General features: G+C 37.8%; 1 protein-coding gene and 1 pseudogene across 1 annotated transcript; one reads left to right on the top strand and one right to left on the bottom strand.

Moving 5' to 3' along the window:
• Positions 1 to 7439: 7439 nt before the first annotated feature.
• LOC129500859 (60S ribosomal protein L37-like) lies at positions 7440 to 7738 on the bottom strand (annotated as a pseudogene).
• A 10109-nt stretch (positions 7739 to 17847) lies between these two features.
• EPM2A (EPM2A glucan phosphatase, laforin) lies at positions 17848 to 117275 on the top strand. Its single transcript, XM_055310596.1, has 4 exons — positions 17848 to 18167; positions 53261 to 53435; positions 106617 to 106858; positions 115484 to 117275. Exons 1-4 carry the CDS (start codon positions 17867 to 17869, stop codon positions 115759 to 115761), a joined length of 996 nt encoding a protein of 331 aa, XP_055166571.1. The 5' UTR covers positions 17848 to 17866; the 3' UTR covers positions 115762 to 117275.
• Positions 117276 to 121896: the final 4621 nt, after the last annotated feature.

Genomic DNA, 121896 nt, shown 5'->3' with positions numbered 1-121896 from the left:
ACAAAGCCTTCCTCATCTCTCCTGCCAAAAGCACTCCTTTATAAGAGTATTGATCAGTTGTTAACAGCCTAGATACTGAGGCCAGACTATCTCTGTTCCCATTTAGTTGCTCCCTGGGTGGTGCTTTGCTACCTTTGGCCCTCAAAGAGAAACATTCATGAGACAAATCTTTTTCTTACCAATAGACTCCCTTTTTATAGGATAAGCTAGGTGAGTCTCTAAATTTTTTCTCTTTGCCAAAGCCTTAGATTCCTTCTTCAATTATTTTAGTTTGGGATGGACTAGAGCCTGAAGGAATCAGTGGGAAAGGTACGTGTGTGTGTGTGTGTGTGTGTGTGTGTGTGTGAGTTCCATTATGTGAAAAATTATGATAAGAAAAAAGAGGAAAAATTACATTTTGCCACATAATAAAATAAATACATTTTAAAATCTTTTTATGAGGGCAGCCCTGGTGGCTCAGTGGTTCAGTGCCGCCTTCAGCCCAGGGCATGATCCTGGGGACCTGGGATGGAGTCCAATGTCGGGCTCCCTGCATGGAGCCTGCTTCTCCCTCTGCCTGTGTCTCTGCCTCTCTCTCTCTCTGTGTCTCTTATGAATAAATAAATAAAATCTTAGAAAAAAATCTTTTTATGTGTCTATAGATAGATACTGAGCATCAAAAGATTTAAAAATTTTTCAAGCACAAATGTAGTAAGTCTATATTACAATCATATTACTAGCTCCTGACAATTGGTGGTTGCTAAGTAATTTCTTTTTCCTTTTAAAAAATATTTTATTTGTTCATTTGAGAAAGGGAGAGAAAACATGAGCCTGGTGAGGGGCAGAGGGAGATGGAGAAGCAGACACCACACTGCACAGGGAACTGGATGTGGGGCTGGGCTCCATCCGAGGACCCCGAGAGATCATGACCTGAGCAGAAGGCAGACAGTTAACCAACCAAGACACCCAGGTGTCCCTAAATAATTTCACTTTCTAAAACTTATTCAGTTACATCTCATTGACCTATCTGCTTGTCTAGAATTGCCTTAGATATTGATTATAAATAACCACTGGGTTAATACTAATATACCCAAAGTTTTTATCACTTACTTGTTTAAGTAAAAAGTAAATGTTTTCAGGGGCACCTGGGTGGCTCAGTTGGTTAAGTGTCTGACTCTTGGTTTTGGCTCAGGTCATGATCTCATGGGTCCTGGGACTGAGCCCTGTGTGGGGCTTCATGCTCAGTGGGAAGTCTCCTTGAAAGATCCTCTCCTCTGACCCTTCCCCTGCTCTCTCTCTCCAAAAATAAATAATTAAATCTTTTTTAAAAAGTAAATTTGTTCACAGTTTATAGATTTGTACAATGAACAGTTCAAATATATCATTGGTCCTAGGATGTTTTACTATTACATCTTAATTTATTCAATGGCTTTTTTGCTTTGATACTAAACTATCAAAGCCAAAAAATTAAAAGATTAGTAATTATATGACCACATTTATTTAATGTGAAATATATTTATAAAAATGCAAAAAGTGGGTATATAATTAGGGAGTCATGATCAATGAAGAACAAAATTAATCCTATGACTGGGAATGAGCATCTATTCATTGTGCTGTGAGGTAGGCAGGGTAAGTACTTTGCTACTGTCATTGTCCCTATATTCAAGATGATACAACTGAATCAACATGACAGAAGATTCCTTACCTTCCTTAGCAGGTGAGACTTTAGAGGAAGTCTGATGAGTAAGTAGTACTCCCCAAAGTGCTTCAAAGGTATTTGGCCATTCTCTGGCTTCCATTTCTACTATGAGAAAACAGCTGTCAGTCTAGTTCTCTTTCCTTTTTTTTTGTTTTCTTTCTCAGCCTGCTTTTAAGATAAACTCTTTATTATTGGTGTTCTTTGTTTTCATTATGATAGATTTAGGTGTGGATTATTTATTTATCCCATTTGAGATTCATCATAATTCTTCAATCTGAAGATTTACATCTCTCAAGAAGACATACTATAAATGGCATCAAAGAAATGTGAACAGTAAATAGAAGCAAGCGGAGAAAGAGAGAGGTTTAGTTAGTTTGTTTCAAGATGAGAGACATAGTTACTGATGTATCTGATCTGGTAAAGAAAGAAAAATTGGTGGCACATTGGGGAGGGGCTGTTAGCATGCCCTTGAATAGATGAGAGGGGCTGAGATTATGCAGAGTTGGAGTTAGCCTTAGACTGCAGGACTGACATGTACTATGAGAGAAGGATGAGTTCATACATGTTTTATTAGGTAGAAAAGGTAGCAGCGGGATCCCTGGGTGGCGCAGCGGTTTGGCGCCTGCCTTTGGCCCAGGGCGCGATCCTGGAGACCCGGGATCGAATCCCACGTCGGGCTCCCGGTGCATGGAGCCTGCTTCTCCCTCTGCCTGTGTCTCTGCCTCTCTCTCTCTCTGTGCTATCATAAATAAATAAAAATTTAAAAAAAAAAAAAAAGAGTTTAAAAAAAAAAAAAAAGAAAAGGTAGCAGCAAGAGTGTGTTATTCTTTTTTATTATTTCTATATTTTCAATAAAAATTTCTTCAAATTGGCTTTTTCATATGTTGCTATGTAAGTCAACGTGAAAGAGCAATTTTGTCAGAAATTTGTAGGGAGCTTAGAAAAATGATATTTGTCTGGAGCAGTGGTTCTCAATCAGGGATGCTATTACAACCCAGGGTGACATCTGGAGACATTTTGGTTGACATTAACTGCAGATATGCTACTGACATCTAGTGAGCAGAGGCCACAGATGCTGCTAAACATCCCACAAAGCACAGAAAAGCCCCACGAAATGAAGAATTATTTGGCCTTATAGGTCAATAGTGCTGGTGTAGAGCAGTGGTGAAAAGCTTTTCTGTAAACGATAAGATAGCAAACATTTTAGGCTTGGAGGCATTTGGTTTCTGTTGCATCTACTCAGCTCTACCATTGTAGTATGAAAGTAGCCAAAGACAACCTGCAAATGAGTGAACTTACCAGTGTTCTAACTAGCATCATTTACAAAAACAGGTGAATGTCTCATTGACCAGTTTCCTGGCCCATGATCTAACAGAATCCTTTACTTTTTCTGGAAGCAGAGTTTGGACTTATTATAGTTGACAACCATGATTAAAGCCTCTGCATGCCTGTTGAATGTTGGCTATATACCTAGTTGGTGCTTACTGAATACTTACAAATCCAGACAAATAATTCTAAGTAAGTCACCTATTTTTTTTTTATCTCAAACATTAAATATCTTCTTGCCACTTTTTCCCCATGAGATGACCTCTTAGTAGCCACTGTTCCTATCCACATCCTCATAATTTGGGGTTTCTCATGTCTACTTTTCCCCATGACTAGAGTGATCTCTTTCCTCCATCCCCAGACCCATTAGTGGTCTTACACATACACACACACAGCCAGGCAACATTGCAAGGTGATTATTTTTTTAAAAAATTTATCTATGATAGGCACACAGTGAGAGAGAGAGGCAGAGACACAGGCAGAGGGAGAAGCAGGCTCCATGCACCGGGAGCCCGACGTGGGACTCAAACCTGGGTCTCCAGGATTGCGCCCTGGGCCAAAGGCAGGTGCTAAACCACTGCACCACCCAGGGATCCCGCAAGGTGATTATTTATTATTGACCTCATTATACATCTAATGGTTTATTTTTCTTCTAACATTTTTAAAAAAGATTTTATTTATTTATTCATGAGACACACACACACACACACACACACACACACACACACAGAGAAAGAGAGGCAGAGACACAGGCAGAGGGAGAAAGGCTCCATGCAGGGAGCCCAATGCGGAACTCAATCCCAGGACCCCAAGATCATGCCCTGGGCCGAAGGCAGACGCTAAACCACTGGGTCACCCAGGGATCCCCATTTTTCTCCTAACATTATTACTCAGCACATACACATACTAAACAGATACAGTTTTTCATTTCATTGAAAAAGACTCACTAATTCTCTTTAGGATTTGTCAATCCCAAATATTATGATATTGTAGTTTAAGCAAATCCTTAAATCATTCAAAATCATTTTGTCTGGTCAGACACTGAAATGATATTCCTTATAGTACTCTACAATTTATTTTATTACTTTACAAATTTCAGAAGTCAAGAAAAATGCTACCTTTCACCTCTTTTTAAAATTATATAAGTTTCTTAGAAATCTATCCATTCTTGATTTTGAGACACTAAGTCAGAATTATTGTCCAGTTTTCTTCATGTTATCTTTAGCTTAGTTCCAATAAAAGAATCACATCTAGATAGTGAGTAGAAAAATTATCTTGGGGCAGCTGGGGTGGCTCAGCTGTTTAGCACCGCCTTCAGCTCAGGGTGTGATCCTGGAGACCCGAGATTGAGTCCCACGTCCGGCTCCCTGCATCGAGCCTGCTTCTCCCTCTGCCTGTGTCTCTGCCTCTCTCTCCCTCTTCCTCTCATGAATAAATGAATAAAATCTTAAAAAAAATTATCTTGATATTTTTAATATTTTCCACTGAAGATGTAGCTTGTATTATGTTTGAGAACTTATATGTACTCTGACTATTGAAAACTTTTTTTCCTCATACCATAGTAATTAGTTTTGTATTTATTCTCAGCAAGGCTAGAGTTCATTATACATATAGATCTTAGATCTTTAAAGTACAACTTTTTTTCCTAATAACGGATCACTCTTAATGTGCTGTGAAGGAAGAAAGATAGCTAACGTGGTTCAGATATTTCAAAAGAATTTGCTAGAAGTTAAAAACTAAGATAAATAAAAGAAGGTAGGTCAGAGGGTAAGATGATTAGATGAAATAGTAATTAGCTTATGGAAATTAGATGGAAGAGTCAAGTAGAAAACAAAAGAATTCCTGTGCATGATAGACAATGAAAACCATGATAAAGAATGCTTTTTTAAGCTTCTACTTTCATATCTTGAAAATGTTAGGTGTATCTTGAAAAGGTTAGGTTGCACAGGAGCATTACACCAAAGATTTCAAGTTTTCTGCTTCAGAATAATATCAAACTCATACAAGATGAATTAAAAACTTCTCCACCAAAGTGTATCTTTATCATAGCAAGAAATGGATAGACTTGAGAGGCAACCAGAAAAGATCTTACCTCTGTGAATTTGGGAGTTAAATTCCTCCTGTTGATTATCTACATTATTGCACTAATTAATACATATCCCCCCAATTGCTTAAATTGAGTCCCAAGAATGTGAAATCAACATTTAAGAAAATAGTACTTTTTGTACTTCTTAGTTTAATTCAACTTTCTTAGTATTAAATATTAATAATTACTTTTTTAGGTTAGAAATACATTTTCAAGGATGGTACGGCTTCTATTTTTATTTATTTATTTTAAATGTTTTATTCATGAGAGACAGAGAGAGAAAGGCAGAGACACAGGCAGAGGCAGAAGCAGGCTCCATGCAGGGAGCCCGACATGGGACTTGATCCCAGGTCTCCAGGGTCACGCCCTGGGCCGAAGGGAGGCACTAAACCACTGAGCCACCCAGGCTGCTCCTGGCTTCTATTTTTAAAAGTCGATCCCTAAATCTCTACTTATATAATTTTGAATTGTTTTAATAACCTTGATTTCCTCACTTCTCAGTACTATATTTGCTGTGTAATTAATTTAATGTCATTTGAACTGTAGCATTTTTTATGAGGTAGCAATAAAATCAAAGCCTCCAAATATTTTATAAAAAAGTATAAGGCATTTAGAGTCAAAAGCTTTGGATTCAAGTATCAACTCAGCCACTTGCTAATTTGTAACAGAGAAAAAAATTAAGTAACCAGTTAAGTTTCAGTATCTTAACCAGCAAAATGGAATCATAATTTCTAGTTAAGAGGACTTTATTAGAGAATGTAACCAAAATCTGAAGCTCAGTGACTGCCACAATGTAGCTCCTATTAAATGATCACTTCTATTATTACCAAACTATTTAAGAACATTCAAGTATTTTGAAGAAATTAGACATTTTCCTAAATATTTTGCATTTTTATTCAGATGTTTTGCTTATCTAAACAATGAGGTGCCATTTAGACTGTTCTGTATAAACAAATACTAACCCTGTGAAATTTCTTTATGCCTAAAATAGTTTTGTTTTGCATATTTCTGCTTGTAGAAAAATGTCACACTTTCAGTTTTCCAAGTACAAATTGTCAAACAGGTCCAATCTAAAAGAGAGCTGTTTTCTGAAGCCAGTAAATACAAGGGAATTTAGTAAAATTTTCCTGATTTTACCATTTTCCCATTGTTACCTAGCAACCAGCTAATACTTTAGAAAAACCTCCTTTTTGTACTAAATTACCATTGAAATTTGTTTCTGCAGCCAAACTGAAGATCAAATATGCAATCATAGTTTCCCTGAAGGACACAGTTGGAACCTAGCTGATACTGCCTCATCACCACTAAAAGCCCAATGTTTTACCCTTCCTACTTAGAAATATCATTATGTGTTGTTACTTATGCATAATAAATTCATAATAAAGTTTCTGAGAGTGGCTGTAAATGGTAATGTGTTGTGCAGCCAACCAGGCGTCTTTAATACCTAATATGTGCCAGTCCTCCAGAAACATTTTATTTGTTTTGAGGACACATTAAATAAAATGTAATATGAGTAAGGCAACAGTCCATTCTGGTTTGCCTGGGATGAATCTAGTTCATATCTATTGTAAGTCAATTAACACTGTTAACTATTTTACCATCTTTTTTCATTCTCAAAATTTATCTGCTTTAGACAATAAGTTACATGGTCACCCTGGATCTGAAAAATTTGGAGGCAGTTTGGAAGAGGACAATAGAAATAATTAGAGGCATAGGAAAAGTTTCTATGAAGAAATGACTAAAAGAGTTAGATTTATTTATTGGTTGAAGAAAAGGGTAAACTTAGGGAGATTTCTCTTCAATGAGAAAATACAGAAGAAGGTACTCTAAGAGGAATCAAAAGCCTTGGTCTGCTTTCAAACTCAGGTCTGCATAGAATTAAAACTGCTACATTAAAGATCTGCTGTATACAAAGTAGAGATTTAAAAGATGTACATGCTGGATTGCACCCAATGAAGGTTATTGTTTCGTATTTTGAATATTACTTAAAGAACAAATAAGCTATGAACATACTCTATGGTCGCAGTTCTACTTTTTATTTTTATTTTATTTATTCACGAGAGAGAGAGAGTGAGGCAGAGACACAGGCAGAAGGAGAAGTAGGCTTCACACAGGGAGCCCCACGTGGGACTCGATCCTGGGTCGAAGGCACCAAACCACTGAGCCACCAGGGATCCACCCAGGGATCCCAGGAGTTCTACTTTTATAGAACTACTTATATAGTTTTGGTTCCCAGAGACACTTGTGCAAATGTACACCAGGATGTACGTATCACGCTGTTAATAGCTTTATGTTTTTTTCATAATTTTTCAAACCCGGAATGTTTATTGTGACTAATCGTTGAAATCCTTAAGATGAACTGGATGCTGCAGCAGCTGCCCTCTTGAGCTTAGGTGTTGTTCTTTCACGGAATCCAGGTCTGAATCTGTGGTATACAATTTTAAGGTGCCTCATTCGACCGGTCCGGTGCTAGTAGTACCAGCTTTTAGCCTTGGCCCTCCAGTTATACTTTCCCTTCCTCTTGGCAGGGTAGCCACATTTGCTGCAGGTGGACTTCTGAAGGTGGTAGTAGGCCTTAGAGCCACGCGGTGGCACAACGTGTGCGTCTTACTGCGATGCTTTCCAAACGATGACGACCCCTTTGTCATCTTGTTTCCGCGGCAGACGCCCAAGAGCTTTATGTTGGTAATAGGGCCATACTGAAAATAATTCATCTATTAACAGTGAAATTGATAAAATATGGGGTATTCAACCAAAGAAATATGCTGTACATAAACAAAAATAATTGAACTATATACTCACATGCCACAATATGTATGTGTTTCCAAAACACTGTTGAGCAAAAGGCTTAAGTTACAAAAGAAAACATGCAACATGGTTTCATTTCTACAAAATTCAAAAAAATAGGTGAAACCTAGTTTCTTTATATGGGTGCTCCAAAAGCAAATCCTAAATCAAGGATTTAGGTTCAAGTATTAAGTTGAAACATATGAAAACTGATACTCAATCGTTTGTGATTTACACAAATGGCAAATATGGTTCAGTGAAAGAGTTTATTTGGGAGGGAATGAAAATGCAGTAGAGGTGGGGAAATAGATAAGGAACAGAAGCAGATGATATAGGGTATATTTTCAAGCCAGTTACCACTGTGGATGACGAGAGCCTAATTCCATCAGGGAAACTCAAGGGAGCCAGAATTTTGGACATACCAGAATTAACTTATTTTAGGGGCAAGGAAGTTAAGATATTTATACACCATTTCCTGTTCTTTTTTCTGGGAGGACATGCAGTAAATACGATGTAGGGCAGATATGCTGCCAACCCAAGAAGGACATGTGATATGAGAGGGACAGAAACCCTGGTGGTTTTAGGTCATAGATATCTTGAGGATTTTGTGACCAAATCATCACCTCGTCCTGACTGAACACCTAATGCTTCAGCCTTTCCCAAAAGGCTGCTTGAAGGGAGTGTGTAAAGAAAGAGAAAACAATAGGGAATATTTTATAGGTTGGAAGTTGGGAGGAGAGATTCATCTTAAGTAAGTGGGGTGTAAGACTAGTGGTCTCCTGGCTCGGGAGATAAGGAACAGCATCAAGATCAATCCCCGTTTACTTTGAGGTCCTTGGTGGGAGGGGGATTGTCCTCCCACTGGAAGGTAAAGTAACATATGAGAATGATACACCTCCAGTTCCTGAGTACAGGGATCAGTGTATTTTGTTGCAAAGTGTCAAAGACCTTCTTCCTTTTTTGGATGGGTTAACCTGGAAAGAAGGTAGGATAATAAATTTTTCTACTCTAAAGAATTTTAAGATTGCTCTTGAACATACCCGAGGACAATACAATTTCCTGGAATATCTCAAGGGAAGAAGTAGGTTTATTTTTTATTTTTTTTTAATTTTTATTTATTTATGATAGTCACAGAGAGAGAGAGAGGCAGAGACACAGGCAGAGGGAGAAGCAGGCTCCATGCACCGGGAGCCCGATGTGGGATTCGATCCCGGGTCTCCAGGATCACACCCTGGGCCAAAGGCAGGCGCCAAACCGCTGCGCCACCCAGGGATCCCCAAGAAGTAGGTTTAAAATGCTGATGATATGTGGAACTATAACCTTTAAAATATAGTAGAAGATATTCTTAAAAAGCTTTATAATTTTACTGTTCACAAAACCAAAATATCAGTAATATTTATTTTCTTGAAGAAAATAACTTTTCTCAGTCATTGATGGTGTATGTTCTGGTGGATGAACCATTAACACTTGAAGTTACCACATAGAATGAAGAGGAAGAGCATGGGAACAAGAGGAAGTGTGTCTCTCTGATAATCCTTTATGTTTTAGAAATTTAGATGTATAGATGAAAACAAATAAATGAGAAACTTAAAAAAATGTTTTTATAAGAGTCCCAGTTTCCTCATGTATCAAACAAAGAGACTGGAACATGGATCTCCTTCTGGCTTTTAAAACTCTGCCATCCTGAATACAATTGTTCTTTCTTTGAATTTTCTAACTTAGGGCAATGTGGTAAACCAATTCTATGAAATTGACTATTCAAGGCATTAATCTGGTGAAATAAATTATGTTTTCATTTATTCATTCTATGGAGGAATTTCTTTTTTTTTTTTTTAATTTTTATTCACTTATGATAGTCACACACACACAGAGAGAGAGAGAGGCAGAGACACAGGCAGAGGGAGAAGCAGGCTCCATGCACCGGGAGCCCGACGTGGGATTCGATCCGGGGTCTCCAGAATCACACCCTGGGCCAAAGGCAGGCGCCAAACCACTGCGCCACCCAGGGATCCCTATGGAGGAATTTCTAAATTGATCATAGAATCAATTTCTCCTCCACCTGGCACATAAAAACTTAATTAAACCACAGTATTTTTTTTCCAGGTGAATTTACCGGCCCTGCCGTGACTATGTCAGAGCTGGACACTTATTGAAAATTAAAGATTCTGGAAAATCAATCCTTTCCCCAAAGTGATAATAAATCATACTTTCTAAAAAGAATATTACTGCAGCCCAAAGATATTTACTTAAAAAAAAGCAATCTCATGTACCTAATGTAATAATACTTCAGGAAGTTTGATAGCTAAATGAGAATATTAAATATATATTAGCCTTGCCATGATTAATACTGTTTGCCTGCTAAGCTTGTGGGTGGTGCACTCATATATATACTCACTGCTACAGCTAATATAGCAAATAGATTAGAACAATTTACAATAGGGCAGCCCGGGTGGCACAGTGGTTTAGCACCACCTTCAGCCCAGGGCATGATCCTGGGGACCTGGGATCGAGTCCAATGTCGGGCTCCCTGCATGGAGCCTGCTTCTCCCTCTGCCGGTGTCTCTGCCTCTCTCTCTGTGTCTCTCATGAATAAATAAATAAAATCTTAAAAAAAATATGTAGTGGTATTTTGTGACTGGCCTTTTGACACAGCATAACATTTTCAAAGTCAAGCCATATTATAACATACATCAGTACTTTATTCTTTTTTTTTTTACTTTATTCCTTTTTATGGCCAGATATAGCACATTTAGTTGATTTGGTCATCAGTTGACAGACATTTGAGTTGTTTTCAGTTTTTGGCTATTAGGAATAATGTTGGTATGCACATTCACTTGCAGATTTCTGAATGGACATATTTTTTCATACCTTGTGAAGGAGTGGGATTGCTGGGTCATATGGCAGCGCTATGTTTAAACTTTGGAGGAACTGTCAAATTGTTTTCCAAAATGGCTGCACTATTTTACATTTTAATCAACAACAAAGGAAGTTTCCAATATGTCCACATCTTGATACTTTCTTTTTAATGCTATCATGAAAACCAGTAAAAACAATAGCAGCAGCAGCAGCAGCAGCAGCAGCAACAACAACAACAACAACAACAACAACTCTTGGAGTATGAGGATGAACAGCAACTTGGCCCCAATTTCAGGGAGACAATGTGGGCATGGTGGAGACTGGAGTGTCAGGAGTTCAAGCGCATCCAAAGGGGGAGGCAGACCTTTCTCAGCTCCAGCCCATTGTGCCTTGGAAGCTGTGGCCCCTTCCTGCAAAATCTAGTTTTTCAAGAAAAGACAAAAATTTGGATATTCCTGTGAAATTTTCCAATATTTATATTTTGGCAACGAATTAAATAAAAGGTCATGTATGCCTGACAGTTGTGGTCTGCTGTTTCGTGCCCTTTGCTACAGAGAGTACCCCCAAGTGTCTAAGATCACGGACCAATGATGTTGCCGCCACTATGTTACTTCCCTCAGAAGGAACAAGAGTTGCTGTTGTTACAATTTTCCCATCCAGAGGAACTCCTCCCTACCCTTATCCCACTCCACCCCCCTTTGTAAATCCTACAAGCCCTTTTTTATGTGGAGGCATAGGGAGAATAATGCCTCACTCTATTTGGTCACAGTTACCTGAAATTAAAGGGAAATGTGCTAAGTCAGGTTAAGAAAACTGTTTCTCTCATAATAGCGGTCTCTGGCCTCCTTCCAAGGAAGGAAGCATTTGAATTTTTGTTTCCTGTTTCGTTCATCTCTTGGAGTTCCCTGAGCTACAGAAGGGCTGTGGAGTGTCTGGTGCAGTTCCTGCATAACCGAGTCTTAGCAGAGAGTGCAGACTCTCCCACAGGGCAGAGCCCAAAGGCCCACGATATTGACATAGTGGATGTATATAACGTCTAGGTTACTGTTCTGTATTTATTTATTTATTTATTTATTTATTTATTTATTTATTTTTTATTCATGAGAGTCACACAGAAAGAGAGGCAGAGATATAGGCAGAGGGAGAACCAGGCTCCATGCAGGGAGCCCCATGTGGGACTTGATCCTGGGACTCCAGGATCACCCCTGGGCCAAAAGGGGGCGCTCAACCGCTGAGCCACCCAGGCGTCCCTAGGTTCTAAACCTAGTTAGAGACCTCTGTATTCGTCCAGGCTGCTGCATATATGCTGTTTACAGCTGTAATTTTACTAAGGATCTGTCCCAATGAGTAGTATTGAGGTTTGCCAACTGTATCTAAACAGTTGTGTGTGTGTGTGTTTTGTTTTGCTTTCTTTTGTTTTTGTTTTTACACTTTTAGAGTAGGGCTGTAGCTTATATATGCCTTTTTGAAAACTGGAAAAATTCCCTGCCAGGAGAAGGAAATAGTGAATTTTGTTAGCCTTGAGCAATCGCAGCCCCCAAGACTTTATATGTAGATTTGCCTGATGGCACTAGGCTTACCCAGGAGCAGATATTTTATGGGAGGAAAGAGGCACCCAGAACAAAAGGCTTTGCAAGTGCAGCAGGGACTGAGTTTCAGCACTGCCCCTGCACCCCTCATCCCTTCCTCCCAGGGCTTCTGTGTTGGATATGAGTTACACAACCATGTGCTGAGTCTTTGCCTGCAGAGGCTACTGGGTCAGGGATTTCTGGGTGCAATTCCTGCTTCATCATTTGTTAGCTGTATGGCCTTAGGCAAATCAGTTACTGTTCAAACAATTTGTGTTCTTTTCTGGATAATGGAGATTATAACTACGTCATAGAAATGCGGACTAGATTAAATAAGATGTGTTTGACACTCAGCTCAGTGCCTAGCCCATGGTAGACAGGAGTTCAGTAATCAAGATGTTATTATTATACGTTTTTTAAAAAAAGATTTTATTTATTTATTCATGAGAGACATAGAGAGAGAGACAGAGGGAGAAGCAGACTCCCTGTGGGGAGCCGGATGTGGAACTTGATCTCAGGACCCTGGGATCACAACTTGAGCCAAAGGCAGAAGCTCTACCACTGAGCCAACCAGGTGCCCCTATTATACATTGTTAAGAAAGAGTATCCAAAACCTAGAACTGAGGTGTAGGGTGACTGCCTGTCCTGCGCGCTGGAACAGTGTCCTCCGGGTCCATTCGAGTTATTTCATTCTCTACAAGATTATTTGTGCCTGCTTTATGTTACTACTTACTATTGGTTAGGGCCCTCACCCCCAAAGCTATATATTCAATATTGTAGATGTTTATCTGTTTAAGATGCAAGTGATTTCTGTGAGGTAGGATAGATAAATCCGCAGGTTACAGTTTTATTGCTCAGTGGGAAATTAATCACTTTTGTATTTAATCTAGTAATCTTCTAGCAGTCTTTCAGAGTCTATATACATTAGATCTGTAGTTCTTTTTGAAATATTTTTACCATCCTTCTGGTTCCCTCATTAATTTATATGAGAGTCATTTTGGAAAATTATACTTTGACAATGTCCATAGTGCATGTTTGGACAAGTATATACTTTTGAGTAAGTGGCTAGTTCCACTGATTAAAGTATGAGTACACCTCCTCCTCCTCAACTATTTCTGCATTTCCAGGGAAGCTCATAGTCTCTACTCAGCTCCTGCTTTATCCTTTCTTTCCTATTGAAGGTCAACGGGGTTTCACTTCAGTCTTCTCCTTTCCAGTTACTATCAACTCTTGCTTTCCTTTGCAGGATCCTCATCAGTGTCCAGTTGAAGTAAAGCAATGTTTTCAAACCAACCTGTTTGTCCTCCCTTCTCCATGTCAGAAGTAAGCACCCTAAATAGTCTCACTTTTAAAATATCAACACATACAATGATTAGGAAAATAAGCAAAGTGTGAATTAGAAAGTGTTCAAATTCTTAATAAGTACTTGCCAGGCTTGCCTCCTCCACCCCTTGCCCCCCTGCTCTGCTGTCCTTCCCAACCTTATTCTCCATTCCCCATTTAAGTACAAATGAGCCAGCTCTACTTTTAGCTAACCTATTTCCTTTTTCTCAAACTCTTTGAAAGGTCCCTTGGGAGTTTCAAATCATCCCTTCCAGCCACCACTCTTTTATTCCTAAGGGTTATCAAGCCCTCTACCCTTTTTGAGAAAGGTGCTAACTAGCCTGCCATTCAAATTCCCACAGACCTAGGAGGATCTTTTTCAATTTGAAGGAAGCTCTAAACCGTGTCTCTAATCTCAAGGTCCAGCCACCTGGCTTGACCCTCTACTTTCCCTAGGAAAAGCCAGTTGAGGTCATTGCCTAACAGAATCCAGACTTGATCGACCTGTTGGGAAGTGCCCAGAGGAGGTGTGGGTGTTATAATGCTGACACCAGCAGGTGTAGGAGGGTGGTGGGATGTGCCAGGGAAGGGACAAGTCAATGTCTTTTGAAAAGGCATATGCTTCAATGTAATTTTATACTTATACTGTTTTAAAAAATCGATATTTCTATAGCATAAATTACAGGAAAAATGCATGGCTAAACTGACTCTTGGTGATACAATAAAAATGCAGTACTTGTCTATACGGTGGGATGGGGTGGGAAGTGGAATTGCTGGAATCTCCTGCAGATAGGAGATTTTTATATGCATTAACAAAAGGACATGGATTTTTTAAATAGTTGAGAAATGTGGAATTTTTGGACAAAGCCTTGGTATAGTTCAAATCTGTCTATTGCTCCAGATCCTCAAAGGGATTTTCAAGTAGCTTAACCTACAATTTTCCAACTCAGAAAAAAGTAAGCTGCAATATGCAAAATTTCTGAGCTGTAATCAAATTCTCTAAGGAAGGTTTTTGTTTGTTTTTATTACCTTTTTTAAGCTACAAAATTGGAAATAGTATATGTGGCACATTTAACTCTTAGTATGTTCTGACAAGTAATAAACTAATGCTTATAACGGTCCCTGAACTATTTGGGTGAAATATGGTTTGCATCAGTGAGTGTGTGTATACATATACAATATTATAAAGGAAGATTTATGATAACTCACTGACTAGTGGAAAGATTGCTTCAGAAAACATAAATTACCATAGTTGCAAATAATAGCTTTCCCTGAGGGAGCTTTGAAAGAATTTACATTTGAATTGGATCCTGAAACTGTAAATGTGAATTTATCACCCATTCTTTAAGAAATATCATGGCTATATATAAGATAGCACTATAGAAATAAAATTCAATGACAACAAATTAGTTTGGTCTTCCAAAAATTATTATCAGAATTATGTTACTTTACTGAGCTCATTCTTGCTCTAAATTCAGCTTGTCTTCAGAGCATTAAGAATCTGACCTCAAATGGATTCCATAAATAATCACTTTTATTAAATACCATGATTCTTTGAAATGTAAAAAGAAATATCACATGGAGAAACTCAACCAGGAAAAAAAAAAAAAAAGCTGGGAATAATGCAGCTTAATAACTGGTGAAATTTTTCACCTTGACTTTTCAAATTTGTGTTTCCATTGTCAACAAGGTAGATGTATAAAGGAGTAACAATGACTATTTTCTGGGGTCTGAGGTCAAATCCACTCTAAATACCACGATATTTGTGTCTTTATAGACTCTTGGATTATTTTAGATTCATCTGTTTTCATCATTTCTAAGGATGAAATTGGTTATAGGAAATAGTTATAGGAAGTTATTTTTCATTAAGAGCTAGTGGAGAATACCTCACTTAAGTATGGTGGGATTTAAAGGCATTCTGTAAGTGATTTTCCTAGAAATCAAATTATGTGTACATTATGTGTATTATATATCCCTTTAACTGTAAGTGGAAAGAATGACTTTCAGCATTGGCTCTGTCCCTTCCTTGCTGTGGGCTGCTTACTAAAACTCTGCACCTTTCCCTCAAATATTAAAATGGAAATATAATATTTGTTACTTCATAGGATCGGTGAGAGAATTAAATGAGATAATATGAATTTGAAAACCACATGCTTAGTTCATAATAAGGGCTCAATGGCTATTACAACTTTTGACAAACGATTGACAAAATATGATTGAGGCTTTGGAATATGTCCTTCTGGTCTTGTTCTTCTTTCCAGTTGCATCTTACTTAATTCACAATGTAGCCATCATATTTGTACTATATTTCAATCTATGCCATAAAATAAGCTTTATTTATTAAACATAAACAAGTTCTATTTTAATGCCATTAAAATAATGAATGAGATACATTTGTAATCATAGAATTATGGTCTTTGTTTTACCTTGGAAAGGCCTTGGAAGTATATTCTCTATAAGGGATTAAAGGGGGGGTACTTCCAACTGTTAAAATTACTCCTTTATGATGAGAGAAAAGGAAAGAAAATAATGCCTCTTGAACAAATATATTGCCCACTTGCTTTTTCTTTTCTTTTTTTCTTTCTTTCTTTCTTTCTTTCTTTCTTTCTTTCTTTCTTTCTTTCTTTCTCTTTCTTCTTTCTTTCTTTTCTTTCTCTTTTCTTCTTTTCTTTCCTTTCTTTCTTTTCTCCTTCCTTCCTTTTCTTTTTTCTTTCCCTGCTTCCTGTTCTCTCTCCTTTCTTCTTTCCTTCCTCCCTTCTTTCCTTTTCTCCTTCCTCTCCTTCTTCTTGTTGCTATTTTATCCACGGAATGGGCAGTACTCACTTGGGACGAGCTGGTGGGAATAGTGCCATTTGGAAAGTATACAGCACAGGCTGCATAGCACAACACAATAAAGTCCTGATCTGTCAGCTCCCAGGATTCCTGCATGGCCAAATGACTCTTAATTTCCCAAAATCAGTCTAAGAATATTTTGTAACAGCAATTTGAATAAACTCACATGCAGCTGTGATTTAATGTGTGCTTTGGTACTGAATCAGCCATGTTTGGCCAGCCTTGCTGTCTTCACATTTTTCTTTGTGTTTATCCTTAGCTTAGCAACCAACCAACCAGTGAGTGGAATATCAATATTTAAGAGTGAAGCAGATTAGTTTACTGACTGTTCCACTGAGAGATCGAGTTCGTATGGTTTACATTTTTATTCTTCTTTTTGTACTTATGATATTCTGAATGCATGAAATTTTGGTCCCCCCCCCTCCATTTTTCACAGGGTTTCAAAAACTTGTAAAAATGTGACTTAGAGATATTTTATATATGTCTCTAGTTTGGATAAGAGATTGCTGTGTTACGTGTTGGTGAACATACAAATGTAAGAACAGGAGAACCACTTTATCAAAGAATCAAAAAGTAACAAATATGTAAACAGGACGGATGGTCATCTTAAGGCAGTAACAAAAATTAAATACCTCTCCCAACCCATGCAGGCTTTTTTTTTTTTTTTTGACCAAACAGCTGTAAATCTGTATTTCTTGACATAAAAACGTTTTAAGTCGTTTACTGAAAGCAAATCTTGAACAAGTTTTATTTTAATGCCATTAAAAAACAATGATCGACATACATTTGTAATCGTAGCATGGTCTTTGTTTTACTTTGGAAAGGTCTTGGAAGTATTTACTCCGAACCTGTTTTAGAGATATTAAAACTATAACAGTCTTTGAAAAAAAAAAAAAAAAAGAAAGAAAGAAAGAAAGAAAGCGAGCCTGTGCTGTTTCAGGCATCGAATTGGACCAGGCCCGGGAGAGGTGACCAGCGCCTTCGTCGCAGAGCCCGCAGAGCCCGCAGAGCCCGCAGAGCCCGCAGAGCCCTGGGTGCCGAAAGGCGCCTCTTCCACCAACCAGAGAAACCTTGAGAGCCGGCAGGGTCTTCCAAGGGGGCTATTTCATTCCCTCGTTGCAGCGAACCGGAGGCCCACGGTCAGGCCTGCCCAGGGCCCGGGGCGCCCCGCCTCACTACTATGCAGGCGGCCTTCCAGCCGCCGCTCCCTTTCCCCTGCGAGCCGCATCCACAGAATTGCGAGTCTTTGGGCAAGAGGACGAGGCCGCGGGGCTCCCGGGAGGCCGCCGCGGGGGGGGGGGCGGGCAGCGTCCTTGCCGCGGGGGGACACGTGTGCCCCGCGTGATGCGGCCCAGACCCGGGGCCGCCCCACGCCGGGAGCCGCGCCGCCCGCCGCCGCCGCCCGCCGCCATGCGGTTCCGCTTCGGGGTGGTGGTGCCGCCCGCGGGCGCCGGGGCCGCGCCGGAGCTGCTGGTCGTGGGGTCGCGGCCCGAGCTGGGGCGCTGGGAGCCGCGCGGGGCCGTGCGCCTGAGGCCGGCGGGCTCGGCGGCGGGCGGCGGGGCGCGGGCGCTGCAGGAGCCGGGCCTGTGGCTCGGGGAGGTGGAGCTGGCGCCCGAGGAGGCGGCGCGCGACGGGGCGGGGCCGGCCCGCGTGGGCACCTTCTGGTACAAGTTCCTGAAGCGGGAGCCCGGAGGAGAGCTCTCCTGGGAAGGTACGGGGGCCGCCGCTCCACCGCCGCTCCACCGCCGCCGCCTCGCCCCGCCCCCGCCCCGGCCGCCGGACACGCGGCCGCCCGCCCTCGGCCCCCGCGGCGCTCCGGCCCCGCACCCGGCCCCGGCGGCTCCCGGACGCCGCGCTGGGCCGCCCGCTTGCCATGGTCCCCGCGCGTCCCCCGCCCCCGTGCCACCGCCCCCCGCGCGCCCTCCCCGGCGCCCCTTCCCCCAGCCCCCGCCCCTCCCCCCGCCCCGCCTCCTCCCCGGCGCCCCTCCCCCCGCGCGCCCTACCCGGCGCCCCGCCCCTTCCCCCGTGCCCCGCCCCCCGCGCGCCCTCCCCGGCGCCCCTTCCCCCAGCCCCCGCCCCTCCCCCCGCCCCGCCTTCTCCCCGGCGCCCCTCCCCCGCGCGCCCTCCCGGCGCCCCGCCCCTTCCCCGCGCCCTCCCCGCGCGCCTCCCGGCGCCCGCCCTTCCCCGTGCCCGCCCCCGCGCGCCCTCCCGGCGCCCTTCCCCCAGCCCCCGCCCTCCCCCGCCCGCCTTCTCCCGGCGCCCTCCCCCGCGCGCCTCCCCGGCGCCCGCCCCTTCCCCGCGCCCCTCCCCCGCGCGCCCTCCCCGGCGCCCGCCCTTCCCCGCGCCCCTCCCCCCGCGCGCCCTCCCTCTCGGCGGCCCTCCCCCCGCGCCCTCCCCCCCGCGCCCCCGCCCCTCCCCCCCGCGGGCGCTGAGGAACCCCCCAGCCGGGCCGCTGCTACTTACTGCCTGGTAGTCCTAGTGCTTTTTCGTAGATTTGGGAGTGAACGAAATGCAAAGACATTGAGTGCATCTCTTTTTGGGTTTTTTAAAAAATGTATCGAGATATACTCTGATTTCCTAAGATTAAAAAAGCCTATATAAGCTAGTTGTAAAAAAAAAAAAATCAGATTTCAAGGTAAAAACTTGTTTCCTCCACACACCTTAAGCCCACTTGGTACTGCCCAGTACGTGTGTGTGTGTGTCTACCTACCTAGCCTGTGTCCACCTCACACACAGATTATATATTAGTCCGTATCTTGCCTTTTCTTGCTTAACGGTATGTTGTGGATACCTTTTAGTGTCACTTTGTATAGACGTATCTCATTTTTTAAATGGCAACAAAATACATTTTTAAAGTTTTTTTATTATTTATTCATTCATGAGTGACACACAGAGGGAGGCAGAGACACAGGCAGAGAGAGAAGCAGGCCCCATGCAGGGAGCCCGACGCGGGACTCGATCCGGGACCCCAGGATCAGGCCCTGGGCTGAAGGCGGTGCAAAACCGCTAGAGCCACGCGGGCTGCGCAATGGCAACAAAATATTGTGCATCTAAGTACACTTTTAAGTGGTTTTCGTGTCCCAGTTAAAAACAATAATTAGCTTAATTGAAAGTCCGTGTATAGAGTCACCTTTGAGTATTTGGCGGTGTTGCTGTAGGGTAGATTCTGAGAAGAGAAATGGGGAGGTCAGAGTATGGCCTTATTTTACATTCCAATAAGGACTGCCAAATTATACCTTGAAAAGGTTATGCCAGTGTAGGCTCGCGTCTGCCATATGTGAACTTAGCTCTTTAAATGTGGTGTGCAAAGTAGAGGATTGGAATTGTGTGACTCAGTAGCTGTCTAAAGCTGATTAAATGAATGTCTCTGTAGAAGTTTATATGACAAAAATGGGCCATCAGTAAAGAACATGAGTTTTTTTTTTTTTTTTAAAGACTTACTGACTTATTCATGAGAGACACAGAGACATAAGCAGAGGGAGAAGCAGGCTCCCTGTGGGAAGTCTGATGCCAGACTCCATCCCATGACTCTGCCATCAGGACCTGAGCTGAAGGCAGACGCTCAACCACTGAGCCACCCAGGTGCCCCAAGAGTATGAGTATTTTATAATTGCATTTATATATTATCCTTGTCCCACTGGGTTTTATGGCCAGGTGGCATTCATTGTCATTTTGTATTATCATGCCAGGAAGGGAAGGTATCCTCACCAGTTTATGCCCTTCTTTACAGGATACTACTTTTATTGATAATATTATATAATTTTTCACAATAAAATATCTGATAATTTTAATAAAAGTTAAGGACTTCCCCTTCCCTACACCTCTCCTTTTCTATTTTTAGCTTTTCTGATATTCCTTCCAGAGTTCTAAGTAATTTGCCTATCTTGCTATTAATGTATCAAGTTTAACTTTTCTGTTCTTAGATTTCGGAGTTACTATATAAATTATAAATAACATTTTAAAATTAAAATTAGACATATCTGGGATCCCTGGGTGGCGCAGCGGTTTGGCGCCTGCCTTTGGCTCAGGGCGCGATCCTGGAGACCCGGGATCGAATCCCATATCGGGCTCCCGGTGCATGGAGCCTGCTTCTCCCTCTGCCTGTGTCTCTGCCTCTCTCTCTCTCTCTCTCTGTGACTATCATAAATAAATAAATTAAAAAAAATTTAAAATTAGACATATCTATTGACAGCAGCTATTTATGCATAAATTTAACCATCATACTTCCAGTGAAATACGAGGAAATTAAGTTCACCACCTCTTCGTCCCTGCTGATTTTTCTATTTTTATTTTATATAAAAACTATATATGTATATAATTGTTGACTTGCTATTATATAGAAAATTATGTTACAGTGATTCAGTTATGTAGAAAGTCCTATTTAAGAGGATAAGAAAAAATATCTTACCTACACATTCTTCTCCCTGTCCTTCCTTTGGTTAATTACTTTCTCTACATTGGTAAGTTTTATATAACTTATATTTTGTTTTATAATTGTGGCTATCCTTTCTTGTTTTAGATTGACAGGTTGATTCTAAGAATGGCAAATTAACAAAGAGCATCATGAGAAGCATCCTAGTCAGTGTTTAGAGCAAGGATTCTGGAACAGGATGCCTGAGGTCACCAACCCATGTATAACCTTGGGCAGGTGACTTCACCTTTCTGTGCTGGCTAATAAGTCTAAAGGAATTAGAATGGGACTTACATTAAGTGTTAAATAAGTGTTAGTCGTCGTTATATTTACTGTTACAATTAGGAAATAATTATTGCAGAACCAATTAGTGCAATTAGACTCCTAAAAAAGGAAAGGTAATTCTGTGATGTGGAACCTGTGCTACCAAGAGGAAAAATTCTTTTTCTCTTCACCATAAACCATGATCAGATTTTACTTAAAATGATACCAGGATTTGTTTTACTTCATATTTAGCTGGTAATGTTCTTCTACAACTTGTTTAAAAATTTCTCCTTAAGGGCAGCCCGGGTGGCTCAGCGGTTTAGTGGCACCTGCAGTCCAGGGTGTGATCCTGGAGACCTGGGATCGAGTCCCACATCGGGCTCCCTGCATGGATGGAGCCTGCTTCTCCCTCTGCCTCTCTCTGTGTGTCGCTCTTGAATAAATAAATAAAATCTCTTAAAAAATTCTCCTTAATTTATTTTTATTTTTTATTTTTATTTTACCAGAAGCAACCCATTGATCATCAAAATTTCCTAGCTTGATTGTGGTATTTGATGAATGCCAATTTCTCATTTTTTGAAAAATTTTTGCCTTGAAAAATTGGGATTCTTCTTCTCATTTTCACTGATGTATAGCTTTCAGAGAATAGCTATCTGGGACTTTTTTTTTTTTTTTAATTGAATACCTGTGTTACATTGTTTTGGATTTCATGTCTTCCTCTTTCTTAAATATCTTACTCATTTTGTTGGATTGTATCCTAAAATAATTTTGAAGAAACAGTAAATGGGAGATAAAATATCCAGGCTCTTAAATGCCTGAAAATGTCTTTATTTTGCCCTCACACTTGACTGAACATTTGGTAGACTATTCTAGTCTCAAATTAATTTTCCCTTTGAAGGCTTTGCTTCAGTACCTTGTAGTACCCAATGAAATGTATAATTATGATGTCAAACTAAGCCCATTCCTTTATATGCAATGTTTTTTTTTTTCTTCCCCTTTTGAGGCTTTACAATCTTTCCTTAAATTAGTTTACCAGGATGTATCTGAGTTCTCTTTTGTTTATATCATTTGACAATGGGCTGGCTCTTTCCATTTCAGGAATTGTGTCTTTCAACTCAGAGAGATTTTTAATTATTTCATTTCCTCCCCTATTTTCTCTGTTCTTTCCTCTGAAATGTCTGTTAGCCAAGTAATGTACCTTCTGCATACATGTGAGTATCTTTTAAGTTTTGTCTTATATTTTCCATGATTTGTGTTTGGATGCATTTTCCGGACAGTGTTTCCCAGAACACTGTATGTTTTTTAATACTAGCTATTCCATTACCTAGTCATTACACTGGATTTTAAAAAAATTTTTGGCAATCATATTTTTAGTCTTCTACATTTTCCTGTTGTTCTTTGATTTGTTTGTTTGTTTTTCAGAGTTGCTTCTTTTTCCTGTATGGATACAATTAATGTCTGAATCTTTCCAATGACATTAAAAGTTGATTCTGTCTTGCGTTAGCTTTTTTTTTTTCCTTTATGGGCAATTGTTTTTTTTATACTATAGGTTTTCCTCAAATATTGGACAATCTTTGGATGACCATTCATTTTTATGAATAAAGAATATATTGATTAGCATAGGTAGTTGGACTAGTTTCTTATTTCAGTTGCTTATGTTTACCCCAAATCCCCTCTAAATGGGAGGACATGCATGGAATACTGTGTAATTTGGCAGATTTGCAGAGAGGTTTCCCTCTGTAGGGTATGAGGCTGGGGAGCCAGCAGGCTCTAGGTGCTTACCATTAGCAAAGTAAAACCAGAAAAACAAGCAAATGAAATCTTACTATGGGGGAAAATATTTAGCATATTTTATTCCTAAATGGAGTTGCCTTTTCTTTCTCTTCTTTTTTACTTTCACCTCTACTGGGTGGGTCCATATATCTCAAGATCTGTTTCACCTAGATTTCTAGCCTGTACCCCACTGGGGCCCTTTCCAGAAAGACCTTTCCCTCCTATGTTTAGAGCATACTGAATTCATGTTGAGGATAGGGTGGGCTGGAAGGAGGTGTGTGGGAAACCTTTCCTTACAGTCTTCTCCAGGCATCTGTGTATTTGTTAGGTCTCTTCTTACCTGTTTTTTTTTTTTTTTTTAGATTTTATTTTTATTTATTCATGAGAGACACAGAGCGAGGCAGAGGTATAGGCAGAGGGAGAAGCAGGCTCCCTGCGGGGAACCCTATAAAGGACTCTGTCCTCGGATCCCAGGACCATGACCTGAGTCCGAGGACAGACACTAAACCACTGAGCACCCAGGCATCCCACCTGTTGCTTTTTTTTAGAAGTCTTTTCTAACTCTCCCCTCAGTCTTTCTCATAATGCCTCTTCTTTCCCTCATACCTCATCTCACAGTTTAAAATTACATTAGTTATATTAACCTAGACTCTGATCACAAGTAATGGAAACAGAGTATGAACCAGACTAAAAAATTATTAACTCATATAACCAAACTAAAAGAAACATAGAGTTTAACCTCTCTCTCCTCACTCACTCTCCAGCTGTCTCTCTTCCCCTTGGGTTTGCTTTACTCCAGTCAAGCAAATGCTTGACTTCATTCCCTCATGTGGACTCTACCAAGCTAGACTTCCCAACAAGGAGCTCCAGGCTTACATATTCAAAGCCAGAGAAGAAAATATATTCTTCCCTCACAGCTCTAGTTAGAAAAATGTGTGGGGAAAACCTGGAGTTTACCTTCCTTGAACTAATCATTCTTGCCAGGAAGGTGGGAGTACAATGAGCATGTCCCAACAGCAAACACTTCTTGGAGCAGAGGAGAAACACTTCTCCCCACAAGATGTGTACTGTTTCAGGGGCAGTTTAGCATGCAGAGGGCTGTAAGTTAACAGAAAAACACAACAAACAGTTGCTTAAACAAATGTAATGTTTCTGCTATTTAATGTACATAGATAGATGGTGGTAATAATACTCCACAGCTCATGGATGTCAGGAGAGGTATCATTGCATCTTCTTGGCTTTTTCCTCAAGACAACAGCTGCCACTCTAGTCATCACATCTGCATTCAGTGGAATATGGGGAGGAGCGAGAAGAGTAGAAAAGTCAACCATGGGTATCCCTTTTATCTGGAAAGCTGTAACCTCAGCAGATTACTCTCCTCCCCACAACACACATAATTCTTTTCAGTTGGTAATTGTGAATAAAGCTGCTATAAAACATTGATGTGCAAGTTATTATGTAAACCTAAAGTTTTCAAATCAGTTGGGTAAATACCTAAGAATGGGTTTACTGGATCATATGAAATTGTGTTTAGCTTTGTAAGAAACTGCCAAACCATCTTCCGGAATGGCCATAGCATTTTTCATTCCCACCAGCAAGGAATGAGAGTGCCTATTGCTACACATTCTCATCAGTGCTTGATTTTGTTCGTTTTTTTTGGGTTTTAACTATTCTTATAGTCGTGCAGTGGTATCTGATTTTTTAAATTTACAGTTCCCTAATAATACATGATGTTGAGCATCTTTTTACATGTTTATTTGCCATCCGAATATCTTTTTTAGTTGGGTGTCTGCTCAGATTTTTTCTTCACTTTTTAGTTAGGTTGTTTGTTTTGAAGAGTTCTTTGATTTTGAAGAGTTCTTTGAATATTTGGGTAGAACTTCTAAAGAGATATGTGATTTGCAAGTATTTTCTCACTATGAGTTGTCTTTCATCTCTTAACAGTGTTATTTACAATGTAAAACTTTTAATGCAGTCCAACTTACCATTTTTTTATTTTATGGATTATGCTTTTTGTTTTGAAAAAACTCATTTCTAAATCCAAGATCATCTAGATTTTCTCCTGTGTTATCTTCTAGAAGCTTTTTATACTCTTGCATGTTACATATAGGTCTATAATCCATTTTGTGTCAACTTTTATTTATTTATGTGTCTAAGTTCTTTTTTTCATATGCTCATCCAATGTTCCAGCACCATTTGTTGAAAATTCTTTCCTTCCTTTTTCTCATGTGCCTTTATTAAAATTCATTTGATGATATTTGCACTGATCTGTGCCCATTCTTTCACTCATGTCACACTGTATTGATCACTATAGCTTTGTGTTAACTTGAAATATTAGTAGTATGAATCTTCCATCTTTGTTTTCTTCAGTATAGTGTTGACTCTTTTTGGTGTTTTGCCTTTTCATTTACATTTTAGAATCAATTTGTTGATATTATGAAATAGCTTGCTGTGATTTGATTGGGATTGTATTGAATCTATCAAGTTCAGAAAAATTGACATCTTAACAATATCAAGTTTTTCAGTTTATGAACCTGGAATACATCTCCATTTAATTAGGTCTTCTTTGATTTCTTTCATTAGTATTTTATAGTTCTCCACATTCAGATCTGTACATGTTTTGTTAGATTTTTACATTTTGGGGGGTATGTGTGCTATTTTAAGTGGCATATTTAAAAACTTTTTAATTTTAAATTTCAGTAGTTTATTGCTGATATATAGGAAAGAAATTCACTTTCATATCTATTGATGTTTGGATGCTGGACATTTAGTTTTTCATTATTTTAGAGTTTGGGATTTCTTTTCTGGTAGTTATTTGTGGATTAATTTGTTACTTTTGAAGATTATTTTGAAGGTTCAAAAGGCAAATCTGTAATAGTTTTTAGTGTGGGGCTAATTTAGCCCTACTACTAGGCAGTGGACCTCCTATGTTCTCTTTTGAATGCCTCAGTGTATTAAATAAGATTTCCTCACTCTGATGGAAATGCAAATGTTTCCTGGTTTTGTGTGAGCTCTGCAAGTTGTTTGGCATTCAGTATTCAGAAATTTATTCTGTTTGTTTTTTTCTGTGGCTTGCCATTTGTTCTTTGTATGGCTCTATCAAATTTCATCTTATGTATCCACAGATTGGCACAAAGCCAAAGAATCTAAGATATCTTTATGTAGATTTATGGAAGTCTTTCCTTTCATGGCTTTCTCATTTCTGGAATTTGGCCTTACAAATTCTAATCAACCTAAATTTGGATTTCTAGTTCCTCAATCACTGAGACTATTGAGTTCTATTTGGAATCCCATCCCTGTGTCATGGTTCAGAAATTCTCTACAGGTAGAAATTCATGACATTCATATTGTTCACCTTGTTTCTTTTTCTTCTGTCAGAACTTATACTCATATGCTGCCTTTTGTTCAACATTTAAAAAGTGTTTTATATATTGTGCCATTTTTTTTTAGTTGTTACTTTTATAGGCAGGAGAAGTCTTGGACTGATTTTTAAACATTTGCAGGTAAGTATTTTTCCAGCATATTTTAAAAAATTTTGCAAAAGAATTCCTGATTTTGTTGTTTATTTCTAATATATTTATGTATATGTGTGTGTATATATGTACATGTATTCGTAGATACATACACAGTCTAGTCTATATGTCTCTTGTTAAAATTAGGTTGTTTTCTTTGAGAGTGTCTTCTAAAAGGGATAATTAGTAACCACACTAAGGTTGTTATGTGGACTAGTTTGTACAATGCCTGTAACAAAGTAGTAGCTGTGACTTTAAGGTAGCCAACAATTTATAGCAGCTGAATTTCCTTGGTCTTTCCATTTTCAAGATGAAATTTATTGATCTTAAAGATAGTTTATGTTCATAGAAGCAGCAACAGTTTTATATAATATTGGACTAATCCATACACTGACCCCAAAGTATTTGCCAAGTATATTTTAGACTATCCTGCAATCTCCCAATAATTATTTGCCTTACCCATTTCTACTTGTACTTTTTTTTTTAAAGATTTTTAAATTTATTCATGAGAGACTCACAGAGAGAGGCAGAGACAGGCAGAGAGAGAAGCAGGCTCCGTGAAGGGAGCCCAACGTGGGACTCGATCCCAGGTCTCCAGGATCACGCCCTGGGCTAAAGGGAGGCACCAAACTGCTGAGCCACCCAGACGTCCCACTACTTGTACTTTCTACTCCAGCTGTAATATACCTTGGTGAAGACTGGGTTTGAGTGGAGGATAGTTGGACATGTACAAAAGGCAATACAAGTGGAAGGATCTGGCAGAGAGTTATGCGAGAATAGCTGAATGAGATATGAATGACAAGTATAAAGATGACTTTGAAGAGTGACATATGGCATGGTCAAGAAAGACTTATTTTAGTAATATTTTATTACAGTTGTATGAAAAATCCTAACTAAAAATTATGATAAATGAAATTTTACTATTTCTAGGTCAGTGGCAATTGTTGTATGGTGATTTCATACGATAATGGGGAAAGTGGGGCCCAGAGAGGCTTAGCAAATAACCTAAGCCCACACACAATGCTAGCCTGTGGGAAACACAGGCTGTGGGAAACACCTTCTTTGGGCAGGTGTCATGATTTGGCACTAGGCAGGGCATGGAAATTTGGTAAGTGAATTATAGTATTCCATACATGAACTCTGACTCTAGGACTTCATAGATGAGGAGGAGTTTATGCTGTTTGCATGAGATCTGGGATATCTCAGGACTTAGATATTGAGCATCTGCCTTTGGCTCAGGTCATGATCCCCGGGTCCTGGGATCGAGTTCTGCATCAGGTTCCCTGCAGGGAGCCTGCTTCTCCCTCTGCCTGTGTCTCTGCCTCTCTCTCATGAATAAATAAATAAAATATTTAAAAAAAAAGATCTGGGATCTTTCTGTATTATCAGTGAGAAGGGAATTGACAGAGAATGAGACAAAATAGAGAAGTGAATTGATACTCTCTTTAGTCCAAAGGATCCTTCTCCTCACATTCTCTCATCCTGCCTCCCTATTCCTTTCTCTTCAGAGCATTCATTTAATATATTCTATCAGCCAGAATGACCTAAAGTTTTAACACCATCAAGAAGGATATTCAAACCAAAATAAAAAGCATTTTTTCCCCTCTTGGATCAAAATCAGTTGTACCAGATGGAGGAAAATAATCCAGGAGTAAATATTACTGCAGTTTCTTATTCCCTCTCCCCAGTACCTGATCCTCCATCATTTACCAGAGAGTTAATGGGAGCAGAAATGAAAGTGCTTGCTGCTTTTAGAGGATGTGTTCATGTCCCCTAGAAGCAGAATTAGGTTCTAATTTTAGTGAAAGTTATAGAAAATATTGTTGCATGCTCACACAGTGGGGAGGGAGAAAAGTTATGAACATTTTTTTTTTCAAAAGGTAGTAAAACAACTAGTCTTAACAATGTTCTTTGGTGCTCCTATAGAGATAACATAATCAGCTGGATAAAGCATTAGTTTAAACAAGTATAACATATTTTATGATGTTTAATTTGGGGATATAAAATGCATATACTGGAGATTTTATGCTTCATTAAATGTTTCTTTGTGTAAAGATAATGCTCCTGAGTATTTGGGATGTGAGTGTCAAGTGAGGAAAAGGTTTACTAATTGGATTTGTAGAAAACCAGAGAATGGATGGATAGCTTAATGAGGCAAGAAAAGTATAAGGAGATTTCAACTTTCTGTGCCAGAGAAGGGCTCAGCTGGCTGGTCAGGTCTGACTAGCTGGGCTTCCACTGGGTGTGAGAGATGGCTCTGTGTCTTTGTAATGTGCTTCTGAACAGGAAAGCTCATTAAAATGTCTATTATTCCAAGATCATCCTCAACTTGAATATTGTTATCTGGAAAATTTTCTGTTTTCTGCTCCGATGGTGGGATCCTGGGCTGTGTCCAGCTAGCTCAGAGCTGTATTATAGCCAGTATACGCTGAGTGAGAAGCTTGACAGTTTCAGTCCTATGACCTTCGTGTTTTTAAATGTTAAATCATAATGTCACATTAACATAGCATAGAGCTTTATCCTGAATTTTAGTTAATTAAACCATAGAGAATTAGGGGAATGGTTATGATGAAATCATTTCCTTTTCAGTTTAGTCGTAAAAGGCTCTATATTATGTCCATGAGTAAAGACAAATTTAATCATTTCACCTATGATTGCTAAAATTTCTGGATGTTATATTTGTAGATTTTATGAACTATTTGTACCTTTGTAAAAGTTAATATAATATTGAAATTCATGTCTTTTGTCATAAATTACCAATTTATTACCTTCATCATTTGATTGAAAGCACTAAAAATCTATCTATTTGATGAGCATGACAACCATTACCCAGAACAATTCCTGAGCTGGAGAAATTTTGAACTCCCATACACAGAAAACTGTATTTGGGGTTACACTGTTTTGTTTTTTCCCCCACAATCTTAGATTCAGAAATATTCTTAATATCATCTATTGAATTCTGAGGTTGGACAAATTCTGAATGTTGAGTACAAAAATACGTTGGTTTAAAGTGTTGCTTTAACATTTACTAGTTCAGAATAATTATGAGGAAGTGTTGAGCTAATACATGTGAACATTCTTTGTAAATGTATGTCATAATTATTTTGTATTAAAAATATTGACAAGGTTTTGTCATTGGCTTATTTATGTTTATCATTTTTTTTAGTGATACTTCACATTTATTTGCAATGAAGGAGTATCCCATAAAAATTTTTATTAGAAAAGCACTTTACCCCTGAGCTGTATATATATTTCTGCAAAGGCTTCAGTCTTCACTTACTAATCTGTTTAGAAATTTGAATCTGCAGTTTTTACTTGATGATGCTCTTTGATTATGGTTAAATGAGGTTTTGTTATTTTTCAGAGAGATGCACTTAGAATTCATTAGTGAATCAATATAATTAGGTGTGAGGAATATAGAGAGACATAATCCAAATCAAACTTAAAAAAGGGAACTCTTTTAGGTACTCTGCTATTACAAAGGTGAAAAAATACTATGAAAATAAAAATGTATTAATTTCATTAAATGTCACATTTTAGTATTGTTTGAAACCTTATTTTGATATTAGCCATTGAGAGAGGATGTCTATAACTTTCCTTTCCTCATTTAGGAAAATAAAAAACCCTAATAAATCAGAATAGATATTGGGTTCATTTATTCAACTCATTTTACACACAATTTTGAGGTTCAGTTATCCACCTGGCATTGTGATAAGTGCTGGGAAACAATGATGAAAAATTCACAGCTCTTGAATTTAAGAGATTTATATTCTAGCTGAGGAAAATAAAAGGCTTATCATCAAGGAAGGAATATAACAGAAACCTGAAAATCTATACGCAGTGTAGTGGAGGAAATTTGTCCCTGTAATAATTCAGGAATGGAAGAGGGGTTGGGAAAGTCTTTATGGAGGGGATAGTATTTTAAACTTGGTATTTAAAGAAAAACAGGATCTTCCCTCATTATTTTTCTTCTGTAATTATGAAAATAAAAGCAACACAATTATTCTTAAAAATCTGTCTGATGTGAATCCAAGAGGAATTTGGTGCTCTGACTTTACCTTCTGTGAGTGAGAATTATGGTTTTATTGAAGTGACAAGGGAAAAGCCAGAGTCTGGGGATTCAAAGGCATTTAGTATTTAAGCCTTTTGTGGTAGGTCTCCTGGGAGTCCTGTGGTGGGTGACTGAGTTGTAGAGTTTCTGGTGAAGGAATGCTGAGGGAGAGCGCTGGAGGGGCAGCTGGTAAGAAATGTGGAAATGAGGACTTCAGGAGACAGCAGGGCAGTGCTTCTGGGGTGGTGAGTAGGGTCTTCTTTCTTTCACCACTCCAGAAGGAAACCCTGTATTATACTAATCGATCCCCATTTTTCCCTCCACCCATCCTTTGGCTAATGTAGTAATGTACTTTCTGTCTCTATGGATTTGTCTATTCTGAATGTTTCATATAAATGGAACCATACAAAATGGCTCCTTGTAACTGACTATACATGCTTCATTCATAGTTTTATTGCTAAGTAACAATTTGTTGTATAGATATACCACATTCAATTTATTCGCTCATCGGTTGATGGACATAGGGGTTGTTTTCACTTTTTGAATGATGCTGCTATGAACTTTTGTGTAGACATATGTTTTCACTTCTTTTTATTTATTTATTTGTTTGTTTTCACTACTTTTGGGTATATATCCAGAAGTGGAATTGCTGAGTCATGGTAACTCCATGGTTTACCTTTTGAAGAACTGCCAAACTTTTTCAAAGTGACTGTATCATTTTATATTTCCACCAACATTGTCGTTGTGGGAGAGTCTCAATTTCTCTATATCTCTCACAACACTTGTTATTGCCTGTATTTTTAATTTTAACCATCCTAGGGGGTGTGAAGTGGCATCCCATTATGGTCTTGATTTGCATTTCTCTAATGACTGTAACCGATAGGTAATATTGAACAACTTTTTTTCTTTCTTTCTTTTTTTTTTTTTTTAGATTTTTAAATTTATTTATTCATGAGAAACACACACACACAGAGAGAGAGAGAGAGAGAGAGAGAGAGAGAGAGAGGCAGAGACACAGGCAGAGGGAGAAGCAGGCTCCATGCAAGGAGCCTGACGTGGGACTGGATCCCGGGTCTCCAGGATCACATCTTGGGCTGCAGGCAGTGCCAAACCGTTGCGCCACCGGGGCTGCCTCTTGAACAACTTTTCATGTGCTTATTGGCCATATGTCAATCAGAAGATCATGTGTGAGTGTATCTTCTTGAAGAAATATCTATTTATATCTCTGACCATCTTTAGTTAGGTTATTTGCCTTTCAGTTGTTGTTGTTGTAAGAGTCCATGTTTTTTAAAAATCTACTTCTGGTGGCTATACAGATAAATACTACCAGCTATACAGCACTGGTAGGCAGCTGACACACCTAACTTGGGCTGAACATTGAAGTCTTTACTTTGAAATGCATGAATTGGTTTTGTATAGTACTTTGTTGTAAACAAGGCAATATGGTTTAATGGTGATTTAATGGAATTGTCTGTTAAATACATTTATCTTCCTTGGCCTACTATTACCAAGTTCTATTTTTCTGTGCACCACCAGTAAATATAAGTGCCCTTTGAGCTTCTTTCTTCAGATCACCTCTTATCTTAAACTACATTCTTCCTTTGAAGGACTGTCTCCATACTTGTGATGATATAGCCCTAGCTCTAATCTCTCTTCTGGACTGATCTATTATTCTATTGTCTGTAAGACTTTTTCATCTGGATGTCCTGTAAGTACTATAAACTCAATATATCCAAACCTCAACTACTGGTCAACCTTCACAAAGCTTTCTTTTCCCCTGTGTTCCTGATTTAAAGACACTAGCTCAGTCACTTAAGTATGTGGAAGCATAACTTCTTAGGCTGAGCTGATTGCATGATGAACCCTTGAGGTATGCCAAGCATTTCCTAGTCCACATCCTTAAGAGATTTTGATTTAATTGTTCTAGGATTGGCCAGGGAATAAGAATTTTACAATTTCCCCAGGTGCTTTTGATAACCAGCTGGTTTGGGAGATCATTGTAAGAGATTCTATAAGTTGAAATGTCTTAGTTCTCTCCCCACTCTGCCTCCAAACTATCTCTTTTTATTTTCTGTTACCTCTGTTACGGTTTGGTTCTTTGGCGTTTCAGTGGCTTTTTGCATGATCTAACTCCTTTGTGTCCTTTCTCTATTCAATACTTCCTCCATACTCTTGCCAGAATTATCTTTCTAGAATACAGATTGGACAGTGTCGCATGTGCAAATAAAAATTCTTCGATGATTTCTTATTTCCTGTAAGATAAATCTAAATTTCTTATTATAACTTTGAGGCTCCTAACAATCTGTCAGTCACCTACATATGTCTGCACTTCTGCCACTCCCTGAAAACAGTCTATGTTTCAGCCACCCAGACTCTCATTCCCCCCAACATTTTATGGAACTCTCTGATAGTGCTATGCCCTTTTCTTGGATTTGTGTCACAACTGTGCCAGTCTTAGATCTGCAGTGAGCCATGCTACATTATTCCATTGACTTTGGTGGAATAATATGAAAGCCAATCAGAAGTAGCTTCTTCAGATAATTTATATTTATTATACAATTCTTAAATACAACAATTGATTATATAATATAAAGCTATTGGATCTATTGAAACCAAACCTTCTGATTGATGCACAACACTCACACATGCACATACCTATTTCTTTGGATTAGGGATACAGAGGATTAGTATCTTAATTTCCATGGGTGTCTGTCATGGTCCACTAGTGGCATTGTAGGAAAGATCTTTTTCTTTTTCTCTGGCAGCTGCCGAGGCCATCAGTGGTGATTGGATTCTGTGTGAAGGCTTTCATTAGAGCTTCTGATCAGAGACTTATCCTTCCAGCGTTAGCAGAGGGAGGGAATAGTATTCACTCCTTCAGCTGGAGTATGTCATATTGAGCTATGAAAATAGCACACAGTTTAGTGAACTCACATGGTTTGGTCACATATATGATTAGTGCACATGCTGTCTCCATTGCCCCCATTCAATGGTTGTGATTTTTATATAGATTTAAGTTGGATGACTCTAATGTGTTGATCCAAGGTATAATTTGTGTGCATTTGGCTCTGATGAAGCTTTAGTTTTATTTATATGTACATTAAGCAATCCAGACATGTTACTTCTGATCAGATGTGGTATCCTTCACTGGATACAGGCAACTTTCATGAGTTTATATCGACAAAATGCTAAATCAGTACTGAGACTTAGAGCCATAATTCGAAATTATAAACATTCTAAATACCTTTCTATTTGTTTAATGCATATTTATGTGTATCTCACATGTTTGATACCTACATAGCCTAAGTCCTCCAGCCTTCTATGATAACTCTTTTTTTGACCATTTATTTAAAAATGCTTGAGTTCTCAATGGACATACCAAGAGATTTTACTTCCTTTTGTTACCCAGAACCACCTTTCCCATGGGGTGTGACATACTGCTATTGTTTACCAGTGTCCACATCCTTTCCCTGTGGGTGAATTATTCTTCTTTGGCCTGCTGAAGAAGAATATCTTTGTCATATGGCTTATTTTGGCCAATAGAACATAAGAGGAAATGATGTATGTCACTTCCTGTTGCTTTGTGCACTCTTTTCTCTCAGCCAAGAGATTACTATTGATGTTCCAAATAGTAACTGCTCTGTCTGATGATCCCAGCATGAAGATGATGAAAATGTGAAGAATGGCCCTGACTTAACCAGTCTACAGTGAATGCCACCATGGGCAAGAAGTAGACTTTTGCTCTTTTATGTCACCTGATAACTTGGGTATTTATTATCATAGCATGTCCTATGATCTAAAACAATGCTAGCATTTGGCAAATTTTCATTAAATGGTTGATGAATGAATGAACTCTTGAGCAAGGCACTTTCCAGGTGTCTCAACTTAGTATACTCATACTCTCTGTGTTCCCATCTTCATTGTATTTCTGGACTAGTGACTTTGTAGCCTATGTTAGAAATGCACCATTGTCTTCAAACAACATTTTTTCTAAAAGACATTTGAGGAAAAAAAACCCCACATTATTTCACGAAGGAGACATGTAAATAATATAGAATATAACACAAACCTCACAGGAATTTTTAAAGGAAAAATACAAGCCTTCCAAGAATTTTCATGACAGTGGGGTACTGGATCAAGGTATGTTTCTGAAACCCCTTGAAAATATTGGAGAAGTCTTGATAATCTTTGAGTCTCTGTTTTCTCTTCTCTAAAATAACAGTAATTAGATGAGAGTAGTCAAAGACCCTTTAGGAGGGGCTACATGGTGTAAACAGCAGTGACCTAGGAACCAGCAGCCTTGGGCTCCAGTGTCTGCTTTGCTCCTAAATATGCGTAAGACTCTGTCAAGTCATTTAATTGACTAGAACCTCTGAAAAAGATGTACTCACACAACTGCTATCTGTACCACTGGATTTTATTTTTGAGGAATAAAAGATTTGAAAGTACTTAGAAAATTATTAAGCTTTAATTATAATTAAAATGATTAATTATAAAATTATTATCATTCCAATTGAAAATTGATAGGAAATTCTTGCAATCTTTTCAAATTCGAGGATTTCATTGATGATGTAATTCCACTGGGTGGCAGTATTTCACTTGTACTCTATTATGATCCTATAGTTGGTGCATAAGCTTAAAGAAAAAAGTTTAATCACAATCTCATTCTCTCCCAAACCTTATCTTTCCACTTTCGCATCCTCTGTATTCCCTATCTCCCAAAACAATTCTGAAAAAGACAGTTACCATTCATTTAAAAAATATTTAATGACATAAATGTGAAGACAGTCACTCCAAGCAGTTTATCCAGAACTTTTGCTTCATTTGGGAAGAAGTGTTAAGATAGCTTAATTTTGCTTAGATGTAAGCAAATTACTTTAATGTAGGTAATTAAGACCAGTTAAAAATCACCTACAAAAATCTTGCAGTTGGCTTTTTTTAGTGAATGCTTTAAAAATGATTTTTTTTCCAATAAACTCAGGTAGACATTTTTGATTGATAATACCATGGATGCTTATTTTATCCTCTGTATCATAAGATCATAAGGTCGTTATGCCAATTCCTTTGATGTCTATTGGAAACATTCATCATGGTTCCATATCAGTTAACTTTATGCCAGAATTTCTTAGAGAATTAATACTGTAAGATGAGTTAAATAAGACAATTATCTTTATAAAGCTTGGTAAGTGATTCCTTGCTTACTCCTGTTGATATTGAGGCCTCAATAAGTGGTGGGCAATGTAAGTGGTGGGCAAGATCTACTAGCTTGGTCTTGTCCTGTAGCATGGAAAACATAACAGTTCTTTAGCAACATAATAGGATGCTAGTTTTCATTTGTAAGGAGGTCATTGATGCAATTTTTAAATGGCCGAAATTATTTCATTCTGTACCAGAGAAAGCAGCTACTTTGAAAAAATTAGGCTGTTTATAAAACTTGATATAGAGAAATATTCATTTTTAAATGGTGATATTTGATAGCAAATTTTAATTTTGTGCCAAGTAAGTCCTTGCTGTTTTCAGGGAGAGAAAAAGAAAAAGTTAAAAAATGGTTGTCTAAATTTGAATTGATATGTAAATGAAAATTTCATCTCTTTCTCTGATGGCCATAATTATAAAGCACAATTCCTTTTTCTAGTATACATAATATGATAAGCTGTATGCACTGTGTGCATGAGCATTGAAAGCATTTTTTTGAGGAAGATTATCCATAGCCTTGCATTTATTCTCAAAGGAATTTAGGACACACAGAAAGTAAAAAGGAACGTTGATGGTTCACCATCATTACATATTCTTTTTTTTTTAAGGTTTTTTTTAAATTTTTATTTATTTACTTATGATAGTCACACACAGAGAGAGAGGCAGAGACAGAAGCAGGCTCCATGCAGGGAGCCTGACGTGGGATTCGATCCCTGTCTCCAGGATCGCACCCTGGGCCAAAGGCAGGCGCCAAACCGCTGCGCCACCCAGGGATCCCTCATTACATACTCTTAAGTAGCTTTAAAATTGCTTTAGAAGTCTTACCTCATCAAATAATAGTCCTCATTTATATGAGGGGAAAAATGGAAGAACAGCACATCTTGGTTTGAGTAAAGAATTTTAGAAAAATCTCCCAGTGTTTTGGTCCACAAATCCTAGAAAGTGACAGCTAACTAATAGATGAGATGGGTGGATTCATGCAGTTGAACAACTGAGCCTAATGTACTCTGATTGATGAACCAATAAAACATAAGGGAGAGTGCAAGTGGCTTTTTACACACACACACACACACACACACACACACACACACACACAGACACTTTTTACTTTATTCTAGATCCTTTCCTGCTAAATCTTTATATCGGTAACCTGGGAAGCATGCTTATCAAATTTCCTGATAAGAGATAACTGGGAGAGATAGTGGCTATTTCGCTTGAGAGAAGCAGTATTCAAAATATGAAGTCCCCAAAGTAGGAATAAACCAAAAAGAAGAAAATAGAAGTCAAGTCTTATATTTGTGTTAGTAAGTTATCTTATAAAAACAGAGAACTAGAGAAATTTGCCTTGAAAACAATTCAAAGTGAAAGATTTGGGAGTTTTGATTTAGTTTTGATTTTAGGGAGAAGAAGCTGGCATTGTTTGGGAAGAAATTGGTCAGAATTTATAAAGTCGGTGAGTTGCCAGAAAAATCAGTGGCCTTGTCTTTGGAACATGAGCCCATGTGGAGTTACTGTTGTTGTAGTCTTGTCTTGAAACATACATGTCTGAACAAAGCTGTTTTAAAACAATTTGAGCTCATTTTGGAATATACCTGTTTTGTTAGTGTACAGTTTGCAAAAAGACAAGAAAGACTGGAAGAGATGTAAGAGGGGAAAATGGCAGTTAAGAGTTCTTATTGAACACGAGCTGTGGTAGGTCATCTGTTAAATCCTTCATATGGATTATCTAATAGAATTCCCTCACAACAACCCTGTGAGGTAGATAGTACTAGGATTCCTTTTTCACAAATGAGACAACAGAGGCAGATACTGCTTACGTGAATTTCTCATTACTGTTTACAGACAGTAAATAGTGTGGCTTGGAATGGAGTCCCAGTCTGGATCATGAGCCCCTGCATTTAATTGCTCTACTATACTGCCTTCTAGAAGAGAAGTATTATGGAGCCAATAGAGGAAAGATTTAACAGAGAGTGGTCACTATCTTTATATGCTGTAGGCAGGTAAAGAAAGATGAAAAATGAATCTGACAGGGGATAACTTCATTTCAAGTTTTTTTCAGTGACTTGAGGGCAGATGTCAAATTGTAGTGCCCCGAAGAATAAATATTGAAGGAGGGTGTATTTGGTGAGGACAGGGCTAGTCAGGGGAAAGATAAAGTTATAAGAGATGATGGCCAGGCAGCCAACAGGAAAACTGGAAGCAGAGGCATGAGGGAGGTTTATGGCTAGAAATGGAAGGACATTTTCTGTTACAGTAAAGAGGTTCTACAAACCAAACATATCAGGAACTATACAAATAATCTGTTCTCTTTTCAACTGTCTTTTGGGCAGTTTCAATTTTTCAACATAAAGTACACTAAAATGGTTTTAGTTTTGGGGCACCTGGGTGGCTCAGTCGGTTAAGCATCTGACTCTTGGCTTCTGCTCTGGTCATGATCTCAGGGCCATGAGGCTGAGCCTATGCTGGGCTCTGTGCTCAGTGGGGGAGTCCACTTGGGATTCTCTCCCTTTTCCTCTGCCCCCTGCACCCGACTCATGTGCGCCCGTGCACACACACACACACACACACACACACACTCTCTCTCTCTCTCTTCCTCACTAAAATAAACTTTAAAAAATGCTTTTAGTTTTACTTTTGATTTATTTAAAGATACTTTACAGTTTACCCAATACATGCATTGGGTACTTTTGAATGAAATTAGGTAAAGACATTGATACCTTAAGAAATGTGTTTTTTCCTCTAAAATGGTTTGCTAGAGAAAGATGACATGCTCAGACTCATCACAATTACTATCAGTGGCCTAATTAGCATTTTTCCCCACCCCGACCCCCACTTTTCTTGTCTAACAGAATCTTGATTTACTTTCATAGCACTGGGATGGATCGTTATTACTTTAATCTGTGTGGTGCTCTTATTCCCCCGAGCTAGCAGTTGGTCTAAGGATAGTTGTGTTACCTAGTTCTGGTTAATGAGATGTAAGAAATCTTTCAAGTTAGGTTTCTAGGAAAGCTTTCACTTTTCTCATGAAGAGGAACAGAGACTCTTTGCCCTTTCTCATGGCTAGGAAGTGGAGTGTCCAGACATGATGCCTAGGGGTCACCCTTTGAACATGAGCCGACAAGTATGACAACAAGGTCACTATGTGAAGGATGGCAAAGCAGACATTTAGAAAGCACTTAGTGTTACATCAATTCTGGGCTCCTCTTGTTATGTGAGAGATAGACCTGTATTCACTCAAGTCACTGTTGGTCAGATTTTGTGTTGCTTGCATCAAAGTCCTAAGACCAGCAAAATCCTTCTTCAGCTGTTTCTTATACAGATGTGGTTTATGGTTATGGTAACATTTAAGACAATCTCTCTGATCAACCCTCATTACAGCCTGTAATGTCTCATTAAAAGGGTTGAAAACAATATGGCTTATCCATTTCAGAAACAATTTAGTCTTTAAAAATTATATTTGACCACTCTAGCCTGTATTTCAGTTGTGCATTTCTAGTTTCTTTCAAGTAACTAGAGTTAGTGCCTGCATGATGTTTGCATCAACTCTATAATATCAGAAAATATTTGTGCTGTGAAAGAAACCAAAGCATTAAGACATTAGAGATGGTTTTCACTTCAGAACTAGATCAGTTCAAGGGAATGTTTTATTAAACCCTTTGTCTCACATTCTAGAAAATCTTAATTGAAGAGAGATATTGTGCCTAAACATTTACTTACTATGAAACTGCTGAAATGTGTGTCTCTCTGGTTAGCATGAGGTTAAATGTAAAATAATCCTCAATGTTCTTCCGAGTTCCTGGGATGAATAGGATTATTTTGTGTTCTTTGCATCTAAATGTTCACACTCTTGAAATATGGCTGCTAGGGAAGGTTATCACCTTCTGCCTCGGCATTGTTTGGCTTAAAGTACGCAAAGATAGGTGGCATGGGAGCTTTTGTAGTGGGCATAAAGGTATGAAAAATGAACTAGTGAAAACTGGTTGGAAGGATTTTCTATCTATAGTGAGTCTAATACTATATAGATGCTTTATCTATTTTTAGAGTGACTTGGATTTGTGTTCAGATGATGAAACACAGTGAAATTTCTAGTCAATTCTAAGAGTGCTATGGAGAGAAAAATTGACCTACCAATTTAAAAACAATGAAAGTCTAGACACTACCATAAAAATGGTTTAAATGACAGTGGGGAAAATCAACATTAAAAATTATTAGTGCAATAAACAAAAATTTATTAAACACATGAATAAACATCTCTGCATGTGACATAGAAAGTAAATGCAGTATCCAGGAAATATATCCAATTATCCAGAGATGGAGCATTTTAATATGCCTATCTTCTTGTTTAAGCTCTTGAGTCATGGCATAATTAGCTACCAAAAGATTTGATCGCTTCAAATCAGATGGTCAAATCTTTGGCTTTGCTCTTGACTATCACCACATTAAGTGAATTATTAATAATTTAGTCTTGGTGCTTTGAGTCAAGCCTAATAAGAGCAATCTAAGGTTCAGATTTTCCTTTAAAATTATATAAGGATAAACATCATTAGATCAAAATGAATATCACTGGATGTAGGTTATACATGGACATTGTCTTATTAAAGGGCTCTGTGGGTCACACAGAGTTTCTGTTAAGGTTTCATCCACTTTTCAGGACTTTATTGCCTTTAGATTTGCTTACGTAACAAAGAGACCAGTTAAAAAGCCTGGTTTACAACATGAAGTTCTATGAATCCTTGAAAACCTATGTCTGTGCTGTAAATAAATACAAATACAAAATTAAAAAAAAATAAAAAAAATAAAATTATATAAGGAGAGCTCTGTTACTGTATTTAATTTTAAATCAAAGTGTAAGTTCTGGTTATGCCATTGTTTGGGATACTTTTCAAGAAAAGCTTCAATCCTTGAGATGCTTTCCGTTTTGAAATGTGTGTATCATCATGAATCACTAATTAATGTGAATCTTCCACGTTAAAAAAAAATCAGACTTCTTAAATAATAGCTAGAGCAGTGGTATCTCTGTTCTCTGTTCTCTGCTTTTCCAAGTCAGTTGTTTTACAGTGCTTGCTTTAGAATTTGGTAAGTTATATGAACCCACCTGGACTCTATTAGGTCATCACTTTACTCACTGGGATAAACAGATTTGTTGCTATTATCTATTTTCTGCTTTGAATCATGCTCATTCATACATTGCTGTGCCCTCTGCTATGTATCCAGAACATACCCTGGTGTCAGTCACAACTTGAGGGTCATCCCCTCCATCACAAATCCTTTCTTGGTAATTCTGGCTCATACCGATCCAACCATCCCCATTTTTCAGCCATCTACATTCATGTACACATTGGGAAACTATCATAGGCTTCTTTCCTAGTGAGCCAGTTGCTCCTTACAATACATTTCAACATAACATTCCAGTCACCATACGTTGAAAGTGGCATCAGAAAGGAAACCTATTTGCCATTTTTGAATATTCTATTTATGTGTTAGTACTTTATCATGTGGCTTTACAATTATTTTCATAACTTAAGGTAGCTTTGTTTCATTCACTAATTGCTTTGTGTAATCTTTGTCTAATGAACAAGGGTTTATTCATTGTGGGAATCATATTTTCAATTTCATTTGTCAACCTCACTTTACTGCAGGACTGGATATATAGGCTCTCAATAATACTTGGATATGAACTGGATTAAACTCTAGAATATTTCATGTATATATGAGTGCATTAGTCTGCTTAGGCTGCTATAGCAAAGTATTAAAGACTGATGACAGGAATCCCTGGGTGGCGCAGTGGTTTGGCGCCTGCCTTTGGCCCAGGGCGCGATCCTGGAGACCCGGGATCGAATCCCACGTCAGGCTCCTGGTGCATGGAGCCTGCTTCTCCCTCTGCCTGTGTCTCTGCCTCTCTCTCTCTCTCTCTCTCTCTCTGTGACTGACTATCATAAAAAAAATTAAAAAAAAGACTGATAACAAAAATTAATTTTCTCACAGTTCTGGAAGTTGGGAGTCCCAGATCAGAGAGCTGTCAAATCTGGTGAGCACTCCTTCTGGCTTGCTGATGGCTGCCTTCTCACTGTGTTTTCATGTGGTCTTTCCTTTAGGCCTGCATAGAGAGACATCTCTGGTGTCCCCTCCCTTTTTTGTGAAGACATTAGTCCTACTGGGTTAGGGCCTCACCCTTATGATTTCATTTAACTTTAATTACTTCCCTGAAGGCCCTATATCTAGATACAGTCCACCTTGGGGTTTAGAGCTTCAATGTATAAATTTTGGGAAGAACATAATTTAGTTCATAACAATGAGATATTACATATTGATAAATCTTTTAAGAAAAGAACTATTGAATTTTTCTTTTTCTATAAGTTCTTTTCCCCCCTCTCATATATTTTTTCAACCTAGCTTGATGTAAGCCTCCCTTTCACCCATATCTTTCTGTAATCATTTAAGTTTCCCCTTCTAATGTTTTCTGCTTTGTATGGTTGGGCAGGTGTTAATTTTTTTCTTAAATTCTTAGCTGGAACTGATCAAGGTTTTTCTAGGAATTTACTTAAAAGATTACCTGTGGAGGCTTGGCAGAGAGTAGGTCCAAGGTTAAGCTTTATTAATCACTCCTGCTGTTCCTCTTTTTTGCACACCGCAAGCTCACCTTTGAGAGGTCTAACACATCATATCTGGCTACCAGACAGCTGTCTCAAGGACTTTTGTGGATTATCCCATAGAGTTTGAAGCATATATCAATGGTCTTAAGTCTGATTATTAATGAGAAAAAATGAGGCATGGCCTATTATGGACAAAGGTATGAGCCTGCTGACTTGGAGTTTCATCAAGTAATTGTCTTAGGCTGAATGACTCATTTTTGACTAAAAGGGTTAGATAAGTTTCTATGTCCCTATGTACTGAGAGGATGATATTTATGTATCCCACATTTCAACTTGTCATTTGCCATAAAAATTGCAAGCACCATTAATCATCAGTCTTGTGCTTTGAAAGACAATCACACAGACACACATGTATACACAAGTGCATGCATGCACATGCGTGCATACACACTCGCATGCGTGCACACACACACACACACCTGAGCCAGGTGTTTGATTTATTACCATAATCACCGTGTCACATTTGATATTGTCTTTCTTGGTTCTCTAAACTCTAGCCTCCTTAACAAATAATATTTTCATATCTTTCATAGCAAAGTGTTATCTCTAATTCCTGTTTTTATCATTGCTAAGTGGGCCACTTATTTGTGTTTGTACTCATTATTATTTTTAATCAAAACCCTCAGAGCTCTTCCTGAATTTATTGGATTGTTTTGTGTTGGATTTTTCTTAGGAGTTATTTCAGCTTTAACTATGTAAACCTCCTATTATTTTAGTGGAATACTATACAGGAATGGGGCTTTGTCCCCTTTTGCCTGAGTTAGTATCGAATTTTCTTCATATCCCCAGGTAGTCATTGATTTCCTAGTCTTCATTTGTCAGATAACATTGTTTTTGCCATTAGCAGGAAGTGTTGTATACTTACATTTTTCATTTAATATTTGTGCATTTCTTTAATGAAATAATATAAAAATATTTAAAAATATTCTATGTAAGTTGTATTATTTATCATTTTCTTATTAGAGCTCATTGTTTTATTTCTTAACACTTCATTCTGTTATGCATGTGCAGGTTCTGAATATAGATATTTATTTTACTACATAAATGTAATCAGTCCCTATTCCTAAAGATTTGGGAGTTTGGAACCTCTCTAATTTGCGTGTGTAAACAACGAAGGCTTACATCCTCATGGTCGTCCTTGATTTTGGTTTCCTGCTTCCACTCTGCTTAGCAGATGTGCCTTCTTGTGGCACTGCTTAGGCTACTCTATTCTACATCAAGTCAATGTAGGCAAGGAATCCAGTTTTGTTTTTTAAAGATTTTATTCATTTATTCATGAGAGAGAGAGAGAGAGAGAGAGAGAGAGAGAGAGAGAGACAGAGATAAAGGCAGAGGGAGAAGCAGGCTCCATGCAGGGAGCCCTACGTGGGACTCCATCCTGGGTCTCCAGGATCACACTCTGGGCTGAAGGCGGCACCAAACCGCTGAGCCACCTGGGCTGCCCAGGAATCCAATTTTTAAATAAATATTTATTCTTGGATTATCTTCTCTCCACACAAGAAATTGATGTGAATGTCATAGATTATATTGAGAGTTGGGGAAAGGGAGAAGAGACGATGTTACAGAAGGGCAGACAGCTTCATATTAAATACCCAAAATGCCTTTACCTGCTCTTTGGTGTTCTCATCACCAGCTTGTTCTGATTATCTGCTTCACCTTATGTAGTTTACCAGCTAAGTCTTCTCTTTCCTCTTTCTCCATCTTACCTTTCCTTCTTAATCTTCACATCCTTTTCCCCCATCCTCTCTTTCCTTGATTTCATCTGAGTCCCCTAGTCTATAAAGTAGTTCAGCTGTCTCCCATTACTAGCCCCAAGCTCAGCTATTTCTACCATTGCATATTGCAGTTCATCAAACTGCACAATTGGAACTGTCTACTCTCAAGAGGCATTTGGTTGAACAAAAAGATTTCTTTGTGTTTTATTTTGTTTTGCATTTGCCATTAGAACCGAATATCAAAATGCCAAAGAGTTGGTAATGATTATACCTTGTTTGTACAACTTTATGCACCAATAGCTTCTGAGGTAGTAGCAGCTGGGGCATGAGAGAGATTTGATTTGGGTGAATTACTAGCTAGAGATTAATGTGTTAGGTTCAGATTTTATGTTCATGTGCTAGAAATCAAACCTTCAAAGCAATTAAACTACAAGGAGGATAGATTCAAATAAAATAACATATGAATAATAATTAGAATTTTAATTTTAAGTGGACTACACTCTCCAGTAGATTTTGCTTATGCAATATAATTTCAAAACTTCTAACTTTGTAAAAAGTAAACTTACTTTAAGCTGAATTTTCAAACTCATACAACTATTCGAAGTCATGTATTGGTTCTGATTTTAAATTCTGAGGTTTCTTACTCTTTGGTTTTTATTGGAGTGTCAGGGAGCAGACCTCTTCTTTCTTCACATTTCTTCACTTTATTTTAACTTACCTACTTTGCCTTGATGAACAAATAACATGATGGCCAAATTTGCTAAAGTAGGTGCTTAATGTTAATTAAATCAACCCTTCCCACCTTTCTGCCAATAAGAGATCAGTTTATCCTACTTCAGTGAGCTGTTTTTATGTTTATTTATTTTAAATTAATGCTAATGAATAACTGGCAAAGGCTAGCTCTAATCTGGACAGATAATTTACTCGTACCTACTCGCCTCCCCCATTCATTCTCCTGCCACAAAGTTATTCCTTTAACCTTGTACAGCACAGCCAACTGGCTCTTTTATAAGGGTAGATGAGAGCTGGAAAAGTTAACTGAACTTCTAGTCATAAATCATCACTGTGGCATTAAACAGTGTGTTATATATATTGTATTCTTAGGCCAGTCTTCTGGAACAGAAAATGAGTTGGAAGCCTAAAAATGTTCCAGTCTTTCTGGAAAAAATAAAACAAAAACACCCAAGAGTTATGTGTTTATTAAACTTTTTATTTTGAGGTAATTGTATATTCACAAGCATTTATTACAAGTAATAGGGAAAGATACTGTGTTGCTTTTATTATTTCCCTCAATCATTACTACAAGGATCTCCAGGTTACTCTTATAGCCATGCCCACTTCTCCTCCTCCACCAGAACCCTAGGCAACTACTAATCTGTTCTCTATCTCTATAAATGTTTTCAAGAATGTTATGTACATGGAATCTTACAGTATGTAATTTTTTGAGATTGTCATTTTTTCACTTAGCATAATTCATTGGAGATTCACCTAGGGTGTTGCACACATCAATAGGTCAGTCATTTTTATGGCTAAATCATGGTGTTGATGTATTATAATTTGTGAAAGCATTCACATACTAAAGGACATCTGGGTTGTTTCTAGGTTATTTAATGAATAAAACTACTGTAAGATTCTTCTACTGGTTTTTGTATGGATAAAAGTTTGGTTTCTCTGAGATAAATGCCAGGAGTAGAGTTGGGTTGTATAGTTCTTCCAAGTTTAATGTTTTTTTTTTTTTTAAATTTTTATTTATTTATGATAGTCACAGAGAGAGAGAGAGAGGCAGAGACACAGGCAGAGGGAGAAGCAGGCTCCATGCAGGGAGCCCGATGTGGGATTCGATCCCGGGTCTCCAGGATCGCGCCCTGGGCCAAAGGCAGGCGCCAAACCGCTGCGCCACCCAGGGATCCCCCAAGTTTAATGTTTTAAAGAAATCGCTAAACATTTTTCCAGAGTGATTTTACTCTTTTATATTCCTATTAGCAGTGTATGAGTTATCCAGTTTCTCCCAGCCTTGTATCCAGCATTTGGTGGTGTTATTATTTTTTATTTTATAAAAATAAAAATAAAAAAATTTATAGGTGTATAGTGATCCTCATTTTGGCTTTAATTTGCATTTTCCTTAAGGCAAGTAATACTGAACATCTTTTCAAGTACTTATTTGCCATCTGTATATCTTCTTTGGTGAAATGTCACTTCTTATCTTTATCCCAACGCTAACTGGATTTTTTATTCACTTACTGTTAAATTTTGTGAGTTAGTATTCTGGATACTAGTTCTTTGTTGGGGCATATATGATTTGCAGTATTTTATTCTAATCTATAACTTGTATTTCTCCTAACAAAGTCTGTTGCAGAACAAAAGTTTATAATTTTGATGCAATCAAATTTATACATTTTTTTGAATTGTGCTTTTAGTGTGAAGTCTTCTAACTGAATACTAAATTTTTTCCTATTTGATTTTCTAAAAGTTTTAAGTTCCACCTTTTATATTTAAGTCTACGATCCATTTTTAATTAATTTTTGTATAAGATGTAGAGGTTGAGTCATCCAATCCATTAACATGGTATGTCTCACCATTTATTAGATCTTTGATTTCTTTTTACCACATTTTGTTGTTTTAAGCATACAAGTTGTGTACATGTTTTTCTAAGAGTTATGTCTAAATGGATGGTATTTTATTTAATATTAATGGCCAAATGTTCATTGTTAGTATATGGAAATACAATTTATTTTGCATGCTTATCTTTAACTTGTGGCTTTGCTAAACTCTTATTCTAGGAGATTTTAAAAAATTATTATTGAATCCTTGTGATTTTCTTCATAGGCAATCATGTCATCTGTAAATAAGTACAGTTTTCTTTCTTTCTTTATTTTATCCTTATATCTATGCCCTATGTTGAAGAGATCGTATAGAATTGGTATTGATTCTTCTTTAAACATTTGGTAGAATTGTTCATTGAAACTACATGAACTTTGAGATTTCTCTTTTGGGGGTTTTAAAATTACGTGTCCAATATCCTTAAGAGTTATAGGGATATTCAAATTATGTATTTCATATTAAACGAGTTTTGGTAATTTGTGGTTTGAAGATGGTTTATTTATTTGTATATTTATTTTTTAAGATTTTATTTATTTGAGAGCATGAGTGGGGGCTGGGGAGTGGGAGGCATAGGGAGAGGGAGAAGCAGACTCCCCAGTGAGCAAAGAGTCCAAGATGCATGGAGCTTGATCTCAGGATCCTGAGACCATGACCTAAGCCAAAGGCAGACACTTAACTGGCTGAGTCACCCAGGTGCCCTGGGGATGGTTCATTTCATCTAAGTTGTTAAGTTATGTGTGTGTGTGTTTTTTTTTATAGTTTCTCTTATACTTTTGATACCTGGAAGGTCTTTAGTGATGTCCCTTCTTTCTTTCTCTCTTTTTCTTCCTTCTTTTAATAATTTGTGCCTTTTCTCACTTTTCTTTGCCAGTCTTGTTAGAGATTTGCCAGTTTTAGTGATCTTTTCAACAAATAAGCTATTTGTTTCATTGATTTTCTCTGATGTTTTTCTGCTTTTAATTTCATTGATTTCCATTCTCTATTCTTTCTTTCTTTCTGTTTGCCTTGGATTTATTTGGCTCTTCTTTTAATTTCTTGAAGTGGGGCTTAGATAATTGACTTAAAACTTTTCCTATTTTTACTGTATGCATTTAGTACTATTAATTTCCCTTATGGCATTGCTTTAGCTGTGTCCCAATATTTTGATATATATTATTTTGATTTTCACTCATTCCAATATATTTTTAATAACTTTGAGACTTCCATTTTGACCCATAGATTATTTAGAAGTATGTGTATTAATTTCCAATTATTTGAATATTATCCGATTATCTGTTATTGGTTTCCAGTTTGATTCTATTGATGTTGGAGAAAACATGTGTGATTTAACTCTAAAGTTTTGATATTTTCTTATGGTCCAGGATATGATTTAGCTTGGTATATGTTCTGTACACACTTGAAAACATGCATTCTACTATTATTGGGTGGTGTGTTTTATAAATGTCAATTAGATTCCATTGCCTGATGGTAATACTGAGTTATTTTATTCTTTGTTGATTTTTTGTCTAGTTGTTCCATCAATTGTTGTAAGGGAGGTGTTGAAGTTTCCAACTATAATTCAAGACTTGCCTATTTTCTATTCAGTTGTCTTAGTTTTTGTTTCACATATTTTGCAGCTCTATTTTTTGGTATGTACACCTTTAGAATTCTTATAGCACCTTGATAGATCGATACTTTTAACATCATATATTTTCTCTATATATCTCTAGTAATTTTCTTTGCTATGAAGGTTCTACTTTATATAATATTAATGGAACCACTGTGCTTTTTAAAAATTTTTTTTCATGGTATATCTTTTTCTACACTTTTATTCCCCACCTGCCTATAATTTGAAGTTAGTTTCTTCTAGACATAATTTTTTAAAAAGCCTACTCTGCCACTCTCTGTTTTTGTTTTTTTTCACTCTATATTTTATTTGGTGTATTTATTTATTTATTTATTTATTTATTTTTATAAATTAATTTTTATTGGTGTTCAATTTACCAACATACAGAATAACACCCAGTGCTCATCCCGTCAAGTGTCCCCCTCCGTGCCCGTCACCCATTCACTATTTGGTGTATTTAGACTATTTATGTTTAATGTATTTATTGATTATGTTAGGACAAGTTTGTCTTTTTTTTGTTTGTTTTAGTTTTCTGGGTTTTTTCCTACCTTTATATTGGCATGTATAGTTCATATTTGAACATTTTTTTAGAATTTCAATTTGATTTACCTACATTTATACATACCTAACTTAACAGAATTGACTGGTGTCATTATTTTGTTCATTTGAATAAGGTCAAAGAATCTTACCTTCCTTTTTATCCTTTTGCACTTCTCCATATAATTGTCTTAATATTTCCTCCCAATACACCTAGAACCACATCAGGTAGCATTATAATTTTTGTTAGAAACCCAAAAGGAGAAGGAAAGTCTGTTGTTTTTACTCTCATATTTGCTTACCCTTTTTGTCCTTCCTGATGTTTAATGATTTCCTTTCTGCTTAGAGATCTCCTGCTATTCATTCAATTTAGAAACCTACTGATGTTAGCATTGTTGTTCTCCTCAATTGTTATTTTTCTCTGGCTACATTCACAATTTTTCCTTCATTTTTGGTTTTCATAAACTTAATTATGAAATGTAGTTGCATGGATTTCTTTGTGTTTTTCCTGTTTGGAGTTTGCTCAGCTTCTTGAATCTGTAGGTTTATGTTTATTGGCAAGTTTGGAAAGTTTTTAGGCATTATCTTCTCAAATGTTTTTCACTTCACACTCTTCTCTCTTTTCAGAACTCCAATTACATGAATGTTAGATCTTTTGTTATAGTTCCATGGGTCTTTAAATTTCTGGTCTTTTCTCAGCCTATTTTCTCTCCTTTCCTTAGTTTGAGTAATTTCTATTGTTCTACCTTGCAGCTTGCTGATTCTTTCTTCTGTCTCCTCCATTGTACTCTTGTGCCTATCCACTGAGGTTTTTATTTCAATTGTTGTCTTTTTTAGCTCTAAAATTTCCATTTGGCTCTTCTTTATGTTGTCTAGTTTTTGCTGAGACTTTCTATTTTTTCACTTGTTTCAAATGTGTTTTAATGGGTTGTTGAAGCTTAAAATCTTTTTCAGATAATTCTAACATCTCTGTTATCTTGATGTTGGCATCTTTTAAGCATTTAAAAATTTTCAGTTTGAGACGTTTGTGATTTTTGATATAATGAATGACTCTATTGAAACCTGGACATTTTGAGTATTGTATAATGTGACCCTGGATCTTATTCAAATCTTCTGGTTTAACTGGATTCCTCTAGCACTGCTCCAGGAGGAGAGTGGGAGTGCTACCTTATTACCCAGGTTCCCCATCCATTGACAACTGAAGGGATTGAACTATTACTACTGAGTGGTGTGGGAGTTCCAGCTCTCCATTAGGCCTCCACTGATATCTCCTTGGATGAAAGAAATAGAAGTGTTTTGTTACTTCTCCTAAAACATATATGTGTAAAAATGAATAATTCAAAAACCTAATTCCAGGAGTGAAGACTTCTTAAGAAGTTGATGTTATGTAAATAATTTTTCTTGAACATCATAATTTATGTGTATTTGAGCTCCTCAATAGTAGTATTTATTTAAGTTGTTACATTTAAATTGTAAGTCTAGTGGTGCCTAGGTGGCTCAGTTGGTTAGGCATCTGACTCTTGGTTTCAACTCAGGTCATGGTCTCAGGATTTTGAGATATCAGGCCTGCACCCTCCTTACAATTGGGCTCTGTGCTCAGCATGGAGTCTGCTTAGGATTCTCCTTCTCCCTCTCTCTCTGCTCCTCTCCTCACTTGGTCTTGCTATCTCTCTTATAAATAAATAAATAAATAAATAAATAAATAAATAAATAAATAAGATTTTAAATTGTCATAAGTCTAGGGGGACCTGGCTGGCTCAGTTGGTAGAGCACCCAACTGTTGGTAGAGCACCCAACTGTTGATATCAGGGTCATGAGTTCAAACTCCACACTGGGCATGGAGCCTACTTAAAATTAAAAGTAAACAAACAAATAAATTGCTGTAAGTCTATTTTACTGGTATTATACTGAACAGTGGGAGCTGCAGATATTCTTTTATTAAACCAAAAAGTAATAAATACTTGTGCTTTGTGACAAATCCAACAAATTCAGAATAAATTGGTCCTCTTCATCCCAGTTCCATTCTCCAGATGTAACTATTAACAGTCAGACATGCATTCACCCAATTTTTAGTCTTTATTTACACTTAAAAAAAAAGATTTTATTTATCTATTCATGAAAGACAGAGAGAGAGAGACAGAGAGATAGGCAGAGGGAGAAGCAGTCTCCATGCAGGGAACCCGATGTGGAACTTGATCCTGGGACTCCAGGATCAGGCCATGAGCTGAAGGCAGACACTTAACCACCGAGCCACCCATGCGTCCCTTATTTACACTTTCAATCATGTTTCCCCACTTCACTTACTCACTCCCAGTCTTTCTCTCCATTTTCTCTTTCAATGTAATCTTTGTAAGCTCATTCTTCTTTATCTAGCTATTAAATGTTGGAATGCTTTCAAACTTGGGTCTAGAAACCTTTTCTTCTACATCACTATTGTTTTTCTTTGTGACTCATCTATATCCTTGCCTCAACTGCCATTTACACTTAGAGAACTCATACATTTATTTCATACAAATATTTCATATCTTAGTGAATGGTACCACTATATATTGAGTTCTATTTGCCATAAGCCTAGAGTTATTTTTGGTTCCTTTTCTCCTTCACCTCTAATGTCCAGTTAATCACCATGCCCTGTGGTTTTTCCTTCTTAAATCTGTCCACTCCTTTCCATTACTACCTCTAGGCTTTCATCATCTGTCTAGGCTAGAACACTAGTTTCCTAAATGGACTTTTTGCTTTAATCTCATTGCATTTGAATTAAAAATTTTTTAAAGATTTTATTTATTTATTTATTTATTTATTTATTTATTTATTTATTTATTTATTCATGAGAGACACACACAGAGAGAGAGAGGCAGAGACACAGGCAGAGGGAGAAGCAGGCTCCATGCAGGGAGCCCAACGCAGGACTTGATCCTGGGTCTCCAGGATCACGTCCTGGGCTGAAGGCGGCACTAAACTGCTGAGCCACCAGGCTGCCCCTAAATTAAATTTTTACTCTGTAACCAGAGAGATAATTTAAAAACAAAAATTTAGTCATGTTACCTGCCTACTTAAAATATTTCATTTTATTGTTTTTCCTATGGTAAATACCAACATCCTTAACATGACCTAGAACAAGGTAGATCATGTAGTTAACTTTTAATAAGTATTTGTGGGAAAATGAATAGATGAACTTTCATAGTTTGAGTATGTGCTATTAAAATAGTATTGTTACACACATGTATCTCTATGTATCTTTTAAAATTCTTGTTATATTTCTATTTGATATGTTTCTAGAAGTGGGGTTGCTGGTATAGCTTTGTTTTCATCTATGAAATATAAAGGGTAAAGGACTAGTCGGTGTAGTGCCTTGTAGCCATCAAGAGAAAAAGAGTCTGATCCAGGAAGATCAGTGATGATTTATTAAGGGAGCTACCATCTTGTATCTCCCACCTGATGAAAGGGAGTCATATCCTAAAGAATTGTCCAATGACTTAAGGATTTTTTGCCTTTGAGATTTTATGCCAAATAACTTTAGGTAAAATATTTTGTAAGACAGCAAGGAACAAATAAGTCAGATTTTCATATTTGTAACAAGTGTGACTTATTCCTATCTTTATTTTGCTTACATGTTTTTTGTATTAAAGACTACATTCAGAAATTAGGTAGTTTAAGGAAAGGAATGATTTGAAATGGTGTGGTCACATAAGGGCAAATAGAAATAATTTATGAATTATAATTTCGTAGAAATAAAGGATCTGTTTACTAGTGTAGTAGATACTGGGCAGAATGTGATGTAGGCAAATAGTGTTTTCAGAGGTGTGCTCTTCCTTCTCTGTCTCTTTTGGTTCATTCCATGGAGGGAGGATGGTGTGTGGTGGTGCTTATAAAGTAGGCATAAAACAGTATGAAGGCATCAAATGCCTGAAAGATGGGGAACTAAAGGTATCAGTTTGCTCCTAGCCCAGCACTTGCCAGTTTTGTGACCTTGAGCAAGGTAGCTAAACTCTGTGATACTTAGTTTCCCAACTGAAAATAGTACTAACCACTGATTTACATGCACACTAGGTTGGATGTGATCATTTGTTTTATTATTTATTAATGTATTTATTTTAAAAATTCATTTGTTTGAGCTGATACTGAAAAGTTTATTACTGATTCTTTTTATTACTGATTTTAGTTATGAATTTGCATACCAGAAAGATAAAAAGGCTGCAAAATGACCCACAATGGGTGGTTAGGGTACTGAGAAGTATCACTAAACTCTGAGAGTTAATGCTTTTAGAAATATGCATGTATTCAAAGGGAGCACAGAACTCTATGAAATTTGTATGTAACTACAATTTTTTTTCTGTTTTTCTCCTCTAGTCCATTCTTTGTTCATACTGAAATGTGTAGATTAAGCAGCTTTATTTTCTTCTTCCTATTAATTTTGCATCAGTTACTTTGTGGCTATTTAAGCAAAACATTCACTTAATTGCTCTGTTTGTCTTCTTGTTCCAGGCAATGGACCTCACCACGACCGTTGCTGTACTTATAATGAAAACAACTTGGTAGATGGTGTTTACTGTCTCCCAATAGGACACTGGATTGAGGCCACTGGGCACACCAATGAGATGAAGCACACCACAGACTTCTATTTTAATATTGCAGGCCACCAAGCCATGCATTATTCAAGGTAAAAATAGTGCCATGTTTATAAGCATAGAAGTAGGACAAAAGGTAGTATTAGGACAATGCAAGTGTTGACTGTGTTCAAAACAGCAGTGTCTCCCTTTGGAGGGGTTATAGGCCTGCAGTATTTTAAGGAGATAAATTACAGTGAATCAGTATGTGAGCTTTTCTGGTTCTAGATGTGAAGGATCCTTTGTATAGAATTTTTTTTTATTAATTACATATTCTGGCATCAAGTTATTTTGACCAGATTGCAGTTAGTCAGTCTTTCTATTTACATAGTGATTCCTAGATCAGCATTGATTTTTTTATGCTACTGATGAACATGGAAACAAAAACTGGTGTCTCTTTTAAGCTTTTATTCAGATAAATTTGTGAAAATGTAGGCATAAAACTAGATTAGATATGATCATTTACTCTATTATTTAGTAGTATATATATTTTTTTATTTTATTTGTTATGCCAGCAACATGTGCCATAATAAAAATTCAAACAAAAAGGATGCTAACTGCAAAGTAAGATTCAATACACTCTTCTTCATTACTGCTCATCAGAAGTAATTATTTCCAATGATTTTATGGTTAGTTTTTCTGGAATTTAATTCCAAGTCTTAAATAATATTCATATACTTTATTTGTTAATATATCAATTTTAAAAATAGCTATTGTTTCCCATCTATGGCATGAAAGATATTAAGCTCACTTATACTTATCTTCTTTCCCCAGTCCCAATTCCTACCAACTTATTAAAAACATTCTTTGTTATTTAACTTCATAGAAATTCTATGTTATGACCCATAAATTTTTGACAGTGCCTCTTGATTTCCTACCGGGTAAGTTCCTGTATTACCCAGGAAAATACCTGTGTATTTTCTTCCACATCTACTTCTACCTATTAACTCCTGTTTTGCATTATTTTCACATTTTCACGGTTTATGGTTAAATCATCAAACTATAAAAGACATAGGCAGAGGGAGAAGCAGGCTCTCTGCGGGGAGCCCAATGTGGGACTTGATCCCAGGACCTGGGATCACGACCTGGGCCAAAGACAGACACTCAGCCACTGAGCCATCCAGGTGCTTGACCTTCCCATTTTTGTTGTTAGTTTTAAATATAACTTGAAATTCTTAGTTGTTCATATTTATTATTGGAAAGGATAGGTTGGTTATTAAATTTGGTGGTCATGAGTTTCCACTGGCATTACTAGCTTCTATACCTCTAATGGTATTGGCACAAATGTGTGCATGTGGGCAGATCATGGCTCCCTGTGGAGTGTGTGTATATATATTAAATATGTATATAATATATATGTTTTTGTTTATGTATATATGTACATATATGAAATACATTTTGTTGAGAGTTTTTAAAATCATAAATGGATGTTAAATTTAATGATGTTTTTTCTGTGTTTTATATATATATTTATACCTAAGAAAGAGAATAGGTTGAAATGATATGTAATATGTATGAAAATATATAATATCTAAGTAATACATATAATACATAATATACATATGTATTTACAGAGGAAGTATAATGTATATGTATAATATAATACACACAGAAATGTATATGTATATACCTTGGTATATTTATATTGGGATAAAAATCTCAGACTTAATCAGTTTTGGACTCAATAATGGTATTCTCTGTTCCTCTATTTATTTATATCTATAACATAGATAACTAGGAACTTGATACTAAATAACAATTGTTTATAATGGACTGGGAGCCAAATCTTTACTTTTAAGGTGTTCTATTAACTTCCAAGGTTTCTCGCAGTTCAGTCTCAAAGTCATCTACTTGAAAATCAGCTCGGTGGTGTGATTTTTAGAAATTTTTATATTGAGGCATAATTGACATATAACATTATATTACTTTCATGTATATAACATGATTTAATATTGGTATGCACTGTGAAATGATCACCATAGTAAGTCTAGTTTCTTTTGTCACTGGGGAAGTTACATAATAAACATATGATATTATTTTTTTAAAGACTTTATTTATTTATTTGTGAGAGACAGAGACAGAGACAGAGAGAGAGAGAGAGAGAGAGAGAGAGAGAGGCAGAGACATAGGCAGAGGGAGAAGCAGGCTCCATGCGGGGAGCCCGACGTGGGACTCAATCTCAGGACTCCAGGATCACACCCTGAGTCAAAGGCAGATGCTCATCTGCTGAGCCACCCAGGCATCCCTACATATGATAATATTGACTATGGTCACCATGCTGTATGTTACATCCCTATGACTTATTTATTTTATGACTATAAGTTTGCACCTTTTAACTCTTTTCTCCCGTATCACTCTACCTACTAACCCTTCCCCATCAATATGTTCTCTTCATCTATGAGTTATGTTTTGTTTTGTTTGTTTTGTTTAGATTCCACATGTAAGTGAAATCATACTGTGTCTTTTTCTCTGTCTTACTTATTTCACTCAGCATACTCTCAAGTTATAGCCATGTTGTCGCAAATGAAGATTTGATTCTTTTTTTATAGTTGAGTAGTATTCCATTGTGTGTTATCTGTGTGTATGTATGTATGTGTATGTGAGATAATCATGTCTTTTTCCATTCATCCATCAGTAGACATTGGTTCTTTCCACATCTTGGCTATTGTGGATAATACTGCAATGAACATAGGGATGCATATATGTTTTTGAATTAATGTTTTCATATTTTTATTTTTATTTCTTATTTATTTTTTATTTTTTTTTGTTTTCATATTTTTAGATAAATAACCAGAAGTGGAATTGCTGGATCATATGGTACTTCTATTTTAGTTATTTCCATACTTTCTTTCACAGTGGCTACACAAATTTGCATTCCCACCAACAGTGAATGCGGGTTCCCTTTTTTCCTTTTTTAAAAAAAGATTTTATTTATTCACAAGAGACACGAGAGAGAGAGAGAGAGAGAGGCAGAGTGAGGAGAGGCAGGCTCCTCGCAAGGAGCCCAATGTGAGACTCCGTCTTGGATCCCAGGGTTATGCCCTTTGGCATGAGCCCAAGGCAGATGCTCAACCACTGAGCCACCCAGGCATCCCAAGGTTCCCTTTTTTCTTTTCTTTTCTTTTCTTTTCTTTTTTTTCTTTTCTTTTCTTTTCTTTTTTTTCTTTTCTTTTCTTTTTTCTTTCTTCTTTTCTTTCTTTTCTCTTTTCTTTCTTTCTTTCTTTCTTTCTTTCTTTCTTTCTTTCTTTCTTTCTTTCTTTCGATTTTATTTATTTATTTATGAGAGACAGAGAGAGAGAGAGTCAGAGACACAGGCAGAGGGAGAAGTAGGCTCCATGCAGGGAGCCCGAAGTGAGACTCAATCTCGGGTCTCCAGGATCACACTCCAGGCTGCAGGCGGTGGTAAACCGCTGCGCCATCGGGGCTGTCCCCTTTTTTTCTATGTCCTCACTACACTTGTTATTCCTTGTCTTTTTTATAGCAACCATTCTAACCTGTTAGCATATCTCATTGTGATTTTTTTTAAAAAAATTATTTATTTATTAATGAGAGACACAGAGAGAAAGAGGCAGAGGGAGAAGCAAGCTCCATGCAGGGAGCCTGACACGGGATTTGATCCTGGGTCTCCAGGATCACACCCTGGGCTGAAGGCCCTGCTAAACCAGTAAGCTACCCAGGCTGCCCATCTCATTGTGATTTCGATTGCATCTGTGTTCATCACATTCTAACAGATGTTAGCATGATATCTCATTGTGATTTTGATTTGCATCTGTGTTCATCAGAGAGATTGGCCTGTAATTCTCTTTTTTTGTGGTGTTCTTGTCTGATTTTGGTACTAGGATAATCCTGGCCTTGGAAAATGCTCTTGGAAGAAATCTTCGTATTCAATTTTTTAGAAGAATTTGAGAAGGATAGATATTAAAATTTCTTTGAATGTTTGGTAGAATTCACTGGTGAGGCCTCTGGTCCTGGACTTTGTTTATTGGGGGGGTTTTTGATTACTGATTCAATCTCCTTGTTAGTAATCAGTGTATTCAGATTTTCTATTTCTTCATGATTCAGTCTTAAAAGATTCTGTTTCAAGGAATTTACCCACCTTGTCTAGGTTGTCAATTCGTTGTCATATAATTTTTCATAATAGTCCTTTATGATTTTTTATATTTCTTTGGTATCATTTATAACTTTCCCTCTTTCATTTTGGAAGTTATTTATTTAAGACTTCTCCCTTTTTTTTTAAACTTTTTTTTTTAAATTTTTATTTATTTATGATAGTCACAGAGAGAGAGAGAGGCAGAGACACAGGCAGAGGGAGAAGCAGGCTCCACGCACCGGAAGCCCGATGTGGGATTCGATCCCGGGTCTCCAGGATCGCGCCCCCGGCCAAAGGCAGGCGCCAAACCGCTGCGCCACCCAGGGATCCCCTTCTCCCTCTTTTTTAAAGTGAGTCTAGCTAAGGGTTTATCAAATTAAATTTTTTTTTCAAAGAACCAACTCTTAGTTTATTTTTTCTATTGTCTTTTTAGTTTTTGTTTCATTGATCTCTTTTCTGAGCTTTAGTTCCTTCCTTTTACTAATTCAGGGTTTCAATTTTTCCTTTTTTTTTCTAATTACTTAGGTGTATTGTTTGCTTATTTGGATTTTTCTTATGTCTTGAGGTTAGCCTATATCACTATGAATTTTCCTCTTAGAACTACTTTTGCTATAGATCATAGATATTGGTATATTGTATTGTAATTCTCATTTGCCTCGAGGTATTTTTTTATTTCTCCTTTTCTTTCTTTGTTGACTCATTTGTTCAGTTTTCTTTTTGTGATTAATTTCTCGTTTCATATCATTGTGGTCTGAAAAAATGTTTTGTATGATTTCAATCTTTTTAAATTCGTTGAGACTTGTTTTGTGGCTGGATTATGATCTATCCCAGAGAATGTTCCATGTGCACTTGAGAAGAATGTGTATTTTGCTACTTTTGCATGGAATATTCTGTATATAGTGGAGTATTAAATTCTATTATTATTGTATTATCTTGCCAGATTTTTCCCTTTATCATTATGTAATGCCCATCTTTGTCTTTTATTTCATTCTTTGTCTTAAAGTTTATTTTGTCTGCTGTAAATAGAGCTACCTCAGGTTTCTTTTGGTATCCACTTGCATGAAATATCTTTATCCTTTCAGTTTCAGTTTGTGTATGTCTGTATATCTGAGGTGAGTCACTTGTAGGCAGCAAATAGATGGGTCTTGATTTTTAATCTATGTATTTTGGTTAGAGAATTTATGTGAAAGTAATTATAGATAGATATTCTTTTGTCAGTTGTTTTCTGTTTTATAGTTTCTTTCTATTCCTTTCTTTTCTTACTCTCTTCTCTTGTGATTTGATGACTTTCTGTAGTGTTATGTTTAGGTTCTCTTCTTTTTTTTGTGTGTATTTGCTATTGGTTGTTGCTTTGTGGTAACCATGAGGCTTACATCTATCAATCTATCTATATTTGTGCCAGTCTATTTTGAGTTGATAGTGAGTTAAGTTTGAATGCAGTCTAAAACTCTACATATTTATTGCCCCCCCATGTTTTATGTTTTTTTTTTAAAGATTTTATTTATTTATTCATGAGAAACACAGAGAAAGAGGCAGAGACACAGGCAGAGGGAGAAGGAAAAGCAGGCTCCATGCAGGGAGCCTGACGCAGGACTTGATCCCGGGTCTCCAGGATCACGCCCTGGGCTGAAAGCAGTGCTAAACTTCAGGGCCACCGGACTGCACATGTTTTATGTTTTTGATGTCACGTTTGACACCTTTTTATTTTGTGTATACCTTAACTAATTTTTCATTACTTTTACTACCTTTGTCTTTTTAACTTCATGCTAGCTTTTTAAGTGATTAGTACACTTCTTTTACTCTATTTTTATTTTTAACAGATTTTTACTTTCATATGTTTTCTTATTACTAATTAATGTCCTTTATTTTTAGCTTAAAGAAGTCCATTTAACATTTCTTATAAGGCTGGTTTAGTTTTTGCTTGTCTGTAAAACTTTTAATCCTTTCTTTAATTCTGAGTGAACAATCTTGCCAGGTAGAGAGCATTTTTGGTTAGAAGTTTTTTGCTTTTAGGACTTTAAATATATCATGCCACTTTTCTCTGGCCTGCAAAGTTTTTGCTGAAAAACCTGCTGATAGTTGTGTGTGTGTGTGTGTTTGTGTGTGTGTGTGTGTGTAGTTTCCCTTGTATGTAACAAGTTATTTTTCTCTTGTTACTTTTACAATTCTCTTTTTGTCTTTAACTTTTGATTATAAGTTATTTGATTAAAACTAATTAAGATTTTAATTATAACATGTCTTGCTATGCATCTCTTTGAGTTCTTCTTGGAAATTTCTTGACTTCCTAGATATGGATGTTTGTTTCCTTCCCCAGGTTAAGGAAGTTTACAGCCATTATTTCTTTAAATAGGTTTTCTGTCCCTTTACCTCCCTTCCTTCTGGGACCACTGTAAGAAGAATGTTGTTCCTCTTGATGTTGTCCTATAGATACCTTAAGCTGTTTTCACTTAAAAATTTTTTTTTCTGCTCTGTTTAGGAGCATTCCACTATTCTGTTTTCTATGTCAATGATCCTTTCTTCTGCTTCATCTAGTTTGCTACTGAGCCACCCAATAGTGTATTTTTCACTTCATTTATTGTATTCTGTAGCTCTGTGGCTTCTGTTTGGTACTTTCTTCTATTTTCCATCACTTACTCAGAGTTTTCTATGTTCATCCATTCTTCCAAGATTGGTGAGGATCTTTATGACCTCTTTATCAGGTGATTTACTTGTCTTTATTTCAGTAAGGTTTTTTTTTCCCTGGGATTTTATCTTGTTCTTTTGTTTGGAACATGCTCCTTTGTTTCTTCATTTTGCTTGACTCAATTTCATTTTTTAAAAGATACTATTTTTTTTTATTTTGGAGAAAGAGAGAAAAAGAGAGAGAGAGCACACATGAGTGGTGGGAGGGACAGAGGAAGAGAGAGAGAGAGAGAGAGAGAGAGAGAGAGAGAAAGTGATGGGGAGAAAGAGAGAGAATGAATGAATCTCAAGGAAACTCCACTCTAAGCATGGAGCCCAATGCAGGGCTTGATTCCAGACCCTGAAATCATGACCTGAGCTGAAATCAAGAGTTGGCCACTTAAACTAAGCCACTCAGGTGCCCTGACTCTCTTTTGTTTTTATGTATTAGGTGAAACAGATATCTTTTTTAGTCTTGAAGGAATGGTCACAGAAAGATCGGTCGTGTGTTTAAATCTGCTCTCCGTGCAGTTATCTGTGGGTAGTAATCTGCCAAGAACTATCTCTCTGATGTTTCATCTCTGTGGGGCTCAGAAATATAAGCCTCCCTAGCCATCAGTGCCAGAATTCAGGAGAAAGTCCTCTGTGTGGTCTGCATGCATGGCTGGCTTTGGCAGGGCTCTGGGGGAGCACTGGGTTGGGGTTACCCATCTGCCAGACCTAACGGGACAGAATTGTAGGGGACCATTGGGCTGGGGCATGCCTACCAACTGGATTTAGTGGAGCAGGGTCACAGGACAGTGTGCAGGCCCAGTGAGTGGTGCTAGTGAGTTAGAGAGAGAGAGTGCAAAAATGGTGATTGCCAGTGTCAGCATTGTCAAGTTCAAAGGAGAATGCACAAATGATGCCTGCTAGCACCTCTGTCCCTAGAGAAAGCTCCAATAGCCAACTGTCCCTTTGGCAGGTGCTTTAAGATTAGTCAATGAAACTCCTTCACAAATAGTCTAGATGTGTTTCACCCTGATACTTTTTCACTAGGGGCCCCAGGTTAGTGAGTCTGTGCATGACCCCTTTAAGAATCTCATTTTCCAGCAGCCCTTTGAGTCTCCTGGATGTAACTGTTGGTTTCCAAGCTGGATGTTTGGAAGGCTCCTCTCTCTAGTGTAGATCCCAAGGGTTGGTGTAAACTGAAATAGGGCTTGAACAGTGTGCTTGGTATTTGTGAAATCCCATATGTTTATGCTGTGCGGAGGTGTAGCTCCTGTAGGACTAGGTCTCTGCCTCTCTTACCCATTTCAATTTGGCTTTTTAATCCTTTGTTGTAGAGGAGCTGATCAGCCAGTTTTCAGGACTTTTTCAAAGAAAGTTGTGTATATAGCTGTAGATTTGATGTGTCTGTAGGGGGAGGTGAGCTCAGGGTCTTCCTACACTGCCATCCTGAACCTGCCTCATGATTTTTTTTTTTTATTTATGATAGTCACACACACACAGAGAGAGAGAGAGAGAGAGAGAGAGAGAGAGGCAGAGAGAGAAGCAGGCACCATGCAGGAGCCTAATGTGGGACTCGATCCCAGGACTCCAGAATCACGCCCTGAGCTGCAGGCAGATGCTCAACTGCTGAGCCACCCAGGTGTCCCTATTTTTTTTATTTTTTATTTTTTTAAAGATTTTATTTATTTATTCATGAGTGACAGAGAGAGAGAGAGAGAGAGAGGCAGAGACACACAGGCAGAGGGAGAAGCAGGCTCCATGCAGGGAGCCCGATGTGGGACTCAATCCCAGGTCTCCAGGACAATGCCCCAGGCCAAAGGCAGGCACTAAACCACTGAGCCACCCAGGGATCCCCTGTCCCTATTTTTTTAAAATATAGATTTGTGGGTCCCCTGAGTCCTGGGAATCTTTCTTTCTAAATTCTCCATATGATTCTTATGGACATAAAAGTTTGAGAATATGTGTTATTAGTTCAATAATGACAGTAGCTTAGAATTTATTTATTTTTATTTTTTAAAGATTTCATTCATTTATTCATGAGAGACACAGAGAGAGGCAGAAATGTAGGCAGAGGGAGAAGCAGGCTCCCCACAAGGAGGCTGTTGCAGGACTGGATCCCAGGACTCACTCTGGGATCAGGACCTGAGCCAAAGGCCAGTGCTCAACCACTGAGCCACCCAGGTGTCCCAGTAACTTAGAATTTAAAAAAGGATGGTTTTATGTATCCTCAGTCATTTTAGTTCAACTGCCCTTATGAATTAATTCCAGCCACCATTTATCTTCATGTGAAACTGGACAAGATAAAGATGTGAGTTCAGTTTATAAGAGAAGAGTTGTAAAGACATTCATATATTTCATTAAGTTCAAAACATCTAATTATTTGCTTACTATATTCATCTATGTATAATGCTAAGGTAATTTATGAATTTATTATAGCTGTTGAGATAGATACAATATATGTCTGAACATATGTAATAGAGATCCTCAAACTTACCTAGTAATTTTGTAATCTCAAATGATCATCCATTAGTTTGAATATGGGAGTGGAATTATGCCTGTACTTTTTTTTTTATGGTTGGGATAAATCTTATTAGACTGTTGAGTTGTCACTATTCTTCATAATGACAAGATTTTCAAGAATACAAATATCTAACAGTTAAATTTTACATAATGTGGCAAATTCATTCACCCAGTGAAAATTGTGTGGGTTATTCTGTGTAGTCCCTATGTTCAGTGCTAGACAGTCAAAGATGGAGAGCCTATGGTCCCGGCTTTTAAAAACTCATGTTCTTATGAAAATGTAAGCAGGTGCAATACAATGAGAAACTTGTTTTGCTGAAGTTGTATATGTGGTGTAATGAAGGATGGGAGGAGAAGTCTTTAGTTCAAGGAAATCTTTATGAATAAAACTTGAATGAAAGGGTGCTTGGTTGGCTCAGTGGTTGAGCATCTGGTTTGGCTCAGGTCGTGACCCCAGGGTCCTGGGATTGAGTCCTGAGTTCGGATCCCCTCAGGGAGCCTGCTTCTCCCTCTGACTGTGTCTCTGCCTCTTTCTCTCCATGTCTTTCATGAATAAATAAATAAAATCTTTAAAAAAATGGAAACATGAAGGAGAACATTTAGGGGAGGGAAGTCAAGTAAGAATAGCATGTGCAAATATATGCAGGTATGAGAATAATGTTCAGCTGACCAAATAATTTTATCCAGCTGGGATAATTTTGAGAGTAAAAAGAGGTACTTTTAATAATTAGCCTGCACAACGTGTTAAAATAGGACTATTCTGGGCACACCAGAATATAGGGCAACCTGAAGAACATGTCATCCAGAAGAGAACCTCTTCTGGTACCTCTTAATATTCAGATCCAGAGAGATACACTGATAAAAATTCTGGGACTATGGATATTCTTTTATAGAAATCCACACCCATTATGTAATATATCTGTGTTTAGGGAGTGTATGTCGTACATCTTGGTTTTCAATTTTAACAAAGTTATACACATATTCAACAAATTTAGTAGATCTACAAGGTTTATTATGAAAAGAAGTCTTCCTATATCCCTATATCTCCCCCAATTTGGTCTTTGTACAGGCAACCATTTTCACATCCTTAAGCTAATTATTTGCTAATTACCTTCAGGTAAATGATTGCTACCTCTTGGTTTTAGTTTTAGGTATTACCTATTGATCTCACACTACAAAATGTGAAGATTTAGATCTTTTTTTGGTTCTTTCCCTCTACAAATCTCAGTGACATCCCTTCTATTGTTGTCTTCCCAATATAGTTATACAATAATTTTGATAAAATCAGTACTTTACATGTTTATTTGTATGCCTGTGTAAATGCTATTTAACACATCTAACTCTTCACAAATATATACATTTCCTTTGAAGGATGTAGAGCTTTCATGGTTGCTATTGAGAAGTCAAAGTCATTATGGTTCTTTTATGGTTCTTTTATGGTTCCTTTATGTTTGAATTGTTCCCTCCCCCACCCGAGAAGCCTATAGAATCTTTTCATTTCTAATATTATGAAATTTCATGATGGTACATCTTGATATAGGTCTAATTTATCTATTTTGCTGAGTGCTCATTGAGTAGACTTTTGAATTCTATAAACTCAGATACTTCTTTGAAAGTAAATTTCTTGAGTTATTTTTTTCTTTGAGTTATTCTTTGAGTTATTTCTTTTCTTTTCTTTCTTTGAAAGGAAATATTTCTATTTCCTTTCTTTCTAGAACTCCTATCATTCAAATATTGGAACCCTGGGCTGAGTCTTTCATATTTTGGATATCTTTGTCTATTTTTTTCTCTTCTAATATATTTCTTTCAATCCATTTTATCTTCTATCACTGCTGTTTAGTTTTTATTTTATTTTTTTAGGAGCTCTTCATTCAATTATGAGAGACTTGTTTAACTTTCCCCATAGAATAAACTGTCAGTCTTATTCAGGACTAGGGAGAGAAAGTTTTCCAGCTGAGGAAAGTGGGAAAATGAATCTGATGGTCCAGCTGCTTCTCCTACAACTTGCAACTAGTTCTTATTCCTTTCACCTGCATCCAGAATGCCTGGTAATACCAGTGTCTGAACCTGTTGGGGGTTCTGTAATGTAATTCCAGTCTGTTCTTAGCTTTTTTCCACTCTTGGCCTTAAGATTTAGTGTTTTTAGGTCTTCTAAGTTTTTCAGTAATTAACTGTTGGCTTTGTAGTTTCCAGAATTTCGAACTTGTCATTTTTTCTTCCTCTTCTTTCTTGTGGCTTTATGTTTTTAATTTTTCACAAAATCTCTTTAGATTCTTTTTTTAAAGGGATTTGGTGAAATGTCATGTTACATACGTGGAACCAACTTGTTGAACATAAAACTTGGTAAACAGTAGCTCAATAAATATTAAATTCATTCATTATTTCTTGGATTTAGGTTGTATTCGGTTCTTCTGGTCCAGGTAAGATTCTACCTTGCTGGAATAAGATTTTAAAAATCAGCCACATTCAGGCTATACTTGGTACCAACCTACATCTCCATCTTCAATAGATTTTTTTCAATGGAAAAGAATGAATATTTTCATTAAAGACACAGATAACTAATTTAATGAAGCTTTAGTGGAAAGGGATTGTAATTTCTGTATTTTGAAAAGACTTATTGCCAAATAAACACATTTTAGGAGACATAAATTAGACTTTATGAAAATCACACTTTACATGCTTTTAAAAAAGTTATGGTTCAGAAAATATATTATGAAAGCATGCTTTTACTTTGTAGCTGCTTTGTTTTATAAAGAAAAGATATACCATGATTTTCAAAACTCAAAATTATTTTAAACACTGTAGAACAATAATTTTGCACTTTAAAAAAATGCTGTTGTATCTAGCACATTTTCTAAAATGAATGAAATAATTGCTTTGGAGAGAGAGTGAGGAACTTGGGTGCCAGCCCAGCTCTTTCATTTATTGCTGGGTAACCTTAGGACAATCCTGTAACAATTGTGGATTTCAATTTCCTGATTTGCAAAGTGAGCTAGTTGAACTAGATGACTGTTAAAGGCAAATCTGCAAATAAACAAGGAATAAAATTAAGTTTAAAAACTAAGGCTTATGCAGCATTTTGCCAATATATTACACTGGCCTAACAATGACTACATTTAATATAAGCTTCTCTGGTTTTAGACCAAATACCTGCAACATACTGCTGCCTCTAGGTGGTACTTTCTCTAATTTTTGTAGCCCAGGATGTACGTTCAGTCCAACTCCAGAAGCTATGTTTAGAAATACACATATTTTATAGCCTGTGTACACTCATTAGCAAGTATGTATATACTTATATAATAATATATTTACATTGCTTACATTTATAATAGAATTTTGACAAGAAATCTCTTTTGGAATAAATAAAGAATAGCCACAATATTTTGTATGCAACAGGATCAATCACATTGTCCTACTTCTATAGTTCATAATCAAGACATTATTGGTTAAGGGAAGAATCTAGTTTCACTTGGCATTTACGTCTGATTGAATGATTTGAGATTTTTTTTAAACATTGAGGCCAAGATTGCAATTCTTCATCCTAGTAGGAGAAGAAAACAGCATAATCTTCCTTTCTGTTGAGTTCTTCTGATTAGGCAATGATTTTTATTGAGTATTAACTGAATATGTGAGACAGCTCGAATAATTCCTTTTTTCTATATAAATAAAATTGTTCATATTTTATAAGGTCAAATTAATTGGTGGATATCTTCTTTTTCTAATATTAAAATATATTTTATATGAAACATTTAAATATGTTAAATAAAATAGATATTTTATATGTATATTTATACTGGGATGATTTATTTTTCAACGTCATATCAAAAAATATTAGTGATAGATAATAGCATTCTATTTTTTTATTTTATTATTTAAAATTTTTTTTAAATTTTTATTTATTTATGATAGAGAGAGAGAGGCAGAGACACAGGCAGAGGGAGAAGCAGGCTCCATGCACCGGGAGCCCAATGTGGGATTCGATCCCGGGTCTCCAGGATCACGCCCTGGGCCAAAGGCAGGCGCCAAACCGCTGCGCCACCCAGGGATCCCTCTATTTTTTTTTTTTAAAGATTTTATTTATTTATTCATGAGAGACACACAGAGAGAGGCAGAGATACGGCAGAGGGAGAAACAGGCTCCCTGCAAGGAGCCCAATGCAGGACTGGATCCTGGATCCCAGGATCACGCCCTCAGCCAAAGGCAGATAGTCAACCGCTGAGCCACCCAGGCATCCCAGATAATAGCATTCTAATGATAGTATGGACTAATATAAACATACTCCTTAAATCTTGTTTAGGAGTCACTTAAAACATATCTAGTAATATAAATTCTTGCTGGTGTGCTGTTGTGGAATCCTACAAGTATAACAAAAGTAGCTGGATTCCAAGCAGCCTGGGTGGCTCAGTGGTTTAGTGCTGCCTTCGGCTCAGGTCATGATCCTGGGGTCCAGGGATCGAGTCCCATGTCTGGCTCCCTGCACGGAGCCTGCTTCTCCCTCTGCCTGTGTCTCTGCCTCTCTGTGTCTTTCATGAGTGAATAAATAAAGTCTTTTTTAAAAAAGTAGCTGGATTCCATGCTGCCTTGAATTTTATCAACAGCATTGTTAAATTATGATTGAAATGTCTTGAGCACTACTGAATGAGAGAAATGCTTGATTGAAGGAAGAAACTGTTGTCAGATCTCAGCTTGTGTCTGAATGGTAGGAATTGTAGTAGGAGGAATATTCTGTTATACTAGTTAAGCAAACTAGATTACTAAGTCATTATGTGGGTAAAATATGAAAAATTTACTTTAAAAATATGAATTTTTACACCAAAGAGCAGAGAAATGAGGATATATAGGGCAGGAGACAGTAATTATTATTTTATTTTATTTTAAGATTTTACTTATTTGAGAGAGAGAGAGAGACAGAGAGACAGAGAGAAAGCAGGGGGAGGAGCAAAGGAAGATAGACAAACAGACTCCGTGCAGAGTGTAGACCTGATGCTGGCTTGATCTCACAACCCTGAGATCATGACTGGAGCTGAAATCAAGACTCAATGCCTAACTGACTGAGCCACCTAGGTGCTCCAGGGGACAGTAATTTATTAGATGAGTGCTACTGTAGAATGTTTCAATGTTAAAGAGCATCTCATAGGTGTTTGAGAAAAAGTAATGATTACGAAAAAGGAGAGCTACAGGCACAAAATCTTTGTGTAAGCAGGAGTGAATTGAATCCAGAACAAACAGTTCATGCATGGTCATGGGAGGAAGGCAGAGTGTTTGGGCATGGGTGCAGGTAGGTCAGTGTAATAGTGAAAATATACGGAAATTCAATTTTTCATTGCTTCTATTTTCTTAGTGAAATAGGAAGCAAGGTCATCAGATGACAGTGATAAGAGAGAGGAATTTTGGCTTTGGATGAGATATAGACACTAGGTAACTAATGGAATGTAAATGTACTGACTCATGAATTTTAATTTTTACAAGACTTTCCCAATTCCAGTATTCTTGTGGCCATGACAACCAAAGAAGGGTTATTCTCTCATAATGAGTGAATACAGAAGACAGAATATTTTTGACAAACTGAGATAACCTTTTTTTATGGTTTCTGTGTGCCTCTAGCCAGATCAGAAAGGAATCTATTTAACATATTAAAATGGAGTCTTGGTAGGTTGGGGATTATATACCATGTTTTTTAGAGCTAGAATTAAATTTATTATGTTTAGCCATTATGGAAGGTCCACTTCAGGAAGACCAGTGAATGTATTTATATTAGAATCAGTGAATACATCAGGGAATTCTATTTGTTGTCAGAGGGTTGGAATATTAGATCATGTTGTCGTAACTGACTAGTTTCTCAGATGATGGCTTCATCTTTGCTGAACAGAATAGAAGGGTTATCAAATCCATGGAGGAGGGTTCAGTTAAGAAATAGTAGTCAAGGGGATCCCTGGGTAGCTCAGTGGTTTGGCGCCTGCCTTTGGTCCAGGGCGTGATCCTGGAGTCCCAGGATCGAGTCCCGTGTCGGGCTCCCAGCATGGAGCCTGCTTCTCCTTCTGCCTGTGTCTCTGCCTCTCTCTCTCTCTCTCTCTCTCTCTCTATGTCTATCATGAATAAATAAATAAATCTTAAAAAAAAAGAAATAGTAGTCAAAATGCATGTTACTGTATATGAGAATCAATTTTGCTGTTGGCTATTTTCATATCATATAGACTCTATCATGACTTTTCTGTTCACAGCCTCTTTTTTGAGAAATGAGATCTTTATTTTCACACTTTGATAAATTACAAAATGCCGTCCTCATTCTTCTTTTTCTAAGTCCTTTAAAGTTTTTTCTTTGAATGTCATGTAGATTTATGCTTCTTGATAAATGAATCAATAACAAACATATTAACTTAATTCATTAGCATGTGTAAACATTACTCTGAAAAAATACAGGTGTATCAACCCACACACTCACACACACACCACATACAAGTATACTTGGAGAAAGGTTCTTCATTGTTTTCTACCTGCAGGCCACACGTGTTTGACAGAGTGCTGGGACAGGACTACACTAAGACCCAGGGTAATAAGAGCAAGTTTTAGATGTTGCACAAGGATTGTAATGAGCAAGTAAAACCAACATAATGCTTTATAACCCCTTGACAACTTCTGAGTGTGAGAGAACAGGAACCTTACCCAGCATGATCTCATGTTACTGAGAAGCATAGTAGGAACCAAAGCTGTATAACAGCTGACTTCATTCCTAGATTCTCCTCCGTGTAGCTGTCTTCCCCTCATGAGAGAGGGCTTCCATTTTCTTGTGCTAGAGCATTTTACTGTCAGCTTCTGATCAAAACACATTTTGGAATGCAAACAAATGACCAAAACAAGCCCATTTATTTTTGCTAATCAAATTTTATTTTGTTGTCTTGAAATCTTTTATTTATTTATTTTAGAGAGAGGGAGGGAGTATGCAAGCAGTGGGGGAGGGGCAGAAGGAGAGGGGAGAGCATCTCAAGCAGGCTCCTCATTCATCATGGAGCCCAACATGGGGCTCAGTCCCACAACCCTGAGATCACAACCTGATTCGAAATCAAGAGTTGGATGCTTAACCAACTATGTCACCCATTGCTAATCAAATTCTAAAGTTTATATGGTCCACATAAATCTAGATAAGTTAAATTAAGTATAAGAAGAACCTGAAAACTTTTCTTTTTTCCTAGTACCTTCATGCCATTTTTTGAAAAGTGATATTTATTCACCTCTTTGCCTTATAGTTTTAACTCACTTGCTTATCATTTCCCACCTTATCTTGAACTATTGTGCCAGTTGCTTATCTCATTCCTTCTTCTCCTAGTTTGCAGATCCTGTCCTAACGCCTCTTTCTTCCTTAAGACTCCTTTGTTTGGCCTGTTTTGTTTTTCTTGGGCAATTATTATTAATCTTCTAAAGTTAGTTGCTAGCATTCCCGTAGCTACACCCTTTCCTCAGAATGTTTATTGCACTTGCCATTATGAATAGGTGTTCTGGTTTTAGAGGAAGGCATTTTATGAGAGGATCTTCCAGTATAAACTATGTCTCGTTTTTCTACTGCTACTCTAACTTAATTATTGAGGTCTGATTCCTCATGCTAAATTTTATGGAAACTGAGTATATAAAGTCCCAAAGCTCAAAGAGACATATTTTCATTTAATAGGAAGTCACCAGAAAATTCATTTAAATGGTGATCTTCCCAGGGATTTACGAGTTTATTTCTAGGTTTTATTTATTTATTTATTGACTTAGTTTTAGGAGGGAAGAGAAACCTAAAGCTAAAATTAATGATCAATCAGGAGTGAAACTTAACTCAAAAATGACAAATCAACAGGAGCATGGTGAAGTTGTTACAAAAATAGTTTTAAACACATTATGAGAAGCCATTTTGTTGTGCAAGTGAAGTATCTATATCAGTAAAGCTACTTGTATGTTTAGTTATATCCTAGAAAAATTAGAAAAGAAGAAAAAAGAAAGAAGGGCAGAGAAGATAGTGGGAAGAAGAAGGAATATAATTGACTTTTTTGGGTGGGGAGAGGGTGGCTTGGCTACTTTTCATTCATTTTTTCTAGGGTAGCAGATGGTAACATGGATTATTTTTTCAATCCCATTTCCTTCTGAAGCATGCTCTGTCCCTTGAAAGTTCATTCTGAATAATCTATTGTTTCCAGTGTTACTAGAGGTTTGGGAGTAGGGCTTCTCATTTGTCTTACTGCTTACAGCCATGGTGATGAGTTTTTATTACTTCAGGTCTTTTCAAAGAAAACAAAGCCCAGGGATGCAGTGAAAGAAGATGCATTCTCAGAGGGATCAGCAATGCATTGATCAATGGTTCTCCACCAGAATAATCACTGTTTACAGTTGCTGGGGTTTTGAAAGCTGTTCTTTAATTTGGGATATTCAAATTAGATATTGTTAATTAAGTCAGGGCAGAGTCAATAAAAATGGTATCACAAGATTTGGAAATACATGTGGTTAATTGATTATAGAAATAGATTTAAACATTAGAAGGGGATCCCTGGGTGGCGCAGCGGTTTGGCGCCTGCCTTTGGCCCAGGGCACGATCCTGGAGATCCGGGATCGGGTCCCCCGTCGGGCTCCCCGTGCATGGAGCCTGCTTCTCCCTCTGCCTCTGCCTCTGTCTCTGCCTCTCTCTCTCTCTCTGTGACTATCATAAATAAATAAATTAAAAAAAAATAAATTAAAAAAAAAAACATTAGAAGACCAAATTTCAAAATACCCTTCTTATGATCTTGTTTAACATTATTTCCTGCTTGAAAAGAAACAAACCCAAAAAGCTGAATTTAGAAGTGTCTTTTTGATTCTATACCATGTGCCATGTACTGTGTTATGTACTGTTAAAATTTTTCTACTTAAATAATAATGAAATTATACGGCATTTCTTTATATCACAGAAGCATTCTTCACTTTGTGAAAAGATTCCCTTACATTTAGACTGGAAAACATTCCCAGCATAGAGCCAAGTGTCACATCACTCCCTGGCCTGAATTAATAGCACCCAAGGGATGTTTATGACCTGGTCACTGTCACTATGACTGGGAGAAAGTAAGAAAGAAAAAAAAAAGTTTCAAAACTGTAAACAGTTATTAGCCAGTGAATTTATATTTCAAGGATGAGTAATGAGAAGTTTAAGCTGAAATTCAGGCTCAGATGAACTGCATTTAAAATGGGACTTTGCTTACAAAATCTTAATTTTTTTAATAGGGAGAGACCATGGTATTTAACATTTTATGAACTAAGGAAATTAGTTACAGTTTTATTTACCTCACATTCTTACTTTCTCATCCTAATAAAATCTTTTCAGTAATCACACTGCTGAGTTATAGAAAATGCCTTCTGGGTAAAGCACAATGCTGGCTTAAAATCGTGCTTTCAATTTTTATCATTATTAAAAAGTAAAACTTCATAGAGGGTTGGGTAGAGGATCACTGGCTTGCACAAGGGCAGAGCATGTGATTCATATCGTAGTCTATGTGACCTCACTTTCTCGCTCCACTTGCTTTGTGCTTTGTGAAGACTACTTTGCTGTAGGTAAAGGGCTTGGTTCGGTAATAATTTTAGACACCATATAGAGATCTAGTTGGTGGGCCTTATCTATCTTTTGGGTTGATATATACTTTAAAATTTTATAGTAGATTTGTGGCCCAAGATATCATAAGTTCTAAGAAGTTACCTGCATTAATATGTTTTAGATTGTCAGTCAAGTGATTGATAGTTCATCATATTTCCTCTGGGACTCTGCTTGAGCTAATGCCTCTTATGTTATTTAATCTGTAGGCATATCCAACTTCACATTGATGAGGTTTAGAACACACTACCCAAAATATGCCACCGTGGCATACTGAATATTTTTTTTAAGATTTTAAATTATTTATTCATGAGAGACACAGAGAGAGAGGCAGAGACATGGGCAGAGGGAGAAACAGGCTCACCACGGAGACCTTAATGCAGGACTCAATCCCAGGACCCTGGGATCACAACCTGAGCCGAAGGCAGACACTCAACCACTGAGCCACTCAGGTGCCCTAGCATATTGAATATTTTAAGCTGGAAAAATCTGAGAAACAGCATGTACAGAAAGGACTTTCTGATCTCCCCCCAAGTAGATCGTAAGACCCTTGTGTGAGAGGTGTCCTCCTTACACCTGGAGGAAAGGAGCATCTGTTTTTGAAGTCTGAGAGGACTCCAAATGCATAGGCCTTGTTAGGTTTCTCCTAGTTTGCCATTGGCTCATATCCTTTTGCCCTCACATTTTCGTACCACTTTCCATTCTTCATCAAAACGAGTATTAAAATGCTCAGATTTAACTACTTCTTTATGTAGGTCCTAATTTCCTTTTGAGGGCTTCTATGTCATAAAAGCATATTAAATATTATATTAAATATAAAAAGTCATATTAATATAGATATATATTTGTGCACTTTTCTCCTGTGAATCTGCCTTTTGTCAGTCTAATTTATAGAGCCCTAGCTGGATAACATAGAAAGGTAGTAGGAAAAAATTTTTCCTTTACAATAACAGTCTGAAAAATTACTCAGCAGCTTGTATAGGAAAAAGTATCTAAACCTAGAAATATCTAGGAAACATTTAGAGAATGTTTCTAAATACTGTAGGAAAATGGAGATTAAAAAATACATTAAGGCCTTAATCTATTGGCAAGATTAATAGTTAACATTAGTTTCATAAAATCAAAACTACTTCTGGATTTTGAATTTAGAAAGCTATTATGGCTTTTCACTGCTTTAATTTATAAAAGGCAAAATAGATTTTTCTAATACTTAGGATTTTGAAATAGCCTTATAATGCACATGTCATCCCAGAGTAAATTTTTTATTGCTTAATTATGAATTGAATTTTAATGGAAACAACCTAACTTTCATCTGGAATTCAGTGAACTGTGCCATTACAGAATATGATTGAAATAAAATATTTTAGTTGTATTTTAAATGAAAAGAATAGGAAAGGCATCTGCTGGGATTTTTGCTTTTAGAAATAAAAGTAAGAAACAACTAACTCTGGCTAAAACTATCTCAGAGTTCTAGTAATTGTAATAAGGAGAAATAATGAGTTTGGGAGCAAAAGTCATCTGTGGTGTTGTAAATGGTGAGTCCAAACTACAGATCTTCATGAAGAAATAAGAAGGCTGTAAAATTTTAAAATTCTATAGAGTGCAGAAAAGGTCAGTTATTTAATGGAACATATCTATAAATAAAATGCAAAATAAAGAGAGGGGTAAAATATGACTGCATGCTTGGACGGATGCAGACAGTATTTACTATGCAAGTATGGCTTAAAGTGTTTCATTTTGTTGACTAATTTCTTCAGTTTATTTAAAGATGTTTGTTTTTGGATGCTTTCTTGATAATGCAAATACTTTTTTGTTGTTTTTGGAAAATCAAAATAGTAAATACAGAGTGTATACACATCAAGGTATCTAGGGTACTGAGCAAAATTAAGGAAATGAAGCAAACAATTGAGGAAAGAGTTTTAGGATATACTAAGCTGGTGGGAATTTGGTATTATCAGTTTTGGAGAAAGTTGAAGGGTAGTCCAGTGAAGTATGCCACCTGTGTGGCATATGTCTGAGTTCAGCAGATGCTGGGCACAGAGATTGTAAATCTTCAGATGTTTTAAGAGTGAAATGACAGTCTTTTGATTAGAGCATGACATTGGTCCTTAAAATGAACTTAAAAATCTTAACAAAAGGCCACTTCATGTTCTTCCACTTATAATAAAAACCCTCTCTATAGCAGCCTCAGAATCCAACTGACCAAACAAATTTTTACAAAAATTCCACTTACGTTGGAACTCAGATCCTTGATTATGGATCAAGTGTTTAGAAGAAGCTAGCATAGAGAGAGAAGGAGCAAATGGGAGAAAGGGAAGAGAAAAGAATGTAAATGAGAAAAAGCAAAGGTCAGAAAGAAAAACTAAATATATCCTAATGATGAGAATAAATCCTATCTGTCAGGAAGTATAGCTTCCATAAAAAAAATTCCAACAAAAACTACAGCACATACCTGGAAAAATTAGAATGAGAAGGATTCAGTTTCTCAAATAAAAAAAATGGAGCATATTCTTTTGTTTATTATAATTTATCACTGTTCAAATTTTATTGTTGATTCTAAACCTATTAGAGACATTCTCTAAAATGAATCCTGCTTTATCTTCTTAGTAGACACAAAAAATTTCTAGCATTTCCTAATAAATAAGGTAATAGGTAAGGTAATAAACCTAAGATCCAAGAGAGTATTTTACCGCATCAGTGCAATATTGAATTGTGTCCATTTTTATCTACAAAACTGGGCAAATTTCATGCTGCCAGGCTATCAAAGGAATGTTGAAGAGCCTTGTAGAGCAGGGATTTTTTTTAAGACATCAAATATCATGCTTGACGTTTTGTGAATAAGAACATCAGTAGTCACAATTTCCTGGATCAGGAAATTGTTCCATCCAACTTCATATGGCTTCTGTGGTAAGAGCATTGTAACCATGTCAACTATTTCCCATCATGTTGACATTATGTCATCATACAGACATATATATATCTAGATATTGACCAGGGCCTTTCTCTGATGCCACCTCCCACGGATCCTTCTCTGGTAGTGGGTGTAGAGACTTGCCTATTTCACCCACTATTGTATTCCCAGCCTTGCTTGTATTCCCTATCCTTTGGTTACATATGCTTGTTGATCACTTCTTATCTTACGGGAAAGTTATTTAAAAATGCATCCTGACAGGAATACAGTATACTCCTTCAGTGCGGGATGTGTCTGAATTCAGCTTCACATTTATTCACTGCGTTTAATACAACGCCTTGCATATAACTTTATATGTGTAGATTGAACGGTGAACTTTATGAACTTTAATGGATCATTATTATTTGCCATCTAGGAACTTACCCAAAACTTTGGGAATTCATAGGTAGGTCTTATGTGGTGCCACAAAGTGGGGTGGAGGGGAAAACAAATGAATTGTTACAAAGTTATAGCATGGCCACCATCAGGCACAATGCCTTCTCCCCCTCCTTGATTCTTTCCCCTCAGTTTCAGAGAGTCTGCCCTGCTATTGTTGGCAATTCAGAGGGGATCTTTTTCAGAAGTAGCTTAATTATGATGAGTACAAATTTCTGTGGATAGAGTGGGCCCATGGGCATAGAGAAGAGTGAAGAAATCTAAATTATAAGAAAATTATAAAGAATTTTAGAATGTTATGGGGCAATGTTACAGAATCATAGAGGAAAACTCAGATTAAGGTGGTTGAATATTTCATGTTCACTGTGCAAAAACAGAGTAGGCCTGAGATTGCCTGTTCTTAGAAAAACCTGCTTTCAAGTTTGGCCCTTCTGGTGTTCTCTGAGGATTTGGCTAGTAAATGGTACCTTGGACTGATTGAAAACTTTCCCTAAATAAAAGTCGTGCTCACTGTGCCTAAAATATGCGAAGAATGTGTTTATGCTTAATTCTTGCCTTCCTTTTGGGAGTCCAGAATTTTGGTTTGTGCTTTGCAGGGAGTGCCTACATAGCAGTCCCCCCTCTCCCCCCCACCTGCAGTAAAAACCATTGGCAGTGTCTCTAATGAGCTACTCTAGTAGATAATACTTCTTATTTATTGTCACAGCTTGTTGCTAGAAGAATAAAGCATAAGGAGGGCAGAGGACTCTTGGAATCTTGCACCTGGTTAGACAAACTCATGTGCACTTTTTCCCTTTGCTGATTTTGTTTTATATCCTTTCATTGCAATAAATCTCAGCTGTGAGTACAACTATATGCTGAGTCTATGCGATCTTCTAGCAAATCATAGAACCTTCGATGGTCTTGAGTGGCACCTCTAATCTGTAGGTCCCAGTCCAGCTAATGTCTTGAGCCAGTCCTGACCATGACTGCAGGCTATCAGAAGGCTCATCACCACCAGTCAGTAGGGGCATAGGTAGCCATTTTGCCTTAGACTGGTATCTGGTCAGCTAGTATGAATCCAAGGTACATATGTGCCTATAATGTGTAGGTGGGTTTTTCATTATATTTTAAAATTAATTTCTGCTTTTATAACATGGGCATTAAAAGCATGGACTCTGAGTTGGGATGCCAAGGTTTGAGTTCCAGCTTTGCTATTTCCTAGCAGTAGGTCTTTGGATACATTACTTAACTGTAGTGCATCATCTGTAAGATAATGATAATAATAAAACTTAATTTAATAGCCTATTGCCAAGCTGAAATGAGATAAAGTATTGTGCTGATTCTTTTGGCTTGGCTCAGTGGTTTTCTATTTCAACCATTTCCTGTGATTAGTAGTGTAAGGTTGGGCTCTTCTATTAGTTGCAGACCTGTGATATATTCACTCTATTGGCTTTGGGTTAGTTGTGTTTCTGGAGGCAGGTTTTACAAGCCTGTGTCCATGCTACCATTTTTCCTGGAAATCAATCTACTTTTAAATGTTCAAAATTGATACCATAAATGGAACTACAAGGTGCTGACATTTAATTAGTCTTCTATTTCTTAAATATTTTTCTTAGCTCATTAGTAGCAGGGAAATGATTGAAAACATTACAAGTAAGTAAGTAAACAAAATTTTACTGAGCATCTGCTACCTACTATTATGTTAAGTAACTACTTGGACTAATTCATCTTATTCTTCCAACATTTTATAACATGGATATTAATATCCATATTTTAATGATAAAGACCCTAACCCAAAGACAAGTTAAATCCATTCACTACATTAGGTGGCCACTAAGTTGCAGAACTGGGATTCAAACACAGGACTCTTGGTTTTAAGAACTGCTGTCCTTAAATACTGTCCAAGTATTATGCTATCTCATTATGAAAAACATAATGAAAGTCAATACTAATTCTAATTTCAGAAATGAAAATTGGGAGATAAGAAAGAAGACCTCTATGTTTACTATATATGCTCATTTAAAAGCATATATAGTCATACTTTCTGAGTATGACTTTTAAAGTCATACTTTCTGAGATTTTTGTAGCAGAATTTATTGTGGTTTCTGTGGCCTAATTTTTTATCATCATTATAGACTTTTGAAGTCTAACACCTTAACTGATAACTTCCTTACTCTTTTGCATATTAGGAAATTTCTGGATTTGCTCGGAACATTTCCTTTTCAATTATTGCAGGAAAAATAGGTCTTAGCTATATCCTCAGACTGCATTTTTGAGTCAAAAACCTAAAGATATCCAGCGGTAGCAACTCTTAAAAACATCTTCCCAACATGAAGGATTAAGCTGGTTTTTGGCTTTATGATATAGTTAATTTTAATTAGATAAATTTATATATTTGTAACAACTTAAACAACTTTTGAATTAGTAAATGCCAATGTTCTATTATTTTCCTTCTTTTTAAAGTAGTGTTTTGGGTTTCATCAGAACCATTTCAATAGACATAAGATTTTTACCTATGCCAATCCCTGAAGAAATTCTCTTTTAAAGATTTAGGGAGATCTAAAGCCTGACAAGCAACATCTTCATCAAGTAGTATATTTCTTGCATATTTGAGTCCTTCAGATTTCAAGTTATTATGATTTTTATAGTAATTTTGTTTTGTAAACTTGAAAATAAATGATGACTTCCACCTCTCAAATATTATTTTAGAGGACTGGTGGGTGTCACTGTTTTCAGAGTTCTTTCATGTTAAGAACTCTACCTCATTTACATCCATATTTTTGCAACCCATTTCAGTGACTAGGTACTAAGTACATAGTCTAAAATGCTAAGCAGTTCCTTGGATTGTTTTTTTCTTGATCATTGTAGCTATACCTGAGTAGCTTTTACTTAGTAGTTGTTTTGCACTTCTCTAGCTGCTTTGGACAGTTTCTAGTATGTACAGGAATAGATGTTTAGGCATTTAAATAATACTGTATGATAGAATATAATGGTAATAAACCATTAGGAAGGCCAGTCCTGTTTTCATTTCACAGTGGAACATTGCTGTTTGGAATACCAAGTGCCTGGAACTTCCAAAAGTCCGGTTATGCTTTAGTATCAACATAGCATGCGTGTGTGTGTGTACAACCTAATCATACAACCTAATCAAACCTAATAAATCAAACCTAATAAATCAAGAAATCCATCCAGCCTTGGGTAGTGACAAAGTAACTCACAATGGTAAGAATGTTACCCTCAAGAAGCTGACAGTTTAAAGGGGGAAATAGACTTATAAACATCCAATCAGTGATGGCAAAAATCTAACATTAAACAAGTAAAGTAAGGGCTTATGGAAACAGGGAGATTGCCCCAAACTTTAGGAACTTTAGAAAACAATTCTATTGACACCTGAGACTCAAACTAAGCAGAAATTGGTTTTATTTATTTATTTTTATTCTTAAAGATTTTATTTATTCATGAGAGACACAGAGAGAGACAGAGGCATAGGCAGAGGGAGAAGCAGACTCCCCACAAGGAGCCTGATGTAGGACTAGATCCCTGGACTCCAGGATCAAGGCCTGAGCCAAGGCTTAACTGCCGAGTCACCCAGACATCCCAGAAATTGGTTTTAATCTTAGCAATTCAGTAGCTAGTTAAACTATAAGCCAAATTCTCTGCTTCACTTTATCCTTAAACTTTTGAGTAATCAGGAAGTGGTATCAGTGAGAACAGATCACATATACCTTCCAGTGCTGGGAAAATAAAGAAGTGAGTTGGAATCTAGGTGAGGTGGTGATAAACTTGATAAATCAACTTTGTAAAGCTCCTAAGGCAGCCAGGAATTTCTGTTGAGCTCTGAGTATGGTAGATCAAAACCTTTTCTGTATTTCCTACAATCAAAAAATTTTAATAACATAGAAAGTTAATTATTTCTTGGTTAATTATTTCTTGGTCCTTAAATGATTTTATGCTTGTCTGTGCTTTTTATACAGTATTAGAATTGCATAGCCTGTGCAGAAAATGGTAAAATTGACACTTTAAGAGTATATCATTTGATCAACAAATATAGGGGGTTCTGAAATGATGTGAGACCAAAGAAAAGCTCCTTGACTTCTTGGAGCTTACTACCCATTTGGAATGGTAAGGCTTTAAATGTCTGAACATTCTAGTAACAATGTATACATTAAACAAGTTAAGAGAACAATAGACTTGCTCCTAGAGGTAGCATGTGATATACATCTGTGATTATTAATCATATCTTGGGCCACAGCACCCAGATATTTGGTGAGTTATTATTTTAGATATTTCTGTGAAGGTACTTCTTAGATGAGATTAACATTTAAAGCAGGAGACTTTGAGTAAAATATATTACCCTCTACAATGTGGGTGGGCCTTATCCAGTCAGTTGAGGACCTTAATAGAAAAAGACTGACCTTTCCAGAAGAGGGGCTTCTGCCAGCAGATGACCTTTGGATTTTAACTACAGTATTGTCTCATCTCTGAGTCTCCAGCCTGCTGGCCTACCCTGTACATTTTGGACTTGCCCACCTCTAGCTGCTTGAGCCGATTTCAGAGAATAAATGTTTCTCTATGTGCATATGCAGTTAATTCTGTTTTGTTTCTCTATAGAATGGTGAACACTACAGTACCAATGGCTGAGGACTGTGACTTGAGCTAAAAAAAAATTAGCTGTAAGATTGAGTGTCATATATACCTTCCTTCCTTCTCCCGTATTTAATCTTTCTTCCTAGATGATGAGCTCCTAGAGATCAGTGCAAACAATATCAAAGGGCAGTTTGGATAAAGACATTGAGGGAGAGTAACCTTTAATTCCTATGTTTAAAGCAGTCAGAGATTAATGTACAAAAAAAACTATGCTTCTCATATGGATTTTGCTCTTGAGTGGTTATTAGGAGGCTTTTAGAGATAATAAGCAGTCCTTTGGAAAACATTAGATGAAAAGTCTAGACTTCACTCTCTGAGAGTTGCATGGCATTATACAAATAGGCCTAGTTACTGGGCCTCCGTTTCTGCTTATAAATTAAGCAAAGATAATAGAAGTTCATGAACCCACCAAAAGAGGCAAAACTAATCTATACATTAAAAGTCCAAAAAGTGGCTATGCTCTAAAAATAATTTTTTTAAAAAAATTGAATTCCAGTGTAGGAAACATACAGTGTTATGTTAGGTTCAGATGTACAATATGGTCATTCCACAATTCCATATATTATTCAGTACTCATCAAGATAAGTGTACTTTAATCCTCTTCAACTATTTCACTCATCTCCCTACCCACCTCCCCGCTGGCAATTATCTATTTGATCTGTATATTTAAGAATTTGTATTTTGGTTTGTGTCTCTTTTTTTCCTTTGTTTTGTTTCTTAAATTCCACATATGAGTGGAATCATATGGTATTGGTCTTTCTCTGGCTTATTTTGCTTAGCATCTTATTCTCTAGATCATCCACGTTGCTGTAATTGGAAAGATTTATTTTTTGATGGACACTTGGGCTACTTCCATAATTTGTTAGTTTTTTAAAAGATTTTATTTTTAAGTAATCTCAATGCCCAACAGGTGGCTCAAACTCATGACCTTGAGATCAAGAGTCTCACTTTCTACTGACTGAGCCAGCCAGGCACCCCTAATTTGGCTATTGTAAATTTTGCAATAACTATAGGATGCATATAGCCTTTTGAAATAATGTTTTGGTATTCTTAGCATAAATACCTAGTAGTGCAATTACTGGGTAGTTCTATTTTTAACTTTTTGAGGGAACTCCATACTGTCTTCCACAGTGGCTGCACCAGTTTGCATTTCCACCAACAGTACATGTGGATTCCTTTTTTTCTCCATATTCTTACTAGCACTTGTTTTTTGTATTTTTTATTTTAGCCATTGTTACAGTGATGTTGAGCCTCTTTTCATGTGTCTGTTGGCCATCTGGATGTCTTCTTTGGAGAAATGTCTGTTCATGTCTTCTGCCCATTTTTAAATGGTATTATTATTATTATTATTATTTTGGTATTGAGCTGTGTAAGTTATTTTTTGTTTGAGAGAGAGAGAGAGAGAGAGAGAGAGAGAGAGATTTCACAAGCAGGGGGAGGGGCAGAGAGAGAGAGGGAGGAAAGAATCTTAAGTAGACTCCACCCTCAGCACAGAGCTTGATTTGGGGGCTTGATCTCAGGACACTGAGATCATGACCTGAGCTGAAGTTAACAGTCAGATACTTAACTGACTGAGCCACCCAAGTGCCCCTGTAAAAGTGCTTTATATATTTTGGATATTAACCCTTTATTGAATATGTCATTTACAGATGTCTTCTCCTATTTGGTAGATTGTTTTGTTGGTGGTTTCCTTCGCTGTGCAGAAAATCTGTGATCTGTTCTTGAGGATGTTCTATGTGTACTTGAAAAGAATGTGTAGTCTGCTGTTTAGGGTGGTCTGTTCTGAATTTGTATGTTAAATCCATCTGGTCCAGTGTGTTTCCTTATTGATTTTCTGTTTAGATTATCTGTCCATTGATATAACTGAGGTGTTAAAGTCCCTTACTATTATTGTATTACTATCCATTAATTCCTTTATGTTTGTTATTAAGTTTTATGTATTTCAGTGCTTCCATGTTAGGTACATAAATATTTACAATTGTTACATCTTCTTGTTGGATTGTCTTCTTTTTTATTATATAGTGTCCTTCTTTGTCTCTTGTTACAGTCCTTGTAAAAACTCTGAGTCCTTGCAAAACTCTATTTTGTCCAGTATTAGTATTATTCTGTCTTTCTTTTGACATCCATTTGCATGATTAATGTTTCTTCAACCCCTCGCTTTCAATGTGCAGGTGTCTGAAATGAGTCTCTTGTAGGCAGCATATAGATAGGTTTATTTATTTATTTATTTATTTATTTATTTATTTATTTATCCCTTCCAGCACCCTATGTTTTTTGATTGGAGCATTTGGTCCATTTATATTACTTTGAATGAATTAAATGCCATTTCCACACAAAGTAATTATTGATAGGTATTTATTGCTATTTTCTTACTGTTTTGTGGTCATTTTTGTAGTTTTTCTCAGATCTTTTTTTCTCTTACTGTTTTATGGTTTGCTGGCTTTCTTTAATGATATACTTATATTCCTTTCTCTTTATTTTTTGAGTGTCTCTTAACTGGTTTTTGGTTTGTGGTTAGCATCAGGTTTGTATATAACATCTTCTGTCTTTTTTTTTTTAAAGATTTATTTATTTATTCATGAGAGACACACAGAAAGAGAGGCAGAGACATAGGCAGAGGGAGAAGCAGGCTCTTCTTAGGAGCCCAATGCAGGACTCAATCCTGAATCCTGGGATCATGGCCTGAGCCACCCAGGTGTCTCATAACATCTTCTATCTATATTAAGTTGATGGTCACTTAAGTTTGAACCTATTTATTTGCTCCTCCCCTGTCTACATTTTAGGTATATAGTGTCTTACTTTATGTCCTTTTTTTGGTGAGTTCTTTGATTTTTATAGATATGCTTACTTTTACTGCTTTTGTGCTTCCTACTTTTCTTACTTTTACTTAATAATCTTTCTTTTCCACTCAAAGAGTCCCCTTTAATGTTTCTTGTAGGGTTGGTTTAGTGGTCATGAACTTGTTTAGCTTTTATTTGTCTGGTAAACTCCTTATCTCTCTTATTCTGAGAGATAAGATAGTGGATATCTTTCTAATGATTATAAAGCAGTAAGAAGAAAGTCTTCTGGGTTTGTAGTTCTATTTCTGGATTTGGGTGCTGGCTATATGGTTATATTCAGTTTGTAAAAAGATTTATTGAGCAGTCAACTTATATGTATTTTTAATGTATGCTATTTTCAATAGAAAGTTTTTAAAAGTTCATGTAGCCAGTCTTGCAAATACTTAAAAAATTGACAGAGTGAAAAAAATCCAAATGTGTTACAAATATAAACAACCAAAATGACTTGTTGCAACATTTCAGTAGTTTCCATCAGAAAATTAGGTTCCCATTCAAAGCAAAGAAGTAGGGATGGTAAAATAAAAGGCAGAGTAAAACAAAAATTTTTTTGAAGTCCATTAGCTGATTTTCAGTAGATCTACTTAAATTGTGTTTTAGATCTGTGATACTGTACTTATTTTACTTATTGATGTTTATCTCAAGAATGTGATAGGCCAATTGGTTGTATTTGTTAAAGTGCTTTCCAATGTTTGCTAAAACACATTGGAAAAGCCAACATAATAGCAGTATAGCCTTTTACAGATCATAAAAGAAACAAAGCCTCTTAAAAGTATATTTGGAGCTTCATGGGTCCTAGTCAGAAAATGAAAATCTTTAGTGATTCAATAAAGCCATGGGACCATCATCCTTTTATGCACTATAAGTATCATGCCAGCTGCATGCCTACTTTTAATATCAACAAGAAGTGGATGGATAGAATTTTCACTTCCGTAATTTGTGTTGGAAACAATAAAACATAGATGAACATTTTCTGCAGATCCCTTTGATCTATTTACTAAAATAACCATCCCAAATTATGAAATTTTTTTAAAAAGCTCTTGAGTTGCTGAGGGACATACTATAGCAGGTGTGTTGGTCACTAGGGTGGGCATCAATATTACTCAGAGCTCTCAATCACTGCCACACACCCTCTTCTGTTGTGGTTATTTTATATTCATGACCGTTCTTATTCCTTTCCTTGTGTAAATGTAAAAAATCCCACCACTTAATTCCTGATTCTGTTTGCTGGAAAGAGAAGGCAATTCATTAATGTATCACTCAATATTTCTCACTGCAGACATGCTATGCATTGCTAGGCAGAGGTAAGGGCTCTCAGGAAAGCTTCCTTTACATTGATAAAAACAGGTGTTCTTTTTTAGTTGTCAAGTCAGCTCCCTTCTGAGAATCTCAGATAAGTGGTCCAAATTACATCTAAGAGGAAAATTCGCCCAAGCATAATTACTTTTCATCAGGGTGCCACAAATAATGAAAAGAACAGAACACTGGAAGTATATTGTAGTCTACTTAATCACCATCATTTTAAAAAGCTGATGTTGAATTCCTTACTTCAAGACAAATTGTATAGCTTTGGTGGAAAACTAGGCATATTTTCTAAACACTAAATTATATTTCTTCTAATTCACATTTGGCTAAGAAAAGCTGGCGAGTCCTTATAGCAATGAAGTATAAAGATAAGGTTTGCAGCTGCCATTTCAAACAGTCATTTTTGTCTATTCTTTAATAGCTTCCTGTGTTTTTATTCATATTGAATGAATTCCCTTCTTTATCTTTCTTGGCAAGATAAATTTCATCAGGGTTGCCATCGATGCAGGACATAGGAAGATGCCTTAAGTCACCTTGCCCCCTCATCTCCTATTGTCTCTCACCTCTACCCAAGAATGAAACTTGTGGAAAGCAACAGATTATTAGTATGGGTAGAAATAGTAAAGCTTTGCCCAGTGATGAACAGTGGCCTAGCACCATGCCTAAGAAATCCTGGTCATCAGAATTTTAGATAGCATTTTTTTTTTCACTTAAGAGAAGTTCTAGAACTGAAAATCTTCAGTTGAGGCGTGATGGAAAATCTGAGACCAAAAAACTGGGTGTGACTACAGCCTCAACCATTGACTAGATATGGGGAAGTTGCTTAAACTTTGCATGGCTTGGTTTATTCATCTATAAAACTATCCTATCCTGTAATAATACCTATCCTAAAAAAATCAAGCAGCCTAACAAAAACATTTTTTTTCTAGGATTTTATGTGATTAATAGTGGTAATTATAAATGAAATATAATATTTTGGGGAGGATGTATAGGCTTTGGGGGAGAACATGGGAGAAAGTTCCTGTTATACATTAGCACCTTCAACCAGGGTCAAAACCTTCAAGACACTTTCTGTTTTCCCAATTGCTTTGTTTGTCTCCCATCAGCAGTTCTTCCTCTGTGATCCTTGCTTTTTATCCTTTCTAGCCAATTATTGAGAGCCTCCTACTCTTATAGCCACTCTCTCTTTCCATCCCACATTGATGAACGTTTCCTTTGTTCCTTCAGCCAAATGAGTTTATGTACTAAATATGCCCATTCATAAAATCAAATTTGTCTGTCTTGATGATTAAGTTATTCTGGGTAGAGCTGTAGGCTTCCCAATACATTACATATGTAAGGCAGTGTTCAGTAAGCTTTTCTGTAAAGGTTTGGGCAGTATGTATTTTAGGCTTGCTGTATCGTATGGTTTCTGTTGCAGGTAGTCAGCTCTTTTGTTGTAACATGAAAGTAGATATAGACAATATGTAATCAAATGAACATGGCAGTTTTCTATTGAAACTTTATTTACAAAAACAGATGGTGAGCTGGGTTTGGTCCATGGGCCACAGTTTTCTGGGTCTCCAAGACAGATGAATCACACCTTATCAGAGTTTAAAGGGACACAACAATCATGTAGTACAGTTTTCCTAAAAATGTGCTCCATAGAGAGCGGTACTCCTGCCATTAAAGTTAATTGGCTACATAATTTTTCCCTTCTTAAAGGCTCACCAATGCATTAATACACTAAAGGCCCTGACTCTTTTTCAGGGTGTAATATTATTAATAGGAAAGCTAACTAATGTTTTAATAGTGCTTACTATGTGCCTGAAATGGTTCTAAATGCTCTAACATGTATTATTTCATTTAATCTTCCTGTGAGATATAGAGTATTATTAATGCCATTTATAGTCGATTAAACTAGGCACCTTCCAAGGTATAACATAATTAGTGTGGCTGGGGTTCAAAGATAGGCAGCCTGGTTCCATAGTCTGTGCCCTGGCTGCTACACCTCCATGTAACATCTGGACACCAATGTGTAGTACCATGTAAGCTAGGAACGTGCTTCTTTACTCCAATTCCTTCAGTTTATACATTAGAAAAGTGAGGTCTAGAGAGATTCCAGTGACTTTGCAAGGGTCACAAGCATAATTAATAACTGAGATAAGTCTACAAATCAATCAAATCACTGCTTGTCACTTGAAGAAATGTTTAGATCAATCCTTTATAAAGACAGAAAATCCTTTTTAAAATGAGTAATCACCTCTAATTTCCTTTCTCCAATTCAAGTTTTTATAGCAAGTTCCATTTCAGTAAGGTAAATGTTTGATTTTTAAAAGGTGGAATTATTTTCACTTAAAAAAACAGGATAGGCAAATCTTTGTCTCTCTCATCTCTTTCTCAGGCTCCAAATCAGCATTCCTGACTCAGTGCACATCAGAATCACTTGGGATCCTTGGAAAAAATGATGCTGAGCCCCAACCCCACCACCTTAGAAATTATGTTGTTGTTGTTTTTTAAAGATTTATTTATTTTAGAGAGAGAGCACAGGGTAGAGGGAGAACAGGAAGGGGAGAGAATTTTCAAGTAGACTCCTCTGAATGGAGAGCCCAACATGGGGCTTGACCCATGACCCATGACCTATGAGATCACGACCTGAGCCAAAACCAAGAATTGGATGCTTAACTGACTAAACCACCCACATGCTCCAAAATTCTGTTTTAATTGAGTATCTGACCTAAATATTTCTAAAGATGTCTCCAAGAGATTCTAGTATATCCAGGGTTGTGAATCACTGCTCTAGAATCACATTTGTTATTGTCTGCTAAATTTGTCCACCTACATTATCAGCTAACATTTAAAATACTACATGGAATGAAACAAAACTTATGTGGGCCATGGGTTATAATTAATAAAAATGTGACCACATTCCAAGCATGAGTGGAACTTTATTATTGCAGATAAATTGTGCTGACAGCTATAATATTCAATCAATTTTATGTGAGTGGGACCTTTAGATTGATATGCATAACTGCAGAACCAGCCTAACTCCAAACTGAAGGATTCTGGTAGGTTACTACAAGTCTGTATGGCTTAAATAGTTTAATGCCTGGGACTTATGATGGAAGAAACAAGTATTTTGGAGGATTGGGTTTTTCTATCATTCTTCAACTACTTACAAATATAATCATTTATGACAGAAAATTTAGAAATAATGTATAGTAGAAGAGTTTAGCATAGAAATAGACCTCCATGAGATGAAATGGGATTGAAATTATCAGAACTTGAGATGGTGTAACTATTACTATCAAACATTAAATTTGTCTTTAGGTTTTTTGGCAGTAAAGGCAAAAAAAAAAAAAGGAAACATGTTAAGGAACATAGTTGTACATTTTGGCTAAAAATGGCTTCCACATTTGCAGAGAGAATTGTTATTTTTGAACTAATTTTAACCAATAATTTAATACATATATCTTTGGGATAGCACAGTTAAAATATCCTATCCTTACCACAGTTTTGCAAAAATCATAGAAATTCTGATCAGTTGATAATAGTTGAATGAATCCTTATATAGTTGAATGAACCAAATATCATGAATAAGTAAAGACATTTCTATTGTTGTTCATTCACTCATTCATTTTTTCAGTCAGTCAGTCACCTATTTGCTTTCAAGTGCTAATGATATATACCGGATGTACTGTTAAGTTCTGGGAATATGGTGCTCAATAAGATAATTCTTGCTCTCAAGAAGTTCACAGTACAGAGGAGGAAATGCTCAGTAAAACCAACATTTCAAAGTGAGAGAGGCTAGAGCTGGAAATAAAGGTGTGTGGTCACTTATTTGTTATAGGGACACAAAGAAGGAGGACCTAGGTGAGACTATGGGGGATCAGAGAAGACTGAATAGGCTTAATCAGATAGATGAACACTGAAAATGCATTTCAAGAGGAAGAATAGCAGGCTAAGCAGCAGGGAAAGAGTACAGGGCATTTAGGAGAATAACAAATATCTTTCCTAACCTGGAAGGTGGGGTTTACATGGGGATGTGGAATCAGAGATGTATGTAGGGGTCAGATTCCAAAGATCAGGCCAAAAACTTACAGACTTTATATGAAAATGGTGGGTAGTCCTCTCACTATTTTAGGCAGAGGAGTCACATGATCAGATTTTTGTGTTAGAAAGATTAGCCAGTGTGGAAGGGAGACAGACTGGGAGGTCGCTTAGGAGGCCTTTGGTGTAATTCACTTCTTAAGTCCTGCAGATCTGAGGGGAAGCAATGATAACATAGAAAAGGGGACGATTCTACAGCTATTTAGGAGATAGACTTCTATGGGTTAATGACTATAAGAAGGGGAAGAGAGAAGAATTAAGTAGTTTCCTAGCTTAGATGACTGGGCAGCTGTGAGATTATGTACAGAGATCAAGAATACCAGAGGAAAATTAGATTTGTGGGTAGGGAGCAAAGAATGGAAGAGGGTGAAGATGAGTTCAGTGGTAATTATGGGACATTGAATGGAAAATTCCAGTAGAGCACTGAGGTCTGAGTATAGGCAATAGTTCTGGAATTTACCAGCATGTAGATGGCAGTTATAGATGGCAGTGTATATTAGGGAGATGACTTAGAGTCTGGGACTCTGAGAAACACACTTAAAAGGCTTGTAGAGGACACAGAGTTTATGAAGGAGAGAGAAGCATAGTAAAAATAAACTGGATGTATGTGTGGTAATGGAAGTGATCAATAGGATGCACGCTACTACCTAGGTATGCCATCTGAAACAGAGATAGAACTGAATAGTAATACATTAAACTGTCTCTGTGACTATCAGTTGTGCTAGATGGGACTTGATAGGTGTTGGATCTCTGACACTAGACTGAATTCTCTTAATAGGAGCCCATGGGTGGTTCATATTGCTTAAGGGACATATGCTTTACATATCAGATATGTTTCGAAAGTTTGAGATCAAAACCTTTCTCCATTAAGCCCAGTTGTGAATGCAGAATAAATATCTTCAATAGTCTTTTAAAAAAAAAAAAAACCTAAGCACTTGCATAACACAAGGTAGAGATGACAGTGTCCTGGGCTATGAAACATGGAAGAGGCAACTTTAGCTTAAAAAAAATTAAGGCCAATTTCTATTAATTAAGCACTTCAATGAGTGCTCAGTGGAAAGGATGATCTTAAATAAAATTGTATTGTGAAGGTCTTGCCAGAACAAATTAGCTGCAAATAAGAGCACCATGTAACTGAATGCACTCTCATGATGACTAAAATTATTTATGATTACTAATTTAAATATGACAGTTTTAGGGGCACCTGGGTGACTCAGTTGGTTAAGCATCTGCCTTTAGCTCAGATCATGATCCCAGGATCCTGGAATTGAGCCCCACATCAGGCTCCCTGCTTAGTGGAGAGTCTGCTTCTCTTTCTCCCTCTGCTGCTCCCCCTGCTAGTGCTCTCTCTCTCTCTGTCAAATAAATAAAATCTTTACAAGATAAAGAGATAGATAGATAAATAAATAAATAAGACAGTTTTAGCTTGGGTATGATCGATACTTATTTTGTTTGTGAATTGTATTAGACTACATGTCTGACTGTTTAAGACCTTTCATAGTTAGGAATAACATAAGGAAAAGAAATATTGCCAATACCTGGACTCTTCCCATATCTATGGATCTTCAGGATCTCTGGATAACTTAAAATAGAGGCCTTTTTGATTTACATATTCTCAGGAGGGTTTACTGGCTATCGTGACTTCTTTCTATACATTGTGAAATATATGTGCCCTGACGTCAGGCTGAATGAAAGAAGCAAAATGTCCTAGGGATTTTGTAGGTCTCAATATTAAAATGTTTGTAGTTTAACATCTCTCCTCTGTTATCATCTTAACTACTAACATTTCATAGAGGAATAGGAGGTATTGTTTGTTTGTCTTTCTGGAGTTTTATCTAATTTTTAACACCCCTGGCTGCAGTACTGCTAATGGCATCAGTAGTTTTTGATCATTTAATTCCTGTGATGTCCATAAATTTGAAGTCTCATATGAATTTTCCCTAATTGTCAGGAAGTATATGTAAAAAGTCTCCAACTACATTTTAAAAAGATAATACAAAGGGAAAGGAAGCTGATCAAGAAGCTGATGAGCACTGTAAAATGGAGACAAGAGGAATGTTTTAGAGCCAAGGAAGGTTGTTATGTAAGATAGTCATTTGGTTTCTTGCAGATTCTTTACTGGACAATCAAGAAAGAGGGCTTTTACATTTTTAAAAATATTTTAAAATGTTCCATAATCAGTCAAATTAAAAAAAAAGGTAGTCTCTGCATGCTTAATATTAGGCCTCTAACATAAGCATCAATAGTTCAGATAAAATGCTGTGTTTCTGTTCTAGCAGGATGATCTTACTTCTGTTACTTATCAGTGCATCTGAGTACTGAGTACTGAATTGTAGTGAACTGTTGTGAAGTATAATAAAATAATAATAGCATTGAATACCATTGAATACCATTGAATAGCATTGAATCTAGATTGAATACCATTATTAGAATACTCCTTGCTATAAGGGCCAGCAGCCTTGATACTACAGGGGAGCTTGTGAAAATGCAGAATCGTAGGCTGCAGCTTAGATTTACCAAATCACGATCTGTATCTGAAGATAATCCTCAGTTGATGGGTCTTCATATTAATATTTGAGAAGCATTGGTCTAAATTAATAATCATATAACTATCCCATACTTTTGTTTTTGTCAAGAAAGTTATAGTGAAAAAACTATTGTATTCAAAGTACTGAATAGAATTTTTTTTCACTCTAGAAATTACTTGTATTTTAATCAATCAAATGATTGATCAGCAATGAAGAATTATTGTTAAAAAAGAATCATGATTTTCTTTCATTTACTGTCATGTGTTATAAATTCCTTTTTTGGTCTAGAGCTGAAATAAAGACCCAGGATACAAAAAAATAAATTTGAGAAACTATCTCTTTAGTGAATTGATTAAATAAGTAAATCAATTTTGTTTGTACCACTTTATCTGCAATGGATATTTCCTTGGTACAAGATAAATCTAGTAGATGGTCAACTTATCCTGTGTACAAAGTTTATACATCACTAAAACCCTACATTATTAACCTTTTTAAAATGGAAATAATTATTGGAGTGGAAAACGAAAGGAAGTTTGAATAGTTTTTTTTATATATATATTTTTATTGGAGGTCAATTTGCCAACATATAGCATAGCACCCAGTGCTCATCCCGCCAAGTGCCCCCTCTGTGCCCATCACCCAGTCACCCCAACCCCCCGCCCACCTCCCTTTCCACTACCCCTTGTTCGTTTCCCAGAGTTAGGTGTCTCTCATGTTTTGTCACCCTCACTGATATTTTCACTCCTTTCCCCTCTATTCGCTTTCACTATTTTTTATATTCCCCAAAGAATGAGACCATATAATGTTTGTCTTTCTCTGATCGACTTATTTCACTCAGCATAATACCCTCCAGTTCCATCCACGTCGAAGCAAATGGTGGGTATTTGTCGTTTCTAATGGCTGGGTAATATTCCATTGTATACACATACCACATCTTCTTTGTCCCTTCATCTTTAGATGGACACCGAGGCTCCTTCCACAGTTTGGCTATTGTGGACATTGCTGCTATAAACATCGGGGTGCAGGTGTCCCGGCGTTTCACTGCATCTGTATCTTTAGGGTAAATCCCCAGCAGTGCAATTGTTGGGTCATAGGGCAGCTCTATTTTTAACTCTTTGAGGAACCTCCACACAGTTTTCCAGAGTGGCTGCACCAGTTCACATTCCCACCAACAGTGCAAGAGGGTTCCCCTTTCTTCACATCCTCTCCAACATTTGTTGTTTCCTGTCTTGTTAATTTTCCCCATTCTCACTGGTGTGAGGTGGTATCTCATTGTGGTTTTGATTTGTATTTCCCTGATGGCCAGTGATGAGGAGCATTTTCTCATGTGCATGTTGGCCATGTCTATGTCTTCCTCTGTGAGATTTCTCTTCATGTCTTTTGCCCATTTCAGGATTGGATTGGTTTTTTTTTTTTTGTTTTTTTGTTTTTTTGTTTGTTTGTTTGTTTTTGCTGTTGAGTTTAATAAGTTCTTTATAGATCTTGGATACTAGCCCTTTATCTGGTATGTCATTTGCAAATATCTTCTCCCATTCTGTAGGTTGTCTTTTAGTTTTGTTGACTGTTTCTTTTGCCATGCAGAAGCTTTTTATATTGATGAAGACCCAATAGTTCATTTTTGCTTTTGCGTCCCTTGCCTTCATGGATGTATGTTGCAAGAAGTTGCTGTGGCCAAGTTCAAAAAGGGTGTTGCCTGTGTTCTCTCTAGGATTTTGATGGATTCTTGTCTCACATTTAGATCTTTCATCCATTTTGAGTTTATCTTTGTGTATGAATGATGTAAGAGAATGGTCTAGCTTCATTTTTCTGCACGTGGCTGTCCAATTTTCCCAGCACCATTTATTGAAGACTGTCGTTTTTTCCAATGGGTAGTCTTTCCTGCTTTGCCGAATATTAGTTGACCATAGAGTTGAGGGTCCACTTCTGGATTCTCTATTCTGTTCCATTGATCTGTATGTCTGTTTTTGTGCCAGTACCACACTGTCTTGATGATTACAGCTTTGTAGTATAACCTGAAATCTGGCATTGTGATGAGTAGAGGTCTTTTCTGATTCCACACAAATCTTAAGATGATTTGTTCCAACTCTCTGAAGAAAGTCCATGGCATTTTGATAGGGATTGCATTGAATGTGTAAATTGCCCTGGGTAGCATAGACATTTTCACAATGTTAATTCTTCCAATCCATGAGCATGGATTATTTTTCCATCTCTTTGTGTCTTCCTCAATTTCTTTCAGAAGTGTTCTGTACTTTTTAGGGTAGGGATCCTTTACATCTTTGGTTAGGTTTATTCCTAGGTACCTTATGCTTTTGGGTGCAATTGTAAATGGGATTCACTCCTTAATTTCTCTTTCTTCAGTCTCATTGTTAGTGTATAGAAATGCCACTGACTTCTGGTCATTGATTTTGTATCCTGCCACGTTGCTGAATTGCTGTATGAGTTCTAGCAATATTGGGGTGGAGTCTTTTGGGTTTTCTAGGTACAGTATCATGTCATCTGTGAAGAGGGAGAGTTTGACTTCTTCTTTGCCAATTTGAATGCCTTTTGTTTCTTTTGGTTGCCTGATTCTGAGGCCAGGACTTCTAGTACTATGTTGAATAGCAGTGATGAGAGTGAACATCCCTGTCGTGTTCCTGATCTTAGGGGAAAGGCTCCCAGTGTTTCCCTATTGAGAATGATATTTTCTGTGGGCTTTTCATAGATGGCTTTTAAGATGCTGAGGAATGTTCCCTCTATACACTTTGAAATGTTTTGATCAGGAATAGATGCTGTATTTTGTCGAATGCTTTCTCTGCATCTAATGAGAGGATCATATGGTTCTTGTTTTTTCTCTTGTTGATATGATCTATCACATTGATTGCTTTACAAGTGTTGAACCAGCCTTGCATCCCAGGGATAAATCCCACTTGGTCATGGTGAATAATTGTAATGTACTGTTCGACCCTATTGGCTAGTATCTTGTTGAGAATTTTTGCCTCTGTGTTCATCAGGGATATTGGTCTATAATTCTTCTTTTTGGTGGGGTCTTTGTCTGGTTTTGGAATTAAGGTGATGCTGGCCTCATAGAATGAGTTTGGAAGTATTCCATCTCTTTCTGTCTTTCTGAACAGCTTTAGTAGAATAGGTATGGTTTCTTCTTTAAACGTTTGATAGAATTCCCCTGGGAAGCCATCTGGCCCTGGACTTTTGTGTCTTGGGAGATTTTTGATGACTGCTCCAATTTCTTCCCTGGTTATTGGCCTGTTCAGGTTTTCTATTTCTTCCTGTTCCAGTTTTGGTAGTTTGTGGTTTTTAAAATCATTTGCATTTCCTTGGTATTGGTGGTGATCTCTCCTTTTTCCTTCATGATTTTAATAATTTGATTCTTTTCTCTTTTGTTTTTAATAAGGCTGGCTAATGGTTTATCTATCTTATTAATTCTTTCAAAGAACCAACTCCTGGTTTTGTTGGTCTGTTCCACAGTTCTTCTGGTCTCTATTTCATTGAGTTCTGCTCGAATCTTCATTAATTCTCTTCTTCTCCTGGGTGTAGGATTTATTTGCTGTTCTTTCTCCAGCTCCTTTAGGTTCAAGGTTAGCTTTTGTGTTTGAGTTCTTTCCAGTTTTTTGATGGATGCTTGTATTGCAATGTATTCCCCCCTCAGGACTGCTTTTGCTGTATCCCAAAGATTTTGAATGATTGTATCTTCATTCTCATTAGTTTCCATGAATCTTTTTAATTCTTCTCTAATTTTCTGGTTGACCCTTTCATCTTTTAGCAGGATGGTATTTAATCTCCACGTGTTTGAATTCCTTCCAAACTTCTTCTTGTGGTTTAGTTCTAGTTTCAAAGCATTATGGTCTGAAAAAATGCAGGGGACAATCCTAATATTTTGGTATCATTTAAGACCTGATTTGTGACCTATTCTGGAGAAAGTTCCATGTGCACTTTAGAAGAATGTGTATTCAGTTGCGTTTGGAAGTAAAGTTCCGTAAATATCTGTGAAATCCATCTGATCCGGTGTATCATTTAAAGCTCGTTTCTTTGGAGATGTTGTGCTTAGAAGATCTATGTATTGTAGAAAGCACTGTGTTAAGTCTCCCAGTAAAAGTGTATTATTATCTAAGTATGTTACTCAGATACTAATGGTTTGGTTATTTGGTTATTAATTGGTTGATATACTTGGCAGCTCCCACATTCGGGCCATAAATATTCATGATTGTTAGACCCTCTTGTTGGATGGATCCTTTAAGTATGATATAGTGTCCCTCTTCATCTCTTATTACAGTCTTTGGGATAAACTTTAATTTATCTGATATGAGGATGGCTACCCCTGCTTTCTTTTGAGGACCATTTGAATGGTAAATGGTTCTCCAACCTTTATTTTCAGGCTGTAGTGGTCCTTAGGTCTAAAATGAGTCTCTTATAGACAGCATATAGATGGGTCTTGCTTTTTTATCCAGTCTGAAACCCTGCACCTTTTAATGGGATCATTAAGCCCATTCACATTCAGAGTTACTATTGAAAGATATGAATTTAGTGTCATCATAATACCTTCATTCAGTCCCTGTTTTTGTGGATTGCTTCCTTGGACTTCCTCTTTCTTTTACAGAGTCTTCCTTAATATTTCTTGCAGAGCTGGGTTGGTGGTCACATATTCTTTCAGTTCCTGCCTGTCTTGGATGCTCTTTATCTCTCCTTCCATTCTGAATGAGAGCCTTGCTGGATAAAGTATTCTTGGCTGCAGGTTCTTCTCATTTAGGACCCTGAATATATCCTGCCAGCCCTTTCTGGCCTGCCAGGTCTCTATGGAGAGGTCTGCTGTTAACCTAATACTTCTCCCCATAAAGATTAGGGATCACTTGTCTCTTGCTGCTTTAAGGATCTTCTCTTTATCTTTGGAATTTGCAAGTTTTACTGTTAAATGTCAGGATGTTGGATGGTTTTATTGATTTTTTTTTGGGGGGGGGGATCTCTCTATCTCCTGGATCTGAATGCCTGTTTCCTTTCCCAGGTTAGGGAAGTTCTCAGTTATGATTTGTTCAAATACAGTTTCTGGTCTTCTGTCCCTTTCAGTGCCCTCTGGAACCCCAATTAAATGTAGATTTTTCCTTCTGAGGCTGGCATTTATTTCTCTTAACTTTTCCTCATGATCTTTTAATTGTTTTTCTCTTTTTTTCTCAGCTTCCTTCCTTGCCATCAGCTTGTCTTCTATGTTACTCAATTGTTCTTCTACTTCATTAACCCTCGTCCTTAGGACCTCCAGTTTGGATTGCATATCATTTAATTGATTTTTAATTTCTGCCTGATTAGATCTAAATTCTGCAGTCATGAAGTCTCTTGAATCTTTTATGCTTTTTTCCAGAGCCACCAGTACCTTTATAATTGTGCTTCTGAATTGGCTTTCTGACATCCAATTGTAATTCAAATTCTGTAACTCTGTGGGAGAGAGTACTGTTTCTGATTCTTTCTTTTGTGGTAAGTTCTTCCTTCTAGTCATTTTGCTCAGTGCAGAGTGGCTAAAAACAAGTTGTACTGGAAAAAGGAAGGAAAAAGAGAAAAAAAGGGGGGTTAAGAAACAAAAAACAAAAAACAAGGAGGGGGTATCCTCTGATTCTATATACTGTAAGTCCCTAGACTTCCCCTGGAACTTTCCTGCGCTGCTCAGTCAAGAATTTGCTTTTCTCCTGTCCTTCCAGCTAGTCTTCTGGGGGAGGGACCTGCTGTGCTGATTCTCAGGTGTGTGCACCTGGGGGTGCCGCCCCACCCCCTGCCAGGTGCACGGCTCAGTGGGAGCTGTTTATCCTGTGAGGCCCCTGCTCCCTGGTAGCCCCGCTCAGTCCCAGGCACAAGGTGACACTAAGAGGAATACCACCAGTGGCGGCGGCCAGCTCTCCAGCCCTGGAGTCAGCTCCAGCAGCAACCACCGGTTGTCTCCCGGTCCGCGGGGGCCTGACGCTCCGGCGGTGGGGGCCACCGATCTGCACAGCTCGGGGGCGCCGGTTGGCAGGAGCGTTCTTGCTGTCCTGTGTCCTCCCGGCCTCCGCCTGCCCTGGGGGAGTGCCAGATCTTGGGCTGTGTCCCCTGGTGTCCTGGGCTCCGGGGTCTGTGCAGCTGGATCGCGCTCCCGGCCCGACAGCCCCCTCTCCACAGAGCCTCCTCCCTAGCCGCCTCCGAGCTACTCCCGGGTCCAGCCGGGCGCGCCCTGCAGCCCTTTAGAGAGCTCAGCCACAGGGTGTGGCCTGCTCTTCCCCGGGGCGCAGGTGCTCTGTTAGTGCCCCTGGGAGCTTGAGGGCACCCTCCCCCTCCTGGGGTTCTGCCCGAGCTCCCTGCGAGCGCCTTTCCAACCGGGAAGGTTGGTGAAGCTCCTGCTTCTCCGGGACGGGGCTCTCCTGTCCTGGGAGTTCTCCCCGCGTGGCCTTAGCCCGGCTCCTCGCGGGGCCCCTCCCCCTTGGAGGCTTTTTTATTTATTTTTTTCCGTCTTCCTACCTTGATAGAAGCGTGAATTCTTCTCACTGTAGCATTCCAGCTGTTCTCTCTTTAGATCTTAGGCCAAATTCGGAGGTTTTCAGGATGATTTGAAAGTATCTAGGTAATTTGGTGGGGATGGGTGACTTGGGTCCCTACTCTTCCCCCATCCTGCCCCTCCCGGAAGTGTCAATAGTTTGGTCATCAAGCCTTTAGGCATGTGGATGCCATTATCATGATGCCTGGTACAGAAAATGTTGGTTAATCTGAAACTTGTAAAAACACATAGTAAACAAACTTAGCTATAGGCTTCACTGAAGACCTGGTTAAGAAACTAGATTTTGGAGCACCTGGGTGGCTCAGTGGTTGAGCGTCTGCCTTCAGCTCAGGTTGTGATGCTGGGGTCCTGGGAGGAGGGGTCCTGGGATCGAGTCCTAGGTTGGGCTCCCTGCATGGAGCCTGCTTCTCCCTCTTCCTGTGTCTCTGCTTCTCTTTCTGTGTTGCTCATGAATAAATAAATAAAATCTTAAAAAAAAAGCCCTGTAGATTTTAATATCATATTAGTAAACTTGGGATCATTTTTGAATTTTCACTTTCCCTCAACTCTTTCATCTAATTAATGTGCAAGTCCTGCTAATTCCAGCACTACGTTACATTTTGAGTTAATCCACTTCTCTCTCTGCACCAGTAACTGTGTTCCAAGCCATTACTATCCCAAAGGTCTTCCCTCTTCCTCTGTAGTTTCTGCTCTATCTTCTGGCCCATGTTTCCCACATAACAGCTCCAGTCACCCTTTAAAAATGCTAAAGCGAGTGCCCATGACTCCTCTACTTAAAAATCTGTCACTGCTTTTTCATGGTTTTTGTATTGTTATACAAATTCCCTAGCACATCAATAAGGCCTGGCAGGGTCTTCTCAGTCTAACTGGTGCCCTATTCCTTTTTTGCTCACCTCACTCACTCCCTGTTTCTAGGTTTCTCTCAGGTCCAAAAGCATACCTCACTCTTTCTCACTGTAAAATGTTGAATGTCTCACTCCTTTTCCCACATTAGGGAAGTAATACCACCTTTTCAGGGAGGACCTTCCCTACTGTCTAATCTGAAATCTAGCTTTTCCATGATTCTCTATTTTAATTCCTTGTTTGTGTCCTCAATAGCACATTACAAGTAAATTTTATATATTTTGTGCATTTTTTTGCTCATGGCCTGTCTTCTTCAAAGAATGTAGGCTTAAATGATGGCATACTTGTCTTGCTCACCATTGATTGTTAAGTGCCTGGCAAAAAAGCAGGCATCATTACATATTTGTTAAATAGATGGAATGACTTTACAACAAATACAGAAAAAAAGTCTTACATTTAATTTTTAATTACTTCCTTGATCTTCAGTGGTTCCTAGTTCATTATGCAAGTGATTAATTTTAAACAAATCCTTTCAAGTTCATTATGTGAGAAAGTATTAAACATGACATTTTACTCTTTCAAGGAGTGCTCAGCATTGGAAACAAAATTAACATGCCAAGAGGATATTTTAATAGAACATTTTGTTGAAATTTGTATCACAGTAACCAACTGAGACTGCTTAGCCTAGTTAGTCGCCTCAATCTTTGTGTTACCTTAACTATAAACCAAATTTCAGGGCAACAAATGCTCAAAACCAAGAAAGCCAAAGTCCTTGGACTCAGAATCATCATCATCATCATCATCTTCTTCTTCTTCTTCTTTTTTTTTAAAGATTTTATTTATTCATTAGAGAGAGAGAGAGTACTTGAGCACAAGCAGGAGGAGCGGCAGAGAGAGAGAGAAAGGAAGAAGCAGACTCTCTGCTGAGCAGGGAGCCTGACTTGGTGCTCAATTCCAGGACCCCAGGATCATGACTTGAGCTGAAGGCAGGTGCTTAACTAACTGAGCCACCGAGGGGCCCCTTGGACTCAGAATCTTAAGAAGTTGTGAATCTGAAGCCTGTGCTCTTCTACATTTCAGGTGATTGTCCATTGAGATCCATTTTCTGAAAGCCAGCCAAAAGGCCCAAGACATAGTGTATTTATCAAAACTAGGTATCTAGTTCTAAAGTTCAGAACTTTAGAACTGAGTTAATAGATCAAGAAGGAAGCCCAAATAGCACAACAGGGGCCTGATATTTTTGTCTGCCATGTTGGAGATGTTTAAGTGATGGATTGAAGAACATGAATCAAGGACTAAGAGTAGGTAGTACTGTTGTATAAGAAGACAATTGGGATGCCACAGTCAAAAGTTAATTGTAGAATTTCGGAGATCAGGATGAAAGGTGAAAAATATCTATTAAAATGTTTTATTTTAAGTATACCTGATGTATGGATATTTGAAGAATCTGGATGATTGAATGTATGTATTTTAAATCTGAATGTTTAAAAATAAATAAATGAATATGAATGTTTAGATTTTGTATTAGTTTGCTGGAGCTGCTCTAACAAAGTGCCACAAACCGGGTGGCTTTTAAACAACAGAAAATTATTGCCTCTGTTCTGGAGGCTAAATGTTTGGGATCAATGTGTCTACAGGCTTGATTTATTCTGAGGGCTTTGAGAGAAGAATCTGTTCCAAATCTTTCTCCTGGTCTTGTAGATGGCCGTCTTCTTTTATCTTCACATCATCTTCTCTCTGTATGTGTCATACTGGATTAGAGTACTAATAGGTATACTGATACCCTAATGACTTCATTTTAACGTGATTATCTCTGTAGAGACCCTGTCTCTCAAGTGAGCTCACATCTAAGGTGCTGGGGGTTAGGACTTCAACACAAATTTTGGAGAAACACAATTCAACCCATAACAGACCTCTATAATTAATTATATGGTATTTTTAATATAGAAAATAAAAACATATGTCAAAAATATTTGCTTCGTGTGGCTATAAGCTACAAAACATATCAAAAAAAGTCTAAGAAATGATACCTGTCGAAATTAGCATATGCTCTCTGTATACTACTGTCTATAACCTAGAAGCAAACTATAATAAAACTATTTTTTTAAATAAAGAAATTAGTATCACTCTCTAAATTGAAATTTGTCTTTGGCAGTTATTCAGCCTTAACTAGAGTATGTTAGAAACAACCTTTGATGTAGACATTTGGTATTAATGACATAACAATTGACACTAGAGGACAGATTTTTAGCAGAAGGAGTTACATGTGCTAATGAAGCTTGGAGCTTACTGGAGGTTGATTTTAACGTTTCTCTTGCTTTCCCACTAATGAGATCTAAATGATAGGGCTGATAGACTTTTTTCTTTACCCATTATTTAAAAGCCAGATCACATTTTAATTTCATATTGAATTGCCTATAAAATATTAAATAAGATAAATGCAGCAAAATTATCCAACTTAGAAAATGTACTAATCTTTTTTTTTTTTTGGCTCTTAAATCATTAGCTTGGTTTTATAAAGAACCTCAGTAAAATCCATTTTCTCCTTTGAAATGGTACTGTGTTTATTTGGCTAGGAAGAGGGCACTGCCTTCAATAGTTGTGGTCTCTTGGTGTGATAAGAAATAAACAAGTCCTGTGTCATACATTGATTCCATCATCTTGTGTTTCATAACATTTTTTCTTATGGACAAAATATAATGCTAATTTTTACCTTCAGGAAAAGGTTATTCTGCCATTTTTCAAGGCCATTAATGATGGAACTTGTGATGTGGTGTCCACACAACTGGCCTATTTGTTGATATCTTCTGTTTTTCCCATGCCCCCTCTTCCTGTTAATACCCAGTGGTATTTTTTGCAGTGCTTGCTTGCTCATTCTGTCTGATGTACTCATTATTGCCAGTAAGGCTTCTTTTGACTGACAGCTGAGATGGAACAAGAGGGCTCTGATTCATACGCTTCAGTTGCTGTTGTAAATAGGTCCCAGTCTGACGGCTGAAGTGAACAGTGTAGTATTATGATGTGATTACCTGGAGCCACAAATCCAGATTCACCCAAATGAGTGAAATTGATTTATATTTGCAGTCCAGCAAAGTAAGACTCCAGAATGCCACCCATCCATCCACCCCTTGGACCCACCCCCATCTTTAGCTGTTATATTACTAGGATGGATTTTATTTAAATATAATTTTGTTGAATAATGGAGGCACTAGTCAAAACTCAAATTAGCCTTTTATCTGCAAAAGTAAATTCTTCATCTTCTTCTTCTTCTTTTTTTTTTTTTTACAAAAGTATGTTCTTAATGAATATTGCTATATTAAATATTTGTCATGACTCAGAAGTAGATTTGGTTTTGGCTCTTTAGAAGATACTACCCATTAAACACATAGGCACACATCCTTGTAGGTACTATCTCCTAATAGATAGTTTCCCATTCCCCATTCTCTGGGAATCATTTTCAGTCTTGAAAGTATTTTTGGAAAAAGACAAGGACTTAACTCTTGTGCGTGTGTAGGGCTGAGCAACCCATGCCCTCTCATTGCCATATTTATTTTGCTGCTGTTAAAAGGCATTGAGATCACTATACTAAACTTCTACATGTTTATTGGGATCTGTTAGGCTAGTGGCTTTGGAATCTGGCTGCAAATGTAATATACATAACCTGGTTAATTTCTTGAAAAAAAAATCCACAGAATCATAGGCCTCACTCCATAGCCACTTAATGACCATCTCCGGACAAGATGTTGTTAATACAAGTTTTTATAAAAACTTATGTGGCTTGAATGCAAAGTCAGATTTGGGAACTTTTGGGTTGATGGAGTGTCAATACCCATTTGGTACTGTGGATTCCCCTGACCTTTCCAAATAATCTATAGTTGAGCTGCCAGAAATCCGATATAACTCATGATCAATAGTGAGCTATTCATAAAGTAATTCTTTGGAAGTTTTACAGTATAATTTATAATATAATTGTGAGCCATATATTTTTTTATTTCATTATTAGATCTTCAAAATTTGGTGTGTCTTGCATTGAAACTACCTTTACAGAGAATTTTTATTTCCTAAATCCCATATTTCAACAAGCTTCTTTTTTCCTTAAAAACAACTGATTTTTAACATTGTTTAAAGTATCACTGGTGCTGAAAAGATTAAAAGTAAGATGAGATGAATAAAAATTGATTTTTAATGGTGTCAAATCATTCTCTTTTGAGTGGGTAAGTAAAAGTCTAATTATTGTTTAGAAAGTACATCATGCATCTTATTACCTCCAATGTATCATGTAACTAGAAATATATCACCTATTATTAGAGACAACAAGCTGAAATAGGATGCATATAAAGGGCACTTTAGCTGTCTGAGGAGGCAAGATCCATTGATTTGAGTGTTTCCAACAAACTCAATCCTTTGGTTTCACATCTCATATAACGGTTCAGTACCATTTACTTTATAACTTTAATTCTCTGTTCTACAACACAGCACTTGTTTTCAGAATTTATCTTTAGTGATCTATTTCCTAGGTTCAGCATATCTTGCTTTAGAAAATCAGGAATTTAAGAATTTATACTCATTTCTTAAATATGAACTTTGATTTCTGGCACTTCTAGAGGAAAAATTAATTATCAAAAGGTTAGAAATATCTGATTCAGAAGCTAGTGTTTATATGTGTTTATATGTATGTGGGAATGCATGAGTGTGTATATCAAGGGCTTATGTCCATTAGAATCTTGGTGTGGAAAATATACGGTATCAACTTTGGGCTTGTTTACCTTTGACTTGTTCTGAGTTTCTTAAAGTCGCCATTAGTTGAAATACACTTGAAGACCAGGGCTGAATGAGATGGTAGAGTAACACCATTTTTTTTTTTTCTCCAGGAACACAGTGTGATTCTATATACTGACTCTGGTTTGGGATTCTGATTTGTTATTTTGCATGATTTGCTCTTTGTATATCTCTATGAACTATTATTTTGTCTTTATGCACATCTTGCATGCCAGCCACTTATTTTGGCATTTCTTCTCCAGCCATGTACTAAGTGCTACCCACCCAAAGAGTGCAATATTCAGGAGAACTCTGGGTAATGTTTGGAATTTAGCTTGCCTGTCATGAATATTCATTTTAATATTTTACCAGTCCACTTCACAATTTTACCAATAAAAATCCATTGTTGTCCAAAAGGTTATATTTCTTGGTTATATAACTGGGGTGTCTACTTCCCTCTTTTCCAGCTTAGACCCTTTAGTATGTTCAGTTAAACCATACAATATAGTATGACAGCTCACCACTGCCGCACACTAAGACATCAGCAGGTAACTGGAGGAGAAATCTTTAATGTACAGTGAAAGGAGGGATGGAACATTTAGATAGAGGTGGTTCCTGCTCTCACTCAACAGCCAGAGGGAAGGGCCAGTGACCCAGGGTGTGTGTCATTTCTAATCCTGTGAAGACTGAATACTCAGCTGACAATGTCCTGGTCAAGCACATCTCTTGAGCACTCTAAAAGTGTCCCCACTAACGATTTTTCTGCTAGCCTACTGGCCTAATGGGATATTTGAGAATTCTTTAGGGTCAAGAATGAAGTGAAAGGCTTTTGGATCCCATGCTTCTCTTCACAATACTATTAAGTCTTTTTTGTGTTTCTAAATTTTTTCTTTATTTTAAATTTTATTGTCTTTATTTTTTCCATAATCATCTTCAGTAACCCATAAGAAATGCCTAATAACCTGTTAGAGCCCAAGCAGCAATAAAAAGTTAATTTATCTTCTCCTGGAGAGTAAGTAGGATTCGAGTTTTAGGAGATGCTAGATCTTGAGAGATATTTTCCTTGAGGATGAGTAATAGCCCTATTTGAGGGTTAGTCACTTGGCTTCCTACCTTAGTGTTAACAATGATAACAACAACAGCCAAAAGGAACAAAAAGAACTAAAACACAAAAACAAGCTAGATTGCATTTAAGAAAATAGGGTGAGTATTCTAAACTCTGCAGCATTCAAATGAAGGATACACAGAACAATGGAAAATTATCTGAATAGTCATTACAATACAATATCAATTACTAAAATAAGAAAATTATAACAATGAGACATAAATGGCACTTGCATTTATTATACATCCACTAGTATTGGTCCTATTCAAATACCTTATTTAATTGTCTTTACTTCTCACAAATTAGTTATTTTTAGACCCACTTTAGAGATGAGCCCACCAAAGGCTTAGAGATGATAAATAACTTGGCCTAATGTCACACAGTTATTACCAAATGCTTTTAAAATTATCATGCTGTGAATGGCTTTTTTTTTCTGAATTATTTTTAATGCCCTTCCCGTTACAGCACACTTAAAATGTTGTCGTACTGTTTGATTATGTAATATTAGACTTTTGCTTCACTCTCTACCTCTCTCTCTTATGTGTATACATATACATTTTAAAATATGATATGGAATGTCATTTTATCATCAGAATGATATACCTGATGAATCACAAACTGTGTCAGATATGTTGGTCTTATTCCTGCCCGATATTCCCTTTCTTCCTCCATATTGTAAGGAGTTCTATTCCACTTTTATTCCCCTAAACCAAGGCTTCTTGATCAAAGCCTTGGTTTAAAATTATTATTATCAAGTCCAAAATTATTAGCATTTTGGACTTGATAATTCTTTGTTGTGGAAGCTGTCCTGTGCAGGATGCTTAGCAGCATCCCCGATCTCAATCTCTGAGGTACCATTAGCACCAGCCACTGTCATCATCTTCAATGTCTCCATAATCATTGCCAGATATCCCTTGGGAAACAAAATTGTCTCCAACTGAGAAGTTTCTTTTAAGCTCAATATGAAAGTAACTGAATAAAAGTGTAATCTCTCTGCTCAACTTCTTTCCTGTGTATTAGGGACTTTGAAGAATTAATTTTCTAGGCATTGTATTAGAACAAGTCAGGTTATGCTGTGGGAACACACAGTGGGAACATACAATGAGCCACTGGTTTTCCAGGGCAGCTGGCCTCCTGGGGTAGCTTACCATTCTTAACTACTTTAGTCTTTTAGTGGCTCAATGTCCACATGTGTTTCCATGATCATTGTAGCAGGGCAAGACAGAGAGCATGAAGCATTGTCTATGGGGTCCTAAATATGTCCCTCCAGAAGGGACACATGTTACTTCAGCTTACTTTTTATGAACAAAAATAAATGAGAGGGCTGACTTTTAGGCAGAGAATTAGTTTAGTCCTCCATGCTTGAAGGAGGGTAACTGGGAACACTGGTGAGCATCAAATGATGTCTGCCATCATCACTTATGAACTGTTATCTGAATGCTTTATATTGAACCTAGTGAACGGTATGCCTGTTTATCTCTTGTTTTTTTTCTTAATGTCCAATAAAATTTCATAAATCTTTCTGGTTAAATGTATTCCTAGGCATTTTATAATTTTGTTTTTATTTTTGAACGAGATTCACTTCTACCTCTCCATTTATATCTGGCTATTGCTAGTACAGAGAAAAGCTGTTTGATTTCTGTACATTTCCCCTCATCTATATATCTTAATACTTTTAATACTTGGCATAGCTTTTGTAATTGAATCCTTTAGGGAGTGGTTTTGCCCTGAACTAGTAGCATCAGTATTGCCTGGGAACTTGTTAGAAGTCCAAATTCTTGGACTCTTGACCCAGATCTACTGACTCAGAAACTTTGAGGATGAGGTCCAGTCTTTGAGATATTAGATATAGGAACACATTTGAAAAATTAATGACAACGTCGTCTTTGTCCCCCCACCCCACCAGATAATTATATTTCTTCTTAGCTTGTAGATTGTTGTTTTTTAGTTTCTGGTGTTTAAAAGTTCTCCTACTATTTGAAATTTTTATGTAGAGTTTTGAGCAGGAATAATGGCTGATTTTTGCAAATGTTTTCTAGGATTTACTGATATAATCATTAGAGTTTTGCCTTTAACTTATTAGTATTTGAAATATCTTGATGAGTTTCCTAATGTTAAACCATATATACATTCAAGGAATAAATAAATAGTGGGTTTATTTTAATATGTTGCTAGATTTGGCTTGCTAATGCTTATTTCCTAGTATTTTAGTTAACTGGATTGTTTCCCTAAAAATGACACCACCGGTATTTTTTCTTTCAATAACATTGTTATTATATCAATAATATTGTTGTATCATCTAATATTGTTAATGCAGCTTTTCCTGTGCCAGACTTAAAGGTTAATTGCGTTTTATTACTACATGTTTTCTGAAGCTCCTCGGATCTCACATCATAACAATAACAATAATAATTGTTGCTTCTATCTATTCTCATTAGAATTTTACCAAATATCTGGCTGGGTAGCTGTCCTCGTCAAGTGGAACATATAACCATCAAACTGAAGCATGAATTGGGAATCACAGCTGTAATGAATTTCCAGACTGAATGGGATATTGTACAGAATTCCTCAGGCTGTAACCGCTACCCAGAACCTATGACTCCAGACACCATGATTAAACTGTACAAGGAAGAAGGCTTGGTCTACATCTGGATGCCGACACCAGATATGAGCACTGAAGGTAAGCACCAAAAGAACCTTTCTGGCTTCTTGTTGAATGTGTTTCAAATAGTTTTCTTTTTTCTATTTTTTTTTTTTTGTTTATGATAGTCATACAGAGAGAGAGAGAGGCAGAGACACAGGCAGAGCGAGAAGCAGGCTCCATGCACCGGGAGCCCGACGTGGGATTCGATCCCGGGTCTCCAGGATCGCGCCCTGGGCCAAAGGCAGGCGCCAAACCACTGCGCCACCCAGGGATCCCCTTGAATGTGTTTCAGAGAAGTCCTTGCTGTCTGTTCTTCTGCCTATCTACCTACCAACCTACCTACCTACCTACCTACCTACTTACCTACCTACCTACCACCTTTCTGTTTATAACTGAATGACTTAAATATGAATGATAGAAACGGAATCAATAAGGCTTTAGGCTTAATATATTTAACCCATCTTGACACCTTGGCTAAGATTCTGTTTAACATGATTTGTTTACTAAACATGTATTTATTGTGTTTTAATATATGTGTGGCATTATGTTGGCAGCTAGGAATACAGTGGTGAGGAAAAGCAAGCACAGCTCATGTCCCCATGGAGCTTATAGTCCTAAAGGAAGACATGCATTAATCAAATGCCTACAAATAGAAATTTTTAACTGTGATGAAATTTTTGTTAGAAAGGTACTGCTATGAAGGCATGCACAGGCAAATCAGAAGTAGGAAGAGCGTCAAGGAAGTTTTTCTTGGGTATGTTTGAGCTACATCTGAAGGGTTGGGGGTGAAGTGGGATGAAGGATCCCAGTAAGGGTGCTCCCAGCTTGGGTAGTCTCCACTGCAGGAGAACGTAGAGTGTTACAGGACCTCAAAGAAGGGCAGTGTAGGTGTAGGTCAGGGAATGACCTGCACATTTGGACCACAGTAGGGATTTTAGACTCTACCTTAAAAGTAGTAAGAAGCAATGGAAAGGAGGGGAGGCTGGGATATGCCAAGATAACCTTCTTTTCCTCCTTCAGAAGTGCAGTTGGCACTGAAGGCAGTGGATGGAAAGTGGGCTCAGAGTGGATCTGGGGACACCAGTTAGGGGGTGACAGTTTAAGTGAGAGCTAACAAGAGGTGACACAGCAGGGGACAAGGTAGCAATGGCAAGATTGTAGTTATAGCACAAGTACTGGCTGATCATGTCTTTGTGAAGAGGAGTTATGCGTGCTGCTGGGGAAATGAGAGACAAATAAGGCGTCATTTTGATCTGATGGCAAGAGGCAGAAAGACACATTCCAAACTAATTACAGTATAGAGAACAATGTGATGTGATGAAGAAGTCTCGTGCTCCTGGTGGGTTATAGGGTAGGGGGAGGAAGCACAAGGAGGCTGTATCCATGTCATGGCATTTGAGGTGGGCATGGTTTTGACAGGTCAGTAGGGAAGGCGGAAGGGTTTGCCAGATGGAAGAAATACCATCTTAAAGTCCCAAGGCATGGGGTTTACAGGAATGCTCTGTTTCAGCTTGGTGGTAGAGGAGGGTGCTTGTGCGAAAGGATTGGAGGAGATATCTGAAGGTGAGAGAACGGAGTTACAGCTACTAGTATCAACCAGGGTCAGCAGGGGGCAGCAGAGAGCTGTGGGAATGGCACAGGCTAAGGGAATTTGGTGAACTACAGTCCTGGGGGAAGGAAGGAAGGCAATGGTGCCTGCCCATCAGGAAACATCTCTACCATCAGTTCTCTTCTCCTCAAAGTACAAAATATATCAGACACTGCTAAGAAATTCCATGCCTTAATTTATTTAATTCTGACAGCAAGACTCCAGGCAGATGTAGTTCTCTCCATTTTGCAGAGGAAGGGATAGGTACAAAAATGTGAAGTAATGTGGTCAAGGTCATAGGAAAGAGTCACAGCCTGGATTTCAACACAGGCAGTCAGACTCAGAACATTACTACAGACACTGTGCTATGACACCTCTCCTTGCATGCTCATATGGGCTCTTCATGAATATTCTACAGGCCACTTTAATCCCTTCTAGTCATGATCACCTAGAGATAGAGTCATGAGTTGCTAGGGTGGTAGCTTGTCTCTCCAGAGTCAACAGTCCAAGATGTGGGTGGAGACAGAAGACCTCAAGGATCCTAGGGAGCCTGCGTGTTGACCACTTTGGCCTTTTACGAATCTTAGGTGGTTCTCAAGCTGGACTGAATCATCACTGGGGAGGAGATACAAATTTTGTTTCTGAGGAAGAGATAGTTTGTTTACTCCCCTTGATAGTGCTGATCCAAAGAAACTTGATTTAGCTCTGCTTGTTTTCAAGGAAAAAAGATAACTTTACTTGCATGGAAGATCATTGGTTGAATCTAGGCCCACTGTAGTTGTGCTAAAATCTTTTTGGGGTCACACAGTCACCAGGTCCCATTGTAGCCATACAATGGAGCACCTTCCATACTGAGACAGTTTGGCAGCACCCCTGACAGCAGAATGGGAGCTCCCGAGTGGCTGTGTGACATCAAGCAGGCTAGTTACTGCATTTGGAAAATGGGGTAATAATTTCTGCATAACAGGATCATAACAATAGAGTAAGATGATTGATATGAAAGCACTTTATTTCTCTGGTTTCAAAACAGAGAAGATTGTTAGGATCACGTGCCTGTAGCTTCCAGAGGGCATTCTTATTTTTGCTTCTTTACTTCTGATTTTATAGCATGTTGCCTGATGGAGTAAAATGTGAGATGAAGCTTAAAGTAACTGAACTGCTAACTGTGGCATGCATCCCATTCCAGCTTTCTACTGACTGCCCGAGGACTCCATGACCAATAGATATTTGCTCCATAGTTTGGGGTATGCAGAAGCCTGAAGGAAAACTCTATCCCCAAAGGCATGGTGTAGTTGTGGTAATATCTTTTTGGGGTCACAGGGTCACCAGGTCCCATCTCAGCCAGCCACAGCAGCGGGGCACCTTCCACACTGAGGCAGTTTGGGAGCATACCTAACAGCAGAATGAAAGCTCCCACTAAAAAAGGCCAAACTCTGGGGCACCCTGATGGCTTGGTCAGTTAAGTGTCTGCCTTCAGCTCAGGTCATGATCCCAGAGTCTTGGGATTGAGCCCCAAGTCAGGCTGTCTGCTCAGGGTGGGGGAGTCTGCTTTTCCCTCTCCCTACTTATGTGCATGCATGCTCTCTCTCTCTCTCTCTCTCAAACAAGCAAACAAATAAATAAGATATTAAAAAAAGAGAAAAGACCAAACTCTAAGACTAAATGAAAGCTCTCTGGTTCTGCATGACCAGGGGAGTCAACAAAGGGTTAATGACCATTCCTGAGTTGCAGGGGAAGTTTTGACCAGTAGATTAATCTGTGTGGCTGAGAATATTAGCACAATGAGCATATAGATTAATTCAGCTGACTATTTTTGGAACTCTAGAGAAAAATCCATCTGGAAATGTTTTGAGCTGTAGCATAATGCTGTCAGATAAAGTCTGAGAAAGAAGACAGTTTGTTAGGCCTGACTGTCACCACTAGTTGTCACAGACCTGTTACAATCAATTGTACTATCGATCCCTTACTCTTGTACACTTTGTCATATGCAGAGGAATTAGGTTATTTTCTTTCCTTTTTTTTTTAAAAAAATTTTTGGTTTGTATTTTTCACCTGAGACATGCAAAGCTCCCAAATCTAGCCCTTACCTGAAAAAAAAAAAACAAAAAACAAACCCCCCCCCCAAAAAAAAACAGATCTGTTCATTAAAATTCAGTTTTCCTTCATAGGAAGTACTCAGATTGTGTTTTGACCTCTGTCAGGGCACTGCTGGTGATAACAAATGGTCTGTCCTAGCCTCCCAAGTGAGGGCATATGCTTCCCAGAGTCCTTGGCTACCCCTGTGTCATTACACTCTGAGTTCTCTCTGATTCAACAAGCTGCGTGCAGCTCTGCTGTGATGTGGACGCTGACCTTCCAGGCACCTGGGCTTGAGCCTCGCTGCCACCACATAGATATGTGATATTGAGCAGGTTAGTTCCTGCATTTGGAGTATGGGGTAGTCATTTCTGCCTTACAGGATCACAATAGAGTAAGATGATTGATATGTAAGGGCTTTGAAAATTACAAAGTCGGGGCTTTATTTTTGGTCCTACGTTCTTAAGTTTCTACTGAAGGACCTGCTAGATAATATGAGCCTTATCTGTATTACATTGCAAAGTTGGAAAAGGAGATACACTCAAATAAAATAATAATATATTCAGCCATGAACCTGCCTAGAGTAAAAAAGGAAGGGCGTGTGTGTGTGTGTGTGTGTGTGTGTGTGTGTGTATGTTGGAAAGGCTGAAAATTTGGTCCAGAAATAATTTCTTTCAAGGTCAACCTTAGGTACAGGGCATCTTGTCACTCCTCTCCCTGATTTCAGGTTCTAATGCCACAGGCTGCCCTAACATGTCCTTCTCCCCCCTTCTTACAACCTTTGTTTGCTCAATGCATGCTTTCCAGAAGCTTTTGATCATTCCAGAGTTGGGTTAGCCTAGAGGAAGTGTGGGCTGCAAGTTAGATTAGAGGGGTCTAGTAGTGTCTCAGATCTAATCAGTATTACTGGATTTTGTTTCATTTTATTTTTCATTCATGCACTTAATAATGCTTAATTATTAAGCTTAATAATGAGCATCTACTGAGAGCCAAGGCCTGTTTTAAATTCCAAAGTAAGGATCACAGACACTGAAAATGTTCTGTTAGACTTGCACAGGGTTTAAAGTTTTCTATTTAGTTGCCAACAGTTAAAATTTGGACTATTTTATATAAAAATTCTGAATTTCTGTCTTGCCTTTAGGTATTATGATTTTTATGAATGGAAACTTTTTATCTAATTAAATTATCTATGGAGCCTAAATACATGGAACATAAAAAATCAGAGGCTCTTGTTGACACTGGCTTTATTGTGCCAGCTCTGATTCTGGGCACCCTATTTTTTATTCCTTGGTGGGTTATGTATTAGCTAACTCATGATCCCTAGAATGGGTTTTCTAGCAGAGGTACAAGGCCCATTGGGCACAGAGAGAGCCCCCTGTAGAGTAGGGCAGAGGCTAACTCACAAGGAAGATGTTGCTCTCACCTGGGTTAAGAGCAACAGTGTGACTAGGTTGGGGGTGTGTGTGGTGGAGATTGATGAAGAATTCAGATTGACAGAATGGGGCCAGCATGCAGGATAGAAAAGGGCAATAGTACAGTGGTTAAGACCAGAGGCTTTGGAGTCGTGCTGGCTGGGTTTGAATGGCCACTGGGGAATAACCTTGGGCAAATCTCCTTGCCTCAGTTCCCTTAGAAATAAACTGAGGATAATAATAGTATTGACCTTATAGTTGTTAAAAGGTGATTACAAATGAACCATTGCATGTACAGTGCTTAGAACAGCACTTGGTGGGTAGAAAGGACTCAGTAATTATTGGATGTCATCAATCAAAGCTGAGTGATGTATAGTCCCTAGAAGTCAAAATAAGCAAGAGCTCTAGTTGAGGCCAGGCTGAAACAGGTAGGCATCCTGGACCATGTCTTTTTGTCTGATGCTCTTTTCTATTATTTATTTATTCTTTATGTTATTTAAATATTTGTTTGATGGTTCTTTTTTTAATTTTTTTATTTATTTATGATAGTCACACAGAATGAGAGAGAGAGAAGCAGAGACACAGGCAGAGGGAGAAGCAGGCCCCATGCACTGGGAGCCCGATGCGGGATTCGATCCTGGGTCTCCAGGATCGCGCCCTGGGCCAAAGGCAGGCGCCAAACCGCTGCGCCACCCAGGGATCCCTGTTTGATGGTTCTTAAGTGGGGGTGGCTAAGTGATTCTAGGAGAAGACCACTGTGAGGTGAAACCTATGTTTAAGCTGGGAGCTTTCTGGAGCTTCCTGGTGGCAGCTGTCATTTACCTTCTAGGATTGCATGTATGAGGTCATAGAATTCCAAGCTCACACACATCCCTTTTCAACTTCTAAACCATGTACATGCCTCTTAAAGAATCTTTTTCAGATAAGGAAAGGGAGAGATACTGCATCATTTGGGCTATTTGATGGAGACCCTTCCTCATGGAATCTCTGGCCAGAGGGCAGGTGGGGGAAGGGATCCCAATGGGTCCATGTGAACCCTGGTTTGGGCAAGTCGGTGACACTGATGCCGCTGAACACCAGGGGCTGGGACTCTGATTCTAGAAGCTCCTAATGCATATGGCCTCTGTGGTCTATTTGTATGCTGGGCATTTAATGAAAACCCATGTTAAAAATACTTCTCAGGGATGGAAAGTACAGCATTGGGAATAGAGTCAATAATCTTGTAATAACGTTATATGGTGATGGATGGTGATTACACTTACTGTGCTGAGCATGGCATACAGTATAGAATTATCTAGTCCCTATGTAGTACACCTGAAACTAACACTGGATGTCAACTATATTTCAATGAATTTTTTCCCTGCTCCCCCCCTGGAGATGTATATGGTAGTTGGAGAGGCAACTGTAACAGGGAGCTTGTTCAGTGATGTGGGCCATGGCGGGAAGAACCAGTTCCCAGTTTGATCAGTGGTCATTCCCTTTCCAGCCAATGTTATGGGAACTATACCTCTAACACCCCTTCAGCAGAGCAAAAGCCTTGTAAATGGGTAGGCCTCACCCTTACTGGTAGGGTTGCTCAAACATACTTTGGAAGTTTGCTTCCTCCAATCTCCCAGCTCAAATGGTGGCATCAACTATACAGTATGCTCCTTGAGACACATAGTGAGATGTCTCTCTGGTACATAGGGCCTTTACACTTTATTCCATCACTGGTGACATTTTACTGCCTCTAGAGGAGTGCCAGGAGCAACTGACTGTGTGGCATGTCCATCTAGCTCTAACCTCAAGAGTGTCCCTGCAACCTGGAAGGAAGTGCAAGTCAGTTATAGTTTATGGCTGAGTTTGGACTCTGCGAAATCATGTGGCACAGAGGAGCTGGCATGTCTCCCTTTAGATATGCTCAGAGACCAGTGAACATAGGGCGACAGGCAGTAGGGAGAGATGGAGCCTGAGGAATTGTGAGGTGTGCTCTGACTAGAGGCATCCCAGTTAAAAATGTCTCTGTACTGCTGCATGGGACCTGTAGCATTAGGTCCCTTGGGAAGACAGATAAATAGAGCACTGGTAGCAAAATTAGAATATTATCTTGGCTTCCATGTAGGTTTTCTACTACTAACTCATAGCAGGCTGAGCCTGCAGCTAAGAGACCCATCCTGGATGGAGTGGTAACTGAAGGATGGGCCTTCAGACCATGATGAGGTCTTGCAACATCCATCCTTCTAAAGTGCTATGCCTGATTGCTGTATGTTGTGTTGGCCCATTAGGGGATTTAAAAGAGGATATCCAAAGAGAGGAATCTAAACTTACTTGAATAGTTCTCATAACTTCCAGGTTCCATCCCACCATAGAATTCTAGGCCTTAGGATCTGCAGTGAAATCATTTGAGGGTTTTTTTCCCACCTTTCCCATCATCCAGTGGGATGGCAATGTGAAGTGCCATTGTGCCCCTTTGGGATTAAGAACAGAGTAACTAGTGAATGTCACAAAGTCACCGGCACATATCCAGGACTCTGTACAGTTTTCTTCTTTCATCTCCTTTTGAAGTAATTTATATTGACCATTGTCCATACTCCCCACCAAAATCCACTGTCTTTGCTCTGAGAACCTGTGTGCAGAAGAAATCCCAGGCATCTAAGAGTTTGATGACCTTGGGGGGAATCTCTGCCTCACGAGACAAGAGAGTCTGGCAGGCCGGAGCAGAGCGTTGAGTGTGTGGAAAGGAGAAGACATTTGATCACCTAATAATCAAAATAGTAGTCATGAAGTAAGAGCAACTATCATCACAGGGCCCATAAGTGTCTCAGTCAGTTAAACATCTGCCCTTTGGCTCAGGTCATGATCTCAGGGTCTAGGGATAGAGTCCAGTATCAGGCTCCCTGCTCAGCAGAGAGCTTGCTTGTCCCTTTCACTCTGCCTGTTGCTCTGCCTACTTGTGCTCTCTCTCTGTCAAATAAATACATAAAATCTTAAAAAAATAACTATAATCACAATTGCCCAGAAAAGAAGAAATGGAATCATTCCAATACTCAGTCTATTGTGAGGGAATGAACGTGTGATTGGTTGTTGCATGTGTGTCACTTAATGTTTGCCATCCCATTGGCCAAATGAAAATTGGCATACATTGAGTAAATAAGATTGACTCCTTTCACCAGTGTGAACTAATTGTGTGTTTTGCATTGATCTGGAAGATCTGTTTGGATTTAAGAAAGTCCGGGTGAAATCCTCTAAATCTCTGCTCAATCTGTGCAAACCTTTCTGATGGATGTAAGAATCCATTCTTCCGACCATAGGCAATGGTTAATTTTCCTTTGAAAGGAGATTTGCGCTGATGCAGGAGTCACTCAAAGCAAAAGCAAAGGAAGGCTCAAAGCTGACCCATTGCCTCTGGAGTGCTCTTTCTACTTTATTCTTGCAGGCTTTGATATTGGCTCACCTTTTCCATTGAACCAAGGAGATGGAGCAAGCTCAATATCCCTGCCTCTCCCTGCACGGCACCAATTTCACCAGGCACCGGAAGAGTTATTATTAGTGGTGATATTGGGGTGTCATTATTCATGTGTATGTGCTGTGCTTTCTCAATCCCAGGCCGAGTACAGATGCTGCCCCAAGCCGTCTGTCTCCTGCACGCGCTGCTCGAGAATGGACACACCGTGTACGTTCACTGCAACGCCGGGGTCGGCAGGTCCACCGCGGCCGTCTGTGGCTGGCTCCAGTACGTGATGGGCTGGAATCTGAGGAAGGTGCAGTACTTCCTCATGGCCAAAAGGCCAGCTGTGTACATTGATGAAGACGCACTGGCCCGGGCAGAAGAAGACTTTTTTCAGAAATTTGGGAAGGTTCGTTCTTCCGTATGCAGTGTGTAGGTGGCATGTCTGCCTCCTTACCCTCCCAATTTCTTTAGGAACCCGATTTGCTTAGGTGATATTAGTAGAATGACCTAGAGACAATGATTCCACCAGAACTTGGCTTTTCCCACAGCCCATCCCCTTGAGTTTGGAGCTGGCTTTCTATTATGCTTTGGTTGGGGTGTATTTTTCTTTGAAATATTTTGCAGTGGAAGCTGTGACTGACTGACCCACGAGAAAAAGCCACAAGCAATTGGACTGTGCAGTGTTCTCGCATTGGACAGAAAAGCAATGTGTGCAGTTCCTCCTGCCTATAGGCAGACCGGCCCTTGGCTTTACAGATGCTGCATTTTTGGGATTATGAATTAATGACTGCACCTTCTCATTGCATTGTAATGTGACACACAGAACAAAAGATGGGGGGATACATAGATTTGATCACTTGCATATTGATATACACACATACACACATATGCGCAGCTTTTCTGCTCAGCTGAATTGAAATGATAAAATGAGAGCTGATCAGTTGCCAAAGAAAGGAGTATGGATAGAAGCCTGAAGCTCCCATGACTTGAAAGTGATGGCTTTCTAGACTTTGTGTTGACATCCTGCTTCCTACTTATTCAAGTCAGTTCCTGGGCATCACCTTTTCTACCCACAACCCTGCGTGCCAACCACAGTAGAGTTATTGTCCCTTTCTTTGGTTTAATTGAGGCTCATTGAGGTTAGACAGCTTGCTCAAGGTCTCATGGCTAGTCAGGGACCAGCCAGTGTTTAAAATTCACGTTTATGTGACTCAGTGCTTTCAACACAACTTATGGTTTTTCCAGCATTATGTAGTGGATTCATAATGTAGTGTTTCTCCCTCTTAGAGTAAGGTCAGTTTTTCTGCAGCACTTTCTATGGTGAGAAATGGAAGAGCATTCTGATTAGTTGCCAAGGAATTTAGGAAAGTAGTTATATTTTGTGCAACCTAATTTAAAACATGATGGACTGTGTCAACACCCAGGTGGTCTGAGACATAGCTCATGAGAGGGGCTGTCCTACTAGGAAAGCCCAAATCTGTAGATATTGTTGCACAGCTTAGAAGCTATCCTGTTTCAGCCCTCAATTTAAAACAATACACAGTTACTGTGCCTCCAGAATATGTGGCTCACTATCCTAGGTTCCATAAGAAATATAGACATGAATAAGTCTTTGCCTTCAAAAAGCTCACAGCCCAGAAACAGCCCAGGGTTCAATCAACCATACTGCAGGACTGAACTATGAATGCTATGCCAGAATAGAGGAAGGAGAAGTAGGTGTATTGGGTGCTTCATATGTGCCAGGCGCTTTACAATTTTAATTTAACCTTCACAGTACTCTATGAAGCTGTTTCATTACCTCTGATACCTAGAGAGAAAACCAAAGTTCAGAGAGTTCAGTCAACTGCCCAGGATCACATGGTGAAGAAATAGATGAACTGAGATACAAAGCTAGATTCGTCTAATTCAGCACCTGTGCTTTTCCTATTAAACTGTAATACCTGCTTATTTTTCTGCTCCTTTTTTTCTTCCGTACTTGTTTATTGATAGATGTGAAAGGATCTAGATTAGGAAGTATGGGGGCTAAGGAGGACACAAGGTAAGTTGAACTCCAGAGGAGTTCAGAGGAGGCAGAGATATCTTCACTGTGGGAGTTGGGGGTGGCTTTTAATTTGTCACGGAATGCTAAACAGCTCACATTTCTCCTGCAAGTTTACAAAGTTAAATTTATAAGCCAGGATGGAATATTATGAAATATAGCTCCCTTACTAAAAATAACTAAAGATAACAATTATATCCAAGTAACCCATTTATGGTCATACTGTGTTGTGTAGAACTTAATCTTAAAAATGGAATATTTCTAACGATTGTGTGTGTATGTGTGTGTGTGTGTGTGTGTGTGTGTGTGTGAGAGAGAGAGAGAGAAAGAGAGAGAGAAAAAAAGAGAGAGAGAGAATTTCTTTAGTGCCTAAGAAGCTCAGCTATGTAAACTCTACTATAGAAAGACCTTTTTGGGTGGATTTTCCTTTTTCCTCTGATAGGCAAAATCAATTTAGGGCCATTAAAGAATGCTTTGGAATAACCTCTCTTGTTCTTAGTAAATAGATGTCCAGTGTATTTTAAAACCACCTGGAATTTTGCTGAATGAAAGCATTAAAAATGACCTCTGATTATAGGATTAAAACTTTTTTTTTATTAACTTAGTCTGAAATCTAGGAGAACAAACTGTGTTTCCTTGAAGAAGCAGTCAGCTGAGCTAAATTGTTTTTCCTTGCACTCTTATTTTCTCAATCGCTGATGAAAATTGGCAGTTACAGGGCAAAAGGAAGACAAAGGTGAGGGCCCCGCAAGGAAGTGAGGATGAAAACCTCAAAAGGGTGTCACAGAAAATCAAAGCAGAAATGATGCCATTAGCTGCTTGTCATTTGCATTAACAAAACTTTTAGGTCACAGATTTCTTAAAGAAAATCATGAAATCTCTCATGGTTGTGAAATGTCTAAATAAGTTTATTTCTTTAAACTTGAGTCATTGTCCCTCAAATATTTTGTGTGCAATGTTAGGAGATAACTAGAAAAATAAGCACATTCTTTTGACCAACTTAAGGTGTGAGTGAAAGCTTGGGCTTTGCCTAAGAGATAATGATGAAAAAAAATATGATTGGGACCTCAGAAACTAAGAGAATAATGAAAGATTACTCTCTTAGCTCTGAAGATGAGTTAGATGGAAGCAAGAATTTTCCACACAGGAAAAACACTGAATCAATGTGTTCAAAAGTTATAACTGAGGATCTTTCCAGATAATCTAGTTAATTCCTATATTTACAGAGGAGCAAATTGACACCCAGAGACACCAAGCAACAATTCCTGTAGTAAGAGTTTTAATTGAGGGCCAGAGGAAAGGGAAAAGCTAGGAAGACATGTCAGGGGATTTATTCAGATTTGCTGAAGGGTCACAGCAGAATTCATGAGCAAGAACACCCAGTTCTGAGAGTGGGGAAGAATTGGTGTGAGGATTAATGGAAATTGAAGTAAGTGGAAGAAAAATGGCTAAAATGAGAAAAAAAAGCAAAGGACAGTGAAATTTTCAAAGGGAGAAAAGGCAAAGGTTTCCTTGGGAGATTGAGAAGGAAGGTGTGATGACAGCGAGGGATGAGTCAAGATTATGTTCCCAAGAGGGGGGCATGTTCTGTAGCCATTGACTTCCCTTTGGGACTAGATTACATCAGGAAAAAGGAGCAGTTGTGAATAAATGAAATCTTAAAAAAGGGGTAGTGGAGGGGGCGTCAGTTGGCATGATCTTGGGGTGCTGGGATCAAGCCCTGTGTTGGGCTCCACACTCAGGGAATCTGCTTCTCCCTCTGCTTGTGCTCTCTCCCTCAAATAAATAAATAAAATTTTATGAAAAAAGAGAAGAAAAAGGAGGAGCTGGATGGAATGTGCTCACCACAAGTGACTTGTTACCTGTAAGGAAAAAAGAAGGTCCCACAGAAGACAGGATTGAGAATAAATAGGAAGGGTTGGATTAAGTTACCCCTCACTCCAATAATAATAATGGTAATAATAGTAATGGGAAGAAGAAGGACAATTGTAGTAAAGAATTCATTCATTCTAACAACAACAATAACAGTAATAGGAAGAGGAAGGATAATATCAGTAACTACTTCATTCATTCTAATAATAAAGGCAAAACACTAAAGGTAAGAGTCAGGACAATGATAATAACAACTTCATTCTCTCCTCTTCATCCTCAACCCATTATTCCAAACATCTTTCCTAATTCGTTTAATGGAAACATACTTCCTATTGTTTGGGTTTGAACCTCAGAGTCATTCTTAAATCCTCCCTTTCATTCAAACATCACATTCAGTCCATCAGGAAAACATGGTCACTTCTCTTGTCAAAGCATCTAGAGCCTAATTATGTTTTACCTCCTCCACTAACTAGATTCCAGAAACAGCATCCCAACTTGGTCTCTCTGTTCTCTTCTTCCTCAAATCTACTCTCACCTAGTGGCCAGGGTGATCCTATAAAAACGCATGTCAGATCATGTCATTCCTATGCTCAAAACCTCCACTGACCTGCCGTGTCATTCAGAGTGCGAGTGTAAACCTTTCCAGGACATATATACCTGTCCCCTGTTTTTCTCTCACCTCTTCTCCCACTGCCTCCCACCTCATTCTGCTGTAGCCACATTGGCCTTCTTGCTCGTTGAGTGTTACAAGCCAACTCCTACCACAGGGCGCTTTCACTTGCTATTCTGTCTGCCTGGTGTGCACCAGCTCAATCTCTAGCCTCCTCCATGATGCTTCTCTGGGCCAGCCTATAAAGAAATGCCATCCCCAACCCTAGCCCTCCCTCTCCTCCTTCTCGGATTCATTTCTGTTCGTGGATCTTAGTACTGGACAACATGTTACATAATTTGCTTATTTGTTTTATTGTCTGCATCCTCTCACTACAATGTAAACTTCAGAAATGCCAAAATTTATATCTGTTTTGTTTGGTGAGGCACCTAGAGTGCCTGGCATATAGTCCAATGAGTGCAGGACAAGAATAGCTAATAACTACTGGGAGCAAACATGTTCCATGGACTGTTCTCTGATGCTTTACACATATCAGCTTATTTTGTCTTCCCAACAATGCTATGATATCATTTTTACCCCTATTTTGCAGGTAAGAAACCTTGAGACATAGAGAAAAATGTTAACTTGTTTTCAGGCAAGTAAGACCATTTCACCACTGGTTTGGGGAAGTAAGCTCCTAATGACCTCCCTGTATAAAGTCTGGGCATAGTACATGTGTTGGTTTGCTAGGATAACCTTAAAATACCACAGATTTGGTGACTTAAGCAGCAGAATTATACTGTTTCAGTCTTGAAGGCTACGGATGTGAGGTCAAGGTATCAGCAGGGTTGTTTCCCTCTCAGGGATGTGAGGGAGATATGTTCTAGGCTCTCTCTCCTAGTTTGCTGGCAATCTTTGGCATTCCTTGGGTTGATGGAAGTGTCACCCTGACCTCTCCCTTCATCTTCATATGGTGTTGTCCCTGTGTGTATGTCTGTGTCTAAATTTCCCCTTTGTGTAAGGATACAAGTCACTTTGGATTAGGGGGTCCACTCTACTCCAGTATGACATCTTAACTAGTTATATCTGCAAAGACCTTCTTTCCAAATAAGGTCACATTCTGAGGTCTTGGAAGTTAGACCTTCAGCATGTGAATTGGAGGTGGGGGGGATAATTCAAACCATAAGACTACAAACAACAACTACCTGAAGTCTATGGAGAGTGAAAGACCCAGGTAGGTTGGAGTAGAGTGGCAATTTGGAAGAAGGAACCAGGATGGCTTCAGGTTCCTTTTTTTTTACAGGTTTAGCTTGATGTCAGGCTACATTTATAGTGTGACTGAGGAAGCAAAATAATAGTGACAGAAAACCTCATTTTTGGTTCAGGAACCCAAACTTGGGCCAAAAAATAAGCCTTTCCTTGGTGACAGAGATTAGTTGTAGAAAAAACACGTACTTTCTCTGTGGGGTCCCTGAGATACTGGGAGAATTTCTGAGGGTTACTGGGTACAGTTTTTTCACTCTGGAGAAAGAACTATAGGAAGAGATGCTCTTCCTTCCTTTGGTGGTGATTGTGTGTGGATGGGTGTTCCCCACTAATGGAACCATCTTCCTGCCAGCCTGGGAATAAGCCAACACAGAACAACAGAGGAAAGGGCCTGAGGAAGCTGGAGTTCCTTGTTAAGTTAGCCTTGAAATCTGCCCACTTTCTTGACTTCTAGTTTTGTATGATGACACTTCTTTGTGTTTTGAGCCAGTAGAGTGGTACTTTCCATTGCTTACAGTGGAAGACATTGTCATTGGTACACTACCAATACATACATTCTAGTTTTAAGAACAGTATCTATTTTTATCATAACTTGTGGCATTAAAACACATTTTGATTTCTTTTAAAAAACTTTTATTAAATTCGATTAACATATAATGTATTATTGGCTTCAGTGGTAGAGTTCAGTGATTCATCAGTCTTATATAACACCTAATGCTCATTCCATCAAGTGACCTCCTTAAGCCCATCACCCAGTTCCCCCATCCCTCCACCCCTTTTCCCTCCAGCAACCCTCAGTTTGT

The sequence above is a fragment of the Nyctereutes procyonoides genome, unplaced genomic scaffold (genome assembly GCF_905146905.1).
Source record: "Nyctereutes procyonoides isolate TBG_1078 unplaced genomic scaffold, NYPRO_anot_genome, whole genome shotgun sequence".
Classification (NCBI taxonomy): Eukaryota; Metazoa; Chordata; class Mammalia; order Carnivora; family Canidae; genus Nyctereutes; species Nyctereutes procyonoides.
The sequence above is the reverse complement of the archived record's forward strand: the minus strand, read 5'-3'. Positions and strand labels throughout refer to the sequence as shown.

What these genes read in the sequence shown, in the direction of transcription:
- EPM2A (XM_055310596.1), top strand. Translation starts at nt 17,867, where the DNA reads ATGCGGTTCCGCTTCGGGGTGGTGGTGCCGCCCGCGGGCGCCGGGGCC. An exon ending in AGGAGAGCTCTCCTGGGAAG is followed by an intron (nt 18,168 to 53,260) that starts GTACGGGGGCCG and finishes TTCTTGTTCCAG; the next exon opens with GCAATGGACCTCACCACGAC. An exon ending in CAAGCCATGCATTATTCAAG is followed by an intron (nt 53,436 to 106,616) that starts GTAAAAATAGTG and finishes TATTCTCATTAG; the next exon opens with AATTTTACCAAATATCTGGC.